Raw genomic sequence first — 144,179 nt, 5'->3', positions numbered from 1 at the left:
CACAATGAGGTATACGGATTTTAAACTTGGGGAAAAAGGAGCACTGGTATCTTGATTAGTATATGGTATCAGCAGATCCCCTGAGTTGGGGTATTAAAATCAGATTCAGGAAAGAAAAAGCTGGATCAGTGAATCCTGACTCATCGGTCGGAACCTCTTAAGTAGAAAATAATCCTAATAGTCAGGGGTGCTTTAATACATTAGCCTGCTGACCAGTGGTAAAAAAAAGCTCCATATCCAACCATTTATTGCATTTTTAAGCCACAACTGATTACTTTTTTTTTTTTTTTTTTTTTTACAGTCTAATGCAATCCAATACAACAGCCCTGCAATCACATCTATCCTAATGAAGCTTATAATATTGTTGTAAATGTCATAGATGTGTTTATTAAATTCTATGTTTTTAGCACTGAGTTAGTGGCGGTGTTGTACCGACTTGCATTATATACTGAAGTATTTCCACTGTCATGTGAGTGTAAATATGGAAGACAAACCAAAACTAAACATATATCTGAGATACTGTCATCAAAAACTGAACACTGTATACCTCCTCAAGGTAGACACAGAGTGCAGAGGTGTACCTAATAAACTGGTCCCCAATGAGGATAAGGGAAGATTTTATTGATCCCCCTTAGGGTGAATTCAAATTGGCACAGCAGCACATGGGGATATAGTAAATAAAATATATAATATATAAAATAGATTCACTATATATATAGAGTAAAAAAGGGAATATAGTAAGCCTGTGTATATCTGTACATGTGCAATGTTTGATAAAAAACAACTGTGCTTTACAAGAGTCTCAGGGCACAGGTGTGTGTGTGTGTGTGTGTGTGTGTGTGTGTGTGTGTGTGTGTGTGACAGTCGCTAAAACCAGTGCAGTGCCAGTTTTGCCGATAGCTAGCATAGGTAGCTAAACATTAATGGTAAACTTCATTCAATTGCCGAGCTAGCGTTAGCTGTTAGCTTTCATAATAAACATCACCCAATACGTAAGCTGAGGCAATGTAACGGAGTATCACCACCGAGCAGCTACGATAACACATCCATGTGTGTTAACTAATACACGCGAATAAGCGTTAAAGCCAACCTGTAAAGTTAATTTTGCTAACTAGTTACTCACCTTGCAAGTAAAAGTCAGTTGCGTCCCTGCTACCGTTACGCAAACTCACCGGAAGTGCTCTCACGCACACGCTGGGTAGTGTAGTTCTTTACGTGTTGTAGTCCTGTAGGCCTATATAAGGCAGCTGCCGACTTTTAACCATTTGCAGCATGTCTTTTATAGACGTAAAAACAATATTTAGAGACACAAATGAATGACAAAAGGTTGATATTTTTATATTTTTCCACTTGTTTATTCATCATGGTTCTTTGTCCATTGTGATTCCAAAGGGTCAGTTGTACAGTACAGTGCAAACCCAATCAAAAATCAACAATGAGAAAATATAAGAAAAAATCATCTCACACACCTTTAAACAGAACTGATGTTGTCACATTTAGGCTAACTATGATTCATAACCGGTATTTAACATTGATGTATTTACTTATATTTCATTCTCATTTACAAAATACACAAAATCAAAGACAACATACAGCATTGATCATTTACACTTCATTTTTTTTTATAACTTTTTTTTTTCTATTCATGGTTCCACAAACAGTTTCTATACTTACAAACAATCGACTACAGTTTCTACAGCACAGTACAATGACAAAGGTGATAAATTCTTTGTTACATTTAATCAATGGCAATGCAATCTTATTGACAAAAGCTTCAAGACTTAGGGTTGTTTTAGAGAGTACACACGAATGTTAGCTGTTAAGTCCTGTGTCATTATTAAGTCAACACTCAGCATTTTAGTGGACAAGGCCAGCATATAGTAATGTGCTCCAATTCCCAGTAGCTTCAAAGAAGAGAATAAGAGACAAATACCCAAACACTTATTGCTTTGTTAACTTTTTGCACTCACGATTGACTGTTGCTCAAGCAACAAGTTAATTATACAAAAAAACCCTGTAACATAAGCTAAGATATGTATCTACGAGAGACAATTTTGACTTGGACGGAGCCCGAACTGAGTCACTGAGACAGGTTAGCGCTTTAACAGCTTCCATGTTGAACAAATACAACAGTTATCTTGACATCGTCGTTCTTAATTTCATGGGTGATACTGGACAACATACAGAGAAGAGAATAGGACTGCTTAGCTTTTATATTTGTACAGTTAATGTGCATTTATATACTATCACTGTGCTTTTAAGAGGAAATGTGGGCAAATTTCGCTTTCTCACTTGCTGGCCATTTTGGCTTCTGAAACCACAATTTCTTGCAGTTTTAAAACAAAATCACCTGGACTCTTAAAGACAAGTTCTCAGATGAGTTGTGAAAAGTCTTCATCACCATAATCAATCCAGTTCCTCTTGTTTTAATTAATCAATGGCTGAAAACCTCTGTAGTCTGACGACAAATTTCCAGGGGTCAAAAGGTTTGAATAGCTATCTTATTAGATACATTATAAGTACTTTTATTTACATATATTCATATCTATAACAGAGAATTGATGGTGTAATGTGTAAACTCAGGCCATACAAAATATTTGGCAATAATTAATGAGATGGCACACTCATAGATAATGGGTCAGATGTCAAATTTGAAGTTAGATTGGTTTGAGATGGAGGGAGTGAAATGCAAAGGGGCAGGTCATCAAAGCTCAAAGCACCTATGTTCACAACTGCACTCATTGTTCACAATCTTGTCATTTGGTAGGTTTTGGTCTTTGTGCTCTTGCTAAACGCTCACCTTGGTCTTCATTAAATCTCTAGCAAGGCTGCATAAGAACGTGTCTTGAAGAACTCAAGGCATTCACAATTGTGCATGTACGACAGTGTACATTTAGTGCAATGGGATTTATTCATCTGTCTTTGAGTCTACGTATGGCTGCTATCCTACAAAATGGCAGTTTGGACGAAAACTTTTTTGTTAATCTGACATGTTAATGATTGTTTTCTTCTTTTTCCATGCAATTGTGAACATATCACCCTTGCTTTTCTAGATCAGGGGGAATGTGGCAATCATTTTCACCCACACTCTGTGCTGTTACCAATGCGGGATGTACTGTATGACGATCAGCCCTTGGCAGTGAGTTCTCTACGGTGAATCTCATGTTATATCTAGCTACATCTGTATAATAAAGCACAAGTAAACACAAGATCCCAGTGCACTCATGATCCACACCCTCATTAGCACAATAATCCTTTTCAACTGCAATTAATCCTCACTCTTCAACGTGTTACGTGCCCCAAGGACATACACATCCCAAATTAGGAAAATTTAAAATAGAACAACTTTGTTGTACTCCACTACTTTAACCTTAGGTGCAGTATTTTCCAACATTTTTTTTTTTACTCAGATGCTAAACTCTTTCAGGCTGTCTTAATCCAAGAGTAAAAAACAGGTTAAGCATGTGCAGTATGTTATGAAATCATGTTCAGTTATCCATATAAGACAGCTACCACACAACCTTTCACATATCATAATAGTGTTTGCCAAATGTGAAATGGTAAAATACATTTAAAAAAAATCTCAATATTGCACAAAGGTTCAATATTGCACTAAGAAGCACGCTCACATTAATATAAACATTCAGTTCACACAAATAATTATTATAGTTCATCATCTGCCATCTCTTACACACTTAACACAATTTGTGCCTGCACTGAAACCATCAAAACTGAAAGTGTAGGCTTTTCGTGTAATTTCTTTTTAAAAATCCTTTTGATTACCTACTTTTCTTCCACATGTAATAGTATGATTTAAGTCAATAATTTTTGTGAGTGTGCTTTAAGGAGAGTGTGGTAATGGTTATTCAACCTCCGTGGTGGCACTGCTACCAACAGCAGAATAAAACCGCTGTCTTCTGTGGGTAGGAAATGTCAAAATATTACGGTTACTGAAGCCAGACTAATCGATGAGCAAACGCAACTTGTCCAAAATGCTGTTCACATGTTGTACTCTCAATTTCCGTAAATTTACATACATACTTTGTGACATGCATAACACTCTCCAAAACACATTTTATAAGAGACAAACAAACTGTAAGTCTGAGAGGAGAGGTACTAAAAAGGCATTTCTTACAAAGGGATACACAGTATGATTGAAAAAATGGTGATTGAGTGTGATATTCCAAACATTTTCATCAAGTCAAGAAAATGTTAGGGACATTCACACCGGCAAATGGTTGTGCTTAAAATGTACGATTTAACAAACAGCTTCATATTTGTGATGAAATGGCAATCATGACACAGCACAAAATGTTTACTTGGCATGGGAAACATATCCATTAGCTGATTTAAATGATCTCTTGACTGTTTGGAGGTGACCAGAAACAATGTTTTAAAGGGAGAAGGGGCTCGATTGATCTTCACATTCTAAAAACAACAAAAGCAAACCTGGAATGTTCTATAATCTATAAAATGGCAGTTAGTCTGTACATCAACATAAGACCTCAGGAGTAAAAGAATGAGGACATGTCTTTGTTTGAGAGAAAGCCAAGAGAGTTGTGTCTTGGTTTTACCCTGCAAAGTCAAAAACGCTTCAAATCAAGGCATAAAATGTCGTATTTTTGATTCTATGTCCAACAATGTACTCAAGACTTGACAGGTGAGTTGAATTTGCTCAGAAGAATGGAGGTGACTACAGAGAACAATGGCTAGTGGTAATTTCTATGAGTCTATTTGCATGGCTCATTATCAAGAGCCCCCATTCCCTGACCTCCAACCCCAGCTTTAAGTTCTAATATTGGGGGGGACCAAATTTAAATTTACTATGATATTCCAGGGGAATGAAACATCATGCTCTTATTGAACATGATCAAATTTTATTTCTTGCCTCATGTTTTGGCACCAATTCTGAGCAATCATCAACAATTTGTCTCAGCTCAATGGTTATTCAGTCAGTTTATTCATTCTAATGGTTTGTCAAAGCCTCGTTCTTGAAAGCATGGAGAGGTACCTATCAAATAATCACCAATCCCAAATATTTACAGCAAATTTATGTCACTCTTCTGTGTTGTCTTGTCAGTATGTGCACACACTTTATTCTATTATGATGAGGGAGGGGTTAGAGGGTAGGATTTGGAGGACTCTTGAGCTGTTCATTCACAGTGTGGCGAAAACTCTTCTGCCCCCCGGAAAGTTGTTGGCGCCACACTATTGCAGCACCTGACCCCGCGTCTCTGGAAGTTTCAGCGCCAGAAAACTGCCCACCGCAAGCGCCCCCGAGGCAAAGAGGATGGGCACAGCCTTGGTGATACCAACGAACGAGGTAAAGATGCTTATTCCTAAAACAGCCGCTAATTTACAGAGAGCGTTGAGGAAGCCAAATGCAGTGGTTCTGAGGAGAGAGAGGGGACAGATTACAGAGTCAGAGTCAGGCAACCAAAGGAGTAAAGCAACATCATTGCTCTTTTCTTTTTGAGATGACCTGTTAAGGTTAGTTTCAGAACCTTTCTTTCTTTTATTTTTTGTAAAGGCTGCAGGGAAAGCAATGGACCACAAGGTGGAGCTACATCTTTTAAAATTAAAACACAAAAGCTGTTCTCACACTGAATACTGATGAGCAACACAAAAGATACAGGTTTTTGCTTTGGTAAAATGTTTGAATTATGTTGCACACAAATAGTCATATTCTATTTTATATTAGGTTGCATTTCAACAAATGAATCAAAGTAGGATTTATATACTCAGCTATTTAAGGTTGGACCCAAACAAACTAAAAGCACACCCTACTAAACCCATTAGGTGGCAACAAGACAGCTTTATGCTTTACATCACATGCACTACCAATGATTTCCCCCCACAATGTCATCCATCCCTGCAAGCCGGCCAATCATTGCAGGGCAACTCTCATGACATCATTTAATACGTCATTCAGCACCACTGACCGTGTCTTCGCAGTGTCAAGGAGATATCAGGGTATGCCTAAATTGCCTACCTCTTGTCAGAGGGGTAGAGTTCGACAGTCAGCACATCCAGGGCGTTCCAGGAAGCTATGCTGATTCCCCCGAACAGACAGAGCAGAGCAATCATGGCTGACTCGCTGTTTCCAAAGGACAGGAAGAAACAGCTGATGCAAGAGATCACACTGGAGCCCGCTGGAGAAAAAGAGACATGGAGGAAAAGAGTGATATATAAGGAAAGGAAGGAAATTCTGTGTACATGAATTAGCCGCCTGTCCTTTTGAACTGTATTGTAATTAGATCAGACAGTGCATGCTAGCTCTGTCCAAACTCATTTGGCTGCCGTGAAGACAAAACAACATAATGTGGACAAAACTAAATCTTTTTTTAGACTTTAATTCTTCTTCTTCTAAGGATCAATGAGAAACCTGTTTTTCAGATCCTGCTAACATAGTTGTGGAAGCAGATCTTTCAGTCCTCCATTATGGTAATATCATCTACAGTATATGCCTGCCTCTGAAACCTCTGGGTGTCATTTATCACTCTGCAATTAGATTTGTTTTCACTTTTTATGTGAGCTGACCTTGCCTCTGTGTCAGAAGAGAGAATCTTTTATTTTTTTCTAATAGATTATCATTTTATTAATCATCAAGTCCCATCAGGAGGTCTGCAATTTATCATACTTCAGCTCTAAATATAAGCCACCAACCATGGGATTTGTGTAAACAATGCATCATTTGCTGGGGAACATCAAACCTTAGCTGTGAGAAATGTGCCTTGAACACAGAGCCCATGGTTTGTAAGGTAGATGAAAAGTGTTTCTGACTTTTAACGCCCAGTTTTACACTTACGTACAAACTCAACTCCCATTCTAGGGTTCTTTCAATACACATGCTGCTGAGTAATATAGCCCTGCGCTGATTACCTAGCATCCTGAGCCGTCCAATCTTGTCCATGAGCAGCGCAGAGACAATGTTGCCTGGCAACACAGCCAAGGTGCCCAGGAAACTGACAAAGTAGACCATGTAGGCATTGTTCTCATCGCTGACATCACTGAGCAGGCAACCCTCTTTGTTGTGCAGGAAAGTGCTGTTGATGAGCTTGCAGTTGACCAACCTATACTTGAAGAGGTCTGGGGTGAAAGGAGGGGGGCAGGGAGAGGTTGTAGAGGATGTCGAGAGAGAGAGAGAGGAGACAGAAATAGAGCAGGGTTGAAGGGGTCGATTAGCACAATAAGCTTGTTGACAAGGATGGAGAAAAGATGCATACGGTGGCGATTAATCGGATATTAATGTTGCAGAAGGCCCTTTTGCAACTGTAACTATAATCCTTTCAAGTGAAGGCTTTAAATGTGAAACACCTGCAGGAAAGTTTAGTTACCAACATCATGAAAGCAACAAAGTAGAGAGGATGAGAATGAATGAAAGAGGATGTGGGGAGATGCTTACCTCCTATCTTTTACTAAGGCAACATTTCCTTTATTGTGAACACTTAGTGAAAGTAACGCTGTGCTGTTGTTTCATGGTAATGTTTTTCTTAATAATGAATGTTTATTCAAAATGCAAGTATGTATGGCATTCATAAATAATGCAAATCACGATTCATTAACGATTAGAATTTTTATTTATAGATTTATGTATAAAATAGATTTATATATACATTTTTATTTATTTACAGATTATATTTACATTATTTATATAGATTGTATTTGTATTCTTTTGTTTGTGAGAGGAAACCGGAGCACCCGGGGAAAACCCACGTGGACACTGGAGCATTATTAAGCCACAGTGCCACCATATTACCAGGCCACTGCTGTCGGTCATTCGATAAAACACAGTATGACATAGTGATGGATGGTCAAAAGCAGTTGGCCGGCTAGAAATGATTATTAATTAAAAAATATATGAAAGAAAATAAACACATAAATATCAGATTAGCATATTATACAGACACAAGCCGTTCATGCAAGTGTGGGGGAAAGTACCGGGGGTACCGTGGGGGGAACAGCTTCACGATTCCTGTGAATTATAGAGCGAATGCCTAAAGAGATGCTATTCTGCTCTTCCTCTGCTTCTTTCTGTTGTTGGGTGTCATTACCCAGACAATGTAAGCCTTTAGAGCGGCAGTCATTGTAGTGCCACAGCATCCTCAGATTATTGTAGCTTCTGTCCTTTCGGTGTGTCTGTGCCAGTGGTGCTAGGTCTACCTCTACAGGTGACTCATGTAGCACCGGTTCTGGGTTAACGCTGGGTGAACTGGGGGGAATGCGCCCCAATCCGGTTCTGATGAGGCGACCAGCAGTTCTGATGACCCAAGGAACCACAACTAGACCAAGAGTTACAACTGGCATGTCGGCGTACAGTGGAAGTTGTAAAGAAATGATTTCCAATTTTTGATCGTGTGACTCTGCACAAAGGTGGGAGATATCCTGATCGATTGCTAACTGTATCTACTCGGACTGGAGTTGATGATGATATGAGCTTCATGGGGTTGATTTTTGCAGCGGCACACATCAAAGGAGTCCTTTGAAGTGGCAGCTACGTCATGGAAATGACGGTGGGAATGACGTCATGAATGTTCCAAGCGTTTTGCTTTAAAAAATTTAAACAAAAAAAATTGCATTTTTTTAAATGTAAACGTTTATTTTTAAATTCTAATGGCGACACATTTTGCGCCCATTGTTCTCGGTTTCATACATTAGACGCGTCTTTAAATCGAAGGAATTTGCAGCGTTTCCATTCACGCTGATGCCATATAATAAAGTAGGTAATAAAAATTAATAGATAAATAAGCATAAATAACAATAGGTCGGTTTTGGGACAAATCCACCAGTCATATATCATTATACAGAAGATTATAGGCTGTAGTTATGTATTCTTTATTGTAAGGAATATTGTATTTAGGCTGTGCGGTCAGCACCATGGACAGAGCTTGGATTTCACATCTAAGCTGTACTGTAGCTTTTATGTAAAGGGCTGCATCTGTGTATGATATGTTTTTATGCTTCAGATAATAGAGGTGTATAAGACAAACAGTCTAGATGTGATAAACGCATATATGTTTGAAACTTACTTCGTGTGAAACGCTCCTCGCGTTATTACGGTGTTCGCTGCAGTGAAGGAGCGACGCTTAAGGATGGACAAAGTGTGAAGTAGCGCCACTGTAGGCCTACAGTAAAACTTCCTGCCCCACTGAAGAGAGTTTGAGATGTAAACTCTCTGCAGGGGGGTGGCCTCCTTTACGCACGCCTAATAAACATCTGTTTGAAATTCATGTGATTCTATAAATGTTGTTTTTTACAACTTAAAACACTGGTAGGAAACTGATAAAAATCTGTTCTGTACATTATGAGTGTTCATTTTGTCCATATTTTAGTGTACAATGAAAATACAATGTAAAGCTAACCCCCTCTTTATAAGTTTTTTGATAAAGAAAAAGTGGTTTATGTGAATGAATGAAAAAAGAGACATCCCAAACAAATACGATCAGTGACCAGTTTATTGCAAACTACCATTTGAGAGGAGCAGGCACAGAAACCCTCAGAATAGAGTGTGTCCCACACAAAATAATAATAACAACAACAATAGTTTGTGTGCTATATGGTGAACTCTTGTCACTATTGTCTCTCACTAATAAGTTGCAAATTGTCACTTTCATTTGGCAGAGAAGTGACCAAGTGATCATTTGGCCTAATAGGATGCATCTACAGTGTCTCAACCAATTTCTAGCAAACTCCACAGGTATTTCATTCTATAAAAATTGTTTCCGGTGTAGAATCAAAGCTCATTATAATCTGCCAAGAGTCACTCTATTGCAGTAAACGTGAATATGAATTATTAATTAATTATTGCAGTGTATTGCAGTAATAACACTATGAGTTGATAAACTGTAACAGGAGGTCACACCTGCACTGCCCAACTGCATTCATCATGTGGTTTGTTCCCATAATGTCGCATTGTGCTAATAAGGTTTACTATGGCAACTATCAGCCTTAAGTTCTGAACAGGGAGCCCCAGAAGAGATAGGGCATTAATAAGCAAACACGTTTCATAATCCCAGTCTAATGAGGAACTCCTGGCTGCCACTGATAGCAGCTGTGAGTGATTGCTTGACGTGTGTGAAGACTGTAAACAACTAACAAAGCCAGCGGAAGGTCTGGCTGAAATACAGTGCCTATTGTGTGCAAGTGCTAGTATGTGTGGACACAGCTGCTGCATCTATAGTGGAAGGTATCCGTTTTCTAAAAATCTACAAAGATACAGTTCCCATCGGCTTTCTACATGTGACATCTTTTGTGTCATTTCGGAGGAGACAAATCAATCGTATAGTTTGGGATGAGAGGCAGCTCAGCAATTTTAAAGCTGAAATGATGAAGGATTCGGTCTGGGTTGCTAGGCGACATTGCAGTTCTTCTGCTATGCTGTATTTGGTGTAGTGCCAATCAGTCAGTGGAGTCAGTGGAGAGGGGAAAAGAAAGTAATTGAGCCATTTTCACAAACAGTTGGAGCTGACTTTGCTGCTCTTTTATACATCAGGAGAAGGAAAGGCGGAAAATATTGCCCACTAAAACTGAGATACAATAGAGCTATATAATATACACTGGTAACTATGTCCTAATGGAATTGATTGCACCATCTTCCATCCATCAGGATACTGAAGTCACACAATCCTTTAACAAGATTGCATTTGTAAACATTACAGACAAAGGAGTGAAACTGTGCCAATATCTCTTCTTTAAAGAAAGTTATTTATAAGGAGCTCCTTTAAAGCACTATAAATAGCAGACAGAATAAGGGCAGAGAGAGAGAGAGAGAGAGAGGGGAAAGACAAGATGACATTTATAGTGTGTGCTTGTTTATTAGCACAGGTTCAATGCACAACCTACTCCACATTTTGATTTTCAAAATCCAGTTTATTCACTTTTTTAAGGGATGACTTGAATTTCAAGTCGAAGAAATCGACATCAAAGTTGTACAAAAGAGTGTTTTCTGAAAATATCTGTGGACAGGATTCCCTAACTTCATGACCTCTCCCTGAAAGAGACTGAGGGGAGGAGACATGCAGCCAGTCTTCTGTCCTCCTCTGTTTGTTTGCTTGCTCTTGGTTTCTTTCCCAGCACCATACCATATCATCGTAGTGTTAATGGTGAGCCATTAGGCAGATCAGATGACTCTCATTATATCATTTTTATTGTTTTAAGGGTGTGTCCACTGGATCGCAGACACTATCGATGTTTCTGCTACAAAGCTGAAAGTTGATGTCATACAGCCATGCCCACATTCGTGTCTCATGTGTTAGGTAGAAATAACATTTTTAGTTGCAATTCATGGTTGTGCTCTTCTTTTTGTCCTTGCTTGAGCTGTAACAATTTACTTATAATGTGTTGGTTACCCTAATGTTGTTCACTCATGTAAGGCCAAATTTCCCCTCCTTTTTATTAACCATTATATGGTATCAGTAGGTGTGTGTGTGTGTGTGTGTGTGTGTGTGTGTGTGTGTGTGTGTGTGTGTGTGTGTGTGTGTGTGTTTGTGTGTCCTACCTGTGTTGTAGAATAGGGTGGCAATGAAGGTGCAGTTCTTGAAGAAGGTGTTGCTGGAGGTGATGTCCTCAAAGTAACACTCCTCAAACAGCGAATCCTCAAACACCATAGATCTCAATTTCAGGTTCATAAACCTGCAGGTAATTACAGACAGGGATGATGGAATCAAGTAATGGAGGCAAAGAGATGATGAATAGATGGAACATGGAAGTGGGGAACCGAGGGAAACAAAAGGAAGATGCAAAGAGATGGAGAGAGACAGAGAGAAACAAGGCTCTCAGATATTCTATTACCATATTACTGTTTGAATTTTAACAACTCAAATCACATGCAGAGTTCAGGTTGAAAAGGCAAGGTCAAAGGAAACATCAAAGACGGGCTTGTTAAACATGAACAAGTCTGCAGGGCTTTAATCCAATCAAAGCAATGCTCAGAATAAAACATTTGCTGAAACCTCATTTATTTATTAATCTGTTTTATTGTCATCCACCACAAAGTATATAGAAAGAATACATTATGAATACATTTACCAAGTATTGGAGATGTGTCAAATTTAAAAATCGTAAAATATCCTTGGAATAAAAGGCACCTGACTATCATAAAACCTACAGAAATTCAAAATGCCCTCATATGACAGGCGACACTAACAAGAGGATGTTGCTGACTCACTTGTCATTGAAGTACTCTCCCTGGCGGTGGACCTGGTTTTCCAGGGTGAAGTTAAAGGTGACGTGTTCTACTTTCTCCTTGACAAAAACCTTGGTGCGTGAGGAGTACTCCTGCTTCTGCATGTACTTGATCATGTCGGGGAACCACACTGTCAGACCGTAGTAGCTGGTAGACGAGGAGGAGGAGAGAAAATGAGTGTGTTGCGGTCTCAGGAAAGATAAATAAACAGTAATAGGTCTACAGAGAAAACCTGATGTCTTAATTGTAGACAAATGAGTTACTGTTAATGATGTTACTGTGCATGAATACTCCAGGGACACTGATATACTGCATTTGTAACATTTGCCTGTGCTCTATGTCTTATTGCTTGTCTTCTATATATTGGCAACCTAGAAATTCAAGATCATCGTCACTCTGGTCGGATTACCTTTTAACGAATAACGAATAGAGGCGATTTTGTTCACTGGGGCCACCAGAATCAACACAAAATGAAAGTTCCTTGTTGCTGCTCTAGAATCTTAAAAACTTCTTTCCCCACTGTAAGTTTCTAAAGCTCCTATTTTAATCGTTTGTGCTTCTGTTTCTCTTTTGTTTACTTACCAGTATTTCTTCTGACCTACAGAGAGAGATACTCTTGTGTATCAGATATAAAATGTACTATTCGCTCACTGGCCTCATTACTTTGAGTTCTTTGTGTTGCTGTTTCCGTTTTTATGAACAGAATTTGATAAAAGCAGTTTGGAGTAATTACTCATCTGGAAATATGAACCTGAAATGTGCAGCCTGGCCATGTCATTTGGGCAAGAGATAATGTGCTTCCCCTGCATTCAGAGCACCCTCGGCTACCTAACAGCAAGCTGTTAAGCCAACGAACAACAATACAATACTGCTGTGATCAACATTACCCAGCTCTTTTTGGCTGACGCAGTAAATGGATGTCCCTGATTGGTTGAGTAACTGGTAGTGTGTGCTTTAAGTCTCAATGAGACCCAAAAAAAACTGTAGTGGTGGACCGTTCTTTAACCTGATCTTACCTGAAGGACATAGAGAACCACACAGCCATCATCATGTAGGTGGTGCGGCGGTACTCAGGGGAGAAAATAGTCAGGAAATTACTCCACACCTAATGGAACACATGCATGGACAAAGAGAGAAATTATAAATTGTCCAACCAGATAAACAGTTAACACCAGACGTCTCAGAAAACAGGTTTCGTTCTATCATACAAGAAAAAAACACAGGTCCCACAGTCCCTTTCTAGGCATAGAGTAAACAAACTGAGACATCTTCAGCAGCACGAGCTGTGAGACAAACACGTCCTGTCACTAAATACACACCGTCCACAAAGACAAAGAGAATTCGTAAATAAATAAAGCTTGAGCAGAGCAAAGTCTTGCAAATTTTTATTGAGTTTCTTACTGAAGTTTGCTTTCTAATTCCCTTGATTATAATATCTATTTGTGATGCTTCAAATTTTCCTTACAATAAAACAAGTTAGATGAGAAGATTGACACCACTCTCATCTAGAATTCCAGTTATTTTTCATGTAAGAAAGAAAAATTAAGTTACCACATTTTGAATGTGAACTACTTTTAAGAAATGACAAATCTTTGGCAAACTCTCAATTGTATCCCCTTTTATTAAGCTGACGAGTTGTACATGACTGAAATCTACAATATATAGGTCAGGATTAATTCTGAAATTTTTTTTTACACAAGCATGCAGTGTGTGATTCAATGTATAGTTGATATTCCTAAATAAGAAACAGTGAAATAGAAGAACAAACAGGGTTTATCACCTGATGGAAAAGTGTAGAGAGCTTTATCCTCCATTTCTGATGCCAGGCGGCACCGTCGCCCAGGTCCACCAGCTCATCCATTTGTTTCACAGTTTTGATGGTAGTCACCTGGAGACAACAGCACAACTATTCAGTATTTTGATTTAATTGCTGTGTTTAATGATGGTCAATTGCGTTTCTTCATAGCACTTGTTTCAAAACTTGTTTTTCACAATATTTATTGATATCAACCCAATTTTGCACACAGGCTATTGAAACAATTAGACGTGGCTTTGTGCGTGTGAAAGAATAAAACATGCTTTGATATGTATGTGATATCAAACATACAAAAATGATAATTAATTCATTATAGGATTTTCCATTGCTTCTTCGTCTGTAAACACTTGTTTGAAATATTACAGATAATCAGTAAAATTAATGTTCTTTCTGTATTAGTATTCCCTATTATTCTAATTAATGTATACATGTCTGTAAATCTGTACAACAAAATATATCTCTCCCATGTGGGTACACAACCCTTAAAACAATAAAAATGATATAATGAGAGTCATCTGATCTGCCTAATGGCTCACCATTAACACTACGATATTAAACAACATGTTATAAAGTATTTATATCACCATATTTCACTAAACTATTAATATGAACTGTGTGGATTGAAGCATTAAGAGATTACAATAGTTTAAAGAAAATCTGTTTTAACTTATTAATATGCAAATGTATGCGTCCCAGAGCTCGAAACCTGCTGCACTGCACTAGCCTACAGACAGACACACAAGCGTTGTGTGAAGACATTTCTTCCTGCATACAGACAATAGTGACAATACGATTACTGGGTGTGACTTACAGAGAAGACCCTCTCTGGGTAGCCCTTCGCCCTCATGTTGGTGTCATGGACCTGCTTCAGAATCATCCACGCCTCGTCGTGTTTCCCATTCTGGAGGAGAAAAACAAAGAACTTAAACCCACAGCAGGGAGGGTGAAAGGTTACCAACATGTGATGAGTCACTCTCAATAATTCAACATGTCTTTACAGCTTGCTATAGTTTGTGAAGCCTCTGTTTTTTTCTGGTTAGTGATGTGGTGTAAGACTGAGTTATGTTTTGATCATTAAGCAGCAACTTTGTAAAACGGCATGAAATGAGTGCCAAACACCACAAAACTTTGACACATTTGGGAGAATTAGATGTTGAAAATAAATATTGAACAGCCAATTAAGGGAATTGTTTTCAGGATATAAAAAGCTTTGCTTCTATTTTAATACAACACATTAATTTTATTCAGCAATTAGTGTTTCACATGCACACACTGGTGCATATGTGGGTTAAGTGTCCACATTTTGGAAAATACACGTATTTGCTTTCTTATCAAGAGTTAGATGAGAATATTGATACTGTACCACACAAATATGAATCTAGCAGTCAGTTAGCATAGTGTAGCAGAGATAGGCTACTGGAAACAAGGGAAACAGTTAGCCTTCCTGGCTCTGTACAAAAGCAAGACAATCTGCCTACCAGCACTTCTAAATTTCACTAAGTAACATGTTATATCTCATTTGTTTAATAAAACAAGATATATATTTATATATAGCTGGATTTTGTTACCTTTGGACTGAGCTGGTTCCCCCTGTTTCTAGTCTTTATGCTAAGCTAAGATAACCTGCTTGTGGCTGTAGCTTCATATTTACCCTACATACAGAAGAGATGTATCAGTCTTCTCAAACATTTTAACTACTCCTTCTCAAAGGCTCAAAGACATATCATTCTTATGCACAGATTAGTCCAATTACATTATGAGATTTAAAGCAGTGATCTTGCAATAAAAACCTAGACTAAATTAAACATATAATGCACTTTTATGTGGAAATGTTCAAAAATGTACTATTTCATACAAATTTGCAGTTTTTTTTCTCTGTATCTCTGCAACCAGCTGCTGATGTCAGTGAGTATCAAAGGAAGTGTGGGTGGGTGACAGGGGTCTTAAAACATCAAAGTTAAACCAAAAAATAAAAATCATGCAGGAACATTCGGTAAAATACAACAGAAATAAGAGTTTCTGTTTGTATAAACCAGTGAATACATAAATAAATTAAAATATATCTGTGGTTTTGACAGCTAAAAGTGGCTTAGTAGCACATAAACAGACTGTGGGGGATATGGGGATGGTAATTATCTTGCTGCAAAAATATCGACCGCACTAGATGTCATACTGTATACTCGCTGTGAAAGATTCCTTCGTGAGTTGAACATTTCAAAAACTATCAAAAAGAATGAAATTAAAAAATCTTGTATTTTCTGTTCATTTTTTAGTGTGTCAGTATTCAAGACACAGTGAATAAAAAGCACCTTGTTTTGCCTGCTCCAGTATGTATATATGTACATCTATTTATTTATTTATTCAAAATATTCTGGAAAAGTGTGTAAGCAGCACTTTGTCTGCAGCACAACATCTTCCACTTGGCAAGTGCATGGATCCATTCTTTTTTCAAGGCTGTTTATGCAGTCAAGAAGGCAAAGTATTTTCAACTCATATTTCCACAAGGACTGAGTGGCAAGAGCTGACAGGCTGACCTCCAGGTAGAAGCGGGGGCTCTCAGGCATGGTGGTGAGGGCAGAGATGGCCGCCACAGAGGGTAGGGCACACACCAACACAAAGACACGCCAGCTGTGGAACTGATAGGCCGAGCCCATTTGGAAACTCCAGCCTAATTGAGGAGATAGAGAAAGGCGGTGTCAGAGAGAACAAGAGCTAAGAGGCTGCAAGACTCCTCTTTTGATGCTGTAATGCTCTGGTTTCATGCAGGGATTGAAAACTGCATTGCAGTGACTTTATCATATGTGCACCATTTTATTTAGCCAGGTTTCTCTCCTTTTGCCAATATTTTATAACTGTACATTATGCAGGTCAAAAATCTGGAAAAGAGGCTTGACACAAATAGGAAGTTATTACAACAGAAATAATATGCACTCCATTCAAAATATTCAGACTTTGTCAGAACACTGTACAGATTTGGCTTTGTGTAGTCATTAAATATGATCACAGCTATGTTACAATGTGTCATCAATCCTGATGTACAGATGTTTCATGAGTTATGTAGGAAGTTAGAATTGTTAACAAATACTTTAACAGACAATTGAAATATATATCAGCTTTCAGAGATATCAGTTACTGGATCAACAATGAAACTAAGATGTCTTATAGCCCCAGACAAGACAGCTGTAATGAAAATAATTGATTGCCTAGCCTTGAAACATCTACAGTAAACATATATGCTTAAGACCACAGACTCTCTCTGGATGAAGGCTCTGTAGCAGGATCATGTATGTAAAGAAGCTCATTACACAGCTTTTCCTTCTGCTATACTATTTGTATAGCTGCTGAAAACATTCAGTCTGGTATTTTCAAAAACTCCTCTAAGCGAAGCATGAGCTGCAGTAAACTTGCAATTTTATACCACTAACACACACTGTTAGTAGAAATGCTGAAACCACTGATCAAATAAGTTCTGATTATACCTAACCTTATTAAGATAGCTGCTGGTGACTAAAGTAAACAAGATGAAAATTAAGGTAATTCTTGTTTTGCAACCCACTCAAACACAGCTGAAAATCTCTGAACCCTGAGAGCCACTAATGTAGTTGTTCCACAGTGAAGCATCAAAAGGCAGTGGTGGAATAAGTATCGAATAGTATCTCTTCCTTATATTATATATTGTATTTATTACTACTTATTATGATTAGGGCCAATCAAAATAAGACTGGGTTGATTAGCCTGTAAAATGCATTATATTTTTTATAAAACAGATGTTCATCTGTAACTTGTTGTGTAATAAATCTATGTATCTGTATATAAATATTGCCATCTGAAATTTAGTGAAGTGGAAGTATAAAATAGGATAATATGTAAAAGTAACTCAAAACTGTAATTAGAAAAAGTCTTAACTAAATATAGTTAGTTAGATTCCACCCCTGTCCAATGCAAATGATCAAATGATTTTGTGGTAAAAAATAAAATGGTTAAAGTAACAGGCTGTTTAGCTGGTTGACTAACACACTAACTACATATTGTCTGAAATAATGATTTCCTGACTGAGTGATCTGTTTGTTTTTCTCACCATAGTGTGGGATGATGGCCCAGGCCATGGCGGAGGCGTAGATCCCACCGATCATCCAGAACATGCAGAGCCAGCTCAGATGCTCTCCTCGTTTCTCCTGGGCCAGAAACTCAGAGTAATAGGAAAACACGATGGGGATGGAGCCGCCAATACTGTGGAGTAAAGAGGGAGGCAGGAATGTAAATGGGAAGACAATTAAAAGAAGAGCAGGAGGAAAGATCCATGTGGAGTAGAAGCAAATGGTGGGTGAGATAAGAAAAAGGAGAAAGAACAGAGGAAAGACAAAAGCAAGAAAGATGACAATGTTCATTTAAAAGATAGCAAAAAGAAGAAGAAAATAAAGTCGGTAATGTTATGAAGAAAGAAAAGAGTGGAGAGAAAAACAATATAACAAAGGGATGAAAGAAGGCAAGGCAGAAAGACAAAACACAATTAATTAAAAGACAAGAAAGAAAAGAAAAACAGCAGGAAAGAGAGTGAGACATGAAAGATAATTGAGCAGCTTTGTAGTTGATTAAGAGCAAAGCTTCAAGTCTTAAAAGCCACCATTAATGGCAGAGCCGACTGCAATCGATAGCACCATCTTTATGGCCGCTGTACATGTTCCATCACAACAATTTACAATCTGATGGGAACTGATGCCGGGAACACATTCAGACTCAGGGCGCTCTGCCGTCAAACAAGGGCAGTGTAGTTAATATAATGAGTCAATCTGGAAAAAGTTCATCACACTGCAAATGGCAGCAATATCCATGATGAATGGGCCACTATGCACATTTCAGCAGAATAACAGAGACCTCACCGTTTTACAGTCTGCAGATTCTTTTTAATTGTGCAAAGGCAGGGAGGGAAGAGCAGTCATTGCCAAGTTGGGTTCAAATCTAAATTATAATATCTTAAATATTACTGAGAAGAATCTACAGCTGCAGAACAGTACTCAAACACAGCAGCTAAATGCAACAATCGCATGCTAACCTGTTCACAATGGCAATGCTAACATGCAGATATTAAACAGGTAATGTTTACCTTATTCAACATCTTAATTTTGCTAACATTCGCTAATTTGCCTACACACAGTACAAGCTGAGGCTGATAGAAATGTCTTTTTGCAGGTATTTGGTTTAAACCAAAGTTACAGGACCGACTAACAATGCCATCCCTAAAGCTACAGCTGCCATGTTGCACACTAAAATTAGGAGTAAATATTGCACTTGATAGAAAAATAACAACTGTATTCTGGGCCGGCTTTGTTTATTTTATTCCTTTGCATAACTTCCAAAACCAAAACCTAGACAACATGATGACATATAGAAATATTTTTAGTGTAGCTGAAACTAGATAAGCTAATATTTACCTATACTGTATTTAAAACATCTTAAACCTTGTGAAGGTCAGACCCTGACAATCAGAGCCACCATTTCACTGACATTTTACCATTGCCACCAGCATTTAACAACACAGGCAGGGATAACCTTAAGAGATCAGAGTCCGAGGAATCAACAAATTATGAATTTTAAATAAGGAGTGTGACAGTAGCTACATTGACTTTGCACCAACTTAAAGTAAAAACAGTTAGTTCAGTCTCACTGTGTGAAGGTTGTTGACTGAAGTGAATGAAATTACTAGTGCAAGTCAACAAAACAGAACATCGAAAAGCACAATCCAACACTTATCCAATAGCCAAGTATCTGATGATATAAGTGTTTTTATCTGTCCTCTGACATGCGGCATTGCTGTCAAGTCAACTGATGTACCACAGTGGTCGTGACTTTCTCATTTATCCAGCCGTGGCTTCTGTGTGTGTGACTCATCTGTCTCCTTACCCCACACCAGAGGCCAAGCGGCAGAAGAGGAAGGAGACGTAGCCCTGGACAAAGGACGAGAAGAAGGCAAACACGCTGTTGATGGAGAGGGAGATTAGGAGGGTCTGCCGTCGGCCGATCCGATCAGCCAGGCCACCCCACACGAAGGCCCCGACCATCATCCCCAGGTACACGATCAAACCTGATGGAGGAAGAGGGGAAACAAAGACATGGGAAGAGGGAAGAGTTGGTGTTTAAGAAAGAGGAGATAAGAGAATAATGGCAGGGGAATAGAAAATGATGGAGGGAAGAGAGACAGAGGACATGATAATGAGGTATTATTCATCAGTAAACTCATTGATATAACTTCCAGCCCTCACTTCCACTCAGTGCCCAGTAAATTAGCCCATGTGTTAGCCTTATTGGACTACTGAAGTATTTTGCATAAAGTACAAAACACAGAGAGAGAAGTACAGCATAATCATCTGAACCACATACAACCACAGCAGAAGGGTCAATATTATTACAGTTTCACGTAGTTTTACAAAGTGATTCACATGAGAAAAAACACATAATAGAAATAATTTGGACTGTAAAAAGAAGAAGAAGTTAAAGATCGATACGATTCATGTCTCATGATGGAGCGCCCTGTAGAAACTCAGGATCAGTGAGATATAAGGTGTGATTATGTGTTAATTAGTGAACTTTAGAGGTGCTTGTAAGCAGATTTTTGAGTTTTGGACAGAGCCAGACAAGCTGCTACCCCAAGCAGCAACCTCTGTAACTGACAAATTAAGCCAGCGTGGAAGTAACAAAAACTGCAGTTCCTCAAATGGCCACTTGAGGCTGGCTATAGAAGTGAGTCAATCTCCATAAAGCCCTATATGAAAATGCTCAACCCGTTTTTGGATTAATTGGGAGCTAGTGGAGTCCAGACTGTCAAGATGGTGACGGACGGAGCTGACCACACTGAGTTTTATGACAGCTCTTCAGAAACATATGGGTAACGCCATAGAGACTACAGACTATGCTATTAGTCTAAGCTAATCGCCTACTGCCCTATGCAGCAACACAAAAGTGGTATCAATCTCGGAAGAAGAGGTGTATTTTCCAAAATCTAACTCTGTCAGCAACATAGTAAGATTGAAATCAAAGATAACTCCTAAAATGTTACAACATGTAAGCAACCTTTAACCTTTAACCATGAACTTCTGCATTATGATTTTTCGTACCATAAACATATTTATGCGGCAGTATCATCTCAGTTGACACAGTATAGACTGTGAATATCTTGGGAAAAGCCAGTGCCTTCCTTCCTGCATCAGGAAGTCACTGCCAGGGAGCAGACAGGCTGATAACAGAAACAAACATCACCTTTGTCAAACCAGTCTTGTGACTTGAGGTGCTAACATGACTCACATCCCATGCACTTATCCAAACACTTCTCTCTGTCTGTCTAGCTTTCTCTCTCCCTCTTTAGCAATGAAGATGCTCCAACACACATACACCCACACACACACACACACACACCAGTTGCTCGCTTGAAATCGCTGCCTTATTGACATCCTATCAACAGTTTTCACACTGCCTGAGCCTGCAGTGACAAGTTATTGGTGAGATCACTCTGAATGAATAAGGAGGAAAAAGGCCAGTGTGCAGTTCCTGGTCTTGACATCCGCGTTTAAATGTAATTCTCAGTTTTCTGTATGTAAAATGCTAGTTATCTTACATCTATGCTGTATTATTTTGGGCAAATTAAACCCAGTGTGTCCGGCATGAAGTATCTCCAATGAACCCTAGCACTTTGTGAAATACTCCATTCTGATCGGACAATCAACACAGTCCTTATTCACAGCCAGTCAAACTGAATCAGAGCCTTCAAGTTGATTTTATTGATTTTAGATCAATTTAACTGACAAGAAATTATCAATTTGTCAAAACAATCTCAAATCAAGGTCCACTTGTTCAAGAGCTTTCAACCATATCTCAGCTGAGATTGTTTTGTAAAACTTAACTTTGAAGCCAACATGCATTAGAAGTCCTCAAAGTGTACAGACTAACCGAAAGTTGATGATCATGTTCAATCTTTTTACATCCAATGCAAGTTCTTCTACAAGTGACTGTCCTCCCAAGAAGAATGACAGCATCAGGCATGGATGGGTCACTAACAAATCTAACTTTTACTAAAGAGACTGCTGTTCATTTCCTGTTGCCAACCAATGTTGTTTTTTTAAAGCATGACCAAGATTGTTCCCCAGCCTTAAACCACATGGTGCCACTGGAGCCATGACGACAACCATCCCCGAACCTTAATGTAGCCATTTCAACCCAAACCACGACCTTTCCCTAAACCTAAACAAGTTGTTTTAGTGCCTAACCCTAACCAAACCATAGTGTTGTCAAGTCATAAGGGATGTGATACAGCTCTGGAACAAGTAAGTAAGTGGATCTTGAATTTAAATTGTCTTGCCAACTGCTGTTGACTCAAGACAACAAAGAAGTTTGTCTGGTGGGTGGAAGCTGATTGTCATTTCATTTCATGGCAGATTTATGATTAAAAGGGCAAAATAAGGAGAAAAGAAAAGACCAGCTTGCTGTACACTGCTTTTTACCCCCAAGCACCAACAATCAAAAAGACTTTGAGAGAAAATGAGAGTTGATTGTTTCTCCAACCAATGGAAATCACAGCACAACAGCTCCTAGGGTTTGTTGCAAATTACATGAAATCAGCCCTGGCTTTATAGTGCAAAATGGTGTGAATGAGTCAGCCAGATGAGCCAGACAGCATGGGGTCAATTATGCAAGAAAACAGAACGAGACGCCTACATAGGCTTTACACTGATCTGTTGTATCCTCTAAGATAATCTATCACACTGTCCAAACAAGATAACTGCTTGGATGATAAAGTTGGACGCAGATAGTATTACACTAGAATACTGAGGGAGAAAAAGACAAGTTTATGACGGATGTTCTTGACTTGGAATAATGGGAAGACGGGTGTATTTTTTTTTAGAAGAAAGGACCTTTAAAGGCATTGATAAAAGTGTGCCTGTGTGTGTGTGACTCATTCCCTGTCTGTCCTCTTTCTGTCTCTCTGTGTATTTCTGTATAAACACTGCAGTGCTGAATGAGGAAGAAGGTGACTTTCACTCCATTGTTTGATTGATTGCAGGGGATTCTTTGTGTGCATTTGCTGGCGTGTTTCCATGATCCCAGGTGTGTCTGTGTTTGTGTGTGCGTGTGTGTGTGTGTGTGCGCGTGTGTGCGTGTGTGTGGGTGTGTGTGTGTGTGTGTGTGTGTGTGTGTGTGTGTGTGTGTCATAGAAAGTCAGTGTGCAGTCCCTCATCTGCATGTGTGAACTCCTGTGAGCGTTTTTGTGTCAATATTCCCATTTTGTAATATACTGTAAGTGTGTTCTCCTACTTTGTCTGTGTGTGGGTGGTGTGTGTGTGTGTGTGTGTGTGTGTGTGTGTGTGTGTGTGTGTGTGTGTGTGTGTGTGTGTGTGTGTGTGCTTATCTGCATGTGTTTCACCCTGCGGGGCAGAGAGACAGCTGCGAGCCGCTTCTCCTGACAATACAGCTCATAGCGGCAACAAGGAGCCAGTGATTATGACTGGGCTCAATAGCCGTCGCCGCAATGCAGCAGCATCGAGGTTGACAGACAGACAGATAGACAACCACAGTTACCAGGATGGGCCATACAGTAAGTATCTTTCCTAAGCCTCCCTATAAGCTGAAGCCTGGGTATCTGAGTTCTGTGCTGACCCGTCACCCTTTTCAGCACTCAACTGCAACAAGATCACTATCTCTCCCCCTCTATCTGTATCTGTCGTCACATTCGGCCGGCTCAGGTTGGTCTGTGTTATCTGTGTGGATAGAGTGCATTAGCAGCTGCATTCAGCTCAAGGATAAATTACGTCCCAATTGATCTCATTCATCTGAGAAGATAAATAATTGATTAGGAGTCTAACTTAAGTGCAAAATCTGACCAAATGCCAAATCTTGTTGTCATCAATATACAAAGGCAAAGCAGTTTGGCCAGTAAATAACAGCAATTAAGACTATTACAGAGAGTGATGAAAGCCTGAGTGTGTGAGTTTATCTTTATCAGAACGTTACAAAGAGAGTACATGTTTTCACAGATGTCCCCTATAGGCACCTAATAGTCTTTCTTGAGGCCGTATTTATAGACCTACCTAATGATCCACCATACAAGTACAAAGCTGTACCTGATCTAAAAATCAAATTTGTACCAATTCAGCCTGAACTAAAGGTTAAGCTACTTATGGTGGCTATAGTCAATATTTTTACATCAATTATGTGACTACTTGTATGTGAAACAAGATGCTTGTGGTGATCAACCCACAAAGAATTATCACCTAACTCTTAAGTTCCCCTCAAATTGTATTTACGACACACAGCTTTACTGTTTTGGTTCACTTAAGCTCACTATATACTACCTGCCCAACAGCAGAAGGAAAATTTAGCAACTAGCTGTTGAAAATCTTGGAACTTTTAGCAGCTTAAGTGCCAGATATTTCCCTCAGGATTTAGTGGAGAGCTAAAGAGATAAAGAATATTAGTCTTACATTTGCCAGGTGGCCAGAAGCACAGCTTCAAATATAAACTAATGTAGTTCTGTAACTGCTGGATGTGTAAATACGTTTGCCAGATCAATTTAAAAGGTAAAATAATGTCAATGTTGTGTTAAGACCTTGTTTCTGCTGCGCCTACGTAGCCAAAACATCAGTTGACACCCTGGTCTAATACTCAGTAGCAGTGTTGGCAGGTGGGAAGCTGGTGAGGGATCTCTGTACTGGTTGTTCAGTTCGCTGACCACTCAAATATGGGAGTTACCACTAAAAACTGCAGGTGCAGAAACACATTAAGTTGATTTTGTGGTAAATCGTAAGATTTTATCTCTGTTTTTTGTTTTTTTTTTTGGTGACCAGTGCTACATCATTTATTTCTTCTTTCAACTTTCGAAGAACTGCAAGAAAGGTTACCTAGACTTGAATCATCTCAGCTTTTAATAATGCAGCAGTAGTAAGCTACTAGTCATTCATTCATGTTATATTTATTGGATAGTTTCACACCTTAAATAATGCATTTCATTGAGTTAAATAATTTTCCTTTAGGTGTAGTTTGGTAGTAATGTGGTTTCTATTCAAAATCTTTTGATATTAGATGTTTTTAAGGCCCTGGAGCTTTTATCACCCATTATCTATTTATCTATTTATTTACCAGGACTTCCTCTGAAATGTTACACCTAACTGTGGGGGATGTGCAATATCAGACAACTACTGCTTTATCTTCACTTCTTTAATAATTAATATGAAATATTATCATACTGTAAAAAATATATATATTTTTAGATAAAGCTGCAACAAAATGAGAGGTATTCAGAAAAAGAGAGCTAGGGAGTGAAAGGGTGAGAGAGAGGAGAAGCAAGAGTCTTCAGACAGCTGAGTACCTCGGTGCTCTGGAGAGGAAGTGGGGGGAGGGGAGGAAGGAAGAGAGAGAGTGAAAAAAAGAGAAAGGGGAGGGGAGGATGGTGGCCAGTCTGCGCTGTGACAGAGCTCCCAAAGGCTCCAGGGCAGTGTGTGTGGTTTATGTGTATGTGAATGAACATGGAAAGAAAAAGTGTGTGCCATTGCAGGGTTGTGTGTCTGTGTACTTGGGTTAGGGAGGGGGCAGGGCAGGGGGCCTCTATAAATAGCCAGTTTTCCCTTTCTGCCAGAGCGCACAGGGCTTTTTGAATGAGCCGGGGGCTGAGGCTCTTCAGCACCGGAGGAGAATGCATTCCCTCATCAGTTGACTTGGCCAGTCAGCCATCACGCTCCTGCTAACCACACACTGCTAACCACGGAAAGCCAAAAAGAAAAATGATATAACTGTTTTACGGCAGTGTGTGCAGATTGCACATTGCACATCCCTCACTATTAACCTTCCAAGCTCGAAGGAGAAATTAGGGTGTTAGCCTGCACCTTCTGTAGATAAAAGCGTCTCATTCCAAAGTAATGTTGTTATTTTCAATTGATTATACACTAATAAAATCATACCTATGAATATTGTTTTTCATTTCTGCTAGTAGATCCTCCTAAATGATACACACTGGACCTCAATACACGTGTAATAGTTTTTATGTTTTTATATGAAACATAATGCAAAATTATAAGATTTAGTATACTTACATTAAGTAATTTAAGTGATATTAGAGCCCACATATTAATCATAGGTCAAAACATTGCTAAATTTGGCTGAATAATAAAAGCCATAAGTGGCACTAAATGAAGAGCCATTTGGGAGCCAGCTCTTATTGCTGAGCTGAGCCAGATCATCTGTCTCACTAAAAAGAGCTGCAATTCCCACCACTACAGCTGATTAGGACACATTCAAAGTGTGGAAATAACTGGTGAAATAAGCTGCTTGGTCGAGTTGTTACCTGCATAATATTTGGCACGTGGACACCAGCACCTTCAATTCACCTTCAGTGGTGGTGCAACACTCACATTGCAGTTTATGCTCATTTTTAAAGAAGGGGAAACAGAATATCTGTTGCTCTTTTTTGTGTGATATTTAAATGCATATATAATAGGGGTGCCTATTTGTTGCATGCAGTTTAGATGATCTAGGTTTGTATTCCCTTAACAGGCTTGTCAGTTACTTTGATTAGACTATTAGTCAATCACCTAAAATGCTAATAAAATAAAAAAGAAAATGTGTAGTTTTTCTCAAAGAAATCAAAATTATTAATAAACATTTAAAAATCCTTTTAAGTCACAGCTCTGTGTTTGACAATCCTATCAAAACATAATTTCCAATAGAAAGAAAAGAATGAAACCATCTGTCGCCTGATAGTTTGCATATTTATTTTCAGATGTTAGCTGAATATTAATATCCAAGCCTAATTCCTTTCTCACACTCATTTCCATCAAACATATGTGTACCAAACATTTGCTGCTAGAAATATTATATCTACAGCATCCAACCTGGTTTGCCTACAGTTCCTTCTGCCAACCTCTCCTACAGGATCCAAAAAATCAAACCAGTTCTTGATTCTATGTTCATTAAAAGGCCAAGGAGACAGTATGATCCACAAAGGTTCCTTGTAGCCTCAGGAGCAACTGTGCAATAGCTTTATGTAAAGAAAAACAGCCTAGTTCGGCATGTAGCTGCAATGCGCAGACCGAAGATTGTAGATGCAGTCTCCTGAAGAAAATTGAACTGAAGAATGGCTGGAAATATCTATTTCTATATATACACATATACAGATATATCTCTCTATATAGATATATATCCCTTTGTTCTCAAAATTGTCAGAGAAGGCAGAGTACACGAAGGCTCAACAGTGTGAAATCTACTTGACATTAAAAGTACTTATCCTGCACTTTTCTAGAAATCTCTTTTGTGCGGCAGAGCTGCTGCATATAACAAACCCCACTTTCTTCTACCCATTATGGAAAACCATCTACGCTGCAGATGGAACCTCCGCGGCCTCACAACAAGGACAAATCAATGACAACCACTCGGTGATTCTCTGCTGCATGTGAATGTGTCTCCTCCAGCTCAACATGCAAAAACGCAGCACCACAGGCGTCACTGCTGTCGCCTGAAAGCCGCACTCTGGTTTTTATGCTCTTAATTTCCGTACTTAATTGGAAAATTCTGTGTTGCTGGAAACATTCGATGCATATTGGGATCTGTGATATGTTCTTACAACTCATCTAACAAAGTTAAAAATGCCTGGAGACCATGATAAAGTTAAAATGGCAGAGAGAATGACTATTTGTGGACGGAGGGGTTGTTGTCTAACTAGCAGTGATATGGTTCCTCTCTGTGGTTGCATCTGAATGTTTTCTGCTGTAAGGGTTTTAATATTCTGCTCACACATGTGCAGACGCTCACTGTCACACACTCCACACACATAGAGTCCAAATGCAAGAAGAAGGTGGGGGAGGTGGGGTGTTCGGGGAGAGGACACTTGGAATAATGAGAAGCAGAGAGGCATGAGCAAAGGAGGCTCTCTAGCATGAGTCAGGCGTGTTGCATAACAGAACAGGGAGAGGGGAGGGAATCGGGGCCGGTCGTGTCTCCCTACTGGCTCCCCCCTGGCATGACACAAAGCCAGCCAGAGAGAGAGGAGGGACGGAGAGATGTAATGGACCAGAGTCGGAAGTAACTGAGTATATTTACTCAAAAGTAATGTAAGTTCAAATTTGTAATTTGCAATTAGTTGTACTGAGGGAAACTTTTTACTTCACTGTTTTATCTAGTATTAGCTCATATAAAATCGAGGAAGTTATAGTTTTTTACTGCATTAATTTAATTTTTTACTACATAAATTTCTAGCAAAACAGCAACCTTCTGCAGGCCAAAACTGGAACAGAGTATGACATGCATGCACATACACGTTATGGACGTATAAACAGACACATTCACCCACACAGAGTCTAGTCACTGTAGATGTCACCACTGCAATCCATACCTTTTTCCTGTGCATGGACCAAAGGGAAAATCACATAACACAGTAACCAATTAAAAGCATGGATGCCTGCCAAATGGAGCACTGTGTTTGTGTGTGTATGTGGATGTATAGTTTTTTCTTGTGAGTTTATGTATGTGTATATGTATGTTTTCTTGTATAATGGAGAGACAACTGTACAATAATAGCAGTATTGCTTAATTGTTAAAAAAAAAAAGTGTGTTTGTTACTGGAACACCTTCCAACAATCAGACAGGAAAAGATGAAAATATAAAAAATGCCCACATGAAGATGGCACGCAACCTACAGCTGATGACGTACTGCAGCTCACTGACCAGCAGCAAACAGTTGTACTAGAGCTGAAAAAGAACATGCTGTACTTGATCAGCAAACCCTTCTTTATTAAAGGTTAAAAGAAAATCTAAAAAGGTAAAAAAATAATCAATCTGAATTCATTTGGCAGAGGATGACAATAGTTAGTGCACAGAGGTCACTGTAAGTATCAGTGTTATTCAATAACATCCTTCCAGCCAGAACTACTTCTGAATCCATGATGTTTAAATAGCACAGACGCTCAATACACAGGCATCCCCATCTGCAGGGAGACAATGTTCATCGACATGGCAGCAGTATAGTTGAACAGTCAAAACCCTGTGAGAGCAGAAATTATGTAATTAGATCCCATCTAATTCATCAAAATTAAATGATGCAACTGAACATTTGAGTCCATGCTGAGATATTGTTAAGTTGATTTCACTAATATCTGGATTCATTCAGCTCAACAGAACATTTGATCTAATTCTTCTGTTTTTATCTACTTCAATCAGCTTGAATAATGTGGATTCAGAAGCCCTTTTACTCCAGCTACACTACATATGAATCAGTCTGATTTAGCAGTATTTTGATTTTAACTATCAAACCTACATCAAATATTTACAGATGATTTTCGCAGTCAGATTAGTTTGTATTAGCATGCCGTTAGTTCTTTATAGGTTGTGTTGTATGTCTACTTTAGCGAGTGAAATATATTTAGATAGATTTCCCAAAACTCGTCTTTTTCTCAACAACCTACCAAATAAATGGGTGTGAACTCTGCATGCTGTAAAATGTCAACAATGCTTGACATCTATTTCCCACTAGCAAGCTCCAGCAAAGCTGTACATGAATATCTTCCTGTGAAACTATCTATATTTCATCCACTGAAAGAAAACAAACTATATCTCTGGGTATCTCTCTGTGGAAGATCTTTCTCTTCGCCTCTCCTGACACATTTTATAAAATACATACTTTATATAAACAGTATGTATTAAATTTGTTGTCCTGAGGAGACCTGGCGCCCTTGTTCACGGTGTCCTTGCTGGGCAGCCAATGACAGATGGCGAGACAGGTTTGGACTGTGATTGGACACTGGCCCTAAGGATAGGAAATGATCACGAGGCCTTTGCCCACCTCACAGCACACAGGAACACAGACATAGTGACAGACAGTGAGGAGGCAAAGAGGACGGAGACAAATAGACTACAGGGGCATTTCGAAAAAAAACTGTGCCCACAATCACCTTCACATACACACTACACACACACACACACACACACACACACACACACACACACACACACACACAGTCCAGCTAGAAAACAGATGAACTGAAGCAGAGAACATTGTGTTTGGATTGGCTGAGAGTTCGATTTAAAATTGTACTTGCATGGGCAGTTGAATCTTAAATAGCTCCAGTTCCTCTGCCAACAAGGCTGTAGAAAAGCAATTACTGGGGGATAAGCTGTAAAGGTATAACTGCTTGATAAGACGGAGATAAAATGTGAAGCAGCGGCATAAACTCCCAAAGGAGGCACTGAGACTAAAATAAACAGAGAAAGGGCATGGAAGACAGTAGATGAGTTGAAAGAAAACAGTTGCTCAGTAGTCATAAACACAAGACTGTTGGTACTGTGTTCTCACTGCGTTCTCATGTGTCTAATCCCTGTTGTCCCTGTGTTGTTAAGTGTTTTCTAAAAGTTTTTTATAAAGCGTTTTTTCAACTCTACTTGGATGCGAGAAATTGATATCTGTTATCAATCTTACCCAGCATGCCCTTGTTGGGCTCTGATAGACACATGTCCTTTTCTGCACTGGGCAGCACGAAGCCGACCACAAAGATCTCCACGCCATCTGCCATCAACGCCAGCCCCAGGACAAAGTAGAGCGTCCACTGGAACTTCCCGTGGCCACACTCCTGCAGGATGGTCTCGTACTGCTGGGCCAACTCCTCCTGGTCTTTCCTCCTCTCACCCTCGTAGGCTGACAGATCCCTGAACTGCTGTGCCTGGGCGGCCGTCACCCCATCAATGCTGCCGTCCTTGCCTGAATCAGCCCTCGGGATGCCCTGGTATTCCCCCTCGTAGATCTCGTCATCCTCGTCGTGTCCCTCAGTGGAGTCGCTGTGACCTTCATCGTCATTGGCCCGGCTGTCATTGCGGTAATATCCGGCGTCGTTGCCTGGCACACCGCCGTAGTCTTCATCATCATCTTCCTCCTCAAAGCGTTTATAGGAGCGCTTGGTGTACTCGTCGGCCATTTTGTCCACGCTGCGCCCCACCTTCTTGCCGACTTGTTTCTTTGCCACTTTGGCAATGTCCTTTGCCCCGCGGATGAAATCTGAGCGGCCATCTCTGTAACGCCCGTCGTCGTCCATCTTGGGTGTTGAGGTGGTGGTCAGTTGCTGCTAGGAATGGGAGGTATCAGGAGTGGCCCAAGCACATGAGTGTGCAATGGGGATCTCTGTTAGCTGATGAATTCAGCACCACGGACAGTTCTCTGCTCCACTGCTCTGCTGCTGTTGGACTTTGGCCAGCATGCACTCGGATACCAAATCCTGTGGAAAAGCAAAGAAAAAGGTTTGTGTTAGCATGATTCATCACACTGGCAGTGTAGTGAATGTGAGCAAGAAACCTCCATTTTTAAGCACATTTTTAAACAGCCTAGGTGAGAGCCAATTTATACTGAAACACAAAGGACCATTGGCATACACATCAAGTCGCCATTTGCAGGACACATTATCTGGCTCAGCACTAATGGCTGAAAAAAAAAGGACATGACAGCTTTAAGGTGCTGACATCTGAGACTTGAAGCTCAGTGGCCTATATTGACTGAACAGCAGTTATCTCATAGCTCTTTCCTCAGCTCAGCATAAATCACAGAGTGGCATTTACACAGAGGCATCTAACATATAATGGACCACGCTGCGACACAGACATCTGTAATTAACAAGCGGGACTGCGTATAGGTCAATGTATCTAGAACGTATTACGACTGTTAGGGTTAGATTGAACTTCTTACACAGGACACTCCTGATTACAATCTGTGACTAATGTTAAAACCAGACATTTAGTCAGAACTTAATGTCACTTCATGGTGGTCCAGAAAAATGTAAATGGATTAAAACTTGTGAAATGTGTACGTGACAGATAATTTTATTTAAGAGCAAAGAAGTTTTTTAGATATCTTTTAGAAGATATGTTAACAGACTCCCTGCATTAATGGTATAAGATAGATTTGTTCTTGTGATATTTGTGTTGGTCTATTATTTACAATATCTAAATCGCAACACCTTTTAATTAATCTTTCTTCCTTCTACTCATCCAGTCTGTATCATCCTCCCTTCCCCCTGCTCTCACACACTCCCTTCCATACTTTTAATTTCCTGTCTCCATTAACATTAGTCCTCATCAAGGTGAAAAGAGAAAAATACAGGCTACGACAACAAAAAAAGGGGCCATTGTGAATCAATCAGGCCACCATGCACTTTCACATGACACTTCTGTCAGTGTGATGCTGCCCTTGTTTGTCTCACTGATGAGGACATGCTGCGCCGAGAAAAAGGCTACAAATGGGCAAAACAAACTCAGCAGGGAGAACATCATTAGCATATGTTCCAGTGAACAGTTGACATGCAAGGAATTGTTCAAATTGAAGCTTTAATACACACACAGCATCTATACATGCATAAATCAGTTTGAGCAACCCTCTACTTAAAACTCCGAGGACAGTTGTACAGAAATTGCTTTCACCTTCAAGGAATAGTTTGACATTTTGGGAAATACTATGATTTGCTTTCTTGTCTCTATGGTAAATATCAAGCTACAGCCAGCAGCTAGTTAAATAGAAGATAAAGACTAGAAACAGGTGGAAACAGCTAATAAGGCTTTGTCCAAAGGTAAAAAAAAACAATCAGAAGCTCTCACTAATTAACATATTGTATTGTGTCTCCATGGGATAATCCATACACAAAGAGAAATTTAAAAACAACAAGTTATGGTTTGACAGGGAGGTTATGTGCTCGGACTATTCCTTGGCTAATATAGTCCTCTCCTGGTTCTAGTTTCATACTTAATGGACAGAGAATTGTTAAATGGCTAAAACCTAGTCTGTGGACACTCTACTTTTCTCCTTAGTGGAAAGCAAATAAACATATTTTATATCATATTTACCAAAATGTTGAACTATTCCTTTCAATTATTTTTAAGTTTAAGTGAAGCACTTTTAATTACCTTTTTGTATAAAATGTGCTATACAAATAAACTTGCCTTGCCTAAAATCAATTGTGTGGAACTATATAAATGAGAGGACTGTGCGCTTCACACAGTGTGCCCTACAATGCTAATCAATGGAATGGACTCAAACAGTATTTGGTTCAATACCCAACAGTATACCTGGTCTACTGAAGCCCTAACCTCTGCTTGACAGTCTCTAAAATGAGACTGTTAACTGCTTGTCTGCAACAATAATATATCTCCACCATGTATGTGCTCATGACACCAAGCAGCCATGATGTGTCCCCAGACAGCAAGTGTCTGGGGAATCGATTGCAGCTGTAGCCAACACTGAAGTCATTCTAGTAGCGTCCCACAATCTCTTTAAAGAGAGCAGAAGCAGCTCAGCATGGGGGCGAGAGAGGAAACGTTCAGCCTGACTGAGCTGACAGCACGCAACAACAGGACCACAAACACTGGCTCAGTGTACTGCAGATGTACTGCAGAACGTACTGCAGGATAGTATCATGTCAAAGGGAACAGCCCGAGCTAATTTTTCATGTCCTGTCGGTCTGTTTAAACTTAAATTACAAAATGAAAAATAATATTACTGTCTCCAATTATTTTTTCTGACCTGTTTCACTGTTTAATGGCCGATGCTTCACATAAAAGTTTATCTGAGAAACTCAGAACCTCTCGCAATAAGCAATACAATATCAACCTGCAGACAGCGTGAAAGACGTCACATAAAACCTTTCATTTCACAGATTTTAAAGTAAAATGAATTCATATCAATTCAGAGTTTAAAATATTCCTACTCTCCCTCGGTCCACTGCTCACAGTAATAACAAGGGTGAGGTAGATGTGGCAGGAGCAATTCAGGCTAACATCCAGTTCTTCTGAGTCATCCTCTATTCTTTCTCTGATCCAACTCTGCAACTGTTACTACCCCTCCCCTTCCTGGTGCCCTGCCTCAACATCCCTTTTCAGCTGGAAACACTGAAAAGTAGATATTTGCTTCCTAGCTTACATTTACTGTAAATTATATCTATCGATTTACACATACTAAAAGGTATGTATTTATATTTAAGTAAGGAATGGTGGCTGCTATTGACCATTAACTCACTGATTATACATCTGTCAAGCTTTCCATTTTACATTCATAGCGTTGGCAGATTTAACATAAAAATTCTTAGTCATTTTTGAAACAATGGGCCCTTGATTAAAGACAGATGCAGACAAAAGCAGCTTCTCATTTTCTAGTTGGCATCTGTCACTTTTACTCTGTGTAGGATGAACCTCCAACTGACCGTGTAAAAGGGTCTTGCATGGAATTGTGCTGAAAGACTGAGGCTAAAGGCAACAGATTTCAAGCAAAAAGTCATCATCCTCACCAGTTAATTAAATATATAGAAGACGTGGAAATAAAGGAACAGCAGGGTTTCTGTGTTGCTCTTGCATTATAATAATGATAAGGAAAAATATATTATTTTGCATATATACAATATATATATATATATATATACAATCCTGTTTTGCTGCTTAGGCAACTACAGAAAAACCTACTTGAACGAGCAACGCAGAGGTGATTCAGGCTTTATTGTTTGTGTATTCTCAGATAACGAAAAGGCTTTGAGGATGAGGCCTAACTGATGTGTTTGACAACCATGACGCTATCTCTTGTAATGAATATTTTCTGGACAAACAGCAGGACAGAGCTGCTAACGTTAGCCTCAATTCACTCAGTGAGGAAATACTAAGTGGATGTTCAAGTCCTAAACTTGCTTTTTCTAATGTAACCTGTAATGCTACAAGATAATATAGGTAGCTATTTAAAATTCACCTTAGTTTTGGAAGCAGTGTGGTTACTACTGTAGGCAGTAAGCTAGTAGCAGAATTGCTTATAAAGGGTTCAATAATGCCTTTCATGTTGTCATACAGTGAGGATAAAAGACAGACAATAAAATGCATCATACTGTGGGTTCATGATTATTAAATATTGGCATTTTTCAAACAACATGATATAAATATGCCCCCAGTGCTGTGTATTTAATGTTGTCTCAATGTTTAGGAAGTGATCAGATTGCACTGACACACTGCAACGATCAATAAATCAATGAACCATGTAATTAATATCAGGCACACTGGAGGGGCAGTGTGAAAATAACACAGTGTAAGTGCCAATAAACCCCAAACTAACCTCGTTATTACCGTTGTTTCTGTTCATTAAAATCTTTTTAACCTATTTGTGTTACAATATCTGTGCACAATAATTTCATTATAGAGGAAAAAACAACAGCAGGAGTAACCAGACAAGAGGAGAGAGGGTAGCAGGCAGTGGGAAGGCGGGGGGGATCTTTGAAAGCTTCCTGTGCAGCCTCAGGGGTGTTGAACAGACACAGACTACTGCCAAGCTAACATCACACGACCCAAAGGTCTGCTGGGATGACTGAGTTTCTAAGAACACGCTTACTGAGAGCCAGCTGAAACTAAAACCCAAGAAGAAGGGGGGAATGTTTTGTTAGTGGTTCGATTAAATCTCCCTTCATTCTGCTTGGCAGGATTTGGACAGAGTAATACAATAAATACAGAGATTACAAAATACAGATCTACTTTGGTACTGCATCTCTTTGATCAGTTGGATATGAATAATTACTGCAACTAGTTGTCAAAAATTGAAAGCTTTGAAAAGCAAGAATTTATGTTTTATAATACTTAATCTAATTCAGTTTACACTTTCTGATTAATTTGATTTCAGATTATTTCCAAAATTAACACATTTTATTTCCTCCAGGCTTACAGAGACTCAAGGATCTGAGAAACAAGAGCCTATAGAGCAGTGCTCAGAGCTCTATGCAAACATGCTTACAATAACAATGCTATAAGGTATTTGGCCATTAACCAAAATATTTAACAAATTAAGATTTTGACCTGATGATGGCATGACATGAAAAGTTAAGGTGAGAGAGTGCCAAGTACCAAATTTCCTGGTAATCGGTCTAATAGTAACCACAAAGGTTAACCTCATTGTGGAGCAAGAGGTGGGTTCACCACAGTGAATAGGCTTCAACCTCTGGGGAGTGTGAATGTCTGTACAAACATTTATGGCAATTCATCAAATAGCAGTTAAGATATTTCAGCCTGGACCAAAGTGGTATACAGAATGACAGACAGACATTGCCATCGCTTGCATTATATATTCTCTGCTATTTCAACATGTATTCCTCTCTGGGGTTCTGCTCTTCATCGTCTGAAATAACCAGTACCATATATCACCACCACACCACTATGTTAGACTGAGCTGTTGTTTCTTGTTGTATGTTTATATATGGCTTCAGAGAGGCAGGAGGGTTTACAGGTTGCTGAACTGCACCAGTGACCAACATTTGGGGGTCAAAAACACAAACACTTTCAGGCTGAACTGCAGGAATAAACAGCCGGGGCTAAATTGATTTCTCGTGTACATCAGTGACTGGATCCTCAGTGGCACTGCCTTTGAGTCAGGTCTTGCACAATTTCTCACTTAATAGCTCTGTTCAAACCGACTGCTATAAAAACTATTTGTTGCTGAATAACAGAGTTATTGCTTGGGATTTTCAGCCCCACAACCATCCCTCAGGCTACAGGCTTTGGAGGGATTTGGACAGAAATGTGGTTTTAAGGATGAGCTCAAGTGATATGGGCCAGAGTAAAGATCCATACTACTTCCTATAGTTATTCAGACACCATTTAGTAATCCATCTATCCATCTATCCATTCACCCATATTATTATGACCCTTCATTTGGTGGTCATCTTAAGAAAAAAAAACTGTAGCTCTTTTATTTCAGCAGTTTCTCACTCTGAAGGGCAGCAACACTTCATGAGCAAATGCTGTGAAAGACATTTGGTGCTTTGTCATCATTCTGGATCTCGTCCTATGAATTGCTCATTTTTGTTTTCACTTGCATGTTTGTGATAACTGAATGACCAATTCATGAGGCTCTAGCCAGGAGATTCTGCCACGTGCCATCGACAGGCGAAACTATGGATGAAACATAAGATGGACCTTTATTAATGCCAGAGCATACAGCATAGCAGTGCAGACTTATGGAGTATAAGTTGCTCGGCTTTGACTCACATGTTCAGCTGCTGTTAAGTCAATCTGTTACTTTGGTCAGTCAGCCCCGCCCTCCCAAAAAAAAGACATGTTGACACACAGCTACACAGATTTAAACCTTTGCAAGGAATTTGGACATGTACTTTTTTACACATTATTTTTGGTTACATCTTCAAATGTCTTGTTTTGTCTGGCCAACAGAATCCAATGATATTACATTTACTATCATTTATAAGAAAGAAAAGCATCAAATTATCACATTTTAGAGGCTAGAACCAGCAGATGTTTGGCATTTTTACTTTAAAGAAATTACGAAAATGATGATCCAATTATCAAAATAGTTAATTGGTGGTAATTGGTTATACAGTGGATACGTTTTTTTCTCCATTAAAGTCTGAATACCTAACTTCCTCTAATCTATGTCTTGGAAGCGGTTTTGGAAGTGATTGCTCCATTAAGAATATATCAAAGGCCATTAGCAATGATGGTAGTGCTTGCTCACTTCTCTCAGCTCCACCCTGCTGCAGATAACTAGATTACATGGTTCAAAAACAAAACTGCCAAGAGAGCAAGTGATAAACTCCAGACTTTAAATCCAAGAGTGTATTATTTGCCTGTGGTGGAAAAAATTAAATGACCTCGTTTGCAGTTCTCAGAAATACATTGAAAAGGATGGAGAACGTGTTTGAATATGTTTAACTGCTCATCCATATGCAGGCTACACACTGGAAATACTATTCAGTGGAAGAACTAATTAAATAACAGCAGCTAGTGAAAACAAGCGGTCAGTTCCATTTGTATCTACATCAGTTTTGACATTTACCCAGCCTGCAATGCTCCCATAAAAGACAAATAATGTTAAGGGCACAGAGGAAGGTTTTACTGCCTTGTAAATATGTTGAACGTGGAGAATGAGTAAAGGGAAAGATTACTGTGTGTGTTATTGCTAAAGACATTATCACCCCTCTCCTGTAAAACAGATGCATTGTTAGGATTAATGATCTGACGGGGTCTAACAACATTAATTGCAGTGCTTTAAAAATAGATCATAATGTTTACTAAATCTGATACATAATGAGTCCCAAAATGGTCCTAATTTTTCTTTCTCTATGTGAAATGCTACAGTGTGCAATTAAGTGTCATCCATTGTGAACTACCAGGTCTGCTGCCTGAAAATGGTGACAAGCAAAACTGCTTCAATTCATGTTACCAAGCAAGTATTATTATTTACATTGTGCACTAAACCCTTCAGATAAAAGGGTGGAACTTGAATATACATTTTTCACATATAGTAAAGAGGAATAACTAAGGAATTTGTCCATAATTTCCTTATAATTTCCAGTAGTATTCAGGAGTGAATAATTTAATTTTGCACTGACTACTGGGAAAATAGAGACATTGTTAAATTAGTACACACACATTAGCTGGAAATGCCAAAATGTTTGAAATATGTGCAAACATACAGTATATGTGATCTAGTGTCCAATAATAAATGAATACTGAATGAATGCTTACTTTGGTTCAAAGGGATTTTTAATTTCTTCACTGTTTTGACATAGTTCTATCTAACTTTGTTAAAATATAATACAAATATTGTGTTTTGTATCAAACTATAAGGTGACTGTATCATTACAATCATCCTCTGCATCTACATTAAAAGTCTCCTCACAGTGGGTGGTTCTAGTCTTATCAGATTTAGAGCTCAGGTTACCTAAATAGAGAAAATGGCAACTATTTATTTCTTAAAGGATTGGTTTTTGGAAAAGGTCATTTAAACTGGGGCTTACTGTATGTGGTTTATATTGCGGCTTCTTGTTACAAATCACTTTGTCCTGTATCAGCCTTCAGTATCACCTCTATCTCCTGGTCTACCAGTTTGGTGCAGAGGCTGACAATAAACCTGTATTTCCTGGCTCCAACTTTAGACATTGTGTAGCTGGAATCGTATACACCCATCTCCACACAGTGACTCAATCAATTTTCTATCTCTCTCTGAGGAATCAACCGATTGGTTGATCCTCCTTCGTCACCATGGTCACGACCTTTGTACTAGGAGACTCTTGAGGCCCATCTGAATGCAATGAGGAAACCCATCACCATCCGATTAGCCTGTCACAAGGTGGAGATAATGAAATGAGAGTAGGTGGTGGTTGACTCTCTGCCTATGAATTACAAATACTTTCCTAGTGTGCACATGTAGGGTTATTGTGCAGCGGTGGCTGCTTTTCTTGTATGAAACTGACCTCCAATGAAGGCTTAATACATTTTGGAGTAAAGTAAAAATAGATAAGCTCACAATATAAAGAGTTATTGTGAGACAAAGTAGTTTTACAAACTGTTCTGGCATCTCTAATGAAGTGTAAATTGATAATAAATGAACAGTTAAGGGGGGGACGGAGAGAAAACCCAGGCTGTCGTTTGCCGCTGATGAAAGACTTAATTATGTAATTCCATTTTCTTCTAGGGAGCGGAAAAGACACCAGAGGGATGGAAAGCCTTATACACTTGCACAACTGAACACACTAACCTATGTGCAACATACAGTGTGGCAGGATAAAAGCATGCTAACAAAAGATAGCAGGAAAAAAAATTGGAGCTAGATGAATCATGATGCCTTGGGACCTACATGCAGCACCAAATAATCATAGTTCATTTGGGGATGTAAACCAAAGAAAATCATAACTTTGTTTGTTTTATTGCAACATTTTATTACTTTAATACTATCTTTTCTCCCTTTTCCTGGGTGGATGCACCACTTATAATGGGGTTTTGTGTGGTCTAGGTTGGAGTGCCTGGGACATGAAGGCCTGGATGCTAAAGGGGATGAGGAGTAATGGCCTCAAGATCAGGCACTTTTTTATTTTTAAACTTACAATGGATCAGGACAAACTTACAGAAAATTATGACCCAACTCAGTGACTGAGCAATAACCCTCAGCTCTGTCTTTGAGCTCCTTGTTTTAATTTTATGGCTCATGACTTTACTGTTTCTGTGTTCATTCTCACCACTTTCATCAGCTGTTTCCTGTGGCAGCAGCAAAGAGTTTTCAGAGACAGACCTGATAAATCAACTGCACTCTACTAGCCTTGCACTTAATGGAAGGAGACAGAGTTAGCAACTACTGTAGATGGTGAACATGGTGGAGCATTTAGCAGCTTAAGAGGCAGATATTTCCCTCTGGAGTTGATGGAGACCAAAAAAGTGCTAAAATGAGAGGACCAGAAACACAACTCCATGAATCCTACTGTTACTACTCAGCTGAATGTGTAAGGAGGCAACTGTTTGCTAGAACATTCGCCATAAAAACCTTACGAGGTCAGTATTTTGGTATAGTGGTAAGGAAAATATATGCTGTTTTGTAATTTGGGTGAACTGACCCTTTAAAGTAGAGCTTTTGGAGAATTTCATCTGTAGCTAGTAAGGTAGTAATACATGATTATGTTATTAATATTTCATCCCAATAGCTACAGCAAAAATATTGCAAGAGTTTAGGTAACAAGGAGCCTTTAGTTGTGATTATAAATAATGCATTAAACAGCATAACTCAGAATCTGGTGATATTTTATACTGTAAGCTTCAATGATCTACAACACTATTTCACTCGTCAGTAGAGTAGCATATTGGGAATATTACATTTCATTTGTAAATCTTCTGCCCACATCTCAACTATTTACTTTTCAGAGGAGCACTGGAGATCTCCAGCTGCTACTCAAGGAGTTATAACCACATTAGTCCCGTCTCTGACAAGGCAGTTCTTTCAACACCAGTGCATAACCTCCATTCATAACTCTCGCTGATAGCCTTGAGCATTTAACAATTACTCTTTATTGCACTGTTAAAACGCATGCGTTAAGAGCATCTGCTCAACTGAGCTGCTCAAAATAGATTTCCCCCACTTTCACATCAGGCCTTGGCACTCGATGATAGGAGCAGGACATTTTATTTAGTGGAAATACAAGAGCCATTTAGCAGCGGACAGATTTTGGCAGGGAAATAGACAAGCATTGACTGGGCTCCGAGAAGATGGATGAGGAGGAAGGAACCAGTTCATATACAGCACTGCGACCGTCGCCCTTAAACCACTTGACTCACTGAAAGCATTCTCTGAATAAACTAGCTTTGATGAAATCCCATCACACTCACAGTTTGATTTATTTTCTTGACAGCATGAGGCGGAGTTAATATCTTTTCTTCTGCTTCCTCTCTTTTCCCTGACGCCTGAGTAAGACCTATAGAAAAATGTTAATAGCGGCTTTTTATTATTGAATTTGATGGATAACTATCATGTTGACATAAACACATCGTGTTTCAGTCACTTCACATTTTTGTGGAGTAATTTAATGACATTACTGGTGTTCACATGATTGAAAAAGGCACTGCTGCTTCTTTGATCTGGTTCACTTACTTTAGTTTGATCTCATTATGACAGGCACAGATACAGTATGTGTGCACTGTGTAGTAATAGGTTAGGTGTCAAACTACCAGAGGCACAGGTGTTGTTTCAGCATCTAAAAGACACAAGACAAATGTTTTCATTTGAGCTGGACAATAAACTGAGATGCTACAGCTGAAAAATATTTATATATACAATATGTTTGAAGAGAATTAAGGATACAAATTTTACTCCTTTCAGCACAATGCAACGTATAGCATCTTATCCATAAATCATCAAGCATCACATTACGACAAATCAGAGTCAATCAATATAATACAAATCAACATTTTCATATAAACAATGGGTCAAAATTAGCCTGGCATCGCCAGACTAATTCACAAATGCAAATTTGTTTGGAACCTTTCTCTTAATTTCAGATTTCCAGGAGGCGTTGCCAACAGCTAGACTAAAAAGCTTTGGGACACAACTGGACATAACTACAACCAATCAGAGTGTGACATAGGGCTGAACAACATATGCAAGTTGAGGTGGAGCTTGGTCTCTTGTAAAGCAGGAAAAAAAATCCAGACTGGTCACAAACTTTCTCAAATTACAGCTAAACAGCGCACTATAAAAATAATATTTCAGATGGGAAAAGGGAATGCAGTAACAGAATCTGGATTCATATTTGATCAGCACTGCCTAGTTTGACAGTTTGATCTGAGTTCATGAGGATAGACCTGCATGTGCATATTAACTCAACAGTTGTGATTGGTCCGACCGGAATTATGTTTGGATAGTCAGTAATGTCAATGTGTTGAGTTGCCCCAGAGAGGCCAAAATCAATTAATACAGGTTTAAAGCAATATACGGTATCATATTAAGACAATCCAAGCTGCATTAAACTATACTTATGGGTTGCTTTTGACATAAAGAAACAGGAACGGAAATGAGAGCTGTTCTACCAGTGCAAAAAGACCTGAGAGCCTTCAGAGTTCCTGCCAAGAACATAATGTAACAAGGCAAATAGGGATGTTGAAAAGCAGAGCAACAGAGAAAACAAACACACCCAGAGCAACACCAGCAAGAAACGGTGTGACAAGCAGCAACAACCTCCAACAGGAAACATTGGGTATTTTAGGAAATGTGGTAATTAAACTCCATTGTGTCCTGCTGTGCAACCAAACTTTGTTCAAACACCAGTATGTACTCCATATATATATATGTCAGGCTAGGTTTGGAGTAAAGCTTCAATGAAGAGTTGGAACAAGTCTGATTAAGAGAAATCTTGACAATGACCTTAGTGTCAATGATTTATTCACTTAAATTTCTACTTCATGCCTCTGAAAGGTCTCTGAGAGGTCTTGAAACAGTCTCTCAATTGTTTCTGCTACTGTGGCTCCCTCTGTGCTTGAGATAGATCATTTTCCATTTGAATTTCTCGCGTTCGTTTAAAGTTGCATCCAATTAACAGTCCCTCGTTTGCTGCCAGGATGAGTCATTCCAGTCTCCAAATATAACCTGATCTTTCATCACCACAAAGATTAACACCTTCACACATACACACAACTTCAAGCATAAACTTTCCATTACGCCTGCAACTAACTAAAGTTATTTTTTTATCGATTAATCAGCAGATTAATAGTTTGGTCAATAAAATGTCCAAGATGGCATCTTCAAATGTCCTGTTTAAGCCAACTAACAGTCTTAAACCCAAAGATATTTACCATCACATAAGAAAAAGAGAAGCAGGAAATCTTCACAAATGAACTGCAACCAATGAATGTTTTTCAGTTCTGCGAGAAAGAAAATTATAGATTTAATACAGTTCATTTCTCAATATTTTTCTGTAAATTGACTAATCAATTAATTGTTTCAGCCCTCCTCTTCATCACAGACACATACAGTGAAGTAAAGCTGTGCGATTGGAATTTATAAAACTGTTTTTCAAATTTTAATATACAGTATCTTGTGATGTGCAAATATATGCAAAATCAGAATGAATTTAATGTATGTTCAAAATAACGAAATGTGGTCTACTTTTATACATTACATCAAAGATAAACACTATGATGAATCACTTATAATTACAATTTGCTTGGAATTCAGTTCAACAACAGACGTTTATATGAAATAAATAACACAATACAATAATACGATCAACGGAGTTCCACTGAAAGTCAATAAATATGAGTTATTAGTTCTCTCACACAGTCTTACAGTGCACATGCTGTGTCTATACTGTAGTTTATTGTATTTTTGCTGCAGTCTTTTCTCAACTTCCATCCACACATTTACACACTGAATTAAATCTCGATGCTCATTTGACGGCACAGATGCGGCAGTTAGCAAGTGTGACAGAGACGAGCATGAGTGATGATAGTCTGTGTGCATGAACACAGACGTGTGTGCCAGAGAGTGAAAAAGAAATGCATGTGTGCAAAAGTGAGAGATTAATGCAAGCATGTATGTGTGTGTCAGAGAGAGAGAGAGAGAGAGAGAGAGAGAGAGAGAGAGAGAGAGAGAGAGAGAGAGGTGGGAATGATTAGGTCAGTGGTGAATCCTCAGAGCTGCAGATGGCTGGTAATGTCATGCAGCGCTGAATTAATTTCTCTTGACATCTTTGATTTCTCGTTGTGACGCACACAGTGAATTTTCTCCTCTGATAGATTGTCACTGAGGCTCAGCTCAATCCTGATCAAGATGACATGCTGATAGCGAAAGCAAGGTTTCATTCCTGAGCCACTACATTATCCATTTTGACAGAAAAAAACAAATCACCAGCTTAACTTTAATATTCACTATTTTTTCCAAGATGCAGGCTGGTCAAATTATACAATATTATGTTCTTATTCTGTGTTTTTTATGGATTGAATGGCTATCTGAGGTTTTTGTCCAGACTCACTGTTCAAATGTCATTTTAGAACAAAACTTGACATAGTTTCTTAGCAACACCAAGTGCTGTAATCACCGTGGTGAGAGATGAAGTGGTGGCCAGTAAAAGAAAACTCTGGCACATCACAACATCTGTATGATCCATGTGTCATAACCACTTAACTCAAAATTGGCTTTTAGTACAGCTTTTTCTTACAAAATGCAGTAATTAGTCCTCACAGCCCACTAAGATGCACATAAAATACTCCTGAAGCACACAACAATATAATCGATCCACTGGATAGCCATAGATATCCTAGTTGGAAAGTATATTCTGCTCTCATGAGTGCATCAGGAGTGTTGCATTCTGGGTCGGGTCAGCACGGCGCACACGCTTGCTTTCCCCCTCAAGACTCAGTCAACAAACACCTACGCTCATAATAAAGCACACTGTGGGCTGCCATGATGGGCTCAGACCACAGGAGGAGATTAAATTCAGCCGTATGTTCATTTCAAATCAGCTCGCCAAAGCAGAAAAGGGAGACAAGGCAGCTGTCTATGTACATATATCTAATATTAACTGTCTGTACAGACTGCTGAGTAATAGGAAACAAGCTGCTGGGAGAGTAGTAAAGCTTTTGTCATTCAACTTATATGCATTTCATGAACGTTTTAAATATAATTTTTCAATAATGTCTTCAGCTGTAGCAATGTTGCTCGGTCTGAAAATGTGTTCACACATTGTTTTTAGTTATTCAGTGAAATATCTCAACGTGTACTTAAAGGATTGACACCAAATGTGTACAGATATCGACAGTCCCCAGACAATGAAACCTAATGACTTTGATGATCTCCTGATATTTCCTCTAAGGCCATTATGAGGTTTTGGGTGAAATATCTCAACAACTATTGGATGGATTGCCTTTAAATTTGGTGCATTCACATTCATGGACCCTCGCGATGAATTGTAATAACATTGGTGATCCTCTGACTTTCAATATGGCACCATCATGAGGTCAAATTAGTATGCTAACATGCTAAAATAAGATGGTGAACATGGTAAACACCTTACCTGCTAATCATCACTATTCTAGTCATAAAGCAGCAACCCATGTGGCTGGCAAATAAAGCTTACACGGAATTGACAAAAACTGCAGTTCAAATGGCCACTTCAAAGATGGCGACCACGAGAGCCGACCACACTGAGCTTCATGCGAAATCATAATCAAGAGTCAGTTTTCTTACCGTATTTTCTTTGCCACTGTCGCTAAGTGCTTGCTCAAGGTGGGAATTGTTGGTAACAGTCTTGACCTACTCTATATGAAAAGTGTCCTGAGATCACTTCAGTTATGATTTGGTGTTATATAAATATAATAATTATATACTTTATATAAATTAACATACAATAGTCTTTCTTAATTTTTGGAGTATTTATTCTGAAGAGTAGTTTTCTTGCTGAAATGATTTGTATGTTTAGCAGGCTTGAGGAGGTTAAATCAATATTAGCCTCTGATACTAATCAGAGTAATATAAACTCTTCCTGTGAGTTGGTTTAATAATGTCCCCCATCACTGGTAAAGTCATTGAAATGTCCTCTAAACAGGGTGAGGTGGAAAATGTAGTATTCTTTTGAATCCATTACAGACACACACCAGCTTTTACTCATCATTCTAGCCCAGTAAAAGCCTCTTGTGGCAACTCTTAATCTCAGCCATCGACCAGCAGTTTTCATCTATCCTCCTCATCCATCATTTTTCTATCAGCTACTCCGGTCTGAGCTTCCAGGGGAGTCCTGCTGAGGCTGTGTGAGGGATACATCAATTATTCATGTCTTGTTCTCTGGCCACAAGGACAGCGGTGCCAGAGTCAACTCGGCCCTCAGCAGTGATGTATTGGTGCGATAAAAAAAAACCTCTTCTCACAGCAGCCTCGGTCCAGTTCCTGCTCATCCGCACCAACCACAGTGTGACATCTGCACAGAGTCACGAAGGAAGTGACAGTTTTATTCAGCTGCACCATGTTCCTGCATGGCTTCAGGCCAATCAAGGCTAACAACATAACAGCAGCCTGAGAGGAGGGTGTGATGATTGGTTGTTAGGCTTACTGGGTCATAGCTCCTCCCCAGCTGCAAAGTCCCCTTTGGGAGAATCTGCAGCCTTACATGAGTCACGTCATTGTTCCCCTGCTTGGGCTCTTAGTGTGCACCGTCACCCTGGTGGCACCAAGGCAGCTAGCAACACCATGTCAAACACAGTGACGTCAGCTCTCTGCATCCATTTTGGCTTTGCTCACTGCAAAATGGACTGAAGAGGAGTCAGAGTTAGGGCAGCTGAGAGGTGCATTTAAAAACCTGCTGCACAATAGATTAAAAACTGTTGTGCACAGTACAGCTGTGTGCACAAAATTAATTTTATATGTACCAGCAGCTCACATTAGTGTCATTATCTAATGATCAGTACATTAGCATTCACCATTCGTATAATGTCTCTAGAAGTTAATAGTGTTGTGACCTGCCGTCATCTCGAAATGTCTTTCACTGAAGGTGTGTTTGTTGGAAAATGGCTGACCTACTGAGAACCGACAAATTACAAATATGAAACAAAACCGATGTGTCAAATGAAAGGCACTATAAGTGAAATTGAGATTTTGTCTAACTTCCTGTCCGTTCTTGCAGTTACCAGTCCCCTCCTCCCCTCCTCCCCTCCTCCCCTCATCACCACACTGACATTCTGCTGCCTGCTCTTGAAGACCACCTCTTTGTGGAGTTCTCTCTCCCGATTGGATAAAGTAGGAATGGGTTACCAGAAAATGTATTCTCAGTTTACTGCAGAAGGCAGGGACTGAGAGACCCATGTTACTGACTGAACACTCTTATATCAGTGATGGCTGTCGGTATGTAGAACTATCTAACTTAATTTAACAACAAAAAATATTGCTTACAGTACCTTTAATCATTACTTAGACAATCATCTCAGACAAAGCAACTATGAAAAGTCAGGGAATGACCAAAATGATTACATTTCCTTCTGAGACAAACATGAATGTCTGTACCAAATTTCACACCAATAGTTCTCAAGATATTTCACTGAAAACCACAAATGTGAACCCCACTGTGTTACGAGGAAAAGTCAGAGCATCAGCAAAGGCAGAAGGATCTATCTTTTGGGAACCATGAATGCCTGTACAAAAAGTAAAATATTTTACAAGATGAATGAAAACTCATTGCTGTTGATGCTAAATAAAAATTCAAGCAATCATCACAGTCAGTAGAGACCATGAATTTCACATTATCAATCCAGTAGATGTTGAGATATTTCACAAAAATAAAAAAAAAGTCCTGAGATGAAAAAAATAAACATTAACATTTGTAATAGCAAACTATGCACTTCAAGGCAACATCGCTACTTTCAAGGAGAAAGTGAATTATTCCTAGACACCAAAGAATATGTAGGCCAAAGTCACTATGCAGATATCATTGCCACCACATTCTGCAGATGCTCTGCTGCAGCTCTTCTCTCTCAGTGAACAATGGGTGTTATGTTTTTTTATGGTTGTGTGAATTAAATTGTCACTACAAGCTTTGCTCTTGCTTCTCTGTGCAACAAAGCTATTTGTGTTTCTGCTGGAGCTGCGGCATGTGTCATCTCATTACCGCCTCCAGTTCAATCTACCGAACACTAGTCTTTAAAGTAGTGGAGTGGAAAAGAGGAGAGGCTCTATTTTACAGGTTCCATAATTTCTTAATAATCTCCTAGAAGGTTTCATGAATGGACCATGTAATTAGGTACTAATAACATACATAGAGACAATAATCTGAGACACATATTAAAGGAATAGGTTGACAATTTGCTAAATATGTTGTCTGGTGTGTGGTAAAAGTCCAATGTGTAACATTTAGGAGGCTTTATTGGCAGAAATGAAATATAATTTATGTAGTTATATATAACTACTTTTACTATAATCACTTAATTATAGAAATCGTTATGTTTTTGTTACTCAAGAATGAGAGGTTTTTATCTACAGACGCCACGGGTCACCTTCCATGGGGTCCGCCATGTTAACTGCTATACAGTAGCTCACAAGGGAAAGTTAAACTGGCTCTCTCCAGTGTTAATATGCCTACCAGCACCTGTGAAGCTCACTAGCTAACATGATGAATGGCATGGATTTAATCTGTACACGAAAACAAATGTAAAGGTGTGGATTTACTGGGAGTTGCATGCTGTTTACAGTCTTTATGTTATTGCTGACTGCCTCTGGGCTCAAGCTCTGTTCTTATCGCACAGACGAAAGTTTTCATCTAACTCTAGCATGAAAGTGAATAAGTAGCTATATTTCCCCAAATATCTAATTAGGTTACTTCTTGTTTTCCTACTAATCTAGCAAAAGTAAAATTTCTTTGAAAATACAGCCAAAATGTAAATGTTCCCATGAAGAGATCCCATTAAACTCAAGTAAATCTTATTCTTCATATTTGTCTAATTGTACACTTCCTCATATTTTACAAATATACAGAAAGATTTCACATAAAGACTTATAGTTCTGCATGTTCAGCTGCACTGACTGTTATGCTACCAACTAACTGGAATTAATCAGAGGTGTACCAGAAAATGGACATTGAACACTGTGTCCATTTGCCATATTATTAGTACCAAATTACATTACCCTTACCAGAAATCTTCTAAGGAAATTACAGTTACATACAAGTTCCTTCCCATGAAAGTATTATTAAATTATTAGGAAAATGTAGCACTTGTAAAATAAATCTTTATTATCCCTGATGATTGGTTACATACATACAGTAGCAGTCAATTAAGACATATCACAAATATAAAAACAAGCAGAGGACAGGGCTAATGAATATTAATAATATGCATTTGTTTATAAAAGCAGAAGACATTAGTCAGACACCTCCTCTGGCACATAAGAAACACATGCGCTGTCAATTGTTAATGGAGAGTTATGTGCTTGACACTAATCGCTGCTTCGACCCACCCATCTAGAGACGACAGAAAAGGCCATCGATTATCTCTCTGTCCCACAGTAAATCTTTAGCGGAGAGGAATGTTTCAGCAGCAGCATCACAAGCCAAAAACAGATTTATGTAGAAAAATGATGCAGGACAAATGAAGCAGCGTTTCCTTGAAGCACAGATCTAAATGTTGAAACAGCTGTGCTAATTGCAGATCTTGACAACACCCGGATGGGGTAGTTGAGGAGGATAGCTGTGCTCTACTGCACCACAACCTGTTTTTTTTTTTTTTTTTTTTTTTTTTAGATGTTAGGCTAATGTATCCGGCACCATTGCTTCCAGCTGGGGGGAGAGGCGAGTTGTAACTTGTGACAGGGCTAATCTCTGTGGACAGACCAGAGCACGGCCCAATCAGCAGGGGTAGCAGGCAGAAAATGAGAACACCAAACAGAGCAGCTCCCTTAGCTCCTCCTGGTTTCAAGTGGAGCTCCAGTGTGTTAAGCTGTGTGAACAGCCCTTTAAATGGGAATGTCAGCCACACCTGCAGCACAGACATCAGGTGATCATCACTCTTTTGTTGTGCTGAGTGATGCTGTGTGATGGCTCAGGGCATAGAAAGATTTGAATCAAATAATTCAACATGTTGATTCTTTTCGATCTTTAGCCACAGACTGTAGAACAACATGGACATATTGTCAGCACTATTGTATCATTCCTCTAAAGGGATTACGGCAGCTCCTCTTGATTATTTTCATTATCGATTAAACTGCTGATTATTTTCTCAATTCATTCCTAATCATTTTGGCAATAAAAATGTCAGAAATTTGTAAAAAATGTGCCCAAGTAGACATATTTAGATAGCTTGTGTCATTCAGTTTACTATCATATGTGAGAAACTGAAGCATCAAATCCTGACAGTTGAGAAGGTGGAACCAGCAATGTTTTTGATTGAAGATGACTGCATGGTGTATAATTATCAAAGTAATTTCTGGTTATTGTCTTTTGATCAACTAATCATTGTGGCTCTAAAATTGTTATTTTGAATCTTGGATTTGGCTTCACCACTTGCAGCAATCTTTGTCAGTTACTTCGAAGTTGGAGCAAACATCACTACCAATAACTACATCCTTGTGTTTTGTATATTCAGCTAGGATTGATACTGAACTCTTCTAGACAGTGATTTGCACTGCTAAGAAGGTCTGGGGGTCAAAACCCCCCTCCCCCAGCTGGCTTGGGCCTTTCTCTTCCTGGTACTTCATAGGAAGCATCCAAACCTGCATGTCCGGAGGCTCCTGCACAGCACACATGTAGAAAATGATTGTTGGATGGACTGCATAGAAAAATAACCAAGCCTAATGAAGAGGTTGAAAGTGTGTCAGGCTTTGAACCACACAGCATAAATCTTTTTTTTTTTTAAAGAAAATAGGACTGTCAGTAGTCCTGAAGGTTTGCAACAGTAGCTGCTCCCTTCACTGCCACCCTTCTTGTGCGTTGGATACATTAACAGCTCAGAAACTGCATGAGCTGCAATCATGGCTGCCACAGGGACAAGACATCAGACATGCCAACTTGTAAGAGGCATCACCTCCCAAACACAGAATAGACCATAAATCCTTGCCATCTATCACTGTCCAACAGCCTAATCCTCTTTCAAACAAGAGTTAAAAGGAGGCTCACAATATCAAACATTGTCCCTCTCAGGGCAAAGTCGTTTGAGCACCACTGACATAAACCACCGCAAAGCAACACCACAGAGGAAAGCAGGGGGGAAAAAAATTGCTCATCACTCTTCTCCATCACATTCTCCCCGCTGGGTTTCTACAAGGTCATTTTGGCGCACGACGCAGGAGAGGGTACCCAGCTACACTGACACCTCAGAGATTGTCCGGACATTGTACGGATTCAATTGAACAACACTTAAGAAGGAAAACTTTTTTACAATCTGAGAAAAAAGTGTGGTTAAGGCAGAACTGCACATCATGACCGCGTACTGAAGAGACAAGGCGGAGCAGGCGACGGAGAGAGGGCAAGGGCATCGGTGCCAAAACCATCGCCAATTAGACAAAACTGGATCGATAAACTGGAAGCTGGTCGTATGTGCAGTTTAAAGACATTAAAACATAACACTCGTAACCTCCTACCCTTCTCCCACCACCCCCTCCTGCCTCCTCCTCAGAGTCAATCCTCTGCTCTTGGATGGATGATGATCGCTCTTAACGCACAAGAGCCCGCAAGAACAAGAACGAAGGGCAAATCCGAAATCTTAAAATCTTGTCTTAATGCAACATTTCAAACGAATAGCCTACATTTTCTCATCCGAAGGCCGACATATTTCTTGATTTCCCTCCGGGTACGGGTTTAGGGGTCATACCGTTGCACAGCACAGACCTACACAGGTCTATAAACTCGTTTTTTGTGATAAATAAATGTCGAGTTGTATCTTAAACATATGTAAATCTTTATGTTATCGTGCACCTGGATGCACGGTGCGTAACGGCAGCAGCTGAGGAAATTGGGGGAATAAATGCATTAAAAGAAGATTAAGATTCTTTTAAATGCGCATTTAAAGAGGATTATTTCTTTTCTTACCTTTTGATGGTAAGGTCGGCACGTTTTAGGGTGACCGGGATTCGTTTTTTTCTATGCTGGGAGTCACCCCGAGTACCTGGAGCGAAAAGGTCCTGTGTGTCCCTGTGATGTACACTGACGTAGTAGGAGAGAGCTGCACCCTCCTCCCTCCTCCGCCCCCTTTACTTAGGCTACTACACAACATCCCTCTTGGATGGAGACACCGCCCCCTCCTCCTCCTACTCCTCCACTCCCATCCCTCTTCCAGCAGACACCATTCCTCTCAGAGAGAAGAGGGGGGTTCGCTGGTTTGCATGAAACCTGAGACGGTGAAGGTGAATTATTTTGCTCCTGAGTGACTCAATCATTGGTGAGTCTAAATATTACAAAGTCACAGTTTATATGGGATGCACAGAACCAGGTAGGAAATGCGCTCTCCACTCTCATGCTCAGTGGATGTCGGTTAGATTGTCATTTGCTCCATATGCACCAAATGGTTGGTGCAATGAAGTGTGCAAGACGAGCCTCTCCCTGCACGTGCTTGGGCTCGTGCCTGTAATTGGCCATGTTAAAAAGGAAAAAAGATCACAAGGATGCCCCTGGTGGAAAACAACCGAACCCCCATTAAGAATGTGATGCAAATATCACTGCAGTGTTGTAGCAGAAACCATGAAGTAAAATAACATATTTACAGTTGGTCAGCATTAAAGCTCATAAATTAACAGAGAGAATCATTTTAGGACAGTGGTTCCCAACCTTTTTCCTCAAAGGGACCTCTTTTCTATTACTCAGTAACGACGACCCCTGACAAAGTGACATATTTTGGGGATATTTCTTATTATGTTCAATGCATAACTATAAAAGTACAGAACAACTGATAAACTGTTCAATGAACCTAAATAGTGAACGCAATAACTGCAGGAAGTTTGTGTAAAGCGAGCAATACCGATGTATTCTGAGCAGATTATTTCCTGTTAATATTGCATCAGAGATGAGTACTTCATAGACTTCCTTTTTTGACAAATTCAGTGTTTTCTTTTCCATGACACTGAGCCATTGTTCTATTAGCTCTTTGGTTGTTTTATCTGCGTACTTTTATAAAGAGGACAGGGCTGTTTAGCAGAGAGTGCAGGCTCTGTGAATATGTGTTCAGGTTCAGTTAATGATATTTTTCTAGCACAATGTCAACTACTTGCAAGGTGCATGGAGAAGGAAAGCACACAGTTGCCCATTAACACACTGAGCAGACTCAGAGCAACGTTCGCCTTCTTTTGGAGTTTGTTTCTGGCCACCTGATAAATATGAGAAAAATTTTTACTCCTTTTATAGCTCTGTTTGTGTCTACTAAAGGACATATCTGGCTCTTTGGCATGCTGTGTTCACCAGCTATGTAGTTGCCAACTTTATTGGCCATTTGTTGCTGGGCAGGTCGCATTTTATACTGGAAATAGCTGCCTGCTGCTACTGAAAACAAAACTCATGAGAGCAGTAAGATTGAGCCAAAACACTTAAACTGCAGGTGTAAAAGCAAACATGTGATAATTCTCAGTGGTTTTATCACTACAAGTGACAGATTTCACATTACACGTAGTCATTTGATCTATTGTGAATGAAACAATATCAATTAGAGCAGCTTTAAGGTAAGTATGGAATAAAAAAGACATTAAATTTAGCCATGAATGAGTTCAGTATATGGTCATGTGGTTTTAAAAATCTTGAAAAACAAAAACACAGTAAGAGCAAACAAATGAAAGATTTCAGCTTATAAAACAACATAAAAAAACAAAAAAAATAACTGAGGAATCTTCAGTACTTTAAAACCAGGGCCACATATGTGTGAAACACCTCCACTGCGCCTTCAGTATTTCAGTATTTCAGTCAGGTGTTTGCTGATGCTCCAGCTGTCATCTGATTTTCATCAGGAGCCATTAGATCAGATGAAGCCTTTCATCTCGCTTTAGGCTTCCAGCTGCTATTGTCTGTTTGGGCCATCTATTGATCAGCTGGCCTAAAAGACTGTTATCTGCAGGCACCACCATCCTCTGTCCGGCTCAGGCTGATTGTGAAGAGTGATGAAACAGTTTGATTGACAAAGTGACACCTTATTGGTTTTAGGGAATTGGCCCTAAAGTGATTCTTACATTCTCCAAGTGTGTAGTCATTACCCACAGAATAAAAAAAACATGCGTCACACGTAACGTCTTGACCAGGTTCCTTTTCCTCAAAATTTTGCCGAACCAGTATAGCTGTCTACTGGTCTTGAGTCTCCCTTGCTAGTCTAGCTATGGATTCCAAATCCCAAGAAAAAGTCTTGGAGGAAAATAAAGAATTTAATAGTGTGTGATCTGACCAATTTGTTTGTTTTCACCTGTTGCTGGATGCTTGTTCTGTGAGATATTAGCATTATAAGGTATGTTTAGTGGCTCCAGATGTAGGTTCTTCTATCGCCGTATTTCCCACAGTGTAATCGAAGCATTACTCTAAAAGATGTTAACCACAGGATGGGCCAACCTGGTGATCTGACCTCACTGATTTGTGTCTGAGAATATCTGTTCCTTCCCCTTCCTAACCCGGGTACAGACACAAGGGATTCTGCTACACTGCAGAATACCTGACTCAGTCTCCCTGTCACATCCTGCGTCGCTTGCAAGTGAGAAATCTGGTCAGACGTTAACAGACTCCCTTGGTAGCTAACCTTCCAGCTGACAGTAATGTGACAGATTGTAGCTTTTGCTGTATGTAAAGAAGACCTATGGAGAGACACACATCTGTCCTTTATGTGCAAACACAGAAGAGCAGAAACAGCCCTGTGCTTTGATTATGTCCCTGCATCTCATCATGGGCCTCATGGTGTCAGGTAGGAAAAGGAAAAACACCGTTTTTTCAGGATAAACTTTAGACTTAAAGCATTTCTTTTATTTCTTGTGCACAATTTATTTGAACTTTTGCACATGAACATGTTATTTGAAAGTATATAGAGAGTTATACTGTAAGATGTTGTGTTTCTTTTGGTTTTGCTTTTAGTTTTATTGTAATATTGAGTATATTGTCCATCATAATTCATGACTAACTGGAACCCAAATGATAATCAGCTTGGCGGATGTTATCAGCCAATACTAGTTTATCACAAACATATCAGTATTAGCAAATTGAGTGTAAGTAACAAGAAATTGTTGTGCGGTTATTGGAAAAGTCTGCTAATCCCTGTACTATTGTTTCATACACCCAAAACCAATGATTTTAAAATAATAACTTGGAACTACAGTATGGTTTCCATTATGAAAAGATAACTGTTACAGTAAATTAACTGTAGTAAAGGTATCAAAAATCAAACCCACTAATCACCCATCTACCATTCCCAACCTTCCACTTTTCATTACTTTCCATGTCGCTACATAAATTCCACAATATTCCTGCCATGATACTGAATGTAAATTATGAGGTGTGAAATTATCCAATACGGACTACATTTCAAAGGATACAGGGTTGGCTCATATATCTCAGAATTCTTTAGAAACAATTTAATACATTTTGTGAAAATGTGTTTTATATATTTTATGCATTTAGGTAAAAAAAGAGAATATTAGCCAACCAACCTCGATGTCCATGTCGGCCTAAAACATCCAGTCTTATCAAGCCACAGAACTAGCCAACACAATGGGATTTCAAGTTATTTTACCATTATTTGACATCAATGAAACAATCATCATCTGATATTTTACACTACAGGAAAGAGAAAGAGAGAAAAGAAAAAGCTAAGCAACACCTTTCCATCTCGGGCCCTATGGAGGAACCTGTTGGTAATCAAACAGAGCACATTAACACAGCTGCACACGTTTTCCTGCAGCAGCCGGCAGCTGGTCTGGGTGGAGCCCTTACACACCAGATCATAATCTAAACACACCAAAATATACCTCCAAAAAACAAGCTGCAGCTCTACAGTGTGTGTGTGTGTGTGTGTGTGTGTGTGTGTGTGTGTGTGTGTGTGTGTGTGTCTGCAGCTGTTGACTCTAATTGTTTTTTAAATGCTTCTTCTCTTTACCTGCATTAACAAAAAGCAAGGTCACGCCTGGTTGACACACAATTGGATTTCCAGACAGGATCAAATTTCCTGGACACAATAACGCAGTCAGGGCAGATTTAATGGTGTGCCTCTGCCAACTCTTATCTGCAGCTGTAAATGCTGTAATGAAGTGCAGTAGAAAACAGACGCTTTAAATAAAACTGCACAGGTATATGTGTTGAGAAGCTCAATTAAGATTGTCTACTTAACTAACCTCTCAATCTCTCTGTATTAACCAGGATGCAACATGATTTTAATGTCAGTACAATCTCTAAGTGATATTGAACAGTGATATTATTCTTATGGGAGCTTACTGTATGATATACTGTGTTATATAGTGTGTTGGTATAGCTTAGATAGCTTATAGTATTATTAATGTTAGAAATATAGCTATTGTCTCCAGCTACGAAAATGGTTAATGACTTTTTGATTTTTTGGTTTGGTTTTAGGGCAAATGCTTGTCGCCATCTGGTGGTTGCTTCAGGTGATGCTTAAAGTAAAAATGTCATTGTTGAAACATTCAGTCCACCTGAAGAACTCCTACTTCTCAACACTGATTTATAGACTAGCTTTAAAAACTTTTCCATCGCCAGCATGTCACAAAACTGTCCAAGATAACTATCCTTTGAAACGCACTGATGTCCTGCAGCAAAATGTTTTATTAATGCAAGCATACAAACTGATACAATGACATGATTGCACGGTGAAGTAAAAGTGGCAGAAAAAGCGTCAAAATGAAGTCCCCGCTGAACAATAAATGTCTGAATAACAGCGCAGTAGACCCTATAAAATGGAGTTAAAATTAAAGTAAAGGAGCAACCTTATGCAGCATTAAAAGTAGCCTCCTAATAATGAGACACACATATAATGTCATTGTTTTTGTTTTGATATTTAACTTCATAATTCTAGAAAAGTAGCTTTTTTAATGCACATAAGTATTTTAAATCTATAGGAAAAAAAAAAAAAAGATATTTGAATGACCAAAGAATAAGATATTCCTTTTTTAAACATACACACTTCTACTACTACACAGAGTAGGATAAGTATATGTTTAATATACATGTTTTAATGAAAATACAGAATACAAAGAAATATTACACATTATACTGACACATCATGATAAAGAAACTGTGATACACTGTCCATAGCCAATTACAAGCTACATTAAACAGTTTAACTGCACACAGGATCCAAATCCAGAGGTGATGTTGGGATTATTATGATAGCCTATATACACACTAGTTTGGGGCGACATGATCTCTTTATTTCCAAACCTCATCAGTATTTTGAGGCCATTTCAGTCTCCTGCTCCACTTTGAGCTCATTGGTCGTCTCTCTCTCTCTCTCTCTCTCTCTCTCTCTCACCCTCTCTCTCTCTCTCTCTCTCTCTGATTGATGCAAATGAAACACCTCAGCAGCGCCTCCCTGCGTCCGCTCTGCTGTGGAGGAAGAGGAGGAGGGAGGAGAGACAAGACGGGAGAAACCATCGAAAGCGACTCAAACACGCACCGACGAAGGCACGAAATGAAAGTGGCGCTTTGTTTACCTCCTCTCACATGCCTGCGGGTGATGATGATGATGATGATGATGGTACATCCTTTTCATTCGCATATTTAAAAACGTGGCGTGGGAGGGAGGGGGGGTTTGCAGGATTTGTGCGTGTGTGTGTGTGTGCATGCTGTTTAGTCCTGAATTTGAAAGACAACAGAGATTGAGTGGTGTCGCGTTTCCCAAAATATGACGCTCGCCAGAAAGCAGGTCACTGAAATCTGGATGTTACCATGAGAGGAACCGGCATGGACCTGCTGTGGAGGATCCTCGCAGCTCTCAGCTTCGACTGCTTTAAAGATTCATCGTCGTCAAGGTGAGTGGCGATTGATCAGCCTGTATTTAATCAGATATCAGCGCAAATTCATCCGATATTCATTGTATATTCCCGCGGTGCGTCTGTGACAATGACTTTATAATGTTCCCGTGAAGCTGTTTTCAAATCTCCTTTAATTCTACCTGTTTGTTTTTCTGTCATATTTGCTTGTATGATTTAAATTTCGCCACTCTGGATCATCTTTAATTGTGTAATCCTCGCTGCAAAGGCCAGCACTCATTATTATATGTATTTTTTTAAACAAATAAATGTCAGATGAACAGGTAGAATGATGAATCAGGCAGAAATTGATCTGATATTTTTTAAATACTACGGGGAAATATCGTCCTTCACTTCATAGTTGTTATGACAACAGGTTTTTTTCTGAGTCATTATTTGCTCTCGTTCAATGCAGCTTTGCCTCCACTGATGACCAGTTCATGTTACACAATTTAGAAACAGTGAATCTGAAAGTCCACTGGGAAGCCAGCCCAGGAATATTAACATAAACGATTTTCTAGCAAATTAAAATGGCTCAGGAAGGAAGAAGCTGAATGAATTCTCAAAAACTGATTTTCTAATGAGACTTCAGACATCAGTTGCCAGTATTACATGCAGTGTATGTCCACTGCACCTATTAATGAGGAAGGCAGAGCTCCCAACACCCTTCTGTCAGACACAGAGCATACAGTCTCAATCTACAGACTGAAGAGTGTCAGCAAGACGCACCTCAACAGTTTAAATTATTGAGCAATCACTCAACTCCACCCTACCTTGAGATCATTTCACATCTCGTTTTACCAGTTATTTCTTTTTCCCTGGAACAAATCTGTACACCAACACTAAATCTGTTGTTAGTGTGCACCGGAAAAGCCTGATCCCAGCGTGTTCCCATTTGTCTTCCCATTTGTCTCAAGTGCAACTGAATCGTGTTTCTTAGCAAAGGTTGGTTTAGAGCTTCAGAGGAATTATTGGCTTCATTTTTCAGACTAAGTTGTAAAACATGATTTTGTTCCAGCCTCTCTGATGCAAGCATTTGCTGAATATAGAATATATTTGGGTTTTTGACATCAGCTTGGGCCTTAATGAATGTTCTGGCCCTTTACAGACCAAACAATATTAATCAGTAATGCAAATAATCATAAGTTGCAGCCCTAGTTTTGCTTATTTGCTATAGATTTTGAATCTGTTTTAAAGAAGAGCAGCATGAAATAAAATTATACTATAAAATAGTGCTGAAATTATACATTTTAAATCACTTCAATGTGTCCAGTAAACATGCCAAACATTAGGTTGTTCCAGCTTCTCGAGGGGGAGTGACTTGCTTATTTTTTCCTGTTTTATTTATTTATAACTTGAATATATTTTGGTTTTGGACAGTTTACACATTGACCTCTTGCTCTGGGACATTATGATGGCTTTTTTAATAGTTTGTGACATATATAGTTTGGGCTAAACAGTGAATTAATAAAATAATATAATTTTTTGGTGTACTATAAAACAGACCACAAAAGTCATAAAAAATAAAGTTCAGGGGTGCTCCCGGGTTGTCACTTGGAAACAAGAAGAAACAGGAAGCCTGGCACCTCGAAACTGCACTAATAGTTTTTAGGCCAGCTGATTCCCTCTGCTGCTTTCAGTCTTTATGCTTTAGCTCCATATTTAATGGACAGATACGAGAGAGGTATTGATCCAAGAGATCTTGGCAAGAGAGCAAATAAGCCCGTTTCCTTAAAAGTAAAACTGTTTCTTTAAAGAACTGTGACCAGTATGTACTGAGCAAAACATTTTAAAATTGAAAAATAAACTTGTCCTTGCTCTTCAGAGAAGAGAAGTTGTGTAACGCAGACGCTGTTTCTAAAATACATCCAACAGACCTGACATTTCTGACATTCACTGATTTATTTGCCAGTTTATCCCCTCTAATTACCACCAGTCCATGATGTAAATGCTGCTCTATTAAATTAAACTTATTGAGAGTTAACAGTACAGAGAGTTAGTGTTGAAAGTATTCATTCATTTAGTGTAAATGCCCATCACAAACACTCAGTCATACGATCTTTGAATTGCTTTTGATGATCCAACAGCTTAAAACACAAAGATATTTAGTTTATAATGATATAAAAACAGAGAAAATCAGAAAATTCTCACATTTAAGAAGCTGGAATCGGCCAGTGTTTGATTGGTTATAAAAATAGGTTGGGTTTTTTTTTGTTTCAACCAATCATTTCAGCTCTACAGGGTGTGGATCTCTTAACTGACTTTTGTTCCCTTCCTTCTTAGGTCTCCAACCAAGCAGGGCTCCAGCCAGGCCGGCAGCTTGGAGAGCAGCTCCCTGACCGGCTCCCTGTCGCTGGGCCCCGACATGCCCCACTGCCAGTGCTGCATCACCTACGAGGCCCGCCTGAAGCGCCTCTCCTGTGGACACCTCTACTGCGACCCCTGCTGCGACCAGATCGTCAACCTGGCCTTCGAAGATATCGAGGGCCTGTCCGACTACCCCTGCCCCATGTGCAAGTCCATCCGCCAGCTCGGAGGCCTCGGCCCGTCCTCCTCCGGGTACTTCTACGAGCCCTGCGGCATCCTGCAGCAGCAGCAGTTCACGGGGAAGGAGCACGGCAGTCGGTCAGGGTAAAGTTGAAGCTCTTTGATGGGAGGGAGGTCGACTCTCTTCTGATGTTGGACTCAAACCTTTTCTTCAGCTATGAACCGGTTGATTTTTAACTGCCTCTGCCATAGTGGTGAAATGGACAACAACTAATGGCCATCTTACTTTACTCTCTCTTGCTCTGTTGTCTGTGGTTATCAGGTGAAATGTGAGAATGCATGACACTAACATCCATAGGTTTAAAGTGCCAACATGCATCTCAGTAGATGGTTGAAAACTTGCACGTCATCGTAAGAAATATGGAAGAACAGTCTCTTTGTTGTTGGTACAACATAATGATCCAGAAAAATATCTCATTCATATTTTTAATAGCGTGGTTTTCTGCCTACGTCTGTATAAAAACAGTTTCATTCTTTTGAACGTAATGTCTGAAACTGGAGAGACCAAACCAGAGCTTTACATGAGTTAACTGTGCAGTAGATATTTTGTATATTTAACATTTCCTGTCAGACGAGTTCTTACTTTGTACATTTCCTGTGAAGGTATTGAGCATTTTGCACATGATTCTTAAATTGTTTTATTCTGACTGTACATATCATGCAAGATGGTTGGATTTTACATATAAAATCTATTGTACAGTGCCATGCTACTTTTTAAGTGTTCCAGATCATATGTAAATATTTATTTTGTTAAAAAATAAAGTTTGTGAGCTGTGTATGAAAATACATTTGCTTCTTTTTTTGTGTGGCAATATTATAAACACAGCTGGGAGTCTATGGACTGATAACACTTTATTTATCAGGATCAAAACATGCTGATACAAAAAATATGTACATCTGGCAAAAATTAAGCAATATTCGTACCAAAAAAACCTTACATTACACAATGATACAGACCAACAGGTGCAGCAGAAGATCAAATTAGATTTTCCATGCAACAGGACAAAGACGAGCTTGTGTTTTTTCCATGGAAGAGAAGTAAATGCATTGGCATCACATCTGGAAAGCTCTGAAATTGTAGCTGATATCAATGTGCCTTGATATTGATGCAATGAATATTTACAACAATTTAATAATTCATAGCGCTATCAAGTGAGGTACCTTTTGACATGAGAGAAGGTCAGCATCCATCATACATCTGACAACTGTTATCCTGCTTAAAGAAATTCAGAAAAACATGCTTTTTCAAATACATAATGGAAAATTTTCATTCGTCCGTGGGAATGACGGCAGTGCATCTACTTAACACCCACATCATGCGAACGACAACCTGTTTGGATTTAAAGGCGCAGGACCAGATACTTCCCTTTGTGCTTTAAATACAGTCAGACACTTCCAAGTCCTTGACCTAAATGCTGGCTGCATACTAATACATCACCAGGCAGGGGAAAAAAAGACATAAAATGAAAAGTAAACACAGGAAGAAATAAGCTTCCCTTTCGCTTCCAAGGTACGGCAATAAAAAGGCAGATTAATGTTTGTGTTTTTCAATTACACCACAAATTGATGGAGAAATTCTCGAAATAATACTCAATTTGGTCAGAAACAATTCAGAAATCACACTAATCTACATGTATGACATCAAATTGACCGATAATAGTCATAAATACTTGAAAGAGAGATGCAATTATATTACAAAAGCCCTGAAATTGTCGGTCAGTCATGCAGGAGCTGAATTATGCTGCTTAGACTTTATCCACATCCACATCACACTCTGAACTGAATATAGGCCTCTCACTGCTCCCAAGCATGCTTGTGAGTGAGTGGAGAGATATGAGAGCAGTACCAAAATAGCTCTCATGCCCTAAATTCCACATAAAGTCACTGGTCACAGCGCCTGGAGTTCAAAAATCATGGTTTTTAAAAAGGATCGTTTTCAAAACAATATTCTACTTTTTCTAATTGAAACTGAGATACAAAAACTAGGAAATTAATCTTTTATTGCACATTAGCATGACATAATAAAGATTAGGGCTAATCGTAAAAAAGGTCTTCTGGAGACTTGTAGTCTGACAGTCACACGGGTCGCTGGTTAGATCCAGTGGAAAGTGTGTGTCCATAAGTGCCCTTAAGAACCACCTTATCACACCACCATGTATGTCCTGCCCTGTCACTGTAACCCATTTTGGATGAGAGGCTAAAATGGAAACTACAAGCTTTCTTTCTTTCTTGAAAGGTGACATGATCTTTATAAAATGTGTCTACTGCATTTCAAGATACTGCAAGATGTCCTTCTGAAGTCCTGTTGGCATACATCATTAAGCATCTTCAGCCCTTATTCTTTTTCTCTTAGACATATTCATCAGTGGAATACTGAACACTAAGATTTTCTTTACAAATATACAAAAACAGTTGTCACATTATTTAATACAGTACAGACGATAAATAGCAGAGTCAAGAGCTCTTGCAGTAATTATTTCATACTATTGCAATTTACTGTGTCCTCCCAAATGTTTTTTTTTTTTTTAATCACCTTATAGTCAATCAAAAATGGTGTGACAGGCAACACACATCTGCATCTCCTCAGTACATGACACCAGTGAGGAGATACGTCAGTTTCATATTCCGCAGCAGGGGATTTGGTTGTAGTACCCGGTCACGGGGTGGCATGGTCTGTCTCACATATGAGAACAGTTAAGATGAAGACCAGACCTCAGGAGGCTATCGAGGGCCCGTTGCTCTTAGGCAGCTTGCCGTTATTGGGTGCCGGGTAATAGCGCTGGTCAGGGCGGGCCTCTGTGACTGAAGAGTGCCCAAACAGGAAGGTGTGCTTGTTGCTGCCGCCATTGTCTTTGTGACTGGGCCTGGATGGTGGGGCTGAGGCGGGCGGAGGGCCCCTGGAGGTCTGGTGGTTGGTGAAGGTAGGAGGGGGTGCCACTCTGGACATCGCCGTGCTCTGAGGCCTCGGCGCTGGGAAGAGGAAGGTGCCGTTGTTGGTGTTTTGGTTCAGGTTGGTGTCGGTCCGCCGAGGCTCGGCCATTTTGGTGGGTGGGTTTGGATCCGTTCCGGTGGACACTTGTGCTAGCTTGTCTTTGAGCTGCTGCACCTCCCGGGCCAGCCGCTCCACAGGGTGGGGGTGGTTGGCTGAGATGGGGTGGGAGAACGCCTGAAGAGGCAAAGCAACATGGTCAATTTCTCTGACAGTAGGTGGTCAGTAAATTTTTCAACCTTATCTCACCAGAGGGGTCTTAAGAATGATCACTCAAATCATCATTAAAGAATATCCCATGAAAAGACCAACAACAATGAATTGATCTTATTAACAATTATTGTCTCTGTATCCAAATCCTGATATATCTTATTCCTCCTTGCCATGAACCTCTACTGTTCTCCCAAAACTATTAAAACACTAGTGTTTAAAAGAGTTTTGCAGCCCACTGCACTAAATAATCTCTGGTGTGTTAATCCACGGCTAAAAATAGTCCCCCAAAAATGCACTATTTACTCTTGGGTGTTTACATTATTAGAGAGGTGTCTAGTAATTTGTGATGCTGTAGTTAGTGGTTTTGTTGTACTGGAGTTCATGAGAGTTGTTGATACAACTGTGAAAAAGCAACAAAACTCTTAACAACAACGACATTCAACAAGAGTTAGATTGGTTCTCGACTGCTGTCTGTTTTAGAACTGAGCTGTGCAGAAGTGATTTCTGAATGAACAGATAGCCTCTAAGAACAAAGGAAGAACAGGGATTCTGTTGGCCTGGAGGGGCAGTTTAATGGTGTGTGAAACTGTAGGGGAAACACTTCAATTACACAAAAGCACAGAATTTACCCTAAACTCTAGTCAGTGTTAACCTGAGTTAGTGCTGTAGCGGTTTGATAGGTTTTACTTGTTCCTCTACAGCTCCCTTAAAATAGATGGCTGCACCCACCCACACAGCCCTCGACTATTCTTAACATCACCATGGGGACACTGATAGACGAGGCTGTTGCACAGACATCACAAAGGCTGTACCACGTCCATATTGGGAGTTGTCGATCAACAGATCCGACTAATCTGTACATGAAAGAGACTACGTCACGATGTGAGCGGATGCAGCACGGAAGACATGACGAGGCTGAACACAGCAGATATGAGGAGCCTTCTGGAAGTATCGTGGGCCAAATTTATTAAAACTGGATGTCGCCCACTTGGTAAACCCAATGACGCATTCATTCACTTAGACATTCGACCCCACGATATTTAAATTAGACAGCCAATGATTAGTGCTGCCTGTCTTATGGTTGGGTATACTGATGCATATTTTTTTTTATATATACACATATTGGCCTTTGAATCTACGTGTGGTTCACCACTTCAACTTCCACTTCCTGATTTTGTTGTAGCACCAAATAATCAGCCCAAATCCATATATTTCCTCCCACATCACTGCCTTTTTTTTTAAAAAGTTAGTTGCATCTGTGTGAGTTTCAAAAAATCTGTATTGAACAGAGAGGAAATTTGTGAATGACCATAACAAAACCCGTCTAAAACTTTAAAATGCAGCTGTGGAGTTGTTTTATATGGAATATGTCACCCAGTTTAATGGTACGGCCCTGTGAATTGTGTATTTTTAATAGGTGCTGGTAACAGTGGAGCTCTGTGGCACAGAGGCACTGGCTTTTTGACAAATGATTAAAAGATGAAATAACACAAGCCTCTGCTTTTAAGGCAGGAGTCTCAAACCTTTCTGGCTCGAGACTCCTGAAAACAAAGAAATGTCTGGTTGATCACAGATAACAATCACAGCCTTTAATGTGGATAGTTCAACCAAAGGGTTTTTCTGTCTCACACTGTTTAATTCAAAGGACTTTTAAAAGGTGAAAAAATAGGGGAATGTCAGGAAAAACTGCTCAGATTTATCTTTGGAACCGTTATGGGGGTTTTAACTTATTTAAGCAAAAGAAGGAGTCCTTGAGGACCACTAACAAAAAAGTTAGCAAAAGTGACCCTGATTGACAGCACAATTCTAACAGAGGAGATTTTCTTTGATTATTTTGTCCTGCATTTTTGTGCAGAGTCTAAAGAAGTGATTCACTATCAGTATTCATTCATTAGATTGTTGCATACATATTCACCAGAATGCAGGAAATCAAGTGTCTGAAACTCAAAATCTTATGGGGGAGGACCCTTCAGACACCTTTTTCCACATTGGAGGTGGCAACACATTACAAGTATTCCAAACAAATGTACCTGTGCATGGAGCGCCCCCCGGAGGTAGCACTCCCTCCACAGCCCCATGCAGGGCCCCATGAGGAGAGGCAGTAAGGGCTCATAGGGGTCAAGTGGTCCTTGAGGTCCAGAGCTGGAAGTCAGGCTTTGGGGAAACTCAGTCAGGGCCCAAGCTTTCAGTAGCCTCTCCAGGCCAGGCACGTTCTCGGAGGACGCTGCCCGCCGGTGGCTCTTCTTGTAAACGCCTGAACTGCTGCTGCGCCAGGGAAGCAGGTTAGCAGGACAGGAGAAGGTGCCTCGAGACAGGAGGAAGACTGATCCGGGGATGGTGTCAGTCAGCTGGTGGGAGGAGAAGATACTGTCAGTCAAAATTTTAAGTCATTGACACCTGCAAAAATAAATTGAGTTTGATATTTTTAGTAACAAGATAATGTCTTGTACTACAGGTGTAACCATGTGCCATGGAGTTTAAAGAGTATGTACTGTCCATCAATAACTGGACAACTTCCCCAGTTCTCTTATTTGCACTGCTCTAACCAGAGCAGAGCAACAAATCAGACAGTTTGAACAGCATTATGATCAGCTGTTCCTAAATTTGAATTGGATGCATGTTTTATGACTCCCACTAGAGGGTGCAGTGGCCTGCTGCAAATACTCAGGGCACTGATAGATGTCAGCTCAGTAAGAAGATTATACAATTCCCCACAAAATCTCTAATAATCCCTCAAATTCTCTGATACTTTTAACTAAGTGCAATCCGACCTAATACTGACTTTAGTTTTCAGTAAAGATTGTTCGTGGAAAACAATGTGTTGAGAGTCTTGCAATACAACAGAACCAAACATCCAAACTGACATCTGTCTCTGCACAAAACTGATAAGATCTATCACAACAGAAATTATCCATTTTAAGTAAAAAGCTGCAAAGACAACATGAGACGCTCTCATGGTGTCTACCACTGTTAAACCTAGAGCTCCCACCATGGCCACTAGGGGGTGTGTTGCACCATAAAAGAGTTTGTAGCCCTACCCTGTGTGCGTCTGGGTTGGTGTTGAGGTTGCCATTGAGCAGCGGTTGGAGTGGAGGGATTGGGGGGACAGGCTGGGTGAAACGATCCCGTCTGTGTTTGCTGTACTGCAGGGCCCAGTCCCACACCGGTGGCAGAGGAGGGTCAGATGGATCGGAGGAAGAATCCGGATGAAGCATATCTCTCCAGCCATTGACTGGTGTGTAGGACTGCCCGAGGTTCTGGGTAGAGAAGGATATACATTTCCAAGGCTTATTTTGTTATCAGTTACTCCACAAATCTCTCCACGGTATATGTCCGCTGAAAATGATAATGTAATGACTTTAAAATGGAATAAAATGCCACTGTCCAATACTCTACTATACAGATGACATACTCGAGAGGGGTGATTATTATTCTAATCAATACATTTCTCAGCCTTTTGGGCCAATTCAGTCATGTAACCATGCAGAAGATGCCAAAGCCCCTCTCAGGTGTCCGGTACCTGGGAGCGTTTGCATCTCTCTCGCTGGCAGTTGGCCAGGAAGCTGGAGAAGAGTGGCAGGTGGATGCTGTCGTGCAAGGCCAACAGGAAGTCATCTGTCAGCTGGAAGCGAGAGGGATACTGGGACAACAGCTGCCAAACACAGTCCAGGAAGAGCAGGAAGACTGGAGCCTGTGGGGACAGAGAGGAGGGAAGGGAAGTTAGTAAGTAAACAATATTTCTACAGTGTCTGTAGCCTTCATTGTTCAGCCTACACGCAAGACAGGGCTATACTTCATCTTTCTTACTGTATAACTCTGTAGCTTCATAGTTAAACTTCAATGCTGTGCAGCTTTGGTGCAAATCTTAACCTCTCACCTCCTCCTTGTCATTGTCACGGTGGTAGTTGATGCGGCTGCAGAAGCGGTGGCCAGCCATCACCCACTCCTTCTGCACCAGGCTCTGGAAACCGTGCTGGGTCCGACAGTGGGGGTCACACATCACCTGCACCAGGCTAGACACCATGCAGCTCAAGTCCCGGTCGTCCGCTTCTGGAATGTCAAAACAAAGGGGAACAAATGCTAAAAGGTCATCAAACTATTCTGCTATTACCTGACACTTATTTTATACCGACCTGCTGGAGGTGTGGCGATGCCTGTTGTTTACAGTGCTCGACTATTTACCATCAACTTCAGGCTTATGTAGATGTTACACTTAAATGATTGATAGTATGCGGCCAAAATGCATACCTACTGACATAATTACATGCAGTACACTGTTGCTATCACATTATTACGAATGCATTTAAATGTTTTGTAGTAATCATGTTAGCATTTGTAGGGAGTATTGTATTCCTCCTGCATTGCTAAAAACACTGAATCACTGTGTCTTTATGAGTGCATGACATCTCTTGTAAAAAGTGATGAGTAACTCAATATCATTAAGAGACATGTACTTCAATTGTGTATTGGGCTCAAATGGTTTTCAATTTCAGAGCAGCACCAGAGACACACAAGCTTTAATTTACAACCACCATTTAATTCTGCTCTTATTGGTCTTAAGGGCTTATACTGTTTGACAAGAGAAAGAGGGAGAGAGAGAGAGAGTAAGAGACAAAGAAAATATGGATACAACAGACCTGCAGATAAAAGTGATAAAGACAAAAGACAAAGAGCCAGTGGCAGACACAACAAGAGATGAGGGACAGGCACACAGAGGAACAAAGCTGTATTGGGCTAGTGTAGTGAGTCATTTCTGCAGTGGAATACTTACTGCTGACCCAGTCAGAAACAGATCTGCCGCAGCTAGGAGACTAAGAGCACGACTGATAAATGTATCTCTCAGCTAAACAGTCGTAAAGGCCTGATGTTAGTCGCTCACAGCTGCAGAGTAGCAGAGAAAGTCAAACACCAGCAGCATGTAGTAAACATCCTTAGCCCAAAACAGTCATTGTTTGAGTAATACAGTCTTGGGTCTGTCTCTCTGGGTGTTTATGAATGCACCACAGGCAGTCAGGCCAGATAATTAAAAATCTGAAACAGACTACTGTCTGTAAAATGAGTCACAACATGGAATCTAAGGACTGCAAAATGTATTTTTAAATAAACCTTTTTTCCCCCCACTGCCAGTCACATCTAGAAGTGCAACTTGGGTGGCAAACAGAATTCAATGTTTCAGTTTCTTGGCTTAAGCAATGCCATTAGTCAGAACAACAATAACACAACTGATCAGTTGGCAATAACTGAGGTGAAAGCTGAAGACATTCCCCAGCCAGATACTCCGAGGTCACCCTCGCTGAACGTTTGGGTTTACCTGTTGTGTCCAGTAGCATTCCCCGACACCTGATCCAACTCACTGCCAAGTGGTGATCAGTTGACACCTCTACTTCACAACAAACAATAGTCAGCATCTTTCTTTCCACGGTAGAGGTGACCCTTCTCTTCTTAGGAGAAAAATCCAACACAGCCACAGGGGCCTGTGAGTATCCTCACACCCGCTCAGTGCCTCTCATCCCAGGCAACTCCAGAAAGGGAAAATCCAGCCCCTATCCAGAAGTTTGGTCCAAGAGATGAGCCAAGCTATATCTACTGCTGGTCTCTCTACCTTTCCAATAACTATGTCTCCTTCCCCACTTGAAAGGTGACCTTTCACATCCCAGGGAGTCAGTTCATTGAGGATACTGCCTACCTGATGCTGGAATAGCAATGCATCACACCTAGTCTTGTGGGCGATGGGCACTAACAGACCTGGTGTACTACTAAACATTCAAACCAATACTGAATTTAAAATAAACTCTTCCAGTTAACACCAAACTACCAGACACAGGATTACAAGTCTTATGAGGAATATGTGTGTTAGTGTAAGTAGGCTTAGCATTAAAGGCACAAGTGCTGTTTGCTTCGTGTTAAAGGTTTAAATTAGGCATTTACCTTATGTATGAAGGTCTTGAGATTAATTTATATCTTCAGTAATATGTTTTAATTTCATGGCATCTCATATGGAGTCTATCTCACCTCTCAGATGCAACAGTTCCAGCCATGTCTTTAAAAGCATGTTGTATGGAGGCCTATTGACAGTGTGCATGTAGGCTCAGTGGAGTGTGCTTGTTGCTGGTATATCGCTACTTCAGGGCAAGCCCTAATGTGGGATTAATGATAGGGAGGCGCCATGAATAATGAATGGATTGAATAATATGAGCCGGGGCCTGGACCACGTGACTCACCTTGCAGTGCCACAGTCAGGTGACCGCCGCGAAGCAGGCAGGCTACCTCCGAAGCTTTCTTCAGACAGGACCTGGAGACAGAGAGGCAGGTTGATGATATCAAATCAAATTAGTCTCATTACACAAACACAGTGATCACATTACAAATATGTCTAAAAAGTTAAATAGAAACATAATAAACTATTTTATCATACTGATGTTGTAAGTTTGCTTTCTCAGTGGCTGTGCTATAACCATAACTATAACCGTCATAGGTGTCATGTTTCCTTCTTTCCTCTCTAAATATGGATTATTTTTCCTCTATGAAATCATGTCACTTGATTTTGAACTTTCTACATAAACTTGAAAAATGCATACCATTAAGTAAAACTAATTCCACTTCTAGACAGGAAATCAGTAATAAACAGCTAATAATCTGTATAGGGCAATAAACATAGGAGCAACTATTTGAGGTTTCCCCATCAAGAATAATGCATTTAACAAACATACAGTACATTGAGCCCAAGTGACCATAAGGCTGAAAGCTTTGATGCTGTATTTCAATAGAAACCTAGTATTTTAATTAGCATACCTTTCAGTTCTACAAAATCTTGAGTTCGTGGAATTAAAATGCCCCTATAATCCCTCGAACAGTTAGACAGCACACATTTATTTAAAAAAAGCCATGAGTAGGAAGAATCTGATAACTTTGTAATGGATGATATGGATTCCCAGACTGGCAAATCTGAGCTGTTACCTGGTGTAGTCTAGCCAGTGGGTGCTTTCCAGGGTAGATAACCATTTGTCATCAGGCACTGACACAGATGTGGAGATATCTAGAAGCCAAAACACAGATCATGTTCAGACATTATGCATCACTACGAGCACATCAGCTGACCTGAAGGATATAACTGGTACACAACATCAGACACAACACTAAGATGAGTTATTGACTGATCTCGGACACACAATTATAAATCAAGCTATTAATAAGGTGCAGCAACTAACACCAACATATGTAGAAAAACTACTGTGATGAAAACTTCTCTTCTTTTCGGTCCATTATTTGCTGCACATTGTTAAAGGCTTTAATTATAGGCATGTGCAGGCCACAAAGAGTTCCTAAAAAAAGCTGATGCTCATTTTGAAAATGTCTCAATTCCTCTTTTGCATGTTCTTTTGTAGTGTCAACCAAACAATGTTACTGTTACTGACAGAGCAGCACACGTTATTTACAACAACATTAGACTGGATAACCATTTCACACACAAGTTACCTCCTCAAAATAAATCATCCAAATCTTAAATGGGACTCCAAGTGCAAAATCCACTTAATCTCAGGGGGATTAGCCTTTAATACAATCCCTAAAGTCTATTTGCATTTTCTATGTAGTTGTTGTGAAGACTCAGAGCCCACTGCCGGTAAATCAAACAGATACATTTGAGTGGCTGTTTTTACAGGACAATCCTATGAGCTGTGAAGCACTCACCCACAAAAGACAAATCACTGAGCTGACAAATGTGTGAACCGTGATAATCGGTGACCTTTACACATTGTTCATGAGCAAGAGAGAGAGGCGGTGAGAGTGTGTTTGAGTGTGAGATAGGTCAGCATTTCAGTTCTAGGGCAACTGGTTGTAGACGACCCTGAGTTTTTTCCTCTCTCTGTTTACCCAACCATGGAATGTGCTGTGTGTGCCTACATGACAAAAACAACAGTATAGACCATCTCTCAAAGCCTGTTTTGAGCTACTACTGCATGAGTTTCAGACCCCAAAGTTCTGAGTGATGTAATTGTACTTTCTTAAATGTACATTAAATGCGATAAAGAAAGCGGAAACAAGAGCTTAACAACATTAAATAAATAAGCACATTTTGTGAAAGACCCTTCAGACTTAACATGATAGAAGTTTATAACCAGTGATTATGAATGATGTGCGTGCTTCATTTGTCACAACTCTTCACAGTATATGCTTTAGCCCTTTCGTGCTGTGTGTAAATACATATTTGCTCAGGTGTTGCGTGTGCATGACGTGTGTATTCATGTCTTATCCCCACCTCCCAGACAGAGGGCACGCAGGCGGCTGTGTGCCAGCTGGATATCGGCAGGCGAGGGCAGCTCCTCGCCAAGCTCCACCACCACACACAGAGAGGACTGGCAACCAAACAGGATCATCTCCAGGTTTCTACAGAACAGCACAGATCTGCTGTTAATACACTGCTACAAATGCAACAACTTTCCTTGCATATTTTCAGCAGCTTTTGAGTCATATCTTCATGAACAGTGGATTTAATCTGCAAAGACTTGAAAGTGTGAAATCAAATGTCTTTAAAAATCTATCCAGCTCTATCAAGTTCTATCTGCTTTTAAACTGCGGCTTTAAACTCCTTAACAACGTGCAATATTTATGCTGTGAGCAGCTGTTGTTTTAGTGAAAATTTTGGTTTGGTTTCCTGTTCACACATCACACACCACTGCATCTTTTTATAGGGTGATTAAAATAAACTGCAGAGAGCAGTGTATGTCTTTCTCTCTCTCCCTCTCTCTCTCTTGCACGGTATCAGAGAAATCAACTTTCTCTAACAGCTTGTGAGGCAAACAAGCTACAATTTAACATAATCTGCAACATACATGCACACTGGTAGCTTGAATTAAAGCCAGAAACTAATCTAATAAACTGCATGGAGACAACAAGATGGTCTTTTTTGTTGCAGTTCTTCAATTCGATTTAGACCAATCTAATGCTTATATTTCCACATTTCCTGTGGCAGCTTTAAGGCATAACATCAAACCCATTATTAGCTTGTGGAAAGTACAGACTGTTGATAAGACTACAGCTAACAGTACAGTACACACAAACACACCTGATGTCGTCTTTCTCATGGTAGATGTTGTTCTGGAAGCTCGCCATTCGAAGTAGATCACTGCCTCGGGGGTGTCGCCAGCACCAGCGCTGCAACACAAAACACAATTCCACCCTCTTTAATAACACACTTCACATTGTTCCCACAAGGCACTCACTGCATCTGAGTTCATCTTGTAATTAGTGCCACAGGAATGTTAATAAGAATGGAGAACATGTCTAAAAGATGACTGCAGTTGAAATATCATTCAGTTATAATACATAATATACAATTGGTAAGAACAAGTGCTCATTTGAAGAACTCCTACTAAGTTAGTTTTGAAAATTAGCATATCTTTTTTAAAGGACCAGAGTGTAGGATTTAGTGGGCTCTAGCTGTGAAGTTGCAGATTGCAACCATTTGAATACAGCTCAGCCTTCCAAGCAGAAGAAACTATGATGACCGGGAAAACTCACACAAAACACAAAAGGCCCGAGCTAGAGCCAGTGTTTGGTTTGTCTGTTCTGGGCTGCTATAGAAACATAGTGGTTCAACATAGCAGCCTCTGTGGAAAAGGACCCAATCCCTGCGTAGATAAAAACAGCTCATTCTAAAACTAAAACACAACTATTCTTATTATCAGGTGATATACAGTAATGAAAACCTCTAATCTATTATTACTATACATATATATACATATATATATATATTCCATTTCTGCCAATAGAATGTTACACACTGGACCTTTAAAGCATTAAGCAAAGATATTTTGAACCTTTAGAATTTTTGTTGGAGCTTTTTTAAACAAATGTGGTTTATTATACTGCAGCACAGCTGGTTCGGAACTGGAAAAGTTTTTGATCTCCAGAATATTCTGAGTACTCCCTCAAGCACCTTTAATACCTTTAAAGTTTTGTGAGCAGCCCAACCTTTATAGCAAATGACATTACAAGTTTGTCTCTTAGTTCTTGTATTTTTTAGCTACAAATACAGGAGTTACAAATACTGTCTAAAGTCCATTAAATAATAACTATAAAATTTACAGAAATTGTATGCTAATGTAGAACATTTGATTTAAAATGCCTTGAAAAATATAAAATATTTGATAGGACTGAGGCTGTAAGAGTTTCCCCTTATTCAGAATTCATGACCCAATCTTAAAATGAGTGGTGGTAGATTCATGTTTCTCAATACTGAGTGCACTCACAGGGATGCGTCCTTCATTGAAGTGAGCAAAGCTTTTCTTCAGCTCAGTGTCTAAAACCTTTTGTGGAACCACGATGAACCTAGGCAGGCTGACAGGAAACAGAAAGAATGTTTTATTGACAGTACACAATATAAATGGTAGAGTGATCACAGCCATGGAAGATGAGGATGAGATTTTCTAAATTCAAAATGGCAACAACTTTTATTTTATTGAGTGTCTCGTTTTGTGTCTTTTATTGAAGTTTAGCCTTGGCTTTGCCTGACATTCTCAAATTCTGTCATGTTTAGCAGTGTCTCTCAAGCGTTCTCTTGTCAAGGACATGCAAGCAGATGTATTCACACATTCCTAAAAGAAATGTGCTTCACAGGTAGGTTTTTTTTCTACACTATTAGTTAGCAGATAACATTGAGGAGAGGGTATTTGGGAAAACTGACATACCAAAGTACACCACATTTAAAAAATCCAACAGTCACAAAGATGTGTTGGTTACTATTCACCACCGGCGTGAATTTACCTTGTGGACATCTCAAAGCGGTCGTTGACCGAGCTGACTCTCCAGCCCATGGCCCCGCACCTCTCCAGCTCTTGCTCCCAGTCTAAGGCGGACTCATACCAGTTCATGTGGGTGTTTCGGCGACGGTTGCTTAGAAACTGCTTCATTTCTGGAGGAGGGAAAGTGATTCAAACACTTCATATCTGAAATATCTTGTGTCAGAGTGCAAATATTGTGTTAATGCTAAAGACACTTTGAGAGATGAGACCAGATGCAGTATGTGATGACATTGACTTTTTATTATACATTATATAAACAGTACTTAACCACTTTGGGAAAACAGGCTTTCAAGTCTTTTCTCAGTGGTGGAAAATCAGCAAAATATAACAGCAAGTCCAGGTGTGGTATAAAGGTAGAGGACTACTCAGTAAGTCACTAATAGTGCATTAGTCTCGTGTATCGTGGTAGGGTTGAGAAAATTTAGCTTGAATCATTTTTGCTTAGAAATGCAGATATTTTCTGTTGCATGCTTCTCCAATTTGAGGATGTGCAATTTTCTCTGTTTCATATTGTATCCAGAGTCGGCTGGACAAAACAAGAAATTTAAAGATGGACTTTGGAAGCTTGTGATAGGCATTGTTCCCTACAACATTTTATAGACCAAGCGACTGATCAGTTAATTGAGGACATAATCGGCAGGCCTGATGATGGGGAAGATGTATTGAAATAGTACTAAAATAGAATGAAAAACAACCGACACCGGCTGTTCACTGGAATGTTAAGCAGATACAGCTGACTGTGAGATGCCCTTTAACAAATCCAGTCTTAGCTCTTGCTTCATTTTTCACCAAACTAAATTAAGGGAAGATCCAAATCATAAAATCATACTTTATGTTCATAAATGACTGTGAAAGTGCTTGCTTGTCTCAATATGTGATTGAAGCTTTTGGAAAGTCACAATGTTAAAGTGATTTCGTCATACATTCAGGAGACAGAAAGCACAGCATTGACCACACACCGGACACACTTGACCCCTGGGGTAGAGTTGAGCTGTAGGTCATCTAGAGACTTGTTTCAGAGGGGGGCTTGCATTATTTATCCAACGGCTGACAGTCATTCACAGCCTGGTCAGCCTAGCGTAGCTTTAACATAGCATAACGTATTGTACAGACAGGCTCATATTACTCTATATGGTCGAGGTAAGCAGCCAGAGGCTTGGCTACAACTGGGCATAATGATGAAGGGTTTCTGTTTTGTTAGTGAAAGTTTGTCCTATTTGCTGAAAGTGTGTTGGATTTATTCTCTGATTGCACAATATAATATTTATTCATGGTGGCTTAATCTTTCACAAAGTAAGCTTTTCAATCACTGACAAAATCAGTCCTTGAAAGTTTTAGTGAGCCTCACCTTGAAACCATTCACGAGATATCCTCACAGCTGGCCATGGTTTCAAAGACAGCATTTTCATTGCGTAACAATACAAGAGAATGTTTCAAATGTTGCCAAACAGAGAGGATGTAAGCCTTACATATCATTATGGTCTGCACAGAAACCATTATGTTTCGTCTTAAGAGTTATAACATCACGTTCTAATGGTACAAGAGGGGAGTAGAAATAAACAGAACCAAAAATAGATGAAACAGAGTCTAAGTCATCGGTAAATTACAAATTGTTTTGGGTACATTATGTCCCTGGAGCTAGAGTGGCTGAAAACCAAAGTGAGAACAGATTTGATGAAGGCACACCAAGAGAAAACTTTTGCTTCAGAAAGCAAATACACCACATGACTAACACATAGATGCTGCGTTTCTGATTCATGTGGGCATTTGCTTCTCACTCTCTCAGTGAGCTGTTATTTCTGTGAATATTCATCACGGTGAAACATGCACAGAAAAAAGTGATAGGTGATTGATTGATGATAATGAAAATAATTATTTTAAGAGATTTACTGATAAAGTCTTCAGGTCATTGACTCTCAATTATTTCCATGCCATTAACATTCAAACAGACAACCACATAAGGATATAGTGACCAAATGATAATTCCTTTTCCAAGGCATCTCTGGAATATATCAAGATTGTTTGGTTTAGGTCTGAATTATATTAATGTCTGCACTTTACAGGACATTGGTCTGTTTATCAATATCTGTGAAAATGCACAGAATATTGTTATTATTGTGAGCATAGTACATACCAAAGCAATATCCTGACAGCCATAAAATATGTTAGCTATACAGAACTATCCCTCTGTGTTCATGGGAACCCAATACTGCGGTAGACAAATTAAGCGACAGACTAATAAGGTATTGTTTCAGTGCCAGGAACGGAATGGATGGTTGTATACATGAGAGTGCATACATTAATCTACTCACCTACACTCCCAAGGGCAGCGTTCTGGAAAGATAAAACTGACCCTGGTTTTGGAGGCTGGTAGGTCTTGGCGATGGTGTAAGTTATCTGAGGAGGGAAACCACAGTGAGCCCATCAACATGACAAAGGTCATCAGCTTTCAACATCAATGCCATCCAGAGATGCAGAGTCAGATCCTTGTCCTATGGTACAGATCAGCTTCTCTACCTAGAAGTCTTTAGGCTCTGAAATGACTGATGACAGTATGAGAGAAACCAGAGCCTTGAAACTAAGCACTCACACATGCACAGAAATATGCAGTTGCATGTAAATATTTACCAACCACAGTGCACAAATCTCTAGGAGAAGAATTTGGTCATTGCTTATAAAAAGGCATAAAACAGAAGGTACACTGATTAGAAACAACAACTTGATTAAATAGTAGAAAAACAAAAACTACATGAAATCATTTAATAACAAATCTATAAAAAGCAATTTTAAAGGCTGTAAAAAAAATCCTATTTTAGGGGTGTGCACCCACAAGTTCAGCATATAAGCCAATAATAGACCTAGTCATGCTAAAAATGAGATCACAAAATTCCTAAGATCAGGAGATGCACACACACCTCTATGACTTGTGCATCAGGAGTGAGGCGGTCAAACAGAAAGCAAATGACTCGCAGGTCCCTACAGTAAAGCACCAGCTCCTCTGGAGTGAACTTTAGCGAGGAGTTTGGGGTCACCAGCTTGGTCCTGTTTGGGCCCACTGCAACGTAAGGGGGAGAAGAGGCCTAATTAAATATTTAACAGACAAATGGGTCAACAGCCAAAAAACCCTAGAGTATAGGTTATGTACATAATTACACTATGTGGGTTAGACCTGTGTGGGCTCCACTGAAATTAACTGTACAAGGGAACCTACAACCTGCTCATTCTAACATACAGTATGTGTTATTTAAACATCTTATTTTGCATTATCCCATCTTAGTAATGATGAGGGCAGTTATTTTATTACTTGAATTATAACACCTTTTTTGGTTCTATTATTTTCCAAGTTATAATCCTGATGTCATGAAGTCTAAACCCATTTTTGATACTATTTATGGTCAGCATTTTTTTTGGAATAGCCAGTATTTTCATTCAATAAACACCTCACTATATATATTAGCGGTTTTAATTGGTCATTCAGATTGCCTAACTAAACACAAGGGACTGACAGAACATGATTCAGCATATAATCCAGCACAATTTTATATCACAGCCTCACTGTTCACTTGCCTACAGCCATCTTAGGGCTGCAGTAAGTTATTACTATTGCAAACCAAACATTTGTTACGGCTGCTGCTTCACATTAAAAGCATTCAAATGGCTTTTCTTGTGAAGCAGCCACAGGAAAACGCAATATATTGGTCACTGAGGTTAGTGTTTGCTGCGATTGCTCATCAAAAATCATCATAGATTTTTCCAAAGAAGTAACAGAATAAGAAGCCAGAACAACGTGTTGGATGAAGAACTGCAACAAACTGAATAAATTGATGTTACCACGGTAACCACATGCGTCACCAAATGAACCAGGACTGAAATCTTAAAAGATCACATTTACGCCCTTCTTAGATCCAAACCAATGTAATGATAATATAAGCATTCAGTCAGAAGTTATACCAAAGCCATTTTTTACAAACAATATGTAAATATGCAATATGTATATAGCTATGCCTGTTAGTATATTCACTTTATTACTGATAGAGAGGTGCAACTTTTAGCTGTAGCATTAACAATATCATAGCTAAGGGCATAGTATACAGTATACTCTGTGACTGGACACACACACAAATAGGGAGTGCCACATAAAAGTAATACAAGTCAATAAATCTCAAGTCATAGCATTAATTAAAATACTTTTTACTGGCCGTGAGTAAAATTGTGGGCATGAGGTTTTACTTACCAACCACAACCTTCTCTATAGACGCCAAAGCCACATCGTGATCTCCTAAAAGCACAGGGTCTGCATTGTCCTGCGTCACGAATGGTATTTAAAGAAAATATACACATAACAACAAACACATTTTAGCTCCTGTCATCACAGTTTTTGCATTATGTTAAATGCTCTCCTTAAAAAAACACAATAACAACACATTATTCAACCATAATAAAATATAAGTATGAGTATTTAATCAGTACAGCTGTGCAGGGGGACTCACGTCAGGTTTGGGACTGTCCTGGGGCACGAAGGCCACTCTGAAGTGTGTACATAAGAGGGTCCCAGATAGCCAACCTCTTCCTTCCCTGGCAGTCAACTTCTTCCTCACCATAACAGCTCTCTGAAGTACACACTCGCCTGGAGGGGGGGACAAAAGGCAGATATAGTACAAAGGAATGGAATTTATGGGCAATGTAGGGGTTTTAGTTTTCTACATGTGTGTATACTAGGGGGGCTTATAATGAGGATACATAACAGGAAGTGAAGAGACAGAGAAACAGCAGCATGAAAGTTCACTGAGAGTAGGCTACTGGGAGTGGGTGTCTTCAAGTTGTTGCTTATTGTTGCAAATCCTCCGGTCACTGCGGATGGGCAGGGAGGAGCAGGAAGAAATAAAGAAGGAACAAAAATGCCATCTGATGGATGACAGTAGCTCTGGTGGTTCTGAATTACACAATCACAATTTATTTTGCTGGAAACTACATGCACATTTACATAAGAGTAAATCACCAAATTTAAATACAGTTTTTGCTCTCTAATTTACAGATGCATATCAAAACTCAACTTAAATGGTTATTTAATTTACAGATAGTTGTTGTTGTCTAAAACTGTATGGTATTAGAAATAAAAATTCTGTGGATAATTTATGAGAAATTAAAAGTTGAATGACCAATAATCTGATAACTACGGTAACAGGAAAGACCAATGGGAGTCCAGCAAATAGTATGTTAATTCATAAGGAGAGTATCATGTACTTGAAATGAAAGCTTAAAAAAAAATCTGTTTTAATAATATTTGATAAATATTAAATGTTAAATATTTAATGTGTGGAGGACGTTATTGGTAATCTGCTGACGCTGAGATTGTGACGAGTCCTTGTCATTGGCTAAGTGAAGGGGAAAGTTGAAGAAGCATCTGAAATTCCAGGACAAAACTTCCAAAAACAAACCTTTTCACTGAGAAAAATCTCATACACACAAACACCCTGCATAAACACCCTCAAAACGGGGAGGAAAAAAGGGAAAACACACACACACACACACACACACACACACACACACACACACACACACACACACACACACACACACACACACACACACACAGAGCGGTGAGACAGCACATTTATAACAGTCTCCCGCAGGAATACAAAGCCATTGCCAGCTAGACTGTGGGTTTCCATGGCAACAGAGTCCAGGATAGGGTAGACGTGGAGAAAATGGCCTTTTTGTCCATGTTTTCATATTTCGCTCAGAAGACCATAAAAAAGACGAGGAAAGACTGCTGGTTCCTCGAAAACTATAAAAAAAATATTCTGAGGAAACACAAAATTCCTTCACACATTTGGGAGGAACTAGCACAGCCCTCAAATTGAAAATGACAGTAGAGCTGTTGGGCAGAACGCTACCCCTTGCTCTTAGCTGAATGAACATTTTGGGGGATACTAAAGCAACAACAGGAAACAGCAGTTCTTACTGATGAAACACATGTTTATGCTGTGAGAGAAAAAGGAAGAAGCCTTTGCGTTCAACACCATAATTTGCTGATTGCTCAAGAGGAGTTTAAGTCTTTGGGCGTGCTCTATGATTATGCTTATGCCCTTCAGCCTCCAAAACCACGCATAAAAACCCTAGGCTGGACTTATCAATTAAACCTGACCACACATGATCTAGCTACAGAGATTTCAGACGCTTAGCACAGTGAACACAAGTGAACCCTTGTCTTTCAAAAAGGACAATCTGTGGCTTTGCATGCGCCGTTTTAATGTCTCCCCAGGGTGCAACGGAGCCGAAAACATTCCTGTTGCCTAAAGATTTGAGAGCCGAGGGGGGAAAGGAAGGAGAAAGACATGGAACCAAGGGCTTCTGGGTCTGTTTGCACTCTTTGGTGAGATTTAACAAGTTTGTGCTAGGCTAGCAGGTGCTTCAGCGCAGCATGAGTCAGCTGGACAAGTGATGGTGTTTACGAGACAGTTGTCCTTTAATCAAATAAAATCTTTTATGTTCTTGCCGGAGGGCTCCAGACAGAATGTAACAATGTGTGCTGAACTCACACAGTATTAGTGCATGTGTAGCTTCTTTCACATCGATAAAGCCAGACTGATCTTTTGCACTTAAACATAATAAATTAGATTATACATTATACATGTCTTCTGTCTATGACCGTGTGTTTATGCGACTGATGTTTGGGATATATTTGTTTGGCACACGCCTTTTGCTATGGGTGTGGCCCACAGTTAGTCAGATTACAGCTATAAAGAACAATAAGACAATAATAAAATAACATGCAGTGCAGACAAAACTGTGACTGTTTGATGTCCATTGTTTGAGAATGTGTGCTCCTAAAGACCAATGGATTTTTTTCTCCACATTAAGTTTAAATTTAAGTTTCCCCTTTAACATTTCAGCTGCTTCTGTTGATGTTGTGGTCAGCGACGTAAAGGATCAGCCTGAGAAAATACAGCTGAGAGAGATCTGAACCACATCCTTTAAACCTCTGTTTTATTTGTTTTCATCCACATTTGTTTCTCATTTTCAGCAGATGCACGCAGAGTGACATGTTTCTTCCCAACTCAACTCACTGGGAGGACGAGCAAAGACCAGGAGAGATTCCAGGGATGCAGCTGTATCTAATAATTGCTCTGGATATTTTCTGTAAATCGTAAATGACGATGAGATATGTCCTCAGTGCCTTCCCTATACTTTGACACAGCACAACATTACCAAAAGGCTGCTCTGTTGACAAACTATAGTTCTGAGAACTCAAAACCGCCAACCTTCATGTCATGCAACATCTACTATTAGTAACAGCAGTTTCAAAATGACAACCATATTTGGTTAGCTTGTCGTGCAATATGCAATAGATCAAAAGCAAAACGTGTCCAACCTTCACTAAGCCTGTCTCTGAAAAGTTGCTTTGTAGTACGCAGGTTGCACTTAAACCAGATGTATAATATGAAAATCATAAAAACAATATCATACAGACATACTGAATATCATGGATAACATCCATTCAAAGTCATACGAAGAGAATTTAATACCTTTTTAAACATCAAGATCGAAACCCAAGTATACAAATATCGATGCTCTGTTCTCTTGTCCATCAATCATCGAGGTATAAAGCGGATTGACAGCCTTTTAATCCCACAGTAACATAAGACTGCGGAGAAAAGGGATTGAGAAGTTGCACTGAAGGGGGTCCAGGCCTCTTAGCATTGTGTGTGAATGGACAGTATACCCCCTCCCCCACTCGCAGCATTGAAAAGGTACATGATCTACCTATGGCTGTCGGAGCTGTCCTGACCTGTTTGCTCTCCCGCAGACCGGCTCGGTTTCTGCGGTCCTGTGTCCCGGTGTCACATGAGAACATCGGGGACACTGGGCACTGCGCGGTAACTACTGGGAGAACGGGACAACGTCTGCAAACATATTTCTGATTTTGTGATTCATTGGGTTGTTCTGAACTTTTGAGTGGATCTGGTTTGAGACAGCACACAACCCAAGTTACCCTACCATGCAACAACAGCGTCCTTGTGTTGATACTGATATGAGTACTGTTTTTATGCAGGGTTGATAAATGACCTGTCCTTTGGCAGGTGAGCATGCGTGTGTTTGAGAGAAAGGGAGAAAGAGAGAGAGTCCACAGGTGCAACGTGAGCCCTTTCACACCGACTCACGACTCCTTTGTGTCTGAAAGTGAATTTGTTCTCACAAATTGTCTCAACACTTACTCAGAGAGACAACAGAATGTGCTCGGAGCCAGGATAGGATAGATTTCCCTGCCCAAAATCTGAATCTGTATAAAAACAATGTCTAAAATAAAATGAAATGCAAAATTTACAGCAGACTAATAGTATTAGTAAGTAGTTTTAGCTCACAGAGGACCTAATATAGAAAAAGAAAATGAGAATGAGGATTCTGAAAACATCACAGTGGTGCTAATACACATCTGTCTTCTCTTCTCTCTCTTAATATAAGACAGGTTCTCATGGACAGCTGTGTTTCTAATCTGCCTGGAATGGAGGTGGAGAGAGAGAAAAAAAGAAGAAGGAAGAAACAGAGAGGTAAGGGAAGATGGTTTTTGGAGACGGAGATGAAGTTGGAAGCCAGCAGGGGAAAAATGTGAAGAGTAAAGACAGTCGACATTTCACAGTGAAATGTTAACAGCTAAGAATAGGATCCCTGTGCGTGTTGTCCAGGACCAGCAGAGTCTGGAAAGTATTTTATGAAAACACACTTCTGGAAAACAAATTAGGCTGACTAAGTGAATGAAACTAAGGAAGGAAGTGTGTGCGCGTGTGTGTGTGTGTGTTGTGTGTGTGTGTGTGTGTGTGTGTGTGTGTGTGTGTGTCTGTAAAAACAAGCGTGTGCATGCATGAATATGTATATGTATTGTATCTTTGTGAGTGTGAAAGGTCAATGTAAAACAACAAACAACAAGTCTAACAGAATAAACATGACTGAGATGGACTTTTGATATGCAGCGTTAAAGATTAGCCTGTTTCAGATCTAAGGTGCTCTGGTCTGTTGCCATTCTTATGAAAAGCTCCTGCAGGTTGCTGCTGTCACGGGAATATGAGCAGGGTCGGGCTGGAAAAATAACTCGAACTGCAGAAGCAGCAGAGAGTTTCCGTGGCCCTGTACCATCCAGCAGATTATCACTTGAGTTAAGAGGGTTGACCTCTGGTAAACCTAGCTGGCTAAAGTCCCTCTACAGCAGGGGTTTTTATAGTTGGGGTGGAAAAGGAAAGTGATTTCAGGGTGAGCAGGATCTGGGGCCATATCTTATCAAGGTATCTGGATCTCTAAACAAGGAGAATTCTAGTCACAGTCTAGGCAACATAATTAGTAGTGTATAGTTCACCCAGGAGCCATAGGTTGTTGTACAAGAGAAGAGGCCAACCAGTAATAACGTGACCACGGTGGTCACATACAAGGTGAACAGAAGAATGTAGACACAGCTACTTCTGGTATACAGTGAAAACAACACTTCCTGATAATGCACATCCATGTAGTTTTTTGGTTGTGCTGCTCCGAGTAAATGGTTAACTTCGGCAGAAACTATAAATCAGTCCACATGCCGTAAGCAATTACTTGAGAGCTCTGCAACACCACACCTTTACTCACATTCGACAAAAGACATTTGCTGCTGATTTTAATTCTAAAGCTGAAAGACTTTTTGATCTCATCTACACAACAGTTCATCGAGGATCCCAGTCCACTTTTGTGTGCTCAGGTTTGCTTTTCAACAGCAGATGTTTTCCCGTATCAAAGGCAAAGCACCTGCTGTCACATTCCTGGTCCAGGTGTGGTAAAAGTGCAATATGGAAAATTCAAACCACAGAAAACAATGACTGCAGCAGCAGTTTTATGCCTCAGTGTTAATATTTCATCTGATCTTGAAGCAGCCTGGCAGTTTGTGCTATATTATTTAGTGCCTTTACACATTTCTTGTGTCTGACTGGCATCTGAAACCTATTTATTGTTACAGTAACTTGAATCATTCTTTTTTTATTTAGTCAATCCAAACGCGTGGATTTCTCAAAAAGGTTGGCTTTAGGGCTGTAAGAACTGATGTATTGATCATCATATTAACGATGCCACTGATTTCCTTACATATTTAAAATATACATATCTCTAAGCATTAGCTCTAAAAAGCACAATCTTACCTGGCAGGCAGCGTAATCCAAACACATCTCGACTCCTTGCGTTCACCCCACTCTGACTCAGCATCCTCTCCTGTAAGAGAAACACAAGACATCATTTAATCCTTCTTATTTTCAAAGCGACTTATTTTACATATTACTGTAACAGAATGGAACTTTCTTTTGCTTAAGGGAATACTTCTAAAAAATGTTAATTTTCTTGCTGTGAGTTAGATGAGAAGATCAGTCTTTATGCCATGCTAAGCTAACTAGCCATAAATATACTGGACAGACATTAAAGTTGTATCAATCTTCTAATTTAAATACCTTTACACCTTTAATAACTTTAAATGAAAGTAACATACAGTACAATGTAATAATTTTGTTAACAGAATGCTAAATGTTGTTCACTACACTACACAAGAACTTAAATACCCTGACAGATGAAAGTGTTCATATGAAAGGAATAATGTTCTTTGTACTTCTAACCTATGGCAACAGGCTCTTTAATTTGTTTAATCAAGAATCAGACTAAACAGAGCACACTAAACACATGGACAGAGCCGTATGTCACCTTTGGTCTCGCTGATTATATTTAAATGATGTCTCTGCCTGCTTCTCTCATCTGGCTCGTCTCAATGGACTCATTTCCAAAGACAAAGAAACAAAGCCAAACCACAAATGCTCCATGATTCTTAGTTTCCATTTTGCTGTTTGTTTCTGCTTTCCCTATAGTAGTAATGAAGTCTCACATACTTGGGTCTGTTCTACAAGCAGATTCCAACCCCACAGAGCCACAGAGGTTTCTATAATCAGACTACGAGCTTACGAGCACATATGCTTCCACTTAACTTTGCTACTAACCCCCCTTTGTGAAGGGCATTTACATTTATCGGCTTGAAATCCCATAATATGCAGAGGGTTTGCAATGTGAGAGGACGATATGATTATACAGGTGGCGAACGAGCTTTATAGTAGAACAGAAATAGAGTTAAGGCCCCGAGTGGACACCCAAGAAAACTATACATAGGAGAGCGTCAAACCTCTTTCTCAGCAATTCTGAGTTTGGTCCACAATGAACCTATTAATCAGCACCAGCTCTATCACAAAACACCGGTATTTCTTGGAGTCAGCAAGGATGTGTGAACAATAACAATGAATCCACTCAGTCGCCAATGTTATGCTAACAATTTTGCAGTGTGGTGAATTCTGTTAGCGGGCCTGCTCATGAAAAACCTGAGACTCTAAGTGTGGCGCTCCATAAAAAAACCAGGGAACGTTTAACAAAGAGGACTTTTGCTCCTTGAAAAGGTAGTAAAGTCACACTTATTCATAGCTGGTTGTTTTCTTTGCATGTGAGAGTCCCTGGCTGTTCTCGAACAAACACCCTTAGATTCTCCTTTAGATGGAGCATTGATATATCAGAGAAACTTTTCTTTTTAGATTTGCCAAGTTCATAGTTTTTGACGGCGTATATATGATGCATATATTTCGTATATAGCGTAAACTGTTAACCACAGTTATATATTCACAATTTTTCAATAATAACAAAACAGTAAAGATTAAAAAAGAAGAAAGAAAACCTTACTGATTTGCTAATTAATACAACTCAGGCTAAGTGAGCCATGAACGTATTAATGGAGACAAAGAATGGTTTTAATCAATCCAAACAATATGAGCACTAATTCATATCATATGGGCCCGTTTGCTCTGGTGCAATATCTTCTATAAAATGGTTCTATACTGCCAACTCCAACATCTGTTAAAAAACTACAGGGACTAACCAACAGCAGTGAGAGTTCTCCCTAACCTATATTTTCTATGTGTTCATTCCAAGACATTAAAAATGTGGTTATAGTTCAAACAATTTCACTGATTGAATTTGCTGGGCAAAAACAAGGCTTTTTTTTATGATAAGGCAGGACACTAACATTTTACAAGACTTAGTTTCTGCTTGCCAAAGCATTGTTCTTTTTTTTCCCCATCTGGCTTTAAAATGTCTTGTGCTTTCCCTCAGTCGCTACATCAACACCCACAGAAAACCCGCAGCTGAATTCCTTATGCCCTTTTGAGAACATCAGAGGCTCTTCAGATCAGATTGTTATTCCTTTCTTAAGTCTAGTGTCTTAGATCTGTCCTCTGAAGGTTGTTAAGACTGACAAACTTGGGCCTCAGGGTCTTGTGAGGCACGAAAACTCACTAGATAACACTGCATTTCACAAGGTGAAACTGGCACTCAACTGCAGACCGGGCTATGTCAATAATGCGATAAGGGCGATATGAGTTGAACTCCCTCGGTTTAACTAGCAAAAACTTGATTTGTGCGTGCAATAAATGACAGTTACAAAGATCTGCAGCGAAGGCATTTCTATGTGAAATCGAAGCATTTATGCTTTACTTGCAACTTTTGCAGCATAAAGGTAAAAAAGGCAACAGAGATAAGGAAATAACATAACATCTAGGTATAAACTTAAAGATGCTGTGGCCAAAGTAAGGCTCGTCTCAGTCTCATATCACTCAAAACCCACATTTCCAGGGAAGTGTTTAAGCTGACGTTTCACTTTTTTTTCATTGTGCGGTTTCAGTGTCAGCGTCCCAACTCTATCACTTTCATTGCCTTCTTCTCCCCCGTGCTGCCTCTCTGCCCCACTTTTGCCCTCCTCTGCTCCCTCCCTTCATCCTCAGGGACAGTGGCCAAGGCTTATTGCAGTTTCCATTGCTCATGGCTTCCCCTCGCTACTGCAGACAGACTTCTGCAGTAAGCCTGCTTGTTTCTGAGACTGGAACATACTTCTCTTTCCCAAAAAACAGGCCAAAGTCACAAGGAAAGAGAACTAATGGAAACAAATAAAATGCACTACTGTTGCATCTTAATCTCTAAAAATCAAATCCTATCTCCTATCATTCTTAAAACCTAACTTACGTGGGTGTGTGTGGTGACCCACAGCACACTGTGGACCTTTAGCATCTGTTGTTATGATGAACGATTCTCTTTTGAAAGCTGTTCCTACTGAGATACGCTCTGCTTGGTGGTTGTAAAATACACATTAGCTTTTAGCCACTGTCCACTGTACATGAAAGGGTCACACAGCCCGTTAGTTTGTGTTGTGCTTTTCATTTCCTCACATGAATGGGGACAGTCATTTGGCATTGTGAGCTGGCTTGGAAGAAAAATAAGGAGATGAGGTAGTTTTGCTAAAAAGGGCTCACTTTGAAGTGTTTCCTCCTATTCCATTCAGAATAACAGACTTTTTTTTGGTCTACATAAATAAAATGGACTGAGAACTCTTCCTTTGAATCATCGCATCTTTCCTTTAGTTCCTTGTCTTTCCTTTAGAAGCAGAGCAGTAATGATATACTGTACGTGCTATAATAGAAACAGAGGATCTGATCTTACATAAATTAATGCAGTGAAAGCAAAAGACTAAAAACAGCAGTACACATCAGAATGAGGTCCTCAGTGGAAATATACTACTTAGTGTAGTGTATTAAAAAAACACAACTGGATTCCAGGTAAAGCTGTGTTTTGGCCTACTTTTATACTCTTTACTTGAGTATATTTTGGAGCTCTCTTTTCACTTCGCAACATTAGCATTCATAGCTTAATTACAACTCTGGTCTAAACGCGGGGATTGAATGTGCTGGAAGAAAAAAATTAAAGACCACCTGTCTTTTGACCACAATATGTTTATGACGGAACAAAACCCAGAACAAGAGGCAGCTTGCTGTGCCTCAAGAGAAACACCTTACATGTCGGCTTTTAAAACTCCTCTTCTAACTCTAACTCTTGCTCTTGAAGCAAGTTGCACATACTGTAAGTGAAAATGTGGTTAGCTGGCTAATGTTATCTATGTCTTCCGTGTGTTACATTAATCTTTGATGTTATAATAATGACATTCATTCATCTTGCAGCTGGTGATCTGTTGTTTTTTTTTTAATTGGTGTAAAACATCAACGTTACTGTCATAACTGCAGTAATAATCATACTTAATACAACATATTAAAATGGCAAGTAAAGATGTTTTGTTGTATTATGTTTGAGTAAGATATAGGGTAAAATAACTAATCAATGTTTCATGAATTGGGAATTCAGATGGTTCATATTTAATGCGAGAATATCTGCATATGGATATCCAACTTTTAACCCATTTCTCAGCCTGTAGCAATTAGCAGAGCCCTCCCCTGCTGTAACGTTTCATTCAGAAAACCTTCCATGAATGTCTGGCAACAAGGGCCAGCCTGCATTCTTATCCGTTTTCATTATAACAGCATCAGTCTGCACTTCTAGACACACAAAAGAACAGATAATTACTGGCTCATTTAATGGTATCCCTGCTGAATGATTTACAATTCATTGTCTCAGAACATATTTGTGTCAACAGCATCCCCTTCCTCTTACTGCTAAATTGTTCAGTGCTGACAGAGAATTAAATATATGTTTGTACAGTTGGTGACTCATTGTAAGATCAACACAGGGAGATTCAAAGGTTAGTTAGTTTAACAAAAAAAATCTCATCCATTCTTTATTGTACTCTACTGTGTTTTGTCCAGATCAGCCTGCTAGTGTTGCAGCGCTGCTCTCCTTAATTACAGCCGAGCTCTACAATGAGAGTATTCTGCTGCATGTGAGAGCCAGAGAGTGCAAATTAGACTGTGAATGTGAAAAAAAAAAAAAAGGATTTGGCTACACCGGTGACTGACTCTGTTCTGACTGCAGGTTTGCCAAATTCTCTAAGCTCCTACGATAATGAATCCGTTATCTCTCCTCTCTCTTTCTCAGCAAAGGGCTGTGCATTGAACATTCAACTAGCAGCTTCTCCGTCGCTTTCACCGTTCATAATGACAAATGTCACAGTCGGCAGGTCGTAAATGAATGTTAAAGCCATGAAATTAAAATGGTAGTATTAAAAACAACATCAAGCAAAAAAAGATAGCAGTGCAGCTTACTGACCTGTTCCCATCAGCCCACATTCACAAATCATACTCTATTTGATTTGACAGTAATTTCATCAGTCACTATACTGCCTGTCAGAGGAGCCCTGACATATCGGTTTTTCCAGGATCCTTCTTTTTAAAGGCCGGGAGGGTTGCCTAGTGGCTAGACGTCACATGTCTGACGCCCACAACAGGCAGTGTATCCATCAACAGCAGCGTTTCCTCGTCTTGGTCTCTGGAGCACACTCTAAAAAACCCTTACATTCTCGCTAACAGTACATCAATTCAGATGAGTGTCAGCTAAATGGCTTAAGTGAAAATCTAATGCTGAACGTTGTACATTCTCTGTGGCTCATAATCGTCTCACGTACGAAATGTTATTTTGATTTTCATCTCTAGTCTGACAGCTCAGGCCCCTTGAGGGAGTCTCATCAGAGCCATTCCATAGACTCAAAACAGACAAACAGGCTAACCTCTCAGTCCTTCTCAGTCCTTTCACGAGTGAATTGTGCCACTGGTTAATTATCACCCAATGCCGGATCGATACACCCTCTAACAGGACCATAAATCTGCTCTGGCGTGAAGTAGAGCCCATTGTTGTGCTCTGAAGTCTCGGCAGCTCAGGGACTGGCAGTGAATGTGACGTCTGGGTCCTATGGGAGAGGGTGTGGGTTACTATACTGCTTTGGCCCACTCCTATCAGGCTTGGATCTTCAGCCTCTTTGAATAGAGCTCAGATGATCCCTCCTCTGGCATTTTTGCTTCTGTGGAGCATTGTGCTGTGTGCCTTTCATGCTGACTGCTTCAAAGCTGGCTGGGAGATGCAGATAGAGGGAACTCAAGGGGATAGGCGCAGCTAAAATAAGCCTGAATAAGCCTGCTATCCTGTCAGATTGCAGGCCTGAGCATCCTTATGAGGCATGCACTGCTGTATCCGTCGTGTTTGACATTTCCTATTTTTTCTTTATCTGATGTGAGGGTAAACTAGACCTCTTCAGATTTTGGACTTTTAGCCATACAAACCAAGCAATACGAAAAGGACGCATTTGGCTTTATTTGGGTTTTTTTGACTCTTTGGAAAACAAGTAATTAAACAACTAATCAAGACAGTAATCTGTAAATTAAATGCTAATAAAAAAATAATCATTAGTTGCAGCCCAATCCCAGTTCATGCCATCCCAAATGTCTTGTGTTTGAGACCCTGATTAAAAGGAGAGAACATGCAAACTGTAAAGCCATCTGGTCCAAATTCAGCCCAGTACTGGATTCAGTTTTCTAAAGCAGTCTTAACACATGCTCATGGAAGAGCAAACCCACAAGAGTGTGTGGGTGGCCTGTGCATATAATCTACACAGCCTACTACTCTACATTACCATATCTTAGGCTCAGCCACATTCTCATACTCGGACACATGGGACTTCCATTGGTTGGGTGTCTGCGACGAATTCTGCGTGTCTCAATCAGAGGTAATCAAATTCAAAACTCCTCTACCTCCCCGACTGCTGTCTCCATGGCGACAGCCAGATGTTGTGCAGTGCACATCACCCCCCACTCCACATGCAAGCCTCGCCCGAGGGCAGAGCAAAGAGGCATCTGTTACCGTTTCCCCCTGCGGCTGCTGGAAATAACCAGGGAGAGACAAAAAAGCCAGGCAACACAAAGACGGGGGCCAAGAGACTGCTCCCATAGGAATGAGCAACACATTCATACTATGTGTACACATTGCTTTGTGCTGTCTATCAAACTAACGAGCCCTTCTATCCTCCATGCTCTCGGGTGCTCCTAAACAGGGACAGTGTCTTGCTGATCATTTCAAATACAGTAGCAGCAAAAAAGAATTTCATCTTCGGGCATTTCAAAAGCAGTTCATGTAAGCATCATGTGACGTTTAAAGGATTTTGGGCAATAAAAGCAGCTGCAACTGTTCAGTGCTGTTCTCAGAAGATGATCTGCACCATTTGAATCTGTGCACAACAACTTAATCCCATATGAGACAAACCCCACCACCACTTCACTGGCCTTTTATCAGACATGCAGCCAAAACACAGTGACATTATGTACCCTTACAGTAGTTATGTGTCTCCCTGTTGTCCAGACAGAAGGAAACAGCAGCCCTATGCAGCCCAGTCCCCTCCCTTATAAAGCTGTCACCCTGAGTGGCGAACAGAAATATCATGAGACAGTCCACATTCACACACTGAACAGACTCTCAGAGGTTTCTAATCCAACCAGGCTGCAGACTAACCTGGACGTGCATTTTATAGCTCTGCATCGTGCTTTTCTGGCCTCTCTGGTGTTAAATCACATGAGTGTTTGATGAGTTAATGTTATATAGCACTGAGAAAGCAGAACCTGCCTCAACTCAAACCCTTCATCTGATTTAAGATTTAATTGGTAAATCAAAATTCAACTGAAATGTATATAACCCACAGCTTTTGCTCTACAGTGAGTACAAATGATACCTCAGTGTCCAGTTATGCGACTGTATAAAACAGGATAAAACAAGTTAATGCCAGTGCAAGTCTCTTAACTAGACAAAGCTAATAGTTAACGTGTCGACCTTACCTTGATGTCTGGGAGCATTTGTCTCACTTTGAACGTGGTTTTAGATCCTGTCAACATTTTTGACGACTCGACTTAAAAACAGCAAGAAAGAGACGAGCGAAATAATTTTTTTTTTTTAAATTAAACAGAAAAAAAAGAATAAATGTTGTTATTATAAGCTAATGGTGGCTGGGGGTTTTAGTCTTCTCCTCTCCTCAGGAAAAGAGACGAAAGGTCCGGAGTCCGGTAACGGTTAGCCTGTATCACCGGCTGCTGCTGCTGCTGCTGCTACAACTGAGGTGTTACAAACTAGTTTCGCTCTTTTCATCGCTATTCGCACTGACAGCATCCACACACACACAAAAACGACGAGAGCACAACCCCTGCCGACGTTTCCCCACCGGTCACCGGACCATTACTAACCGCTGTTAGTCACTAACGGGAGAGATGCGTTCACCGTTACTGCTGCTTTCCTAAACCATTGAGCTCTGTTTGTTTACCCCTTCGCCATAGTGAAAAAAAAAAAAAAAGCTCAGTGCAGCAGTGGAGTTTCTTAAAGGGGCCAGTACATCTGGAGCATGAAGCCTGGAGAGGCTGTGAAAAGTCCGCAGGAAGTTTTTTATTTTAACGCACTAAGAAGTTGAGTGTCGTCGCTGAAGGTACAAAGAGTGTCAGTTTCTCCCCGCTTTCACTGCACCCCTTGAACTCACCACCACTCAACAATGGCTTTTACACCCTGGTGGAAGAAATATCACAATAATACATAATACAAAATAAAAGTACACAAGTATTATTATCAAGTATTAAGTGTCATTATCATCAACATAGTATAAAATGTATTTATATTTATATTGTGTGATATCTTTTTGTACCTCCACTTCTGTACTGTCAGTTTTGAATTTCTCCTAAGGGGGATCAATACAGGAACATCTTATGTTATCTTATCTAATAAAAAACTAAAATAACTGGTCATGCTTTGTTAGACATACTGTATACTGCCTGCCTTGTAATTTTGCTCTTGTATCGTTTCTATTTTTTTTTTACTTTTTTATTTTGTATACTTGTAAATATGTATTTGTTTCTTTTCTCTATTTATCTGTCCTAGTGCTGCTGCAACACCTTAATATCACTTCTGGGAAGGTGTAAAGTATCTTATCTTATATTGTAATACTAAATTGTTAACACTAATGCAATTAATGTGTAAAGTAGCATTTCACTGTTTACTGTAGCTGGTCTAGGTGCAGATAGTAATCTTACATTGAACACTTTAATCTGCAAAGTAACTATACCTGTGAAATAAATAAGGTATTCAACATTTCTCTCTGAACTGTGGTGTGGTAGAAGTATAAATTATAATTAAATGGAAAGTACCTAAAAAAAATGTATTGTATTCAGGTAAATGTACGTAGTTACAACGCACCATTGCCTTCAAACAACTCTTAAGTCCTATTAATGTGTTTAATTTGTCCCAACTTGTGCTTTGTTTTGACATTCCTACATCTGTATCTTTTGCTTTTCATAGTGAGAGCTCTGGCTTCATATTCAGGGAACTTGTTGCTGAGTGTTTAAACTGAAGCAGTAGCTGAGCCACTCAGCCAACATCCATAAAACCATTCAACTCTTGACCTTCTAGTATTTCAAGCCTCCGAAACCCCTCCTAAAAAAACAAAATAATCTTGTTAATTTAACCATCTACAGCTCGTTTTGGTCAGCAGTACCTTTTTTTTTTGCTGATCCTTTTGCAGGTCTGTGTGGGGACTGGCTCCTCTTCTCCTCTCTCATCCAAACTTGTGGAAAGAAACCACCAATAACTCTTTTCCAGGATGCCAAGTGGGAAGAAATTCCTTTCCAGCGTGAACAGGGAAAGTTGAATAATCCGGAGCAACAGTCTGTCCTGCTGAACAGGTAGCGAGGCGATGTCCTTGTGAACTATAATAGAGAGAGGTCTGGATTTTTTACCACATGGGAAACTGTTCAATATTACATAAGGGTCTCCGATTTCTCTGATACATAAAACAGTCCCAGACACAGGACCTTGCATCATCTGAGCTGGAGTTATTCAACAATGTATAATGCAACAAGGTTAGGGTAATACATGTTGTTTTATGTCTCTCTCTTGCTCCACTTTAAAGATAACGATGATAATATGATGCTTATTTGTTCGCTGAGGAAATCCTGTTTTCTCTTGCCCCACACAGAGTTGAGAGCTATATAATAGAAATCGTGGAGCTGGTAGGGTTTCAGTGCACTGCTTAAGGACACTTTGGCAGTTAAGATGCTTTCTGGTAACTTTTGTCCAGTGAGAGGACAGTCTCACACCCCCACCCTCAAACTTTAACAAGCTGACTTTAAGAGCTTGCTTCAGATACAATTTTAATTTTGTCAGTTGCTTATTTGCAGCCATCTAGCGATTATTTCTAGCGATGTTTTAATTATCTTCCAAGTTCACTTGGTCTATAAAATGTTCTATTAAATGTTCAAATTGCTTGTTTTGTCTGACCAACAGTCCAAAACTTGAAATTAAATTTACTAACACATAAGACAATGAAATGCAACTTTCTATCAGCTGACAAATCAACCTAGTGCTGAGACTTTATGTATGGACTAAATCTGAAATGTGTAAAACCCTCTTTGCCATTACATTCATAGACCATTAATTCGATTTTTATGGAATGAATTCGATAATCAGTCATTGTGTGTGTAGCTTTTATAATAATTAAAAACAAAGAAAAGAGCAGAAGCATAGCATTCTTGAAATACAATGAGAATTTATTCAAACGGTGCAAAAAAAATTAATAATTATAATAATAATAATAATAATAACAACCTAACATAAAATCTGATGTTCTTTCTATCCAGATTGCACTGTCACACAGCCTTAGGGCTCTCCTCTCGAAAAAAACAAAAGCAAAACATTAAAACAATAAAAAATAAAAACAGATCAAAATACCAGGACAAATGAAATCAAGTTAAAATAATGCACAAATTTGGTAAAATGGATTGCCATTTACATGCAACAGTTCCAGTCCCATGCAACTCGAAGTATTCCATGTTAATGTCACTGATGATGAATATTCTGTCCACAGAGAAATTACAGTGTTGTACAATATATAAAAATATATCGGGTCAGCTGTGTCGCAAAACTAATTCTGAGCCATTTCTCATCTGGTTTGGAGGAAACGAGCTGGGTCAACAAGAACATTAACTGTCATGTTTTAGCATAGCACGGATTGGTGGTTGTAGAAAAAAGTAAACAAAAATGTACAAATCAAAATAAGCGACAAACAAATAAAAGCCGGACTGCTAGACAATTAGCCATGTGAGAAAGAACATCCTAAAATGTTGCAACTAAACATTCCACAAGGAAACCTATTAAAAAAATCTCACTATAAATATATATTCTCAAATGGTAGGTCAGCATTGAGGAAATCAGTTTGCAATGAGCGAGCCTTGAGTATCAAGAGGCCCGTCTGGGAGTTACCTTCGACAGCCAAAATGTCACTTTCTGGTAAACACCAAATTCTACCCCAATCCGGGCTCTTACACATTTATCATCCATACCTCTTTTAATATCCAACAATATACATTCTTACCCATTTAAAAACACTGTAAAACTTCGGGCTTACAAAAATAACTTGAAACATATTTATACAACCTCTCATTGTTTTTTTTATTTAAATACAAAAACGTGTTTGTAGCCGGTAACGTTTGATGTTTTACATGTCTCTGAGGCATCTGTTTCAAACATAAAATAATAAAAAAAAAAAAAAAAAAAAAGTTTTTGTAGGCTAATTATTACTTTGGAGGGCAGGGAAAGAGTATTCACACATACACATTATTCAACAAAACAAGCATCACCTTCCCACGGTAAGGGAACACTTCATGGGTTTTGTCTGAATTAAAATGCTAGTGCATGAACACTTGTCAACACACATTAACACAGCAAATGAAAATGCTTTTTTGGGGAAATAGCGTCATGTAAGTGTTTTATTGTCATTAAAACTCTAGTGTTACTTTAAATACACAGCAAAAAGACTCCCTTCTTCCTTGACCAGCTTTTGCAGTGTAGAAAATAGTGTATTATACTTTTAAATTAGCTCTACTGAAAATTATTCCCCAATATTTTGGTTATTTTTATTTGTAGTTCGAGTATAGGTCACCCAAGGTAAGCTCCAAACACTGACTTAAAAAGAAAAAACAAAACAAGAGTGCCCTCAACTGGGCAAGGCAGTGAATTGCATACTAAATTGTGCTTTTCTAGACTTAATTCCAAAGAATAGGTTCAATCAACAAGAGTAGAGCAGCTAGAGTCGCGCTACCTCAAAAGAAATTCCTCACCATGGCTTCTCATAGGGGAAATAATAACAAATTAAAGTATTTAAGTAGTCATTTTGACATTAGTAGAACTAAAACAGCTTTGAATTTGAAATGATAATAAGGAAGACTCAAACAGAACATCCGTCTGTATCAACTAGTTGATATGCCTAACTGAAAAGAACAATGGCATTATCTTAATAGCTTCAACATAATTTTTCAAAAATGAAGAATTTGTTACATCTTGGGGCAGTAGTAGTAGAAACCGCAAGCGATGAAGCAAGCAGTGGATACTTGATGTTCGACTTGCACAACATACAAACAGGATTGTGATGCCACGAGGACAAATGCTGAAAAAGGCAACTAGGAAACTGAGTTAGATGGTGACGCTGGCACCAAAATGCTGTAGCTCGACAGTAACTGAATCCTTTAGAGAAACCCTTCTGACCTGTGCCCCTGCTTTCCCATGAACAGAGGTGGCAGTGTCTGCAGAGATGAACAAAGGACAACAGTCAGGCCACTTCAAAAACAGTAAAAAGTTTTGTAACTACGGACATCAGGAAAGTGCTTGAATTTGTGCAAAAAGAGATAACGCAACTGGATTTGGCGGGACGAATGCCATAAATTAAGAAACCGCCTTCAGTAGAACTTCAGAACTTGCAGTGAGCGACCAAACCAATAAGCTTTAAGATGTCTTATTAGCAAGGACACCATGGATGTATGACATTGAAGTTAACCTTTTGTGTGATCGTGAGATTGTATGCAACATGTTTCACATTTCTCAACCATCAGTGCGCAGAGGGTTTGTCATTTCAAAACAGTGAGTTTCAGAATCACAACCTATTACCTTAATTTGTCAATACAATGTTATCAACATCCAACAGAAGTGCATGTGTCCCTTTGCATCATGCAAACAGAAATTGGAGACAACTGTCACAACTGCAGACATCCTCACTGCTCCAGTTTATGTCACATGTTTAATAACAAATCAGTTCATTTGCTTTACTTGTCTGAAAACCAATGTGTTCAGCAACTTTAACAGTTTAACTTAACAGCATGTTACACAAGTGACTGGTGTCTCCAAACTCTGATGTGCTGGATGTAACATTTTGACTTTGTAGTGTGTAGTATTGCATGCCTGGGTTGGCCACAATAATCAAATGCCTCAATGCCAACCATTATTACAGAAAGAGGAAGACCAGACTAAGAAAGAGAAACATTCCAACAAACATGAAATACTCTTGATCAGGCTCTGGATCAGTATCTTACCGAGTGCTATTTTGCTATGTCGTCTTTGTTCTACACCGCCCGGTCAATAATGTGACCAAATGCATTTTAATCTTCAAAAGAGGTTGACATTTTCATCATCCGATTTATAGATATATGAATTGGACAAAAGTGATTTTGTTTTTAGGTGATATTTGCTTTGCCAACAAGATACTTGTAACAGTCCAGAGCAGTTTTTCTTCAATGCGTGGACATTTATGTGTTTGCATTCTGGAACATTAGCACCACAGCAGCCCACAGAATGCTTAATCATTAGCATTGCTTGGTAGTTTCAATTTGCATTATGCAAATGTGACCGACGAAAAAGCAATTCGACAAGGATTAATTCTGCTGTTTCCCGAGGTACATATGACGCAAGGATCTAGTAACAGTAGTGTAAAATCTGTATAACACTGAAATCACCCAAACCGGATGTGACTTCAAAATGCTCAAACATCCCTTAATTAATCAATCCAAACATTATCACAGACCACAAATGGAGCGGAGACACTCGTGCCTTTTCAGTTTGTGCTTGCATCACTGTGTATGAAGTAGTGTGAGTCTGACTTAGTGTAAATGTGTGCATGTACTGTATGTGTGTTGATGAGTGTTAAGTATGGTGCCTGCCATATACATTCTCTCCACTAGGAGGAGACAGTAGCAAGGCGTTAAACTCTGATAAAGGAGGAGAGCCTGCAGCTTCCACGCACACAACACGCATGCACACGCGCACACGCACGCACGCGCGCACACACACACACACACACACACACACACACACACACACACGTACACACATACATAACGCCTGCATAAGAGCCACAGCAAAAATGTAACAGAAGTGCAGTTAGTTTATTCTATGGTCTAACATGTGACCCCAGCAGTCAGAAACCACCCTGTTTATTCTGTAGTCATGTTGACTCTGACACTTTCTGAGGTCTATTCCAACAGGAAGTGACAAAAAAGGGAGGGAGCTGGTTGTGCCTTTCTCTTGTCCATTCAGAGGCTGATCCGCCCCAGCCGTTATTTTTTTTTAACTGAAAAAGGCCACTCATCAAATTCAAGCCATAGAAAGGTCCATTCAGAACCTGTGGATGGCTGGTTCTGTCTCCCTCTTTTTCAGCTCTTCCCGGTAGCAGTAGGAGCAGTAGTTGCCCGTTTCGGGGTGTCCGTAGTAGGTGCAGCTGGGTGTCCGACAGCGGCTGGACTGCAGGCTGGCCAAACCACCGGCGCTGCCAAGTGAGTAGTGTCTGACTGGGGGTTGCCCACTCCGAGAGTCTAAGTTGGAGCGCATGTCCCGGAAGCCGTTTGTGTAACTCCCACCAGCGGTTTCAGACCCAGGGTAGTCTGGTGGGTCGAATTCAGGGGGATATGAGGGTGCAAGGCGAGAGGGACTCAGGGAGGCGGGGCCTTGTGAGTTATTGTACTGGGGATGGGAGGGACCCTGTGTTGTGGGGCAGTGCCGGGGAAGGGTGGCGTAAGAGGGGAGGCCGGGGTAGGAGGTTGCTGGGGAACCGCCAGCTAGCTGGCGCCGAGTGTCCATGTAGCCATGCATATGAAGGTGCTGGGTGAGGGGTACTGCAGCAGGAGGCTGGTCTATGAAGGAGGGCCTGGGGATGGGCACAACACCAGAGTACATAGAGGGGCTCAAAGGAGAGGGTTTGAGTTGGGTGAAGGAAGTTGAGGAGTTCTCTGACAGTTCCTCTTTGGCCTCGTAAGGCCGGTAGGTTAGCTCTGTACCACCAACTGCCTCCTTCTTAGGTAGCTGGATGCCGTTGGTGACACCCTTCCTCTCTGCATCACGGCGCTGTTGTTCTTGCTCAGCACGAAAGCGCTCCTCCGCATCCGTGAGGTAGCGCTGGATCATCTCCTCCTGGAAGGGCTGCCGGTTGCTGGTAGTGAGAAGGCTGGCAAAGATGAATTTCCTCTCACCTTGCATGGCGCCGCGCAAGATACCCAGACTGACTTTGACATCAGCGCTGTACTTGTAGGTATCACTCTCAGTACTGCTCCCACCACTGCTGCTCATACTGCTCCCTGTTCCGTTGAGACGCTCACTACCTGAGGAGGGGGAGCCTTTCCCAGAATCCTCTGAGGTGTGGGCTGAAGGCGAGCCATCCTTGCTGCCCTTCCTCCCCCTAAACGAGCCCTTCTTCTTCTCCCCACCCTCCTGCTTGACACCTCCAGCTCCAGCGTTCTTTCCTGTCATCAGTCCACCCACGTTTTTCTTCAGCTTGCTGCCCAGGCTTTTGCCAAAACTGCCCAGCTTATTGGCCACAGAGTCTGCCCTCTTCTTGTCTTTATCTTTGTCCTTCTCCTTCTTGGTTTTGTCCTTCCCTGCTCCCGCCCCCGCCGATCCACTGCTGGAGGAACTAGATGAGGAAGAGGTGCTGTTCTTGGCCAGGGACCCACCTCCATTAACCGCTGATCCTGTGGTTGTGTCTCCATTGCCATTGGAGCTGCTGCTGACTGACTCCTTGTCTGACTCTCCTGAGTCAGGAGGAGTGCGTGCATCCTCTCCGGCTGATGCTGTGGGAGACTCGGGCTGTGCCAGAGGGGCTTGCTGCGAGCAAACAAAGCAGAAACACAAGTTAGTGGAAAAATACTGTAGAAAAATGTACACCAGGCCCCGATCTGCTGACTTTATGATGGAACAGACAACAAAAAATGTAATACATATAAAACGGGAAAAAAAGGAACGTCACATTCTGTTCTAACAGTACAGGCACATGCCCCTCAGGTATAAGTGGAAAAATCAGCACAAGATATAAAAGATGTGAAAAGAGTGAGTCATAAAGCTGTTTTTTTGCAGACCAATGCAGAAAAACACAAATGACTCAGTTTCCAAATGCTTGTTCAAATTTACAAACATGTTAAGGAAGATGTAAAATACAGAATGCTGTATTTAGAAATGGCATGACCTAGATGATGACGCAGTATTCTGATCTCAAACGAGAAGCAGTTACAGAATGCCCCATCTTTCAGCAATAATGACCAACACACAGCTATCCTTTGGTAGCACCGCTAAACAGAACAATCCCTTTAAATTATATCTTAATGCAGCGATTGCCTCCAGACCCTGCAGTTTATCCATGAAACTGCTCGGAACTTGTCCTTCCAAGCTCCGCGATGTTCGCATGTGGCACACAAGAGGACCTTTGTCACAGTGTTTGCGTGGTGTGACTTTATGACCTGAATGGACCAGTGTAGTTTGTTTTCACATACGCTTTGTACAGCAGTCAGGGGACAGCTGGTCTGATGGAAAAGGGAAAAAATATTGTCCTTGTTTGTAATGAGTGTGGGAAATTAACAATAACCACAAGCAGCTGTAATACTTTAAGTCTACCAACCGCTTTGGCATCTGTCTGACAATCATGTTACAAGTTTTGGGTTTCTTTTACGTTCCAAAACTCAATCTGGCTGGTGAAATGCTGACTGAGTCTTTGGATTCCTCAAGTGGCCTGAACGGTTAGTTGAAAAATAATTAGTTTTTATCACTCATTTATCATGCCTGTCATTACAAAAGCAGTTTGGGCAGAACCAGGATGTCCAATAAAACCTATGATGAATCCTGTTGTCTGAGTGGGCTTTTTAAACCTCCCTGCTGTAAAAAGGAGCAAGAGACATGACTCAGGATGGATGTGTGGACTTTCATCTTTACCTCACAGGGCAGGGGCAGCCAGGCGACCGTCATGTAGCTGTGTAACATCTGGAGCTTGGCCTCCAAAGAGAGAGCCACACTGGGAGGAGGAGGGAGAGAAAGGAACAAGTCAAAGCTCAGTGAGAGGACATCTACACTCTCTGCCAGAGCTCCAGTGTTATACTTAAGGACATTTTGTTATGGTGGTTGATGATGTTATTTTATGGGAAAATGTAATAATGTTTTTGCTGTTAGACAGTATTGGACAACAGTCATGAGCTGTATTCTACACCATGATACCAGAGATAAATGTGCATGCATATACAACAAATGATTCTGTTATAAATAAACTAAGCTGTTCCCTGGGATAATGGTCAAGGACGCTAACTTGACATACAATAAATTGGCTCTGAATGGTACAGCGAATAGCAAATGCACTAAAACATCCTGCTGCTGCGCATTCTTATTCTGCTCTAGCCTTACAACCATTTCCAAACAATAGTAATCGGCATCAATAATAATAATAATGTGCAATATTTACTGTGCAATCCATTGCCCATGTGCAACTGCTGCTGCTACTATTTTGTGTTATCTGTTGTTGTGGATTCTTACTGTTTTTTTCTCTTGTACATAGTGTTTTTATTGTTTCCCTACTCTTACTGTTTATTTATACTGTTTTTTCTCTCTATCCACTTTGCTGTTGTTACATTGGAATTTCCCCATTGTGGGACAAATAAAGGAATATCTATCTATCTATCTATCTATCTATCTATCTATCTATCTATCTATCTATCTATCTATCTATCTATCTATCTATCTATCTATCTATTACCAGCCACTCGTGTAATATCATGTCTGTCCACCATTTCATCTGAATAAGACATCCAGTGTCATCAACTGACGTAAATAAGGTGGAAGGCTATTTTTACCGAGGTGCTATTTTGGCACTCCTTCCACTGGTCCATTTATAGAAGGTATTTAGAGTTAATCTTATTGTCAGTGGCACTGCCGCTAATCTGGAGTCAAGGGTCAATCCCTTCACACTGACACTCGGTCCTAAAGGGACAGGTGTCTATAAGGGTGTACACATGCAAAAGAGAACATGTGTCATTCTTGCTTTTATCTGTATCAGTTGCGACCCTTAAAAGCACTTCTGATAAATCAATTTGTAAAATGCACCTTATGAATACATTTGACCTGACAAACATATCTGGAGTTGTTTTTAGAAGGAGATCATACCTTGCCAGCATCACGTTGTCTGTGTCATCCTTGCCCCACTCCCAGTCTTTTCCAGGGTCCACAGCAAAGTGTAGAGGCAACATTTTGTGCTCCGAGTCAGTGAGAGGGATCACAACTGCTGGTAGAGATGGGGAAAAAAGTTCTTAGAAAAGAGATAAAATGTTTTAATCCAGCCCTCTGTAGACAAAAATACTTCTAAGTGCAATCAATTCTTTCACTTTCTATTTTAACATTTAGCCTGTTCGGTTAGACCAACATTGTTTTTGGCTGGTCCAATCTGATATTTTTAGACTGGTTAACAATGCAATGTCTGGACAATGTCTGTGATTTCAAAGATGCATTTATAATTTGTGCACAAACCTCAGTGTGAGCCTGAGTATTCCATGTTTCTCAAAATTCCACAAAACAGCATTTTGACCGACACGATAATAAGTATAATACAAAAAAGTAGCATTTTTCCAATCCAGTTCACTCTCACTCAATACAGATCTTGATGTCTACAAACTTTTTACTTTATAAGTCAAACATTTATCAAAATATTATTCAACTGTAACACTGAAAGGCAGTCACTTGCTTGCTCTACACTGAGCTACAGAGATCATTAGATATTCTCAAAAGCCCAATGGCCTTAGTCACCCTACTTAAATAAACCACTAAGGTCAATATTAAAAAAAGCAGAAGCAGCTTGGTGCTTCTGCTTGATGGGCTGATAGTCTTTGACAGGTCTGAGTGCTATGTATTGTCAGAAAACTGTTGTTCCAAACCTTGCACACATTAATATATCATCCTGATTGATGGCTTTAAAATGTCAACTGCTCACTGGGAGCCTAAAAGGATGATAATAAATATGAATGATGACGAGCATTACCTTGCTCTTTGGAGCTGTCCTTCTGCTCCATGGAGACCAGGGCAGAAAAGTGCGCCTGGTCGTATGCCAGGACCAGGGGCGAGCGATGGCACTTGGCAGCTGGCACTTCCAGTGGTAGGTAGATGCCTCCAAACGGGATGGGAGCAAAGGCTAGGGAAGAGTAACAAGGACATTAAACATCTGAAAAGCACAACCTCAGCACAGTTTGCAAGAACACTGGGAGGATTTGAGTCAGAAATAAAAAGGAGCTTTCACTGCTTTCAATAAATCAAACCAATATCTCACTTACTTCCAATTATGAGTGTTGCAATAATTCTATAATAAGACAGTTGTGACCTCTGATATCAGTAAACCAACACAACAGCTACAGTGCAACAGCTACAATTAACAAACTATTAAGGTTCCCTTACTAGAGTGTGTGTGTGCACATTTGTTTTATGCGACATAAATGGGTCACACAGTATTTGGCAGTAGTTCATTTGTTTGTTTTAACCTGATTGAGGTACCAGAAGGGTGGCGTTTGCTTCATTAGGACAACTCAGGCAAGCCATCAGTCACTGACAACTTAAAATGTTTTCTTTCAAATACTTCCTTCTGATTGTATACATTTTCTGCCAAGTGTAGCGAATAGTCTGTATATTCCAAACCTAATCTATCTGAGCTACAAAGACGATGAATTATATGAGGAAATTATGCAAAAATATTATGAAATACAGTACATGATGCATTAGCAATGGTATATTTACCCTCTCCTCCAGAGTCTCTCAGCATAGTGTCAGCCACGACAACTATGGGCCTTCTGAGGACGTGAGCCAAGACAAAGACGTGAAACTCCTCTAAACTCTCATAAACTGGTTCATCAGAGGACTCCGCCCTGTAGACCACAACATGGTTGGTTGCTTTACAGAAATACAATTGTTGCAAAACCAGAGATAAGCAAAGTTTCAAAAACTCTGTACATTTGTATGTGTCTTATCAATGGTATGCTGCAGACTTTTTAGTGGGCCACAAACACAAATTTCATATGAAGGTACGAGTATTTAAAGGAAAGCTACCTACATTTAAAAACATTTGGAACCACCTTGAAACTTCAAGATTTTGCATTATAGAGCTTTGTCAGTATATTTAACCCACTGAACTTGTGCTTGTTACAATAAATAGCAGATTGTCCGAAATGAGGGCCAGCCACTCAGTTCTGATTGTGAGCGCAGCTGTTTGTTCATGAATAAAAACATGAGTGTGACTAAGTGTGCGTTGGGTTAACAGTCCCTGCATTGTCCGAGCCAGACCATACCCGTTGGTGCCGTTGGTGCTGTAGTGTATTCTCGGCTCACTGGAGGCTAGCTTCAACAGTTCATTCCACTCTTTCTGCCACTCCTCCTCCGTGTACACCAGACCAGACTGAGGAGAAAGGAAGGACACACACACACACACACACACACACACACACGTTTGCCATTTAGAGAGGGAGTGTCAAATGTCACAAAAGCATGCACTGACGTTATGGCGTCTTACCACAAGGTTATATACTGACAATTGAGGAAAGAAATTTAGCTAGAGCCTTTACAAATCCCTTTGCCATTCACACAGGAGCAACAGAACCCTCATCAATATCATGTGTTTAATCTCCATATATGGACAGAAAGAAACTGCATATTAATGGGTTTTTTCCTCAGAATCAATGTCCCTATTCACCTACAGTACATTCAGACAAGAAAGCTTCCTAGTCCTCTACTGCTCGCCACTGTGCAGCTCCACTAGAGCAGTTTTGGTTTAAGTAATTTGCTTAAGGACACCTCTGTGGTAGCTGTTGAAGAATTGGTGAACATCAGGCAGCCATTCGTGTGGCATCTCCTCTGTGGAGGTCTGCATGCTGTCTGCAACCACTTTGGAAAACATACTTAGTGTACTGTTGTGCTTGCTTTCATGGGGAGAAAGGTCATTGTGTGTGTTCTGGCCTTTGTAGGATGTTGGAAGTAAACTGCAGTGCATTCACAACTCAAACAGTCTCTTTCTGGGGTATTGATAAAGAGTATCAATACTAGGCGGAGACACCTGCACTTATCTAATCTTAAAACAATTGTTTGTATTTGATACAGTAATCAGCATGTTATCAAGGCTGAAGAAAGACCGTTAAAGACAATCAAATAGCCAAAGAAAAATAGAAAAAAAGTGACAATGAACTAATGTTACCTTTCTGAAATGCGGATGACAAAAGGAATACAATCTTAACTCCTGTATGTGGAAGTGGTTTTGATATTTAAATCCTGCCAAACCTGCAGTGCAACAAGTTGTAGTGCCCACTCAGTGGCCACTTTAGGTACATCTGTGGGGCACCCTTGTAGCTCACCTGGTAGAGCATGCAGTGCACCGCAGTTGCCTGGGTTCAATTCCACCCCCTCTCTCCCCACTTTCCTGTCAATCTTCAGCTATCACTAGTCATCTTTAAAAAAGCTAAACCTGTAAAATCCAATGCAATCCAATACAACTGCCATAAAATAAAATGCCTAAAATGTTCAGTTTATATTATATAATATATACACAAACACAAAGGTGTTAATATAATATATAACATTTTCAATACTGCTAGAGAATTAATAAAAGCATAAAGTATCTGACCTCATAATACTAGTACACCAAATTACAAAGAATTTCTCAGCTATGATTATTTATTAGATGCATTTACTGAAAATCACTACAATTACAATTAATTCAAGTTTACAGCAACCCAATGTTGCCCTGCCTGTCTCTGGTTTTGTTTCCTGTTGCCACTGTGTTTTGAGCTGGAATTGCATGAAACACAGGAAATTAACAACAGTGAGCTGTGTACATTTGACATTTCAACTGTCTTATTTCTGACGTGCAGGCTGCAGGCTGGAGAGGATGCATATTATTTCTAGCAACATTCTCATCACAAGTTCACAAGCTCTCTCTATGCTTCAGAATACCACTTCCCTCATACAGTCATTACAGTTACAACGATGACCCAGAGAAATATGCACCCTCTATAACAGACCTCTTTGTTCTGCTGGGTCTGCTGCCACCTCCACCTGCGCTTCAGTGCTTCTCTCTCCAATCCATGATCCATCAGCGCATACAGAGACTTTCGTAGCATCAGGTCCCGGTCATGAAAACCCCACATACCTGCATTAGAAAATGTGTCAAAATCTTGTGTATAATTACACTTGAAAATGAAAATAATGAAAAGCATTTTAGGGGCTGTTTTGTATTTTATTTTTAGTGTTGACAAGTTTAAAAAAGGTATAAATTCTAAAGTAAATTAACTTCAAATCAATCATTGAAAAGCTATACTTGTAGCAATTTGTGCATTAAACCTATGAGTATCTTTTCAAAAGCACAGGTTAAGCACATAAATATTACTTCACACCTACTATCCAGGAGATGCACTACAAGGGCTTGAGTAATGCCTGCACATTAGTTGGGACATTATCAATTTTCTGGGCTAGGGCTCCTGAGTGGGCCACAAATGCTAAGTGAATGTGCACTGCAACGTTGTAAAATGCAATTAGTGCTTAAACTAACAATGAAGCTCTCTTAATGAAAGCTAATGGAGTGTGAACCTGCACGGTGTTGGGGTCTTGTTTGAAAGGTCTGTGATACTCACCAAGCGAGGCTGCATGTAACAGACAATTTCCATCTCCGCTTGTTGCCAGAGGCAGCAGACTCTGACAGTTTGAAACGACTTTTGTCCACCAGTTCAGTCGCCCTGCACGTGAATAGGAAAAACTTAGCTCACCTGTTTGCATTACAAATATGGCACAGAATTAATCCAAAACAATTGCTGTAGTAATTTCCATACGGAAAAAATGCAGAGGTTTGGAAAATAAACATATTGTGTCAAAACTAGATTTCCATGTTGGAAAATAGGATGTCACATGACTCTGTATTCAAGCATCCCAGTGACCCATGCCAGTGACAGCCATCATTCATTTTATTATTTATACAAGTGCTGCTGTCCTGCTGTGTCTTCCCTGAAAGAGAGCTATAGGAAATTAAGATTGTAATTTGTAAAAGTTATGTGCTAAGGTTGAAGCTTTCCAGTGATGCGATATCATATGTGACAAATTTGAATGTATGATGAGAAGCCTGTTAGTCTATTTTTTCTATTGTGGTGAGCTGATTGTTTGCTTTTGAGTGGTGATGTCCACTGTATGATGTGTGGTAAATTGGCATGGGTTGGTGTTCAGTTCTTCTCACCAGCATGCTCCAAGGCTACCATCATCGACTGCTCAATAAGGTCCCTTTCGATGAAGCCACGGAAGTCATCCCGGTATACGGTGAGGTCTGGTAGTTGGAAAGTGCACAAGGGCGTGTCCAGAAGTGGCTCACTACTGGTACCTCCAGTGCTTGAGACGTGAGAGCGGGCCAAGGACACAATGGTTGAACTGGCATGGGAAATTCCCCTCGACAGACGCTTTTCTGTTGCTGCTAAAGAAAGTGACAGACAATAGGTCATTTTCTTTTTAATCTTAAGTACATTTTAAAAGGTAATTCTTTTTAGCTATTGAACTTCAGAGTCAGATTCATGAGAAATTTTGCAAGGAAAAGAAAGATTGTCTTACAATGGTTAACAATCATTGTCTGCATGTGTCAAAACTACATTGGCTTACTTACTGATAATTGTCTGAGACTGCTTTCAGGTGCTTTGCGTTGGTGTGTGTCCTCATTTAAGATCCCTTACTGAGCCCAGCACTTTGAACTGGACTATCTACCAGTAAATTTAAACATTAAAACAAAAACATCTCACTTGCTGGTGGCCTCACCTTGCACCACCTCATCTTGGCGGTGGAGTATCGGCCGCGCTACCCTGGCCATTTCCTTTTCAGGGGGCAGATACATCCTATCCTCGAACGAATATGTCAGGTTCCCAGCATGCACCTGTCGTAGCTGCTCAAAGTCACTGAGGGCAGCAGTGATATCCCAGTTCTTGCCTACAGACAGAGAGAGGGACAGGAACATCTGTTTGAGCCACATAGTCCAGCATGACAACCTGAATCTTCTTTCAAATTGCACATCCCTAATGAGTTTAAATATTTACCGCAAGTCAATGCAACCATAGGCGGTCTTATCTTATGTAAAGGCCACTGGCACATTCCATCGCACGAGTAAATATCAGAATTTGGAGCACGTCTCGGCTCGCTGGCTTGCTGCTGTTCACTGCATTGCATTAAATTTTTAACCCATATTCTTATCTGCAACTTGTGTTGCTGCTAGGCAACAGGAGCCCTGTTGACTCCAGCTATACCTTCCTTCTGTTAGTGTATGATAGCCTAATTAACAGTAACAAGCCAGAAGCACTGGCTAGGACAGCGGACGAGTTGGCTGCTGCTCATAACATCACCAGCTGTCAACTTCACACAACCAACCCCCACACCCCCTTTTTTTTTAATTTGAATTTTATAAGCAACGGAAGCAAAAAAAGACTAAATCAAAGGATATGTGCAAATGTAACTGAAGACCACTGCTGTGAATACTCTGCAACTCACCCTCTAGCAGATCTCTGGCCAATCCTGGTTCAGCTCCAGTGGAACGGACAAAGTCGGACAGGACTGCGTCCATATCCACGGTCATGTGATCATGAATTCACAAGTTTGCGGGTTGTGTCCGGACAGAAAAAAAACAAAAAAACAATAAACAAAAAACAAACACGGACTCTGCTCTCCCTGACAGGACAGCAAGGGACGGGGTGAGGGGGTCCAGTCCTCTACCTTGTCCTACTCCCTATACCAGCCACACCTGAAAAGAGAACACAGATAAAATGAGATTAAACCAGCAGGAATAAACTCACCAGGGGCAAAAACATTTTCAGGAAAGATTTAAAACAGCTTAAAAGAGATAAAAGGAGAGTTAAAGCTTGAATGTTTACAACAGTGAATGAGAGACACACTGATATAATGACCCTGCTCAACCTCTTTTCAAATGTAAGCCTGTTGTGACCTGGTTGCTTTTGAACTTGACACCTTTGCAGTCACTTCCCACCCAAGATAACAGCTGTGGCACACAAAGTGAACCGGTTTGACAAACTGTTTCCTCAGATTTGCCTCAAAACCTAATAAAAGTCAAATGACAACACACGGGCAGGGTAGCTCCTAGTAGGCGAGATGTTCATCATGTGGGGAACTTTACAGTGTGGTTTCAGTCTACATCCTGTTTTTGCTAACACTTTTTAAAAAGCTGTTATGAATTCAGAAACGCTGTCAGGACCCATCACTTAAGTCATGACTATTTTAAAATCTTGACTTAAGACCAATGTGCTTCTATACCGCCTTCAGATATGACCTGTTGAATATGTAAACAGACAAGATTTTCTGCCAGAGAAACAGATCGTGAAGGGTCTGAACAGAAATCACATATTAAAATCCCAATGTCTGCCTGCTTTTGTTCAGTAAAAATCTGGATTTCTGTTTGTATCATTGTATTTAACAATGCTTTTAGATTCAGAGAATAGTATAAAACCTATATATTTCAAGGATAGGAAAGTAAATGGAGCTCAATGTCATATTAGTTTTCAAATGTATTTGATCAGTATGGTATGAGGACATCGTATTCCTTCAAAGATGCCCCTTTGAAATCAATTAAGACAATTTTACTCTTCAAATTTCAATGGCAGATCCAATAGACCGGCATCAGTTGGGCACTGAAATCGATACAGAAACATTATCAAGACTGAGAGGAAAAAAAGAGTCTGCATCGATGGGCCGTTGACACAAAGGATGTAGAGGGCAATCAATGTAGAGCCAGACAAAAGGGATGAATCAAAGTAGCTCTGGCTAAAAAAGATGTACTTTAGGGGCCAAGCTAAAGCTAATAGCCTTTATTTTACCAGGAAAGCTATTCAGAGAGTTCTTTTCCAGCAGTGCTTTGACCCACAGCCAGTCTTGTTCTGTAACATTTGTCCCTCCAAAGCACTTTGCTGGGTTAGTATAATGTGTAAATAAGTGTTTCAAACATCCGGTAAATCATAAACCTTGCCAATCAATGCAGTTCAAAAAGCAAATTAAATCTTTCACCTTAGGGCTGCAATACAGTACACTACTTTTATTTCACACTGTGAGCATGATTAATCACTTAATCAAACTCAAAAGTAGTAGTTTTGTAGATCTGAAGATTATTTGTGCTGCCTTTTTACCAATATAGTGACAGCATCAAACATGTAACCAGCACATGAATAATGACAATGTTCTATGTCTATCTTAATTACAAAATTGCTGTGCCCAGTAGTAAAACTATCCAGTCAATATGCTGCCGTGAAGATCAGAAACTTTTTTTCTTTATCTACCTACAGTCATCTATTCCCATCCGTCCCATGGCTCATCCACCACCCAATGTTCCTGCCTCATCTCTGACTCAGTGAACCCTTTTCCACTGCGCCTGATGAGTCACGAGTGTACTCTTCTTACACCTCTCCATCGTTCTCTCCCTACCTCCCTCAGTTTCTCCATCGTTATTACAGTAAAAGCCACAGAGGCACGCAGGGGAGGAACAGACTTCAGTACAAAAGGCCTTTTCTCAGCCAGCAGAGTATTTCTAGAGCCTTCTCTGCAAACTCAGGCATTCAGCAGCCTCCTCTGCAGGGTCTCCTAACATTCTTGCAGTTTGTCAATTCTGTGATATTCAGGTATGCTTATCACATATATAACAACTTAAAAGATGTGAGAGTAAAGCAGGTATCAAAACAGACTCAGACCCCATTCAGGCTAACACAGAGGATTGGGTTAAACCGTGTTCTGACCGATAATAGCACTGCATCAAAAAAACACCAGGGGCTGTGCTGAGGAGAGCGTGTTGCTATAGGTACCAGTAAGAAGATGGAGCTAATACGAACCAGTCCAGGAAGTCCAGTTTGTTATCAGACTCAAACACATGTTTCTACTCCTCTAAGGCAAAATGTTACAATTTAAAGTCGAAAGTTATCAAGGCAGCAATTGGCATGACGCTATAAGGGATATCTCTGCTCTAAGTTGGGAACTTTCTCATGTCTGCTCAGACACGCACTACCTTTGTCTGTGGTGCACTGCAGTAAAAGCTGAGCCAAGATCAACTTTGTATGGGACTGACCTGCATTTTTCCGCCAGAGCCTACCAGTGCGGTAGTCTTATTTCAATGAATGAAAAGAATTAGGTTTTCTTTTTTTTTTTTTACACAAAGCTACCGTTGCATTGGAGAGTGATCTAATAGGGTCAACGTGAGTCATTTGACCTGCGTGACCCTCATCCTGACTTCGAATGCAGTTTGAAAGGGATTATTAATATAAAAAGGGATGAGAGTTCAAGGTTACTTAAATTTCAACATTTAACTCTCCCAGTCAACAAAAAAACTGAAAAAGAGATACAGAAAGTAAGACCGAGCATGGCTAAAACTGTAACGACGAGGCCTTGGCTTGTGACACCAGTCTCATAGAAATTAATTCAATGCAAGGGTTTGTGTGACGCAGTGTATCACACAAACCTCTCCTATAAAAAGAGGTATTACAAGACTAAAGCTTGGTTGACTTAGTGCTGTTTCCTTCCTCATTGTGTTTTAATTACCTTAGAAAAATGTATTTTTATCTACAGAGGGAGAGGGTACTCTTCCACAAAGGCTTCCATGTTGAACCGTCATGTTTCTACAGTAGCCCAGAGCAGACAAACCAAACACTGACTTAGAGAGGGTTTTTTTTTTTTGCAAAGGTTTGCGGTCATTCGTTTCTCCTACGTGCTTGGAAAGGGGAGGGGGAGGCGAGGACATTGCATTCAGCAACTATACTGCTAGATGCCACTAAATCCTACCCACTGGTCCTTTAATAGCATCCCATAAAGGGAATTTATTGGTTTGATTATTCTTAGAAACAGTGTTGGCCTATTGACTGCAACTTTTGGCACATCAACTGAAAACACCAGGCACTGACAGCCAGAAAAAACAGTGAAAGGGGACGATAAAAGTGAAGGGCTGTGGACAGAAAGTACCAACACAGACTAACAAAAGGATGGCTGTTGTCACTCTGGGCCTGTAATGTCAGTCATTCCTGTGAACCCACGTTCATGCATTTGATGTAATGTCACAAGGCTCTCCTTCAAAACACTTGTTTCTGAGGAAAAGCCAGTGCCCTCACAGACTGTGTCCTAAAAGGCCTCCGGTGTTACAGCATAATATGATAAAAATCACTTAAAATTGCTTTAATCAATCTGTATGCAGAGTGTAATTACTATTGTTTATTTATTAGATCAGATTTGAGAGCATATTAGCAAGTCAGATTAGCCTACATGAGTCAAGCATTACGAAGAAAGGTTGTTGCTATGCATCTCTGTCAGGGATGGAAAGATTACCAGAATATTTTATTCAAGTAAAAGTGAAGGGAAAAGGGGAGTGGAGGAAGGGTGAGGGAAAAAAATTGTATATAATGATTATGTTATATGCCTATCAAATTAAAGAACACATTTGCCCCTATGTCCAGAGAGCACTTTGCAGCCTGTGCTGGTGATTAAGTACACAACTGTTCAGTTTAGCCTCCTTATAATTAACCAGGAAAGAGGACAAGACTCAGAAAATTCTACAAAAAGGACAATAAACAGAAATATCTATGGAATATGCAACTGGTGCTACACACATTATTAATCTATAGAAATTAAATAACCTGCCACTTCTTACAGAATTAACAGCAGAATAAAACATCACCAAGGCAGACAACACAGATGTGTATAAAACAATATAATAATCCACAGTGACTCCACTACATATTCAAACAAACAAAATAGCAGTCCAACAGTTTTACAGTTTTTTAACTTATACACAACCCTACTTTGCCTAGCAATAGTGCCATTGTCCTCCTGAGAGAGATTTAAATCCATCACAGTGAGTTTTTATTGTTATACTAACCTGTCTGAATGACTGTCTATGAGCCTCGAGCAGTGTGAAATCATCCACAATCTACTCTAAATTCAACTTCTTTGCTCGATCGTTCTCAAAGCGTAATATAACCAGTACACTCAGCCCCTCTTGTCGAGCTGCGCTCCACAACATTTTGGAATATTTTGAGCTCAGTGAGTTGCAGTCACAACGGGGATTATTGTCAAAAGCGGCCTCACACACTTCTATGAAGGAAAAGTCAGTACTGAGGATCCACCATGAGCATTTTAGCATTTAGCATGTTAGCCAGACCCAACATGCACTTGCTGGTCACAACAACATTGGTGTGTTGGGTCACTGAGCACACTTAGTGCATTAAACCAGTGATTAATTAAGGATGATGCAACCTATTCCCACATACAATAATGATGACCTTAAAAGGGAGAAAAGGATATGAGCCCATACAGAGCCTATATGAGCACACAGACATGAAACAAGTGGAAGAAATCATTGTGGACCCTCAACATCCCGTCTTCTCTGAATACGAACCTCCGCCATCAGGAAGAAGACTCCGTGTGCCAAAGTGCAAATCAAACAGACTTAAGTCATCGTTCGTCCCGACTTCTATCAAGCTGTTGAACAACAAAATAAATCAAAATGCAATAAACAAACCAGCACCGTAGCACTTTAATTCTTAAAGTCTCTGACAGTCTCTATTTAAGCTGCCACGTTGTCAGTGTTAAAATGTATCGTGTCTTCCATGTTTTGAGATGTTTTTATGTTGATGGTTTTGATTTTGTAATTGTTTTTTGATGTGTGCCTGTTGTTGAGGTATGCTTGTTTCTGGTAAGCAACAAACTGTAGCACTGTGCCCAAGACAAATTTCCCCTCAGGGACAATAAAGTTAATTCTATTCTAATTACTTATTGTTGTACTGGTCACAAACTGATAGCCCCAGTCTTCTTGCAACTGCATCTATCACAGCCCAAACACTTGGCCACTGAACGTTTACATTTAGAACATGAATGTCTGCAGAGCATCACCTCTCTGGACATGGAGCTCTCCGGAGCTCTGCTGTCCTGCAGCTGCAGCTCCTGATTTGGCTCCTTTTTTTCTGCTCCATTCTCACATGGTTTATCATGACTTTTTTATGTGACTTTTTTTTTCTTTTTTTACTCTAAAACAGACATGACTTGAAATGTAGCAATATACAATACTTGGAATATAACAACTTTGTGACAGTAACAAGTGTAAATTACTTTGACCTTTGGTCTTGGTTGATGGTTACTACGTACATTGTGAGAATTTTTAATTGTTGCAACATAACAAAAACAAAAAGACAAGAGAGAGACTTAAACAATGGTGGACATGTCAGAACGTAGACTGATTAAGACAGAGCAGTAATACTGTTTATGACATTAAACCACAGTGATGTGGGAGGCTACGAGTTAATCAAGTTTATCAATGCAAGCTAAATTGTGGGGTGTTGTCCATGTATTGTGACATTTTGCAAAAAGTCTGATTATTCATTAACTGCTTTGCAGAACAGCAAAATTGTGGAAATTACACTAAAGCCGATGTTCATGTCTTTTGTCAAGGCGGTCTAGTGGCAATCACACTTGGAGATAAAAAAAAAAACATTATAAATTATATTTCATGTCTTATAGGTGGCCAAAACTTTCAATTTGGCAGCCAGCTAAAAAAAAATTCTATTCAAGAAAGACCCTTGTGTGGATTACTGGCTAACATTAACATCGCTGCTGCCAACATGGGGCAGTCAGTGATTTGTGTCTGGGATGGCTGAGCTTTTGTCTGGCAGGAGGGCTTACGTAACAGGAGCTGCTGACAACACGTGGGTGCTGAGCTGAGGGCTGGGAGAATGGCCTGGATCACTGAGAGAGACAGAGAGGTCACTAAAGCCCACTGCGTCAGCCCTCGGTGGGCTGGGAGGGTCAATTCACTGCAGGGACTGGGGATATAAATTCGTTTTATTTAGCCTTTAGATCATTTATGAAGGAAAGATTTTTATATTCCTATTATGGAATGCATGCTTTCACATTTGAGACGCTACCTACATTCACAGCAGGAGAAACAGCCACTGTCTTCTACTGTTGACCAGAGAGCAGCTGAACTGGTGGAGCTTAAAAGGAAACGTTCCCTTTCCGGAGGGTTCAACAAACTCAATTCTCTAGCCTGATGGAAAAAGACAAGTGCAAACTGCAGTATATGACTTAGCCAAAAATGGCAGATGTAGGAAAGATGATGAAGGCACTGATTGGTGAGAAAAAGGGATGTGTAAAAAGCTACTGGCCAAATGGCGAAACAGCTATGTAACCAAGCAGTAACACACCAACAAGACATTTTTAGATAAAATCTGCAAAAAAAAAAAGCTATCCTGGTTCCAGACATCTGAATCACTGTCCACATGTCTAATTTTTCCTTTTACAAAAGTGAATGTCACTTCAGCCTGATTACCAGGCTACATAAAAGCAGCAAGAAATAAGCAACTTACAACTCTAACACTATTTTTCTATTCATTCTTCCTAATTAATCCTTAAACTGCATTGCTTGAATCAAAGATGCTAAATGAAAACATCTTGTTGTCTTTGTTGTTGTAAAGTCCAGACAGGATTTAGCAGTGTTGGTACAATATGTTGTTATCAGCCTGGGGTGAAGCCATTACCCACTGTTGACAGCAAACCAAGATAAGGAACATAAGGAGAGAAACAGACAACAAAATGTATGACACACAAAAGGGCATGACAGAAAGAGAAGGCCTTTAGCCTACTGCGAGCAAAAGATGCTCGTGCTCTAAATGCTTTGTCATGCTTCACTGTGAAGGTCATTCATGCAAGGTCACTCAATATGGCATGACCTAAATTATGGGAGCAGCAGGAACTATATCTTTTAATGTGATCTGAGTGTGAAGAGGAGCTGTGGTAACCTAGCATTTATTAACATGAACCAATACTTTGTTTCCTTATCTAAACATTTTTTAATTTAAAGATCAGTTGAAAGTGAAAATCTCTTGCATTATTAAACGGTCCTGTTTTGGACAGCCAAAACAAGTTGTGAACACAGCACTATCATTTTTTAAGTTAATGTGGAGATATCCTGCAGTTACGGAAAACATTATCATTCATTATGAGTCATGTCTACATGATCTATGTAAGTAAAATATACTCTATTTTGCTCTGTTTTGATCTGGTTGTTTAGTTACTGAATGATCCACCATTTTCACCGGCTAATTTGTCCGTGTTTGGTGTTGAGCAGGTCATTTACGGTGGGTCTTTAGAGCTTTTTCACTGGAAACAGCTGCGTGCTGCAGCCGAAAACAGTGTGAAAGCAGTGACAGTGAACCAAAATAGTAAAGTTCCAGCTGACAGCTAAACAATGAGCTGAAACTCCCCATAAAGCTTTGAAAAGAAGGGAGCTGCAGATTCTGACAATTTTCTGTAGGTTCATTATTTTGAGCGATCCCTTTCACATTGTCACATTGTCGTCACAAAAATATTGATTATAGCCGCTTTAAAGACACAGTGACATTAAAAGTAATGTTCCCTGGGTTGGGTTAATTTATTTCATTGCATGCTAAATATGTCTTGTTGTCCTTTTTTTCGATTCCTGTAAAACATAAAAATATTTTGTATGACTTATCTTGAACTCATGGGTACATCACTGTATCCAATCAAATGTGATTTGGGCTGCTAGCTAACCCCACCCAACATATAAAACCCCAATTGTCTGGTAGCTAAAATTGGTAGCTAGCAAAGCATTATCTTAGAAGGAGGGGTGTGTGTTTGGATTTCAGCTGGCAATGCTTTGTTTAAATTTCCAAAAGAATGCGGTTGAGGTCTAATTTATTAATTTTCTGCAGCTCCCAAGTTTCATCACCTCTACCACTTCATATCGCGCCATATTCGCTAAGCAACGCCCACTTTTGATTTGATTTAAACCCCCCCGTAACATACCCTGCTGGCATATTCCTTGTCACTCGGAAATATGTCACATTACAAACCTTAAAGATGCTCTAACTAAGAGTCTGAGATATAGAAAGGATCTGACCATTTTGTGTTTGTCAGTAACTGAGAATACTGCTCTTGTATTTACAGATAATGTAGATTTACTTTAATGCAGTAACAGACAATTATTGTCCGTAAAATACCTGTCAAGTGACTTGGGAGTAAGAGAAAGTTTGAATTGTGTCTTTTCACTTTCGGTTATGGCATTACAGTTTTATTTACATGTGCATCACAGGTTGTGTCAGCACAGAACCTGCTTCTCCACATGCCTATTATACTAAACTAGCAAGGTATACAGACAGTATGTCTCCAGTAAAGAGGGGAACAGGGTCATGGACTGTAACATGTCTGCAATGGAAGATTCACCACTTCATGTTTGGCTCACTAAGGTTACATTTGTTGTGTAAAACACTAGCTTTGCTTCACAATTAAGAGGGAAAGGAGCTGAGGACAAACAACAACAGTAGTAAACTACACCTGAACAGACACTTAACAATGACCTGAGCCTGAGAAGATTATTTCATTACCAGCACCGGTTTGTGGTGTGACTTTACCAAATGAGGATGACAGAGATTCTGTTTCCCTTTAATGGTCAAGACATGATGAATAAATATGTCTAGACAAAGATGATGATGATGTGAAAGTTCTATTTTAGTTCAATCACAAAACCTTTCCTGTGATCTCAGCGAATATAACACACCCTCTCAGCTTTGTAAAACAATATGAGTAATGAGATAAAGGGCATAAAGTAAGCAAACAGGGGCGGGGCAATGTGGCTGGTGGGAGCAGGAGTGATAAGTGTGGTCCGAGTGCTCCATCTGTGGTCTAGTGATGGTGGGATAGAAAGCAAAACCTTTCCAACCTTTGGACAGAGCGATAATGTACTGCCAGCTAAAGCTAGACCTATATACTGACCGATATTAACTTATTTCATATTGTATCTCGGTATGTGTCGACTAGTAAGTAACTAGAAATTATTCCAAACTGGGTTAATTTAAAAAGTTGTGTCTCCAGCACATAGATTATTAATCAGAGAGCGCCAACAAGTATTTTTCAATAATGTTCCACTTCATTTGTAACTTGGTCACAATTCTTTAAAAATGAATCTAAGAGATCCCTATCAAAATTGTTTATGTTATGTGCTTTCGCTGAAAAAGTACCATCTGCTGATATGATGTTATCAGGTTTTTTTTAAACACCAGTATAGTCGACATCAGCCTCAAAAATTCCAGTACCAACTGGGCAACACTGACAGCAAATAAGGGGAATTTGGAGAGCTTTAAATCTTCACGATTGATGCACTTAAGCCAGTCTTATGTTGTCATTCTAAGTAAGTGCTCTGAATGTCTGCGATAGGCGTAGCTTATTGTGCCTAAAACTACAGACACATGCATTAAAACATGTAGGAGTGAATACTTCCTTCCTTGTTAATGTGCTTTCTCAGTGAGTCAAAGTTTGTTTTTTTTTATTCTCCAGAAATAGGGCTGGGTGTGCTGAGAACAATCAATCACAGTAAACACCTTACGACTGAAGAAAACCATAAGAGGAAGAAAAACAAAGGTGTGGTGGGATGGCTGTCCTTCAGCTGTCTTTATCAGTGGAGTGCTGTAATCTGGTTACTGACTGAGCCCAGCCAGCCTACACTGACTCATTATATAACATGGGAGCTACAGCTGGGAAGGAGGCTGATCGTTGCCTGGCTAAGGAATGGAGGAAAACCAAACCCTGTTTTTCCAAAGTTTTCTCCGCTGAACTGAGCAGTACAATGGCACTGCTGCAATAAATCGCTGTTATAGGATGCATAAAGAGCAAATGGGTTTTAAAAAAAAAGAAAGGGGGTGCATATCAGTGGACCCTACAGCCTTGGACAAAAAAATGCATAACAGCGCATTGCAAAGCAAAATCTTTCCTTGGTATAGCATAATACTGTTCTACAGGACTAGGCAATGCTTGTAGTTGTGTTGACAAAACAACACAGATAAATATAGCCATTATGGCATAGAAGAATTGCTCCGCATTTGAAGAAACAGCAGAAAATATCTCAGCCAATTTTGTCATTTTCTGCAGTATCAGTTGTCTTCAAGGGCAACTGGGTGCATCATATGAACAGTGTAACGTAGGCACATTCATTTCCAATGACTTGCATAACGCTGAAGCATATGATAAGCATTGCATTGTAAATACCCCCTCAGGCTTATACAAGGCCGGTGCAGAGATCCTGAGATCAATTCTCTTCCTCCTTTCTCAAAGTCAAAATTAATTCATTCATAAAGCGCTTTTAACTAACATGTTCTTCATAGGAGGAGAAAGACCAAAAGGTGCACCTTTAAGTAATAAAAAGAAAAAGCAAACAACACACAATTTAGGATTCTGTTAGCTTGGCACTGCGAGCCATTACTCCCTGTTCTGCTTGTAAACTGCTGCCTCACCAATTCCCCCACTCAGCTGAACAGATGTGCTTGACCAGTACTGTGGGAGGAGACTGATGTTGTCAGTTCCAATTGGTTTACATCTTAGAAATCAATACAGTAAATTGGAGTGTGACCATTTCCCTGGACAAAAGGAAATATACCAGTAAGCTGGTCATTGGAGAAAAATCAATACAACCTGCTAAACTGCAGCAAAACAGAACATCCACAGAGCTATTGTTGACATGTGAATTATAGGAACTAGTGGACCGCTTCAAGTCCATTAGCTGAAAAAAATGCTTCTTCATGTGAATCCAAGAAAGCTTTTGCCTTCAGAGGAGCAAAGAACCGTGATGTGGCTGCAGCAAAGACTGGTTATCTTCTTCCCAAATAAGGACATTAATTATCTTTCACCACTTGCCTCGGCCTACGCTGTAAGAAATGTCAAGATTATCAAGTACAACACTTACAAATAAAATAGGAATTAAAATTCAGAAAAGCCTCCCTACAAATAAACCAAAACATCCCTTCCTTAAGTATATTATTATTACTCTAATGAATAACATTTTTGCAGTGTGAAACACGTAGCAGGCACATTCCGACCCTGATGAAGGTTTGACCACCAGCTGTGGGCGTCTGTGTGTGTAATGCGTAAGACAACACCAGTCTGAATGCACACACAGCTGATGTCAGAGATTCCACACCAAGCCTGCCCTCTCGGAGGCCATGCCACTGGAGCTGGTCTAGTCCAAAAGCTGTCCAGTCATCACACAAAAATTTGCCAAGTCTAACTTCCCTCTCACGGCCTCCCTATCATGCTTGCTGGCTCAGAAACATCCAAACCTGATCCATGTGAACTCAGCAACCAGCCTTTTTCTCCACGAGAGCTCAAGGCAAAATAAGGTGAGGAAAACCAGATCTACTTACAGATTGTGAATTTGAGCTCGATTTTATTGTGTATAGAGCCAAAAGATGTGTTAACCTCAGGTTGAGGTAGCTTTGAACTTTATCACTGTGCTACTGCAACTGAATAAAGTTCATCTGATCTAAAGATAGTCCACAGAATCCACGCAACATGAGGATTGAGAAAGAAAGACATTCACTGTGGTTTAGGTCTATTATTAGTTAGTTCATAAGGACATAGCCCTTTAACGTCCATTAGACACTGTACTGATTGCTCTGACTATCTATCCTCGCTTCTAAACCAGAATAATACCAACTGTGTAAGCACAACTACAGTACCAATGCATACAGAGAATCACCACCTAATCTCTGAGTTGCCAGAATTAGAGCAACCTCCTGTTTCAGATAGTCTAAAAATAATCTGCTCATAATCACAGTTTAAACATAGAAACTCTGCACTGTGCAGAGTTCAAAAACTGCCAAACACTAGCATTTAGACACCATCAGGAACAGAACGCTCTGGTGAATGCCTAATACCTTAATTTAAGACAATCATGTATTGGTGACGTCCTCTGCTCTCCTAAAGCTCGACATAAAGTACCCACCCAATTTAGGCCTAATTTCCACGAACAATGAGACAATGATATCCCTGAGGCCGCAGCTGTTCTGAACACAACAGAGCAAGGAGAGTTAGGGCAGGCAACCATTTACAGACAGCATAGGTTCAAGTGAGGTTCCAAATGACGCAAACTCCTCATCCAGTGCGCCCACTATTCAGGTGACAAGGTGTAAATTTGGCTCTGGAAATGGGACATGGCTTCAGACAAAAATGTCTCCTAGTCCGTGGAAGACATAGTGCTTCGTAGTGGTTCCCTTCAACCTAACGTGGACTCACTGAACTTGCTGATATTCACTGGAGCAAAGTAATAACAGCCATGTCCAGCCAACTGAATTGGGCAGTATGAGCTTCTGAACACGTGTTTATCAAAGTGTCTGAGAGCTGATGTCATGGTGTAGCAGTGCATGTAGCAGAGATACACTTAGCTCCCTTGAATACTGCACAGCATGCCAATGCCTGGAATGAGAAACTCACACTTTGGAGCAGAGAAAGCTTTTTCAGAATTGAATTGAAACACTTGGTCTACTTCTCCATATGGATACAGCAGGGGGAACAACTTTATGCAACAAGATGTGTGTAATTTGAGAGCTGTTGGTGATTTAAATATTATTAAAAACTTATTTGACTAGGCAATATTTCAATATTACTATCTTCTACGATTTTTCAAGCAGTTGTCCTGAATCATGTCCTGTTTGTTCCAAAAATATACCATTTAGGTTAATAGATATGAATGAGCTGAAATGAGAGCTGTCTGTATGCTGTGAGACGCGACTTAACTTGAGCAAAAATGTTGAGGAGACCTGTTTTGGTGACAAAGTAAAACTGAAAAATGCTGCACTGAACTATTGTGTATTTTGGAGAGCTGCCAAATTGTCATGAATAATTAAAAACATCTGGGTGAGATAAATGCAGCAAAATCCTGCTATTACTGTTACCAATTAGCATACAGGAACTATAGTTTTCTATTCTTTGAATCTGTGAAAATATTGTGAATAAATCACTTATGTAGGTTATAATTCCTGCTTTTAGTTATTTAAAAAAATGTCTTTGTTTTTGTAAAATATGTAGACTAGTATTCTTTATAGATGTGTTTTAACTTGTCTATTGTATTCATAAGCCAATTATAAATAACAGATTGTTGATGTCATTTGACCTGTTTTAAACCAGATAGCAGAGAGTGCAGCCAACACTGCGGAGGAATTTGTGATAAACAAAATGTGTAAGCCCCTACGGCTCAATGACAAGCTTAGCTGCTTGATAAAATGTTTAAAATGACCGTAACATGCCTGTCACCTGTGAGTAATGGTTCATCCATGCATCTCTCCATATGTGACAAAATCCTCACAAAGATGTTTTATTTCACAGGTTAAAATGACTAAATGATTGACAGTATTTAAAATTTTACCCATATCTGTCTTGTATTCAGTCTTTAACACAGTGAACTTATGTTTGAATCATGCATCCCTTGCTGTTAAGTCTTAGCTTTACTTTCTTCTTTTCTGTCTGTCTGTAGTGATGGTTTATTAAGCAGCCTATGAAAGCTGGCCTCGAAAGTTCCTATTCTGTGCCCGGGGCATGTCGCTGCAGTCAGGCCCAGTAATCACCAGTCAAGGAGTGCTAATTAACAGCCACATGAAGCAGGCTACTGTGGAGATGGCTATAGGGGACCATAAGTGGCATTCCCACATTCCACACGGAGACCACATTACATTGTGCACAGTGTCAATGCGGTGGATACCTGAAACAGCAGAAAATGTAATGAGGGTATTTGATCCTCAAAGTGAGTGAGGGAAGTGGAAGCTAATCTGCTATCAATGCATTACTGTTTGAGAGATGTGCACAAAAAGAAACCCAAAACAAGACATTGACTGCTGCAGAGCATCCAGTCCAAAGTGTTGTTCTGCCTCTAAAGGGACAGCAGCACAGAGGTAGATGGATACATTACTTCACTTGGCGAACATTATGTATTGGTCTCAGTATTCCAGAAAGCTGCCAACCTAAACTCCAGACTCTGTGGGTGAGAAGTCCTCACTCAGCCCTGGCGGCCTCTTTATCGATTTTAAGTCTTTGTGAAGAAATACAAGCCTCTGCATCCATCTGATCACTGCCCACCTATTTGTTAGCAAAGAATGGGGAAATTCAACCGTGATTTATAAAAAATGCAATATCACTCTACAGTAATAAAGTAGGATCATTCTAATAAATAGATAAACCATACTGGTAACTACAGGATTCCCACTAGGGCAATACATGTCAAAAAGTATAGCGTCACATTAAACCCGTCCACAAAGTGATTTGTGATGAAGAGCAATTAACTGCAAGTTCTAAAACCACAAGACTTCACTTTTGCTTTTTCATGCAGTCGTACCATGCAGAATATTGGTCCAAACCAACCACAAACATCCTCAGCATCTTATCTTTACCTTATAAAAAAGGATTACGTTTAGTAGTAGTTTATAACAGAAACCTAAGAAAAAAATAAATGAATTTGACCGAGCCAAACTGCCAGAAAAACCTCTCACATTGTTCTTTTACACTAGTAACTAAAGATGTCTCTCAGTTGGCAAAGATGCCATAATATCCTTTTTGCTTGGTGTACAAACAAAGTGCTTGTTATTACATAATTCACATTTAGAAGGCAAGCGAGATGATGAACCCTTGAGAAATGTGAGACATTTCCTAGACGCTAACTTGAACTTTACTGTGTGCTGTATTAGAATTAACTTAATTTGTTCCACTCCTCCAAAACAAAATAAAACTGCTGCAAGAGGGAAAGTAGGCTCAAAAGGGACCGCAAAGGCTTTAATATTAGAAACAAAATGGAGCTACAACTTGCAAATGCCATGTTGCAAGATAAGACTAGCTCCGTTGTTCAAGATCTATCCCTGCTAAATCAGCCTGAATGTGAAGCCAACCAAGCCCAGCTAGAGCTAAAGCCACTGGCTAAGCAAGCACCCGCCTCTGCATGCAGGCAGCACTAATGCTCATGTGAATCCCCACGTGCTGCAGGCCAGGCCCTGTACACAGCAGGGCGACTTCACGTCACTCCCTGTGTGATGTCATCCTGGGTGACAGGCTCCTCATCAGGGCTGTGTGTGGGATTACTCCTGTCGTCCTGGATCAACTGGGCAGGGCGGGAGGGACTGATATCTTCTGGTCTGCACAGGAAACTACTACACATTTGACCACATGCTAAAGTGTCATCTAAATCTCATTATTCACCTGCTATTAGGCTTTCAAAGGAAAACATTACTCTCTAAACAAATGTTCACAGACTTTGGCTATGTCTGGTGAATTCATCAACTCTACCAGCCAGTGTGACAGGTACCAACACAATCTAATCCAACACTCCTCCCTCCATTAGCTTTTAAATCCAACAGCTAACCAGTTATTTTTGTAGTTTCCTGTCTGGCTCTAACTGTGGAGTATTAAATTAGGTTGGATTTAATTAATTTATCAGCTATATGAGAGGATAAAATATTTTCACACCAACATTTCCAGAGAGGCCAAATCAGCTGTGTCATTGATACTGCAATTTGTTGATTTACTTTATGACTCCATACAGCAGCAAGTAACATTGCTACCCAAAAAAACAGAGACTCAGGAAGTGTGGAAGGGCTTTGGATATAAAATTAGGTATACAACAAACCATATAAACATGTAAGAAATGTATGAAGAAGATAATGGCAAAAGAGGATAATACAACAAACTTATTCCACCCAATTTGAGAGCCAGAGCCAGATTTGGGGAGATTTTACCCTATCTCAAAACTATCTACATTATTGTAAGATAAATCACCTGCCCCAACTGCAGGAGCATTGATCAAAACTGAAATAATGATTTCAAAATAAGGGGGAAAACAATTATCAAATTCTATTCAATTCATATCATATCACATCTTCTCATCATATCTGTGACAATATACAACAAAGCTGACAGACAGCATCTAGAATAGGTAAATTCTCAATTGCCAAAGTGATGGTCTACAGGTTAAAGAAGTGAGCTTGTGACCAGCAAGACAATGAGCAAGGCCCCTAACCCCAACGGTTCCACTAAAGCTGGTCAGTGACCAGCAGATCAGACTGTGGTTGTGCTCTGCAGCTTCCAGGTGTGAATGTGTAACTGAGTGAATGTGATCAGGGTGTTCCTGAAAAGAGAACATTGCTCTTAGTGAAACCCTCTGAATAAATTATGGTTTTAAAAAAAAAAACCCAATGGTAATTTATCCACTTTAAAATGCAAATCATCTTTAAATGAAGTAACGATGTTATTTTAACAGCTAGATGATGAGATGTGCCAACATTTCTGACAGGGCAAGTCAGACTGTGAGGTTTTGGCTAGTGACAACAGGCAAGTATAATCATTATTAATTCCCCACCCTGTGCTTTATGTAGAGAAGGAAAAGGTGAAGAGCATAAAGTAACTGATACAGCAAGCTCTCATTACCATGGCTTCTCTCTTGTGGGAGTGGCGTCTCATGCTGTATGGGATTATACCGGCTCGGTTGGTATTTAAGGCTATATCTTTACTCATATAACCGCTCCAGCCTACTTTAGAGTCACTTCTATTGTATAACATCATCTGTGAGTTATCTAAATATAATCCCGAAGCATTCAGTGAAGGCCTACTGTCCACACCATGCTGTTCGCAGTCAAGCAGCTGCTGGCACCCAGGTAGATGCCTCAGTTCTAGGTCTCTCCACCCTGACACAAACAGCCCTGGGCACTGGCTGGTTGCTGTGTCACAAGACTGGCAGGCAACCAGCTATGCTGGGGAGGGTGGGGCTCCAAAGAGTTTTATGAGTTGCTGTCTGGACACACAGGCCTCTCGGAGACAAGCCACCTATTGATCCCCGTCTCGCTGTGGCAGTGTGGGGACGAAGGTAGTTTTCTCTTTCGCGTCACATCTGTTCCGGTCTTTTTGAACGGTGCCACTTAGAGATAAGAACACAGATGCATGGCCGTGTGGATAGGAGATTTATGATATGCAATGTCTTCATCTTGACATTAATGAAAGCTGAAAGTGTCCAAAATCAAGCAGGTGCTCGGCTAGGTCCAGCTTTATTGCCTGTTCTAGGCTGAGCTTCTACGCTGCAAATTGAGTGGAACATACACATACTTGACACAAAAGCCATGTGTTTGTCCTACTAACCTGAAGAAGCACTCATCTATTTACTTATTAATCTGACTGTGTTTGAGAGATCCTTTTGGGAATACCTCCGCAGCGAAATGGGCCTGGCTCTGAAACCGACACTGGATCCCTGATGCGCACACACATACACACTTCGTGAGCAGCTGTTTGGGGGAGCCCAGAGAAAGACGAAGTTAAATTTTCATACCCTCTGCGTTGCTGAAGCAGCATGGTAACCCCGTGAAACACTATATTCACCAAGGCAGTCATAACAGCCGTCCAGTACAAAACCAGTAAAAAAAAAAAAGATCCAAGTTAAAAACATTAAGGATATGAAAGATGGTTAAGATAGTAACACAAAACCTTTGAGAGAACTAATCTCCAGACTAAACATGTTTTCCACCAGAAAAACAAACAAGTTCAACTACCTCCCTGCTTTGGTCAACTGCAAACTAAGGCCCATACTTGTTCTTTGCTGTTCTACCCTCCGTTGTGTAATCATATGACTTGTGGCTATGTGTCACAGCAAAACGGTTGCAACTTCCAGATAATAGTTCTATAAAAAATCCTTTTCCACAGGCACTACAAGTGTCTATACATTACCGATGATTGAAGATAACAGTGACAACGGTTTACTCATCACCCGTGTCATCTCGCCTGTATCATTTTCAAATCAGTCTACTGTGTGAAACGCTTACCGCAGCCCATTTGAATACTGTCAGAGATCTCTGCACGATAAGTTGCAAATTGCAAGCCACACATTTTCATTCGGATCGACCAAACTCAAGTGGCTCAAAGAAAATAAAATTGCAGTATCTCAGTGAACAAAGGTTTTAAAAACACTTTGCTTTGTTCCGTGCCACTGGAGGCAGGTTGCGAGTGGATTTATCTACCGGCTGTTTTTGTGTGTTGACTGATAGAGCCATTCAAGCATTCGCAAACCAGCTATTATCATGTAATTACTATCAAAAGTGGCTAAAAATGTGCTTCTGTTGTACTGAGTAGTAAAAAAAAAGCAACTTTTATCTCTTGATATTTTTTCCTTTTACACCCAGCCAGTTTGGAATTTGGATTGCGAAGGGAAGGATGCGACACCCTACTTAAAATGCTTGCCCGAGGTGCTCTCTGTGCTGCTGTATGCATCAATACGTTCCTTGAAGTGTTGAGGACTTGCAAAATGAAACCTGACAGTGCGACCTCCCACAACCTCACAGAGAAAGTGCATTAGGGTATGAAAAGGTTTTTTTTTTTTAATCTTTGAGCCACAGTTCATGGTAGATCCCACAACTGATTACTTTATTGACCATCCACAGAGATACACTGCCACAGTGACTAGTAGAAACAGACAGTCCTACTGGTCATAATAAGCAGCATTAACATGGTCGTTCATTCTAACTTTCCACGCTACTACAGTCTTCTTTGCAACTGTCAGGCAGTCGTTTGTGTGTCCCTCATTTCAAACATCATCACAGACAGCTACTAGAGGGACTGAGCACAGGTGGGAGGGCTGGATGCATTTATTTTTCCTACTCCACAATACCTCGCTTCTTAAAAAAATTCCCCTTGTAAGATGAGGTTCCTGCTTACAGCTGCAGTGTTTCCAGCAGGATATGGTTTTTTCTTTAAGCAGTCCCTATAAGCCAAGTGCAGTAAAGAACTCTGTCATACTTTTAATGTTGACTTGTCTGTCTTGGTGTCCCAGCCAACAAAAGAGCCCACAAACACAAGAACCTGAATAATTCAAGGGAGAGTGTAATGCAACCCTCTCTCATCGTGGTGATGTTGGAAATGACGGCAAATAACCCCCAGTCCCTGCTTTAAAATGAGCACGGAACACTGAACCCAATGACCAGCCAGTCCAGGAACATATCACATATATCTGGCAGCAAGGTTTGGGAAAGAAATTGCCTTGCTCTGCTGCTGACTTGACTCACTAGATCAAGTTATCCACTTAACGGTGGCTTAATGAAACCAGTCGATGTGGTGAGACATCAGGAAACACACGTGTGTAGAGTGTAAACAGTTAACTCTAACAATTCCCTCTAAGCTGGTGCTTTAAGTAAATGTTACATCACACATGCACCTCAAATAAAAACCGGGCACACATGATCTGGATCGTGACTGCAAGCTCTTAGAAAGGCTAGCGAAGAAAATGCAAGTTCATTTCTCAACGCCAAAGCATAATTGATAAACAATTACGAAACACAGAACTGATCCCCCATTCAGCACAACTTTAAAACGCAATGTTTAAACTGCACATCTCTAGTTGACAGCTCATAAAGCTAATTTAACGGAGCAACCAATTCTGTTCGCGAAATGCATTAATGCAGATCAATGCTACTGATGATGGCTTGTCTTAAATGTTGACTCTGAGCCAGCTATTATGGCTACGACTATTCTTTAAAACAAAATATCAACGAACAATACACATGCTTACATAAACGCATTTGAGGCGTTCAAACGCATGGGCTTCATGCACCGTTACCACTCAGCACCCATAACTTTATTTCCACGCAATATACAATTTAATCACGCCTTTGGGGGAAGTGCCATACCCGTGCATGGATGCTCATTATAAAGAAGTGTTGTCCATTTTTCAGTAAGTAGACCGAACCGTAACGTATGGGGCTAGCAAGTGGCTACTTCAAGCCTGGCTAATCAGCAGCTAACGTTAGCTAGCGTTGATGCTAGTAGCTAGAGTATCCCTTTACTGCTTACCTTGAGCGGCCTCGCAGATGTTTTTTTTCCATCGTCCCATTTAGTTTTCCAGCAAGTATCAACTTGTGAATGGCTCACACGGTTCCAAGACCGGCACTTCTTAACTTTTTACCATCTTCATAGGTGGAACTGAGCGTAAAATCCCAAACCGGACCACCACCGACAAAGTAATTTCTCCACCACTTACAACAACAACGTCAACCGTAGGCTAGAGCCCGCCCCCACGAGAAACCGACCAATCAGAGAGCAGAGTTTGTTTTATTGACGTTTATATGCACCAATGGTCGTTCGCGGAGACTTTGACTGATGCCCCCCCAGTAGAGTAAACATCAAATGAGAACGACAGAGTATAAAATATTCGCTTGCCAATTGGCTGCAGAAAAATAAAAGGGGCAAGGGTTTTAGTCCGGGCAGCCTATGAGTGTGGCACTGAGTCCAGAGTGACAGGTGCTTTCGGAGTGGACAAAATAGCCGGGGCGGCATCAATGCCTGGGTGAGGTCATCCAGGATGATGTAAACCCTACGTCATTAGCGGTGCTAAATAAAAACACAAAAACAGGGCACACACACACACACGTTTACCTTTTAAAAAGTTTAATTTTTTTTTCTCCCCCCTCCAAGTAATATAAAACAAAAACACTCCAGCACAATAAAATGCACGCAACATTGAGCAAACTGAAACATGCTTTTTGAGGGAATCATGACAACCGGAAACATGTAGTTGGTCTTGAAAGTAAAAAAAAAAAAAACTAGTTTCACAGAGAGTTGAATGGATATCCGTCTGTTGCAATTTAACGCAGCATAAGCAATTTACAAAAAACTGAAGATGCTGCGGTTGAGCGAATTTATTCTTTTGTTATTCATCTTTTAAGAAGAGCAATTCCATATCTCAAAATGTTTGTAGTTGCACAACTAAATTCCACAACAACTGTTACTCCAAAATATTGTACAAAAACTTTGAAATTAGTTTCTTATGACAGAACGAGTGGATTATAAACTGTCAGAGTGACAGACAACTCCTCTAGCCAATGACAACTGCCAAACTCAACGCCGCCTTCTGTCTGGACTTCTGCTGCGTCGTCGCCCGCCAGTCCTGTGAAAAACCACATCACGTTAAAAACAGGAAAATACAGTTCAATTATTAATTCTTTTAAATTAAAAGCCATTAAATAAATATATTATTTAGATACTTAAATAGTTACGTTGTCAACATTGCAAACATCAAGGGCTAGGTGATAAACATGATGAGATTTTTTACACAATATAACCCTCCCTTTACGGCAAGTTGCTGCCACCACAAACAGATAAATACACACCTTCTCTTGTTCTTGGGGGGCCCTCTGACAAATCCCCAGTCAACACTGATAGGCTGGCCCATCATGTCCTGACCGTTGAGCCCTTCCATGGCTGCCTGGGCCTCTTTGTACGTCTCATACTCCACCAGTGCATATCCCTAGGGACAGTTATCATCAGGACGTCATGTGAGTTATTGCACATTTATAGCATCACTGCTTTGGAATGTGGTAGCGTTTAAATCAACAACACAGCACAGAAACAGGATTACTCGCCACACAATAATCCAACAGTATTATTCAGCGTCCTATTTTAACAGCCCTGCTTATACCACAGTCTGGGAACACTGTGCAAACTAATTTTGAACTTAGCAGAAAAGCACAGTCAACTATTACTATACATTTTCTCTGAAGCCGTGAAAAGACAACCAAAAAAAATGTATAAAGACATGTTATCTTCGAATAGCCTGTAATGAAAATAGACATTCTCTGTGCTTTACTGAAATGAAATGATTTGTGGTGGAAGAGTTTCAGGCCAAAGATGCTTTGTTCCTACTTCATACTCAAATCAATGCTGCCACCTTGTGGCTTAGAGGGAAGCTGAAGAATACTGCTCATTTTGGATGACAAAAAAAAATTAATAAACAATGGGTCAATAAGTCAACTTCAGTCAAAGTGCATATCACACTTTATAAACGCAAATATTTGCAAAACCTCTGATAACTTTAGTTCTGTCTCTCGGCATGTCAATGTATTTTGCAGTTTTAACATTCAATAAAAAAAGAGACTATAGTTAAAATACACCACCACCAGGAGGAAGTAGCAGTGACAATATGCGTTTCTTTTATAGATAAAGCAAAGATGCGCTTTACACAGAACACAGACAGGGTCTGGTTTTATACATAACAAGTTACTCTTTAATAATGTGATATTTAAAAAAAAGTTTCCTAAACTTACTTATGCGGTTTTACAGTCTCTGCATCTGGAATAATTTTTCACTTAACAATGAGTGTGATTCAGAGAAGCTGGGGCATTTTTCAGGTTGAGTAAACTTGACTTTTAAAGCTTTTCTTGGTAATTGGATGGCATTCTGTTCTGGCTTTAAGCTTGATGTTCATGGCTTTGTGGCATCACCATAAATGGTCAAAGAAACTGTATTAAGCAAACAGCTGCAGGGCGCACAATTAACAGATTACACACTTATGCGTCAAACCATCTTAACACGTGTTTCTATTTCTTTCACAAATTTTAAAGTAAGATGCAAAAATCCATACAAGATCCTTTATCAATGGTAAACGCACTAAATCAGTACTCTCTTAAATCACTAACCTTACAGGACGAGTATGTGCTAAATGTGTAGCCATAATATAATTAAAGCATCTTAAATGACATTATCTATCAGATTTACTCAATACGTGTTCACAATTTGTTAGGAAATGGCCTTATTTAAATTAAGTTTCCTGTCAATTAAGTCAACAAATGGTGAGTGCAGTGCACCATGGTCAGCCTACTTTGACTTTACTACACTGCGTCTTTTGCAGCGGATCTACTGCACTGCACAAGCAATGCTGATGCTGTAAATAGTTCGCTCATCTCTACAAGAAAGGTATTCGGGATTAGAGTAATTTCATATGCCATCAAATGCTTTCTGGCCTGCACTTTTAATCAACAGAAGAATTGCACATGCAGGCAAACAGCCAACCTGACCATCAACTGGACTGTTTTGTATTTTAAATACCTGTTTATATTGTACAGGTCAATATCATATTTGTGAACTACTAGAGCTCACAAAACATGCCAATGATGCATGGTTATTTGTCTCACCTTGAGGTAGCCTGTTCTGCGGTCAAGGTTGAGATGTAGGTTCTTGATTTCTCCAAACTCTGAAAACTTGTCATGGATGTCTTCCTCTGTGGCCTCTTCATGTACACCTGTCACAAACAGGATCCAACCCTCCACAGCTGCAACAAGACACGAGAAAAGTTGTCAGGCATCAAATAATAAACAAGCAGCACTTTTAGCTATGTAAACTAATAAATCAAGCAGAGTTCTGATTACTGAAGCTCTAATTACATGCAAGACGTACAAATAAACAGTGGTCTAACCAGTATGAATCCTTCTGTGCTCCAGTTTGTTCCTCCAGAATAATTTAAAACTATTCTAATCATATGAATAAAATACATCATATTAACCCATTTATCAAGCTGCTCTATTTCTATTTACTCAAATTTAAATATAATATGCTTTTCTTTGCACAAAGTTAATTAAGATAGAAGATATATCTTATCCTTTCAGAAAATCTAAAGTAAAACGTAAGTAGAAACAATACAGACAAATCCAACTGATAGGGAAAATGATTTTAGATAATGTACATCATGAGAAACAATATCATTTGTGTTTTTAAAATTGCTCAGCGGACTAAACATTATTAAATATAATAATAATTATAACTGTTCGTGTGTAAACGAGTTTTAAAGCATTGTTGAGAAGGGGGATGTGAATGGGATTGGGAGGGAAAAGTAAATAACTGAACTAACGGGTTCAATATCAACAATATTTCAGTATTAGTTTTGTAAGTTGTTGTGAGTTAACTAAACTCATAAATGACACAGGCAGCAGGATCTTGATAAATCGCAGATGCACTTTAGGGTGACAAATGTGCAGCTTATACTTATTCTTATCTTAAATGCAAACCACACTCACATCTCTGAGGGCCTGGCTCGTCCCCATCCTGCTCCACAGTATCATAGTCCTCTTTGATTCTGGATCTGGCTCCTTCCTCTGCAAACAAAAAATATATATATATATACACTAAACCCTGCTGACAAACAATGTTAAAAGTACATTCAGTAGGAGATTGCATGACCAAATATCCCCAACAGTGGAAACTCACCTGAGCCAAAGCCTCGTCCTTTTCTCTTCTTGGCCTTTTCCTTTAACTTGTGGATGCTTTCTGGAGAAGTTGAAAATAACAATGGAGGTCAATGCGCGTTGCTACATCAGTTTACCAACTAGCATTAGCCACCTTTTAGCTGACTAACCACTTCGTTTATGTAATTTGAACTCTAGATTTTCTGTAGTTAACGCAATAGTTACATGCGAGCTACACTAAAACATATATGGATGTTGAGATGTGACTTGTAAAATCAGCGCAGTTTAATATTTACGTTAACTAGCCTATAAGCTTAATGAAGACTCAACTAGCGTGCTAGCGGCGGCTAATAACACCAACTTATATTATCTTAACATAACACAAACCACGCTTTAAAACCAGTAAACACATTTAAAAAACAAAAAAACATCTTAACCACGACCTATCTAACCTACAAAGAGCGTTTGAATGAACCACCAGTGCCTTGTTAGCCTAATATTAGCTCGTTAGCATGCCTCAGGCCTGCCACCACGTTTCTTTTTTCGACCACGGCCATTTTTAATGACAACGTTAGATCTCCATAGTTACACATCGTTTGAACGCCGAGGTTGTGGAGCATCTGGCACTAACGCGTACAAGTATTAATATTACCATCACCATCCTCATCCATAGGAAAGTCTTCTCCTCCCGCTTCATGAAGATCCAATACGTCCGCCATGATGTCTGTCTGTCTGTCTGTCTGTCTGTCTCTGTGTGTGTGCGTGCGCAACAAGAGACAACAGGTCGGCGGATGTTGTAAGAAACTACAGCAAATCACGTTCATCATCTTTATTTTTTTCTGCGCACAGTCTAAAGTCAAGTTGGCTGTAAGGTATTTTTATAATTTTTGTTTCGATAACCACTTGTAGTAAATATAAATGTTTAAAAACTGTGTATAATGTAAAGTCTGGGAATGGACTGCAGGCTGCTGGAGAGGCTTTTCTCCATACAAAACCACAAATCTGCCTTATTTTGACAATTTATAAGCAATTATAATAATATATAACTTAATTAATATAGGACCGTAAAACAGGGTTTACAAAGTACATAATGATTGTGATACACAACATGTTAAATATAAAAATTAAGAATACCAAAATACAATAACAGAAGTAGAATGGAAGTTATGGAAATGAAAAATAAAATAATGTAGATTGAATGAAGTAAAAAGATGACATCACATAAAGGTCGAGTCCAGGTAAAGTCAAAGGGCCCTGATGGCAAAAGTAGGGTCACCTTTAGATGTAAGCCCGGACAGAAGGGCCCCACCTGAGGATCGAAGGGCCCCACCTGAGGATCTAAGGCTCTGAACTGGCTTATAAGGGGTCAACATGTCTGCTATGTAGCATAGGGCCAGACTCGGACATGCTTTAAAAGTCAAATCTTGGATTAAATTCTACACCAAACAGGGAGCCAATGGAGAGAAGCCAGATAAATGGATGATTCTCATGATTCCACATGTTCAGTACCACATTTAGTTAAAATAATTCACATGACCAGCAGAGGGCTCTCGGTCCATGCATGAGACCCCAGGTTGCAGTTCTGGTATACAGGACTGTCATTTGATCACCATCTGGTGGTGAGTTGGATCACATGACAGGGAAGACAGACAGACAGGCTTGGTAAATAAAAAACATGAAGTGAGAGGATGTACTGGAGATGCTTAGTGAAAGACTGACATAAGTTTCAATTCCACCTCTATATATGCTGCATGTGGAATCAGATAGATAGATAGATAGATAGATAGATAGATAGATAGATAGATAGATAGATAGATAGATAGATAGATAGATAGATACTTTATTTATCCCGAGGGAAATTCAAGCATCCAGTAGCAGCATACAAACATACATTAGACATACATTTAACATACATTATAATTAAAATTAACCTATAGCACAGTGGCCATAGATGAAATTGGATCAATTAAACTTTTGCAGAGGAATTAAATATGTGCAGAGAGAGACAATAAACTAGAAAAATAGAAATGAAACATGTGCAGGTAAGGTTAATTAAGAAGCAGACAAGGATGCTGAGAGCTATGCAGCTTAATAATAGTCTGGCTGTTCTCAGCAGTGTAGGCAAATTTTAAAATGAGGGAAAGCAGGGATGTTGTTGTAAGACTGACAGACACACTGAAGGCAGCACTGAACCTGGTTTGTTAGTTAGAAATCTCAGCAGGAACAAAGTGCAAGAAAAAGTGCAGTAGAGTCTAAGACTCGTAGTTGAATATCACATTTTGGGAACAGCAGCCGTTAACAGGAGGAGTAGGTTTCATATTTAGTGGGATTACACTTCTTGTGCTCTCTGGGTAATACATAAGGTTCTGGGAGGGAGTCACTAAATAATGCTTAAGCCTTAAATGTAATAGAATAAAATGCAGATTGCTTTCCGGACACAATATAGAGCCGTTCCTGACACGGTCTCGTTTGCAGTATTAGCAATAAGAATATTTGTTTAGGCTGGAAAAAGGATGTGAAATGGATGTGTGACAGATGATGTTTAGAGACTTCGTTTGGTGGCAGTAAAAAGGCCTCTCGGGTGTTTGTAAGTGATTGAATGAACAGCAGGCCTGAGTGGAGGGGATCAGTTTCCTGTAGTTCCTTTCTAATGAGTGAAGGTAAAATGAATTGCGACTGACTGATCAGATCCGCTGGCTGCAATAACACAGAAATAATAAATGGCAGGTTCTGTTAGTGACATAAATTACTTACAGCTATTTTAATCCACACCTGTGCTCACAAGATTAAGGCACTGAAGGATCAGATTTAAATGGGCAAAACTACAATCCCTTGCAATGTTGCCATCTAGTGGCCAGTATCAGAAGGACAGCATATCTAAATGTGTCTAACTGTATATGAAAGGGTAGTTTAAATTGATATGAAACAACAACAGGATTATCATAATATCATATCCACATCGTCTCTATTTTTTAACATCATGTCGCGGACTGGAGGGAGGACGGAGGCCCACAAATGGCCCCTGGGCCGGTGGTTTGAGTTCCCTGTTATAGAGGAAAAGGACCAGTGGGGCTGCTCTGCTTTCCCTGTTGCCATTGTAATCCAAAACCACAATATGAGCAAAGACGTGGATTGATAGATGAATAAGAGAAACGTGTATCTGTGGTCAGAGAGAGGTTTGGTTTATGTTTATGCTGATTTATTACTGTGTTGCACTTACAGTCGAATGAGTCGAGGTCTGTAGGACGCATCATGTGGTGGGTTCACTTAAGTTCAACTGAAGTAAACTCTGCGTAGATAACAACATTAGTTGAAGATAATCCAACCCCAAACATTAAAAAAAGTTACTTTTAAATTATGTCAATTATCTCAAGTAATGTGTTTAGATGTGTACGTGTGTGTGTTGCCTATAAGAATTCTTAAGCACAAAACTTTACTATTACAGGCCTAAAGTTAGCAAAGCATACTAAGGAAAGATAATGGCTGACCTGAACTTTAGTCTTGTGGCTGGTGACCTAGCATGTAAGCATGAAAATGAGAAAACAAATCAATATCAATATGCAGCCATATAGTCCAGTATCATCAAACTGTGGAAATGTGCGACTTAATTCTACAGTGGTGGCAGATTATTTCTCTTAATGTCTCTCTAAAGCAATGTTTATTTTGAATTGATGCTCAGTTGTATTTATCCTATTTAAAATCACTCAAAGTCTATCATTCACTTATTTTGACATCAATGCTCCTGTCAAACATACTGGCTTTAGCTACCTGAAGATGTTGCACACATGTTTTTACTGTTATTCTTTGAAAGACAGAATCAAAAATGTCACTCAAAGCATTCTGAAGCACTAAAAGTGACAGCACAGCAGACTTGTACACAATGCAAAGTTAACACAAGCGAAATGTTCATTCATTCACCACATTACAAAGCTTAAGGTCATTTTTTAAAAGCCTTTTAAAGAAATGAGAATTTATTTGTAATCACTATTGTACTCGTCGTTCCCCAACAAGGACTGTGGTGCAGTATCAAGATGTACAAAAACTGATGGATAAGTGGGTTGCCATAGTGCCCCCCAAAAGCCCCCAGTATGATAACACACAGGATCTACACTATCTTCTACTGTATCTTCTGTGATGAGTTTATCAGGAGCTGCTGTCACCCTGCTGTTGATTGCACATACAGTATGGAGCAACTGCTGATAGGACTACGTAGATTGGTCTCTTAAGTCAGCACAACTGAGTTACTCTGACCCTATCACCTGACTTTATTGTTAGGCAGAACAATGTACAAATCAACCCCTGCCATCATCAAAAAATAGGTCTCATAAATGACGTACTTCATAATGTATATTATTAAAAGGGAAAAAACTCACATTACTTTACCCAGAATTGTTGAAAAACATTCATAGAAAATGAAATGTTGCCTTTTCTTTCATGGCTATTTTACACCTTTTTGTATTTTCCCTTTTTCAGTTGATATATATATATATATTACTCATTTAAATATACCTGTGCAGTAAGACGTTTTCATGTCTTTTATTTAAATAAAAATGGCAATGAGCAAAATGTGTTTGAAGTATAACAAGTAAAAGCACTGGATTGCTATGTATGCAGCATTTTTTTTGTTGTATCTGGTTGAAGTAAAGCTACATTTGATAACTGTATACACTAGTTCAATTTGTAACAATACATTATATTTTAAAAGATGAAAATCTCTTTTGTATGTAAAACACTGATCTTCAAGGTAACTCCAGCTGTCAGAATATTGTAGTAAAGTAAAAAGCCAAATATTTCCCTCTAAAATGTAGTTGAGAATAAATTAAAAAAACATTAAAAATACTCATGTAATTCTTAGCTCTTGAGTAAATGCAGTTAAAGTGATCAAATGAATGAGGTTTATAGCAGCAAGACTTCACAACTAATCTTTTTCTCCAACTCACACACTCACACTCAGAGTGGACTTTGTGTCTTTCTTGTGACAGCTATCAAGCATCAAGGTCCAGCCAACACAAAGATTGCATCCCTGTTGTCAGGTCACTTCTTTACGTTGGAGGTGATTACACTCTCATTAGCCATGATTTACTCATCCTCAGGAGCTATAAAAGCCTCTGGCTGCATGACAGAAGGCACCGTTAGGTCCAAGAACCCCAGGAGTTAAGGTATGTCTCTTGCTGCTTTACTTTGGTCATCTTTGTTTGGCTGTAGATGAAAATGCATTGTTGATATATTTGAGGGAAATTAACTATTATTTAAATTTCTTACATTATCAGAAATGGCTGCTTTACTACAGTTTTCCACCTTTTTATTGTGATCTCTGCCACTTCCAGCGTCTCCTGACTAATTCTTTAACTTTCTCTAGGTTGATCTTCCTCATCTGCAGCCATGAAATTCTCCCTTGTTGCCGCTCTTGTCGTTGTGCTGGCTGTTGCCCATGGTAAGTTAAAAAAGCATTGATATAAGTAATGTATTTTTAAGATTACATACAGACCTCTGAATATCTGTTTCATTTTCTGTACACCCAAACCTTTTCTCTTTGACATTTTAACAACTAAAAAGGCCTTGATTTTAACTTTACCACTACAAAATTTAGAATACACTGTATGTCATAAGTGTTTTAGTTTTATAAGTTTAAAAAGGTTAGACTTAACACACTTGATTAAAAACCTGGGAATCAACCAGATTCAAAGGGTTTAAAGACAAAGCTGACTAGTACTTCAGCTGTACTCCAATAGTTGTATTGTGTGTGAATGCCTACCCATTAGTCTAATGAATTGAAGGCATTACTGTTTATAGGCAGTGTGTAAGTTTTAATTAATATTAGTGGATTTGACATAAAGAACAGTAAATGTGTGTTCACAGGCACTGAGGCCGTGTCACTGGTGAAGCGTGATGTGCAGGCCGACGTGGACAAGATCACCAAGATTATCAATGACATGTCTGCCAGCATCACCACCGCAACCCAGGACATGGTGGAGAAGGTGAAGGCTCTTGAGGTGACCAACACTGCCCAGTAAGTAACAACCAACAGAATTCTTTATTTTCTTGCCATTTCTTCATTATCTACTGCTTTGACAGAAACCTCTACTAACTGCACTGAATTCAGGCTTTCCTCATTATTTTATGGACACAATAATATATTTTATTGGGATGCAATAGTTTGTTTTGCTTGTAATTGTGGTAGTAAATGGCTTGTATTTGAGATAAAACTTGCATTAAATACATATATAAATACACAAAGTATCCACCCTGACTGACCCGGTGTATTAGGGATATTTCATTCACAGTCATACTAATAAATTGTCAGGCAGTTTTACTTCCTTGTTCTTTATTAAAATACAAGTCAGAGACAACAGCAGTGATTAACAGAAGATTGTGACATCCTCTACTTTCCACAGGACTTACATGGAGGACAGCAGGGCCAAGATCCAGCCTCTGGTTGAGAAGGTCCAGGCCGAGGCCGCCAAGCTGCAGGAGCAGGTCAAGCCCTTCATCGCCAACATTGAGGATCAGATCAAGCCCCTGACTGACAACTTCAACACTCAGGTCAGGCCTCTGACCGACAACTTCCACGCCCAGGTCAAGCCTCTGACTGACATGATGGAGAAGTTCTTCCAGCAGGTGATGGACCAGACCAAGGCTCTGATGCCCCCCCAGTAAAGCTTGCTCCTGGTTAGTTCCAGCTGCAGTAACACCCAAACCGGGCTAGTGCTCATGTCTGGCTCTGCCCAAAATGCTTCATTGGTGTTTGTCTGTCATACTCCTCTGTCTTAAAGTCATCTGAGATGTGGTGCTTGAATGTCATCATTAAAAGGGGTTTGAAAGTCATCATTTTGAGCCGATTCATTCTTTATTTTTGGCTTATATGAGTAACACCTGCCCAAGGACTGCAGGTGAAAACTGGTACATTTACAGAAATGTCCATTTATTAGACATTTAGATTAAGAAATGCCAAAGGGCAAGTCATAAAGTCGAATTGAAATAAATTGTAGCAGAGTCTAATTTGACTTTCTCAGTGAAGTGGAAGTCGATATCAACATTACCTCTAACCTTTGGGTCATCTGTATTTTCCATAATTTATCTTTCAATATTCTGAAGTAGGCTGTCAAATAGTGAGTCCATCTAACAGCACAGATAACATCAGTCTAATGAGATCAACCCAAATTCATGGATATATTGACTTTTAGGCCAATAATTAATCTAAAACCCAATCAGAGTGATAACCAGAACTAATCTGACCGTGTAAAAGCTGAACAGATCCAGCTTCATCTATTCTTATCACAACAACCTTTAAGCTTGGGAGGAAAGAAAATAAAATCTCTGCTATAATTGTGTAAAAAAGCAGATTAACAACTTACGCATTTGTATGTCTAATTTACAATTTGGCCATAGCTCAAGCAGAGTCAACCAATATCTCAGAAATACCTGAGCGTTGCATACAAACCTCGGCATGAGCAATTTACCTTAAGCTGTTAGGAATAATAAAAGGTTACGGTTATTATTTCTATTTTCAACACTGTTTAAACAATGTGTTCAAAATTATACGAAGGTAATTGTGAGGTCAATTTAACGTAAGTTGTTTTGACAAATTACCTTTGTGTTTCTAACCAGTCAAATTCCACCTCTGTCTGTATGCTGCCATTTCATCCAGACCGAAGAGACAGGAAAAAAAGTCACTTACCACAAACCCTGCAGACATGAGCCAACTGACTGAAAATAAAATGATTTATTGACAATTTAAATGAAGAAATGAGAAAGAAAGAAAAAAAATGTTGATTTTAAACACAAATAGCCAATTATTTTTTCATCAATAACTCAATAATATGGATTAGTATTTGCATGCTATTAAGAAATTACATTTCTATCAGGCATACCTGAGCCAGTGTTTTCACTGTGGAGTACAGTTGAAAGGTTTAATGATTTACAAAAAATAATACTATTTTAAAAGCAATGCAGTATTTTCACCCACAACTGTGCAACTTCTCCATGGAGATACATGTTGATTTGACCCAGTTTAGTGTGCACAATAGTAGACAAGAAGTAATAGACATCAGGCTGTAATTACTGCTCATCTTTCTTAGAATGCAACTGGAGCGCTTGATGTTTTTTTAAATGGCCTCTTTTATTATGCAACCCAAAGGGAAATCAAATTTTGAGAGAAATTTTACCGACTTGGCTTTAGTTCAAGCTTGTGTCTCAAAGCAGTGAGGGAGACAATGACTTGTTGTCAGTTTAACCACAAAACAACAAAATCACTAGTCTTCCATACTGCTGTGGACTCACTCATCCAGCCAGTGAAGGCCATGAAATGTACATTTTTGTTTTTAATAACTGAGCAGCATTTTTCTAAAATGGACTCTTCGTCTCTGCAAATTCAAATCTTGTAAAGCATTTTCCTAGCCACCTACAAAAAAAACAACAACAATTAAACCCTTACTGGGAGTTAGAATCAAGCTTACTGGAAATAGTTGAATATATATATTAACTGTTGCCAAGCTACAAGCTGTACTCAAGGTGGCCTCATTGAGCTAATGTAATCTAAATCTTCCTGTGGAGACAAGGGAAGGCTAAAAGAGCTTTTGACAAAACCTCCATGGCTCTCCTTCAAACCAAACTTTCTTTGGTAGTCGAATCGCTTGGTTGAAGGCCAGAGCTTGTTTGTCACAGCAGAACTGGCAGTCCTGAGCGGCCTTCTCCTTGTACTTGTGGAGATTAAATGAATCGGTTGGCAGCCTGTCAAGAAACCATCTGTAAAAGTGCTCAAACTTATGCTCGAAAGAAACACACTTAAAGAATAGATGTACAAGTTCCCCTGCACGGCCTATTATTTCAATTACTGCAATTATCTCTGTGCGACTACTTTATCGTCTCTCTTCTACCATTTTTCACATTTGTAAAGAGGAATGAAAAAGTCACCATCTTGCATCTGTATTTACTGATTTCCCTTTTGCCACTACATTGTATTAATAAACATAGATATTTGGAGTTCTGTCTATTTAGTGTACCACCAAAAACGTCCACACAACATGCAGTTTCTCCACCTTGTAGCATGGAACCAACAGTTTTATGTAAACCTGTGGAGGATTCAGTGTTTGAGATCCTGATGTTCTGGAGGAAGGACGAGGCCGAGGGATGGATGAAGGTAGAGAGGCTGGAAGCAGGGCCAGGGGTCGGCGTCTGGGTTATCTGCCAGGACAAACTGTGTGATCCAGCAACCCTGCATGCCAAAACAGAAAGAGAACACCAGCTGATAACAAGCCATCAGTCACTGTGGTGTGTTCATAACGTACTGACATCTGTGTTTCAGTGTAAATTCAGTTGTCAATCATCGACGCAGCTACAATTAAGTAGTTGAATGCTGTAGCAAAATTAATGAACTAATTCAGTAAATGTTTTGTCTGTTCGATAAAGTTTCGTACTGATTAAAGGCAGTAGTCAATATGTTTCACAACAGAATAATGTGAAACGTTGCAGTTAAAAGTATAGGTGTAGCGATGAATTGAGAAAAAGAAAATTAATCTGCAACTGTTTTGATAACTGATTAATTGTTCAATTTCATTTTTCAAGCAAAAACGCCAAATATTTGATGGTTCCATGTTCTTAAATCAGACAACAGGCTGCTTTTCTTGTTCTTCTACATTGGTGTAAATTGAATATTTTAGGGTTTTCGATTGTTTGAAGACCTTGTGCTCTAGGATATGGTGATGATTTTTTAATAGACCAAACGATTAAGAAAATAATCTGCAGATTACTTGAGAATAGAAATAAATGCTAGTTGCTGCCCTAGTTAAAAGAATTAACACTAAGATACTGCAAGGAATCTACAACATCACATAAGCATATAATTAAAACAATACAGACACTCTTTTTAATGGATTTTTTCCTGTCATTTCCAACCAGATTCAATTGATTACTTATCGGAAGAAGCTATAAGAGGCTGAAAAAAACTGATTATTGAGAAAAAGTAAAACCTTTAGTAGTTTTCCCCCATAAACGAGGTCTTTCCCACCCCCCCCCCCCTATCTGGAAACGACTGCATTAATTTAACATTTTTCCCACATGCATGTACTGTACTCAGTTTCACATTGTCAACAAAGCCTATAGGTTCCAGGTAAAGGTCTTTGTGTCGTCGATAATGATCAATAATTTAACATTAATAATAGCGGTTTGGACGTCTGAAGTCAGCTTTTGAGGAAAGTCGTACAGTCAGTTGTTTCTCACTGGCACTTGGCCATTTTGTTAATGCTTTAGCTGGACACATATTACAGTGAACATACTAGTTAAAGTAAAACATTAGATTTTTGATTTATATCACAAAAATCACTTTTATTTTAGGTGTTGTTCCAACAAGTCACCCTATGTATTTGAATTACCACATAGTCATAAAATCATATACTATATATTAAGAATAGGAAATGGCTGCTGGCAGTAGGAGTTTCTAGCATATGATCAGCGTATTCTACAGTTTTAGCAGATAAAAACATGTTTTCATTCTTATAAGAATACATTTTTAAAAATCTGTTCCTCAATCTTTTCTGCCGATGCCTAAAGAAAAAGTGATTAATCATCGCTGCATTCACTGCTCTGCACTTAAGATTTACGCCAAATTTAATTGTGTGAAAGTGATTCCTACTGAATGTAAATCCTGGCCATGGATGCAGAGGATGATGTGAGTATTTACTGAAACTTGATAGCATGTCAGCCAACAGCGCTGCCATCTCACCGGACCCTCTACACAGACAACCCTGTGTGTGTGTTTGTGTGTGTGTATGTGTGTGTGTGTGGACTGCACACTGACACAATGAAACCTGATCTGCAAATGTGTGTGTGTGTGTGTGTGTGTGTGTGTGTGTGTGTGTGTGTGTGTGTGCTTTTGCTTGTATTTGTGTGTGCATACATCTACAGTATGTCAGTGTGGTGTGTGTGCCAGTCTAAGGTGTGCATGTTGGTAGATAATGTGCATTTTAAAAGCTTTTCATGAGAATGATTAAGATCAACCAGATTTCTCAGGATGTCACATCTCTGTGCAGTTTAATGTTAAATGCAGGGATGCGGAGACAGAATGGAACAGTTGCACAACTGAAAGTCAATAAGAGAAAGCGGGTGACAGTGACAGACAATGGCAGGCAATCACGAAATATAGGAAAAAACGTTTCTTTGGACTAGCAGAGCAAA

General features: G+C 39.8%; 6 protein-coding genes across 12 annotated transcripts in view; 1 reads left to right on the top strand and 5 right to left on the bottom strand.

Moving 5' to 3' along the window:
* The window catches only part of bola1 (bolA family member 1), a 2,929-nt gene extending 1,736 nt beyond the window's left edge, over positions 1-1,193 (bottom strand). Inside the window, exon 1 of the mRNA XM_051407398.1 lies at positions 1,124-1,193. The gene's annotated coding sequence lies outside the window, so the exon portion shown is untranslated. The remainder of the gene's footprint in view (positions 1-1,123) is intronic.
* Positions 1,194-1,327: 134 nt separating this feature from the next.
* Positions 1,328-51,970, bottom strand: sv2a (synaptic vesicle glycoprotein 2A). Of its 3 annotated transcripts, XM_051405844.1 has the most exons (15): positions 51,803-51,970; positions 41,398-41,500; positions 41,136-41,221; positions 30,448-31,237; positions 19,902-20,082; positions 18,079-18,230; positions 16,535-16,668; positions 14,812-14,901; positions 13,965-14,072; positions 13,201-13,289; positions 12,167-12,331; positions 11,498-11,631; positions 6,883-7,089; positions 5,993-6,152; positions 1,328-5,392 (listed from the first exon to the last, which is right to left on the bottom strand). In XM_051405844.1, exons 4-15 carry the CDS (start codon positions 31,055-31,057, stop codon positions 5,209-5,211), a joined length of 2,214 nt encoding a protein of 737 aa, XP_051261804.1. In that variant the 5' UTR covers positions 31,058-31,237; positions 41,136-41,221; positions 41,398-41,500; positions 51,803-51,970; the 3' UTR covers positions 1,328-5,208. The 3 variants fall into 3 exon arrangements, with proteins under 3 accessions (XP_051261804.1, XP_051261803.1, XP_051261802.1); XM_051405843.1 differs by lacking the exon at positions 41,136-41,221; XM_051405842.1 differs by lacking the exons at positions 41,136-41,221; positions 41,398-41,500.
* Positions 51,971-61,094: 9,124 nt separating this feature from the next.
* On the bottom strand, positions 61,095-92,384 carry mtmr11 (myotubularin related protein 11). Its single transcript, XM_051405841.1, has 17 exons — positions 91,893-92,384; positions 84,417-84,486; positions 78,750-78,886; positions 78,494-78,563; positions 77,175-77,314; positions 76,572-76,656; positions 74,222-74,369; positions 73,708-73,795; positions 72,522-72,610; positions 71,715-71,842; positions 70,415-70,493; positions 69,679-69,749; positions 67,335-67,507; positions 66,978-67,148; positions 66,496-66,714; positions 65,488-65,805; positions 61,095-63,421 (listed from the first exon to the last, which is right to left on the bottom strand). The coding sequence occupies exons 1-17, from the start codon at positions 91,947-91,949 to the stop codon at positions 62,969-62,971; spliced, it is 2,496 nt and encodes an 831-aa protein (XP_051261801.1). The 5' UTR covers positions 91,950-92,384; the 3' UTR covers positions 61,095-62,968.
* Positions 92,385-94,619: 2,235 nt separating this feature from the next.
* Positions 94,620-129,054, bottom strand: otud7b (OTU deubiquitinase 7B). 4 transcript variants are annotated; one of them, XM_051406225.1, is made up of 12 exons: positions 128,845-129,054; positions 108,706-108,955; positions 107,983-108,150; positions 107,417-107,647; positions 106,824-106,925; positions 106,215-106,342; positions 104,493-104,599; positions 103,945-104,072; positions 103,199-103,348; positions 102,331-102,448; positions 101,113-101,191; positions 94,620-100,014 (listed from the first exon to the last, which is right to left on the bottom strand). In XM_051406225.1, exons 2-12 carry the CDS (start codon positions 108,788-108,790, stop codon positions 98,533-98,535), a joined length of 2,778 nt encoding a protein of 925 aa, XP_051262185.1. In that variant the 5' UTR covers positions 108,791-108,955; positions 128,845-129,054; the 3' UTR covers positions 94,620-98,532. The 4 variants fall into 4 exon arrangements, with proteins under 4 accessions (XP_051262185.1, XP_051262186.1, XP_051262187.1 ...); XM_051406226.1 differs by having other exon boundaries at positions 102,331-102,445; XM_051406227.1 differs by having other exon boundaries at positions 107,417-107,644.
* A 367-nt stretch (positions 129,055-129,421) lies between these two features.
* Positions 129,422-133,804, bottom strand: rbm8a (RNA binding motif protein 8A). Of its 2 annotated transcripts, none has more exons than XM_051406231.1 (6): positions 133,666-133,804; positions 133,030-133,089; positions 132,840-132,917; positions 131,961-132,097; positions 130,161-130,297; positions 129,422-129,937 (listed from the first exon to the last, which is right to left on the bottom strand). In XM_051406231.1, exons 1-6 carry the CDS (start codon positions 133,724-133,726, stop codon positions 129,889-129,891), a joined length of 522 nt encoding a protein of 173 aa, XP_051262191.1. In that variant the 5' UTR covers positions 133,727-133,804; the 3' UTR covers positions 129,422-129,888. The 2 variants fall into 2 exon arrangements, with proteins under 2 accessions (XP_051262191.1, XP_051262190.1); XM_051406230.1 differs by having other exon boundaries at positions 133,660-133,792.
* Positions 133,805-138,082: 4,278 nt separating this feature from the next.
* afp4 (antifreeze protein type IV) lies at positions 138,083-139,832 on the top strand. Its single transcript, XM_051406232.1, has 4 exons — positions 138,083-138,166; positions 138,367-138,441; positions 138,867-139,017; positions 139,403-139,832. Exons 2-4 carry the CDS (start codon positions 138,390-138,392, stop codon positions 139,662-139,664), a joined length of 465 nt encoding a protein of 154 aa, XP_051262192.1. The 5' UTR covers positions 138,083-138,166; positions 138,367-138,389; the 3' UTR covers positions 139,665-139,832.
* Positions 139,833-144,179: the final 4,347 nt, after the last annotated feature.

This window comes from Dicentrarchus labrax, unplaced genomic scaffold, assembly GCF_905237075.1.
Source record: "Dicentrarchus labrax unplaced genomic scaffold, dlabrax2021, whole genome shotgun sequence".
In the NCBI taxonomy this organism is placed as follows: Eukaryota; Metazoa; Chordata; class Actinopteri; family Moronidae; genus Dicentrarchus; species Dicentrarchus labrax.
Note: the sequence above shows the minus strand (reverse complement) of the source record. Positions and strands in the feature narration are given on the sequence as shown.

Excerpts from the sequence above, each read along its gene's own strand:
- sv2a (XM_051405844.1), bottom strand. The coding sequence starts at position 31,057 with ATGGACGACGACGGGCGTTACAGAGATGGCCGCTCAGATTTCATCCGC. Across the intron at positions 14,902-16,534 it reads GCCCCCGCTTCTACCTGGAG|AATGGGAAACACGACGAGGC; the intron begins GTCAGCCTGTCA and ends TTTCTCCTCCAG. Across the intron at positions 6,153-6,882 it reads TGGACGGCTCAGGATGCTAG|CGGGCTCCAGTGTGATCTCT; the intron begins GTAATCAGCGCA and ends CTTTTTCTCCAG.
- mtmr11 (XM_051405841.1), bottom strand. The coding sequence starts at position 91,949 with ATGTTGACAGGATCTAAAACCACGTTCAAAGTGAGACAAATGCTCCCA. Across the intron at positions 74,370-76,571 it reads CGCTGCCCTTGGGAGTGTAG|AAATGAAGCAGTTTCTAAGC; the intron begins GTGAGTAGATTA and ends TCCCTCCTCCAG. Across the intron at positions 70,494-71,714 it reads GCGTGCCCTCTGTCTGGGAG|ATATCTCCACATCTGTGTCA; the intron begins GTGGGGATAAGA and ends TTTGGCTTCTAG.
- rbm8a (XM_051406230.1), bottom strand. The coding sequence starts at position 133,726 with ATGGCGGACGTATTGGATCTTCATGAAGCGGGAGGAGAAGACTTTCCT. Across the intron at positions 132,918-133,029 it reads AGGACGAGGCTTTGGCTCAG|AGGAAGGAGCCAGATCCAGA; the intron begins GTGAGTTTCCAC and ends TTTTGTTTGCAG. Across the intron at positions 130,298-131,960 it reads GCAGAACAGGCTACCTCAAG|GGATATGCACTGGTGGAGTA; the intron begins GTGAGACAAATA and ends AACTGTCCCTAG.
- otud7b (XM_051406225.1), bottom strand. The coding sequence starts at position 108,790 with ATGACCGTGGATATGGACGCAGTCCTGTCCGACTTTGTCCGTTCCACT. Across the intron at positions 107,648-107,982 it reads CCAAGATGAGGTGGTGCAAG|CAGCAACAGAAAAGCGTCTG; the intron begins GTGAGGCCACCA and ends CACTTTCTTTAG. Across the intron at positions 106,343-106,823 it reads GTTACATGCAGCCTCGCTTG|GTATGTGGGGTTTTCATGAC; the intron begins GTGAGTATCACA and ends TTTCTAATGCAG.
- afp4 (XM_051406232.1), top strand. The coding sequence starts at position 138,390 with ATGAAATTCTCCCTTGTTGCCGCTCTTGTCGTTGTGCTGGCTGTTGCC. Across the intron at positions 138,442-138,866 it reads TGTGCTGGCTGTTGCCCATG|GCACTGAGGCCGTGTCACTG; the intron begins GTAAGTTAAAAA and ends GTGTGTTCACAG. Across the intron at positions 139,018-139,402 it reads GAGGTGACCAACACTGCCCA|GACTTACATGGAGGACAGCA; the intron begins GTAAGTAACAAC and ends TACTTTCCACAG.